Source organism: Patagioenas fasciata, chromosome 1, assembly GCF_037038585.1.
Source record: "Patagioenas fasciata isolate bPatFas1 chromosome 1, bPatFas1.hap1, whole genome shotgun sequence".
Taxonomy (NCBI): Eukaryota; Metazoa; Chordata; class Aves; order Columbiformes; family Columbidae; genus Patagioenas; species Patagioenas fasciata.
The window spans coordinates 92,584,680-92,703,614 of record NC_092520.1 but is presented as its reverse complement, the minus strand read 5'-3'; the positions used below and the strand labels follow the sequence as shown (position 1 = coordinate 92,703,614).

At 43.0% G+C, this 118,935-nt stretch overlaps 2 long non-coding RNA genes across 8 annotated transcripts; both read right to left on the bottom strand.

Annotated features, from left to right (window-relative positions):
- Window positions 1–9,372: 9,372 nt before the first annotated feature.
- LOC139828410 (uncharacterized) lies at window positions 9,373–38,456 on the bottom strand. Its single transcript, XR_011739952.1, has 5 exons — window positions 38,358–38,456; window positions 36,883–36,998; window positions 34,479–35,275; window positions 30,027–30,212; window positions 9,373–17,542 (listed from the first exon to the last, which is right to left on the bottom strand). It is a non-coding gene; the product is annotated as an uncharacterized lncRNA (long non-coding RNA).
- A 3,273-nt stretch (window positions 38,457–41,729) lies between these two features.
- On the bottom strand, window positions 41,730–105,295 carry LOC139828406 (uncharacterized). 7 transcript variants are annotated; one of them, XR_011739950.1, is made up of 6 exons: window positions 96,803–96,889; window positions 95,495–95,834; window positions 66,162–66,281; window positions 63,956–64,769; window positions 62,754–62,856; window positions 53,802–57,429 (listed from the first exon to the last, which is right to left on the bottom strand). It is a non-coding gene; the product is annotated as an uncharacterized lncRNA (long non-coding RNA). The 7 variants fall into 7 exon arrangements; XR_011739946.1 differs by adding an exon at window positions 41,730–44,841 and having other exon boundaries at window positions 54,392–64,769; XR_011739945.1 differs by having other exon boundaries at window positions 53,802–62,856.
- Between the last annotated feature and the right edge of the window lie 13,640 nt (window positions 105,296–118,935).

Genomic DNA, 118,935 nt, shown 5'->3' with positions numbered 1-118,935 from the left:
AAGCAGATATTTGCTTTGACGTAAGTGAAAGGTTTCCTATGTTTAGAAGAGGATCAGGCTTTCAGCCTGCACTCAGTAAAGTCAATACAAGAACTTTCATGGCCCCCCAAATACCACAAGTGTTTCTTCAGTGACAGCAGGAAATGCTTCTTAACGTCGAGCTGCCAAGGTTGCATGTGTCCCCTTTGTCTATGAGGGCCTTGGTTTTCAGCAAATGGAGATTTTTCTCTGCTCAGAAACATGGATTAAAGGCAATGTATCCTGCAGGCTTTCAAGAAAAGGTTAAGATACAGGACTGAAAGGGTGACTACATTTCACCCACTGGATATGCTTAATGATTAAAAATTTCCTTGTGTTTCAATCTGAAGGGACAGTGGAAAATACTGTCCTATATGTTACCCAGGAAATGATTAGTGAGCTTACAAAGGCACAATGTTGAGTAAGCTTCCTATGTTCCTTCATTAAAAATTTACTCCAGTGACATAATTCAGGAGCCTTGCTTGACAAGGATGCAGAGCTGACCTTTCTGACCTCAGTTCCCTCAACTCAGGCAGGGTTTAACATATGAGTCCAGATCTGGATTCAAATACTGCAGATCATTCATACATCTGCATATCTGTATAAGAAGCTAAACTTCGACTGTGCCTGTTCCTCCCTGTTAATATAGTCACATTTGATGTCAGATCTCACTGCTGATCCTGGCCTGCAGTGAAAAATGGAAAGGTTTCTTATAGCAAACTGATCTTCCTCCAGAAGGACTCCAGACATTCAAAATGTAATAATGTGGATGGATTGGCTCAAGAAAAAAACCCCTTAATTGGAGGGGTCCCCATTTCTGGGGTTTGATTTTGCCAGCCCTCATTCAGAAATATATTACGCATAATTAAAATAAAAACAGTTTCTGTAGCTCAGGGGTCACCTGGAGTAATTTCATCTTCTCAAAAGGGAAGTCTCAAACCTCACAGCAAAGATAGACTTTCTCTTAAAAACTGATCTGTAAAACTTATGTTTTTCTCCTTTCTTTATTCAGATTTTTGTTATGATGAGTAAGTACTCCCTTCATTGCTGAGAATTACCATGAAGCTAACACACCACTGAAGTGCTCAAGAATGGGCTAAAGAGTGATGTGTCATTTGTACATCTCCTTATCAAGAGGACCAAGCCTGTGGGGAGAAGATTGCTCACATTTCTTACTTCAAAGGCTCCATATCAGTCTGCATTTGGCACACATCACAAAGCTGTTTGCTTGACCTGCAACTCTGGCTAAACATCATGATAAATGGAGGGGAACCCGATTAGGTATAAAAATATCTGGGTCACTTTTGACAGTCAAGTAAAAACAGATTTAATCTCTTCCAGAGACATTTTTTTTCCATAAATCAAGACAATGGGACGTCTTTGTTTTTTTCTCATGGAGCACATGCACCACAGAGGATCCAGGTTCCACCACCTCCAACTGGCATTGTTGCTCTAAATACCGCTTCCTATTTGAATGGCCAAACTGAGGTCTTGTTCAAGAAGAAAAATGTTTATCTTTTGCTTCAGATATCAGTCCAGTAACAAAAGTCCAGGTCAACACCCTATGGTGACCCAAAATGGGTTCCTCCTAGTTTGTTCATGTATGCAGCTGAAAACTATGAAACAAACAGGCAGGACATGAAGAAATGGCCAAATAGGAATAAGTGATGCTCTAATCCAATAAGTTACAGGCATTTTGCTTATTTGTCTTGTACTGATAGATACACTTTTGTCTTGAAGTCTCAAAAGTGCTTTAACCACAACATCAGCTCCATCTTACAGTGACCACTCTTTTTTGCTGGCATCTTTCGACAACCCCAATGTATTTTAAAGCTTGTGTTTTTAGAAGATATTGCCTGAAAATACAGATACAGTTTTGCTTGTATAAATCTAAACAATGTGGAAGCTTCCAGATGCACTGCATGTGGTGTGAGATTTTCTTTAACAAGTTGGAACTTTGAAGGGAGCCTTATCTCACCAGGCAGGAACAGCATGAACCATACCTTGCAGCATCCCGCAGCTGATACAAGCCTAAGGAAGGGTGAGAACATATTGTTTCTGAAGGACACAGACACATGCTGCCCAGAGATAGAGCCTGGCTACTGGCACAGAGCTGCCTCTAGGTGTGCCATCCCAGGAGGTCTGCATTTGCAGGACTGCATGCAGTGCTCTGTCCTAGCATCTGTGGGCCTTTTTCTGGTAAAAGGACCACCATGGATTTGAGCAGTCCAAATGAAAACATGGATTTGCTGACTGTCTTTCAGGAAAGCAACTGAAAGTGTAGACCTTCAAGGATATTGTGGTAATACTAATTAAAATCAGTGGGAGCTAGGAACCAAAATAGTTTTGAGAAGCTGAGTGGTTTGTCTTGTCACTGAATGACTCTGTGGTGGGACAAGAGGCTGAACCTAGGTCTTCTCAGCTGTGGCTGTCTCTGCTGACCCACTGACCACTGATACCTTTGATGTAGAGACTGATTTATGAACCCCATCCTCCGCAGAACATGCATCAAAATTCTCGTTGTTATACAAAGCCCTACCTTACACCTAGCGTTCATGCTAAATGCATGATGTAAGTCTGCTTGAGAGTCCCCACAAATCTGACAATATATCCTAAAATTGCACTTGCTCTTTTCAACAAGAATCCCCATTATTAATTCATAGATGAGTGGCATTTTTAATTGGTCATTAATATCACATCATAGGTGGCTGAAGCTCACATAATGAGATGAGTAAGGACCAAAGGCTCATCTGAACAGTCCTGAACTTTGTGGAACTGGAGATCAAATGCTGTGTCAGGTATCATGAATAATAGATTGAAACCAACTATCCCATTTAACAGGAGGAATTCAGGAGCTCAGAGCCATCTTTGCAATAGAACCTGATCCTGGTTTGTAACACTGTGTATCTGAATTCTTCCTAGTTTAACCAGAGCCCCAGAACAATGGGGTTCCTCTAATCAGGGACATGCATGAAATGTGTGTGCAGCACCTGGATTAAGATTCACAGCCTGCATGGTATTGCAATGAGAACTAGGCAGAAAACAATAATCCCTTTATGAAATCTAGCTACCTTCCACCCCAGAATAGAAATCAAAGATCTCATTTTCCTCTTGCAAAGGAATGGAGTCTTGGGCAGCAGGGTGGGGAAGGGAGGAGGAGGCCCAGGGCCAGCCTGCACAGTGCCTGTGCTACTGAGGAGTTGTGAGATGGGTCTGTCAACACCTCATCCAAACATCAAATTCTTAAGTTTTGACAAGCCGGTGAACTCCTTGTTTTGTTCTGTGTCTTCAGCCAGCTGTTGCGGTGATGGATCCAGTCTACAGAGACAGTGCTGAGGAAATACTGCTGTCGTGTTCTGGAGAGCACAGCACACTCCAGCACAAAACTCTCCCTCTGCCACTACCACACAAGGCTTGACAGAAGCTCCTGGCTGTGCAAGTTCAGAGGCAGACTAATCCAGATGTTAGCCCATGGACGTCCAAACCTTGTGCTCACTCAGGGTTTGCTCTGATTCCAAAATCAGGATAGCAGGACCTGCAGTGCAATAGCGTGCATCTGAGCTTCACCTAGTTGAGTTAATGAAGAATTATTTGCTGACATAGTAACACATGGCCACTGCTCCAGCTAGATGATAAACCATAGGGTATGAGGAATCAGTTGTCCAACTTCTGGTTTAACGTAGGTATAATCTGTGTATGAGTTATCTATTGAAGATGGGATCTAAATCTAGGAGAGTCCAACAGCCTGTTGAGGAAATTCCCCTGGAAGGGCAGCCGCAGCTTTACAAGCCTGCTGGGAACACTGAGGTGTATGAAGGGGGACAGCTTGCACGGGAATAACTCTCCCAGTTAGGCTAATGCTCATAGAGACGCTTGCACAAGTGGGATTACTCTGGAGGCAAACACTGAGCCTAGGCTGGTGTCTTTTACAGATTGAGCCAGGCAGAAGGAGGCACGATTTACGCTGGCTGGAGATACACTTAGCCTTTCCTCTGAATCCAGCTAAGCAGATCGAGGGCAGAGCTACCAGGGTTCAAAGTGCAGAAAAGTGAATCAGTACTTTTCCTCTTTGCAAGCTGGTCAGCATGGGAGTTTGGCCACCCAAAAGGCTGGCGCCTAAGGCCAGATAAGCCTGTGAGTTGGCATTTTTATTTACTCGCCCACGGTGACACGCAGGCGGGTCTTCACTCTTCCTCTCTGCCTACATCAAGCTAAGGAGAATGCAAGTCAGAGGCTCCGTTCGTCCATGCCGGGTGCCGTTTTCAGGAGCGACCACACCGTGTCCCCACAGAGCTGTGCTTCCATCCCTCCACCTACCAGCAAAACCACGTCCAAATCGTGGCTCATCTGCATGCCCATAAATATACCCCCCTCCAGCGCTGCTCTAACCCCTGCTTACATGGTTAGAGCTGGCAGAAAATTATTCCAACCTTCAATTCCGACCAGTCCATTCAGTTCAGGCCTGGTCAGGTGAGTACAAATAGTTGTATTAAATAAATAAATAAATAAACCAAACAAAATAACCCAAACCCCACACCAACAACATGTAAAGGTCAAAATTCAAGGTCTGCTGCTCATTACTAAGATATAACACCAGAAACCTTTCTCGTTTGCATAATACATTTTGTGCTAAGATCTGAAATGTCCTGAAAATAAAGGTAAGCACCACTTGCCCCATTTTACAGACAGACAATCAAGCCAATTGCCAAGCCCATGCAGAGGCGTGCAGCAGACCTGAACCCGATTAGGCTCATGTCTGTCTAAGCTCATCCCAAACCCATGTGATAATGTGACAATGTGTTTTGTTTTGGTTTTTTTTCCCTCTGCTCTTAAGGGTTATGTCCCGCTGGATAAGGGATGGAGGTGAAGCAGCTCCCACCTTGACACCAAGCTGTGCCTATTGTATCCTGTTCAGCTGGCCCTGCAAGGTGGGAGTGAGCAGCCTCCCTGACCTCCCCAGGCACACACACCTGAGACTACCCCAGCACATACAGAAATGAGCATTTCAGAAGGACTGACCCCACTACAGCAACCTTTAGGAGACTTCCATATTTGTGTAACCAGTCGCACACAGGACTGCAGCATTTCTGGAAGACCAGAGTTTGCCAACAGGAGGGCAGAGCAGTGTGAGCAATGACACCCCCCCACTTCTTGTCCCTTCAAACACAGCATGTCTCTTCAAAAACTGGGCACTGCAGGTAGGACATGGGGTCCTGTCATCTACATCTCTGCAGCCAGGCATGCCAACAGCCTGACATGCAAGGGTGGGGTTCTAGGGCCAGATAAGGCCTGCCTAGTCCTCACTAAATGGGTAGGAGAGGTTGAGGGGAATGGGGAAAGAAACATATGCAAGGCTGTGATTTCACAGAGCAGAGCTGCAGTGGCCATGGGGTACACAGAGATCCCTGGCCAGATCAGCCACTGGGGGAAATGCAAATTGGAGGGCAGTTCCAAAGAAAGGGGAGAAAGCTGAAGGGTGCTTTCAAGGCCAGAAGCAGGAGCAACTGCTCAAGATGGGGAAAGATACTTCTGCCTCAAGTATGAAGACTTTCAGGAAACCCACAGACAAGAAAGCCTTTGGATGAGAGGATAGCTCCTTACCTGCCAGCAGGTTGCAGCAGATCTGAAGGAAAACAGCTCTCAGAGAGGATGGCAGTGAAATGTTCATACATCCATGTGACAGTGGGCCTCATCTTGCTACAGGTGCACCACCAGCCTGGCAGCAATAGTCACTCCTTGGCTAGGATCATTGTTTCCTGGCAGCAAGCTGTCTGCCCCTAGGGCCAGACCACCAGCCCTGGCTCAGCCAGACACCCATGCCCTCCACCTACCAAGGTCACACCACCAGCCCTTCCATCAGTCAGTCCAATTGGCATCAAGAACTCTTCCACTAAGGAGTCACCAGATAACACTGCCATCTTTGTTGCTCCAGAATAACTTGCTGGGAACTCCCCTGTTACCCAGGATGACCCGCAAAAATATGCCCTAAGCAGCAAAAGAAGAGAAACAGTGAGTCTAGTTTTGAGCAATGTAATTTTACGCTGGTGAATCATGGTAGAGGAGCTCAAGAGAGAGCCATGGGACACATCCCCACAGCACTAGCTGCACAAGTGGATAGCTCCTGGGATCAGACCCAAACATAAATGTTCACTCCCTCCTTCATCACGTAGGTTTGAAGTCATAGCAAAGCACAGACTCTTGCCCTGCATGTGCCATCCTAGTGGAAAAGATTGTGTTACTGAGGAAAATCATAGCTGCCCTGGTCTCCCTCACCCAGTGCAGGCAAGTTGCCTCACAGTTTTACCAATGAGTGTGCAGTCTGCTCACCATGGGCAGTACATGTGCATCTAGGCCTGAATTGTGGAAAACCCTTGCATCCTACCCTCCCCAGCAGACCAGCAGGCAAAAGCTTGACTGCCAGAAGATCTGAAATTGCATTAGGGAGGCCATGGAGTGAATTAGGGAGAGCAAATGGTCCTGAGGTCAGGTGGTACCTCTTGCAGGAACAGTGACCATACAGAGCTGGATGACTGCTACCACTGAAAATGCCTACCAGAAGTTGAACAGCAGTGCTGAGAGTCCTCCTGGTAAAAGGCAAGGAAGGAATGGGCTCTAGCTAACAAATCCAATGGGATTTCTTCTTTTAGGTCACCTCACTCCCCTGTGGATCAGCCTATTTCTGTTTTGGTCAGGTCAGTCCAACAGCGTGCTCCTTGAGGACCCATGAACATGGGTCCAGAAAATCAACCTGGCAAAGGGGTAGGAGGCTCAACCCTATGTTTTCAATGTCAATACTGAGCCCTTAAACCAGAGGCAATCAGATCATCACGAATGAGGAACTCCTTGAAATGGGACAAGCAGGGTAATTGAGGGCCCTGGGACTCTGTTTCAGGTCTATTTTTTCTCAGTCATCTTGATTTTTATCATCTTTAGGGAGAGATGCCTTGTGCACCTTCTTCTACAGGCTCTGATGCCGGACTTCAGCAAGCAGAAGAGGAGATAGCCCTTAGCCTGGAGTCACTGCCATTGATAGCTGACAGAGGGATCTGAGGTCTGACTTACAGCTTGTTTAAGAAAAAAGGCCAGACCAGCATGTGGCTTGTGATTATGCTCCCAACCTTTCCCTCAGTATCGTGACCCATCTCTTCTGGGTACAATGAATATGAATGACCTCCAGGATTGCACATTGCCCCAGTGATTAATGAGGAGCTTTTTTTCTCTGTGTGATGCCTCGTGTGAGCTTCCTCAGCCCCTTCCCCTCTGGTTATGCAAGGTTTGCATAGGGTGTGTGAGGTGGTGGGATCTTTATGGCAGGCCTGTCACTACTATCGGTCCTCTCTCCACCTTCTTTCTCCCTGTATTGAGCCCGGACTACAATACTTGCAGCTGGAGTTTCTCACCATTACAAGCTGGACCCCAGCATAAGGGTCAGGTGTAGTGGGCATAGCACCAACCAGCCTGTATTTCTTCCCTGGGATTGTGCTTCCTCCATGGAGCTAGCGGTCTCAGTCGTGGCTTTCAGAAATTACTTCTCGCCAGCAGCTTCTCTGTGTGAGACCAGTGAAGATTGCTGGCACTTGACCACAGGAAAAGGCTTTCCACTTGACAACCAACAAGTATTTTTACAACACATGCCTTTCTCTGGACTCGTTGACCTGTAGGAGGGTCCTTACCTCTGTCCCTTGGTCTCTCGACCTATACGCAAACCACCTCCATGACGTCCCATCCCTGTCTCCAGTTGAACAGGACAGCTGCTTAACCCTGGGGCAGGCTGGCGAGGAAGGTGCCCCTGGCTTTGTGCTCAGCTGATCTCCCAGGCAGCTCTCAGGTGCCCAAAGACACATTTGGCAGGAGCTCAGGATGTGACTGAACTCCCCATGGCCATCTGGGTGGAGGCTATGGAGGGTCACACAGCACTGATAAAGATGAAAGAGGAGATAATCACATAATGGAGGCTGATATCTCTTGTCAACAGCCAAGAGAGTAAACACTTGGCAGAGGACTTCCAGCAAGCACAGCACAACACACACAGCTGGCGCTTTTGACTGGGGTGTGCAAGGGCCACCTGCAGTGACCAGAGAGGCCCGGCTGCAACCAAACCTTTTGTGATTCCCTTATTTGGGTGACAGCATAGGGCAACATACATCCTGCCTGTGAGCTCAAAAAGCGGGGAGATGCTTTGCTGTGTCCTGGGCAGTGGGAACAGAAGAGTCATATATCCAGTGTACGGCCTTCCTGACCTTCACAGTGTCACTGGCCACACTGCAGTGACCTGCTGTAACACATGGATGTGGCAGCATCAATCTCCTCACTGAGCTGCATGGAAAAATCAGAAAGCAGGCCTGCTCTGCAATGCAGCCATGGGATCATAGGATAATTCAGGTTGGAGGTGACTTCAGGAGGTCATCTAGTTGAGCTTCACACTCAAGCATGGTCAGCTAAAAGGATGTGCATGGGGCAGATAAGTTGAGACTGAGAATGAATATTAAGGGGACTTGACTGAAATACTGCAGGGATTTGTGGGAAAAAATGCCATACATTGTGGATTGTCATACAGGGAGACAGATAGGCTGCTCTAGTCCTTCACTGGAGCATCTCCAAGAGCAATGCAGGTACATCCAGGGATACCTACATTTGTTCATTCACTGCTTCTGCTCTGAAATTACTGCTGGAATGACTTATCCTTACTGAAAGCATGTGGCTTCATGGCTGCAGGACCACTCTGCTCTCTAGTCGAGCACATGCCTAGTGTCAAGCCTCCTAGCAAAACTCCTACCTGCAACTTCTTAGCACTTCCACTGCTGCTGGAATCTACTAATTTCTTACTAATTGCTTATGACTGCTCATTAATGCAGGCAACCTAAAAGTGTCTTCTCAGCAACAGAAGCATGAAATTTAATTTTAAAGCTTCAAACATTGTCCATGCATGTCTGTCTCCCCAAAATAATGAAAAAAAAACTCACCTAGAACTTGTAATTGCTCTCAGTGTTGAGCAAGCCTGCCTTGCTTAGCCTCCCGTGTGGTGTCTGCCAGTGAGATCTCTGTGACTGCAGTCTGCACTTTCAGCAAAAATGGTGATCTTCCTGGCTTTCTTGACTTGCCCATTGTGTGGATGTAGCCTCTTCACAGCTTGTAGCTCAGGGATTATTTCTTAGGAGTTCCTGATATGTCAGCTAAGAAAATGCTCTTGTGGAATGATTATATTTGTTTTCTTTTTTTTTTTTCTTAATGGTGTGGCTATTAAACTAAGTAACTTCTTCATGCAGGTAGTAATCCAATAACCAGATGTAGTCACACAATAATTATCTCTGTAGCCAGATTTCATGTAGGATTCACAAACTACTACAGGCCAGCTCTAAGCCCCTCCCCAGATCAGGTAGGCATTTTAATCAGGAAAAAGAAAAGTAATGCCGCAAGAAAGACACCAGCTCTTTTAATACCACTCAGTTCTCCTTGTTCAACTGGACAAAAACACTCCATTACACACAAACTTATTCTACACGTTTTGAGAGACTGATTTAACATGATTAGAAATTTAGCTTCGGCATTTCTGGATCCCTGGGGACAAAGCTGTTAATACAGCTCCAAATTTTGTGTTACAAGGGCAAAAAGAGACGGAAATTAGTTGTCAGAAGTTGGAGTGACTGGTCATTTGTGGTCTGATCCTGCAGGCTGTTGAACACAAACAGTCCTCTATAGACACCAGGAGACACAGAGATGAGTTCAAAAAGCAGGGTCTGTAACATGTGACTGGACTCTCTACCGATTGTGCCTGTCAAATTTCAAGCTTCAGCAGATTTGCCCTTGCCCTTCTTAGAAATGTGGTCAGATATTTTTCTTCCCAAGCCAGAAAAAATGTAGGTTTTTTTTTTCCACTCTCCCATAATGTAAAAGTGACTAGACATCTTTGCTAAAACTTCCACTCACACAGGCAAATTTAACCTCCAGGCAAACACCAACAATGGAAAACTCCAACTCCAAAGGTGAGTGTTTTGGAAAGTTAGGAGAGTGTGAAAAATAGGGCCCATAATGGAAACAATTCCTGCAACAGTAGGCAAATGATTGTATTACCATATTGGACTCCTTCTCCACAGTGTTTCATGTTTCAAGCCAACCCTCTAACGTACAGTGCACTGAAGACAAACAAAGCCAATAATGAACTGACCAAAATTCAATGTTATTCCAAGAAACATAGTTGAGGTGAAGTAAGTTATGTGGAATGGAAGCTGAGGTTAAGTGAACACAAAGACAAAGGAATTTGTGCAGTTTGGGGAATGTGTAGTAAATATCTTTGCCTTTGCATCTGGTACAAATTGGAGATTGCCATGAAGAAAGTGCGTACCCTGGGCCAAAACAGTGGTTGGTCTTAAAAATATTTCGATTGTCTTCAAAAACTAAATATTGTTTCTCTAGGATTTGTGTTTGTGTAGCTTCAAGATATTCCATAGGGAACTCTGTAGCATGCCAATGTTAAGATAAAATTACCCTACTATCTGGGCCAGAGCTGAAAAGTTTAAAAGAAAGGCTCCTATACCCTGAGCCAAGGTCCCTGATGAGACTCATGCAGATGGCACTTCCAGAGAAAGGTGTCAGTTGAGGAGGAGAAAGTGCTCCCCATTCTACCTTTCTAACCGACCCTCTTCTTGTCAGTAGTCTGCTTGACAGCTTTTTTTTTCAAACCATGCTCTCTGTAATTTGTTAGTTTGCCCTTTTCTCTACACTCCTTCACTGAATGGGAAAGGACAGAGCATGAGATCCATAAGCAATGGCCAAAATGCTATTTCAAATTGCAAATCCCTTTTAGGTGCACAGCTGAACTGAGTAACTTTTTCTTCCCTTGGGCTGTGCGCTCCTGACTCTGCTGTTAGTTGTCCTCTCTGATTTTGAAATATTTTTACTTCACAGCATGAGCTGCCTTATGGTCAGTAGCCGAAGAGGTGCTTGGAGCCAACAATGCTGGGCTTGTACTTGAGACAGAGACATGAAGAGATGAATCCTGCTAACTTTAGTAAATACAGTACGGATACCTGCATTAAGCTGGTCACACTAGGCAAGAACAAAACAAGTGATTTTAGGGTGTGACTCATCTGGCCTAAAGTAGTCATTGATTGAGGATAAGATGAAATGTGTTCTGCAAGTGCCTACTTGTCCTTATTGACTGTGAAGGTTACATAGGGTGACTAGACCTACTGGAAATACCTACGTTGTCAATATCTGCACGTGACCAGACAGATCCTAGCGCTGCTTTCTGGCGGAGTCAGGACACTGAATGCATCTCACAGACACTGTCCTGATTTTCAGTGTCATAAACCAGTGTGTTACCATTACTGACTTCTGTTCCTCCTTCGAATGCAGGAAAAACTTTGAAGCAGAGGAAGGCTGTGACAGCTGGAAAACATCTGCTGGTTTCTAAATGAAACTGTAGGGCATTTCAAAATCATAATTTATTGATGATTTCTTCAGCACGACAAGTATCAACATAACCTGCTAAAATGACCACACTCCTTGCTCTAGGAACCTGGGTTCTGAGCTTTGTGTGAGACAGGAAAGTCTGAGCCCAGGAAGGAAAAAGAACATGTATGGAACAAGAACATAAAAAAAGAGAGATGGGAGGAGGAAAGAAGAGATATATGTGTGCAAATAAATCAAGAGAGGCAGGAATGAAACAGAAAACCACAGAGAAATATGAAAGGACTGTCTCTGCGTAAGCCTTCCCTAGTCCCAGACATCTGGTATTTCCAGGAGGAGTAACATCACGCCCTGTCTGAGGAAAATGGCAGTATGCTCCTAAAATGTAGCAGGGTCATTAGAGATCAGAAGGTTTCCCGTTTGCTACTGCTCCTCACTGTCTTTATCAAAAACACCGCATGATGATGTCCTCTGAGATCCAGATGATCTCCTCTCCTTCTCACCCTGTCCATTACAGCTCTTTCTTCCTATTTTTTTTCTGGTTTTACAATTTTCCTCTTTTCTCTGCACTTCATGTGTCCCAAAAACCACCAGATTTGAACCCATGCCTACAGCAGGTCCCGCTGTCCTATACAATGCTAAGCTCTCTAAATCCTCCATGACAGAAGGCCAGGCCATGCTTCCTTTCTCACTTTGTCAGCTTCCTTGTGCTCTCACAAGCCTGGGCATCAGGCTTATAGGTACTGTACATCCAACAAGTCTTGTTTCTCTCTGCCTCCAAGAATTAAACAGCCCTGCCATTGCTAAAGAATTGGGTGCAGGAGGAAGTGTCTCCCCACAGTCTGGGGGTCCAGGATAGAAAGGGATGAAAATGTTTCTTTGTCTCAGATTAATTACACAGCTGTTTATTTCTAGGACATTGCAGACCCCTACATGTCCTGTTCCCTTCTTCAACTGCTCTTTTGTTCTGCCTTTGATTTCTACATCTCTCTGTGGTGAGAGTTGTGCTAACACAGAGGTCTCGCCTGTTCCAACACTTTCAAGCCTTCAATCCATGCTGCAGCCCCTTGAGGTGGGTGTACACCAGTGCAGCTGTTCAAACTGTGTGTCACTGCCCCAAGGATGGGGACAAGGAAGTTTGGGAAACCAGCAGAGGTTTGGGAGTCTATGGGAAGTTTGAGAGGTCTCTGTCTCTTTCTCATTAATTCTTCTGCCCTCTCTTCCCAGCACATGTGACTTTCTTGAGGGACCTGCACAGGAAGGACTCCACCATGCAATGATGGCACAAGTTACTGCTGGCCTGGGTCCCATTGTAGCAGAAGGATGGGACATGGGGCACAAGAAAGGGGTCACTTGGGGGATCTGCTTTTACAATTGCCCATTTCCACTCCTTCCTCTTTCAGTTCACTGAGAACATGGGACCCTGCCCCCAGGCTGCTCCTCTTTTGACCCCTTTGCTCCATGTGTGCACACCCTAACGTTTTCTGGTCTAATCATACTCCTCTGCATGTACTGCTGTCAGCACAGTCTACTTTTGGCCCATTATTTCCCATCTGCTCTCCCTGTACAGCCTTTCAGAGTTGATGCTGCTCCCTTCACACGGAGTGCCTGCCGTTTCAGTGGTTCCCAGAGCACAGCACAGGGGTAATAATGGCTGGGAATGGCTGACATTTCCTCCACTAGTCTTCGCCTGGATTTAAGATGTGTGTCTTTTCCCTTGCAGAGGCCAAGATCTTGCCTCACAGTTGAGTGTGGCTGTAACAGGCCACTGTCCTTCAGGCCAGTGGACTGGCTGCGTAGAAGAGAAACCAGGATCAGATACTATATATAGCTTGTGTTTCACCTTTTTCCTCTTGGACCAAAGCTCCTGTGTCCTGACTAGCTGCCAAACGCACTTTTGCATTCGCTCAGCCACTCAAGAGGCCCCTTGTTTCCATAAGGAGATAATATCCCAAGGCCTCAGGAAAGCCATGTTGGCTGGTTGAGGAGCAGAACAGCAGAAGCCTTCCCTGTGGACAAAGTTGTGAAGGACTGGAAGGAAAAAGGGCTGATTCAGCTTCACAGTTTGTTGGTCAAAGCCAAATTCTGCCTACTTACATCCATGCAGGTTTGTAGGATCCATGAAATTTGGCACAGCACACTGCTTTGGTGAGGCACAGGATATAAATGTCTTGGGTTAGGACAGTCAGACAGATAGAGGGTTTCAGCTTAGTTTCAGTTCTGCAACATGAGCTTCCCCAAGGAGCTTGTCAGAACTTAGAAGAGTTGTTGGCTATTGCACTGAAAGATACAACAGTGAAGAACTACCATGGCTTATAATGATTTGACTGAACCCAGATGAGAATTTAAATGCTAATTTCCTCTGAGACCAGCTGCAGGGGACTGCTGGGGTGCAGCACAACAACTTTGCCCCATCAACACTAAAGTTCTTCTGAGGCTATCAGGCCCACATTCACTCACCGGTTAGCTCAGCCATATCTGAGCCCAGGAAAATGCCAACCCACCTCTGCCTCTAATTCTCAGAAATGTTAGCTAAACAAGACTGAGAGAGCATTAAATTTAGAGCAAAATGAACACAGAACAGGGCAGAGAAAGGAGTTTGTTGCTCCAAACAAACAAGGAAAGGAAAATTTGATTTTTCTAAGTGTCTACATTTATTATAAAAATTGCATGTGATAATGTATGAGTTTTAAGATTATAATGGGTATGCTTCTGGTAAATTAAAAAAAAAAAAGGCAGGCCCTGCTTCTGACACAGTGACTCATGGTTCCAATTGCATGTCATTGAAGTCCAGAGAAATATTTGCACAGAAAATGGTAAGGAACAGCAATGGAAATAGGGCCATCACAGGAAACCCACCATGCAAGAACACTGAGTCCACCTAGTTCAAGTTTGCTCACTTGCAGCCCAGCCCAGTCATCCAGTGATGCTGCATGTGCTGATCAGAGTCTCACCTGAATCATTCTTTACTACATCTTTTCATTGTGAGCACCAACAATCACTACTGTTCTACCTACCATATAGTGACAAATATACCAATGCCACACCTACCATAGGTAGATAAAATCATGGCAGCCATAATATGCTAGCACTTTTCAATGCCACCACTATCAGGTAAACATTTAATTCCTTCTAATTTTCTTGCTAGATTTTAAGCCAAACATCTCTGTGTGCCTTGGAGAATCTTCACTGACACTGCTACTACTACAAGAAGAAAAACCAAGGAGACAAAGACAGGCAGACATCTTTGCATATGCATCTTTACCTCCACACATCTACCTTGTGTTGAAGGCCAGAAGAACGTGTTGGAAATATAAAGGTCTGAGGTGCATATGGATTGCACTTCATGTTTACCTTCTGCAAATCTCTGCTGCCCTGAAGCCAAAAATAATTATTTTCCTACATTATTTCCCACCATTTTTATTAGACTTACAGTGGTTCTACAGCTGGCATAATTTAAAATAATACCATGACAATGGCTGTGGCAATTCATTGCTGCATTTGTAATCATCTTATTTTGCCCTGCATCTACATGATTTAGAAATCTTTATGGTGCTCTATAAATGGGTCGCCATTAAGTAAGCCATAAAAATCTTTTAACCTAAGGTCAATGTTTGGCTTACAGTGACTATATTTAAATATGATTAGTAGAACTCTGCATTCTGATTAAGCAATTCCATATAAAGTAAATTCAGTATAATTTAATCTTTTTTAACTGTAGGCAGACTATGAGATTCACATTTATTTAGTAAAACTGAGGGGATGGGAATTTGATTTGATTACAAGAGTAAATATAGGATCATAAGACTGAAGAATTAATAGCTTCCCTTATTCCTATTTAATCTGTTAAAATAACTTTAGAAAAGGCTCAAGGTCTGAAATATTTTACTACTATTCAGTAAACCAGCCAAACAGCTTAGCGGAGTCCCCCATTGAAAATCCTTGATTGACATTTTGCATGATAACTGAATACTTAGGTTTTCAACCAGTAGCTTTATGCAGCATTTTCTTACACATTTTGAACAGCTTAGAATTTTGGGGGCTTTTTCCGGTTGAAAAAAATCTGTGGATATTTCAATGGAAAGTTTACTGTTAACTGAATTCAGACTCTAGGGACAACTAATGTTTTCAGTCCTAAATAAATCAACAGTGACAGTTGAACAACTGAGTCCTGTCAAATAGATCACAATAGATCATTCACATTTGGTGAGGAAAGATTTGTCCAAGGAAGTCTTGAGCTAGAAGAACATAACTCAGTAAACAACTAGTGAAAAATATAAAGCACATTTCCATGCCCTCTACCCCACCCTGCCAAAAAAAAAAAAAAAAAAAAGAAGAAAAAGAAAAAAAGAAAAATAATATGTGCAAGATCCATTGAAAACTTGGCTTGAAAACCTTTGTTGTGTGGGTGCAGAACATCTAAATTATTTGTAGTGTTTGCTGGTGGGAGATGGAGTGCTATTCCACTGAGATACCAAATAAAAGCTATTCCAGGTCACTTCTGAAAATGACTCCTGACTAAAAGAGCTGAAGAACCCGGTTCAAAAGAGCCAGTAGTTAGAAGTTTAGTTGCCTCAGATCCTGTATGGCTCTCCTTCACATGCTGTTCCTGTGTAAGTAATAATGGTGATGTATCCTATTGCAGGAGACTGAGTTGAGTCTTTAATTATTTCTTCTGGTAGAGCCTTATGCCTCAAAAGACCATGGGCAATGCAGGACTCTGGATTGCATTTGATCAGAGCTGAACACACTGAAGGGCTGTGGAGAAACTTGTGTGGCCATTCCAAAAGCATGCCCGTTTGAAGAAACTCTCCAGTATTATCAGTCAATTGCATCTTCTTACCTTTAAACACGCTTTAACAAATTACCAGAAATTCCAAGGTGTTTCTCCATAGTCTTTATGCATTTAAGCCCTGGAGACTACAGTAACAGCATTGAGTGTAATGGGAACAAGCCACTGTCAGAGAATGAGGGTACATTGAGAGTTACGGTAAGGTCTCTCCAGTGCTGTAGAAGACAGAAACACATAGAAACAAGCACAAAAACTCCAGTCATTGTTCAGCCTCGTTATTGTGATTCCTTCAGGTTTCTGTAATACCTAGCAGCTAATAAGATGCATTACCCGAGGCTGAGGTAGAACTCCTGGTGGGCACAGCCATTTGATGCAAAGAAAAATGAGAGCATGAACAGGTATTGGCAGAAAATCTTGTATGTAATGAAGATACACACTGCAGTAGAATCTCTGATGAGGTCTTAATGCAAGTCTCATTGCCATGAGGGCTACCTCCACAGTAGTGACAACAAGTTGTGTTTGTTCATACAGAGGGGTTCAATTACAGTCCCTTCTCTATTTGCAAGACATCCAGATGTATTTCCTGTAGGTAAATAGATAAACCTTTAGTTAATGTTCAACTTGTCCAATATCAAAATGGGTAAAGCATTGAGATTATTGCTCCAGTTCACTCCATGTTGATTTCATATAAACCACAGGTAGCAGAGCTGTGAGCTTCCCTGCTGCGCTGGCCAGTTGACCAAAAAGGAAGTCCAAGAAATGTGCAGACACATACACAACCACTCAAACAATGGTGGAGTCCTCAAGAATGGCAGGTTTGCCTCAGGTATTGACCTGAATCTTCCTCTCGATCACCTGCCTTTCAAATGCAGAGCCTGCTCTCTCTTTACACAGCTGCCTTGCCACAGTTTGCCAAGGGCAGGGCTCAGGATCCATCCCCCCACTAGATATCCACAGCCTGAGGAATCCCATCCCCAAAAGTTGGAAACATTTTGTTGTGAGTTGCAGGTACTTTTTGTGATGCACACACTATTCAGAGTTCCCCTCCCAGAAGGTCACCCCATGGAGCAGGCGGTGCACCAGGAGATAGATTCAGACTACCTGTGGCTGCTGAAATAGTCTTTCATTTCCTGCTTCGGTTGCACATGTCTTCAAGCTAAGGTAAAAATAGATGTCTGCAAGAGGTGGAGAAGGAAAATACCACCTCCTAAAACTCTCCTGCACTGACTGCTTCTCTTCTTCACACCAACTTGAATTCAAATGGAATACGTATGTTTTGCTGGATCTGAGGAGCTTGCTACTCCAATGGTGTCAGAGGTTCATCTGTGGAAAGAGTGTAAGGAACAGGACACATAACACACTATTTCCCCTGACACGCCTTCTGCGTTTCTAGCAATCAGTGATTTACCATTTGGGCTGGAGGCTGTAGTCAGTGTTTGCAAGCTACAAACAAACCTATCTTACATGAATTTGTCTAATCTGTCTTCTAACTTATTTAAAGTTTTGGCCTCCACAATATGTTGTGTTTAAAGGTTTCATGACATAGATACACATGGAATTAAAAAGCCCTTCGTTTAGCCTGTTTTTAAATCTCTGCCTGATACTTTTACTAGCTTCTCCTTACTTCTTTTATTACCAGAAATGATGCGTAATCCTTCCCTGTTCCTCATTCTTTGTGATTTTATGGACCTACATTACCATTCATCTCTTTTTCAATCTATTAATATTAGTCTTTTCTCCTACAGAAACCATTCTGTATTTATCATCAGCTTTATTTAATTCCCTTCTATCTTTTTCTAGCTGTGGTAAACAGAACTGCACATAATCGATTTGAACAGAGGCATAATCTATTGCATTTTTTGTTTTTGTTCCGTTCTAACCATTGCTACCTGCCTTTCTCTCTTTTCAACCATCACTGAACACAGAGCTGACTTTTCAGGGAATTATCCAGTGGCTGCCAGACCAGTTTTCTGAATAGTGACAGCTCAGTTATACCCCCACTCTGTTCGTAGCTGGGGTAGTTTCCCAACCCCCATATGTATTATGTTACATATGTGAACATTGTACTTCATGCATCATCACTTGGTTATGCAGTATTGTCAGTGCCTTCTGAAACTCCTTACAGTTCTCTTTAGACTTCGTAAAGTATAATTTTTGGACTATTTTTGTAGGAAAAAAATGTGGAATTTCACAAGCAGTCACTGCTAAGCGTGATGAGCAGCGCTGGTCCTAGCTGACATCCTGGTGGGATCCCCCTGATGAGCTCCTTCCATTTTTCCCACTTTCCATTTTATCCAATGAAACATTTGTTTATTTAACAGCCTGTGATGAGTGGCCTCATCAAAAGCTTTTCAGAAATCACTTTTATCCGTATGGTTCTTTATTCAATCAGGTGTGGTGGCTGATGTAGGTGACAGAGAGCACACTGTAAGCATCAGTTTAACTGTATCCAATTGTTTCCCTTTGTACTCTGGGGTCTAAGCCATCTAGTCCTGGCAATTCATCACTAATAATTTCATCAACTGGTTGTTCAGCTCCTTCTCCTGATGTTTCACCTTCATACAGTTCCTCAGGTTGTCCCCTGTAAAGATATTCTTCTACATGGGAACTTCCGCAGGGTTCTCTATAGGAAACGGTAGCATGATAAAGTTCAATGCTAGAGCTGTTGTGAAACACCTCTCTGTTTTTTCAGGTAGTTGTATATGTTGGTTATGATAGCCCTCTGCTTGCCACTGGAACTGTAAAGGCAACAGCAAAAGGATTGCTGTCCCTACAGCCACTCGTTCCTCATGAGACACTCAAGCCTGTTTTTCCTCTGTCCCTGCATTAGCAGACAACCTGATGTGCAACCTTGCTCTCTTTCACTGGCTTTTCCTCAAAAGAAATTTATTTAAGCACTGTGCTTCTGTTATCATCTAGACAAGTTGCAAGGAACACTTTTTTCTTTTTTTTTTTTCCCGATGAATCTTTTAAGTATTTTCCAAGCCTTAGCCATGAAAAAATAGTTACCCCCTATCTGCTGGCCAAACAGCTGCTGTAATTTGATTCCTGCTTTTTTTCTTTTGGTTCCTATTCTCCTGGAGAATTGCTAGCTATTGCTGAAATTTGTATTGTGCCTGTTTTTATTAATTCATCAAATGCCAATGAACTGGTTCCTCATTCTGTTTGACCAGCTGTTTCATATAATCTGTTGTTACAGTTGGCTTTAAAAATCTCCCAGGAGAAGAACAATAACTCAAATTTGCCAGATCTGCAGTAATTCATGAAAGATGGTTAGCATGTAGAAATCCACATCTTACATGCAAGTATCAAGATATGAGTCCTATTGTTGAAACCAAGATGGGACTTCCAATATAAGCCACTTGTCATTTACAATTCCCCAACCCCCCATCATATTACTGCATAGCCTGAAATTTTCTGTGTTTGGTCTTAGTCCAGAGTTCAATGTATTTCCTTTTAAGAGAGAAGAAAATCTGTTCAGATTAGTACTGAACACTCTGAACAACTAAGAAAATTACTTAGATGCTCCTTGTACTCAGATAACTCAAGAAACGTTTTCTTTAAAGCTTCACATTTGGCATGTGTCTAAGAGGAATGCGTGGTTTGCCTTGATAAAAGAAATACGGTAATGAATGTCCAAACATTTTCTACGTTGTAATTTGTAATTGTCCTTACTGGTTTAGCAATAAGTGTATAAGTATAATGTTCAGAGAGTTTTTAGTTATGGTTATTTGACTGCAACACAGACCTTTTTGTTATCTTATTTGGCTCAGCAGTTACACAAGATGTCATTTGGAAACCACTGTCTGGCATTATACAATGTAAAATATATAACCCCTGAAGAGACTCTCAACAATTTCTTTATAAAAACTGTCACTCATTGTCTTTTTTTCAGCAGCACCTTCTCACCTGCACAACAATTCTGTATAAAACAGTTCAAGCTCATGGGCATAAACTCCCATGTGAAGTAACGTATTTTTAAATCTATTCTGGTATTTATGTGAATTGCAATTAGAGAGGCAGCAACAAGTTTTTTCATAAAAGTTAGATATCCTGACAGCAGAAAGCAATATAGCATCAATGAATAACTAATTATATCAGTTTAGGCCTCATCTTCAGATGCAACTGGTCTCAATCTGTTTGGTATCATCCAGCATACGCAGCCTGATAGCATGAGGGCAGTTATGTCTATTTAGAGATCTCCTACTAGCTGCCTAAGGTCATCCCTACACTGCAAAGTAAGGTGGACATACAAGCTGCCTTCAAGCACACTTCTCATCCACACTACATGGCCTATGGATCCATGCCCTCCTTGGAGAAGCCATACTTGGGCTGCCCATTGGACATCTGGCATCATCCATCCTTCCTGCATGTAGCCGTCTGGAAAGAAAAACCTGGGCTCCAGCTCTGGCCACTGAACTTCAAACTCCTCTACTCCAAAGAGTCAGAAGTCCTCCTGGCCACTGGTCCCCTGGCACATGCATGCAAAGAGTGTGTGGGGGAAAGCCTGGACTTCAGAGTGGGTTCAGAGCCAAAGTTCAACACAGAAGCTAATGCTGGCTTCACAGCCTTATGGGCAAGGGCAGGTAAGGGCCAGAAGTGATGTCTCCAAGGTCAGGACTGGAACAAGCAGTCTTAGACTGCCCACCTCACATGGCTGAGAACCAACTTGTTAACAGCTGGCAGTGGAAAAAAGATCAGCTATGGGCAGAGGAGCTTCTGTCTTGCTGGGTACCCCAGGAGCAGCTCATTAAAGAAACTAAAGGGCATGTCGTCTCCACTCTATGCTTCAAACAACTCTTCCAGTCTCCACAATTTCAATCCATGCAGCAGCCTGCAATGCAGAAGATGCAGAACTGGACATACTCTCCTTTAGCTCTGATGTCTAATCCTGTGTGTCCTAAGGAGACAGGCTCTTCAAAGCACCCAGCTGCTGCTCCGGGGTCTTGTCCATAACTTACTGCTCAGAGAACAAGGAACATCTTTTAGCTTCATCACTAGTAGGTAACCCTGCTGACTATAGATGCAGTGAGGTCCTTGGTTTAGCTTCCTTGTGGGAATGAGTGCTGACAAATAAAACATAGCCAACTTGTGGTTAAAGCACAGGATCTTTGCTCTATTCCTGGAATTGCAGCAGATTTCCTGTGTGGCTTTGGACAAGTCACGTAAGCCAAAGTATTCAAACCTGGGGCCAAGCCACTGGGTGCTCAGCAGCTTGAAAATCAGGTGTTTGTTTATTTGTCTAAGTATAGATTTAGGACCCTTATTTTCAGCATCCATTTTTTTTTTTAAGTCTTTGGCCCATGTGTCTCAGATTGAATGTCTGCGTAGCCATGTTGCACAGCCAGACAAATCTCCTGTTGAATTTAGGGGGAGCACTGTGTTCCCTGGCTGTCAGGCCAATTATCTACATACAAATTTATGTGCCTCTCTTTAGTTTACAAGGCTGATCATGTGGGGATTCATCTCTCTGAGCCAATAACTTCCACCTACGGATGAAGAGGACCCATGAGCACACTTTTACCTCTTCAGGCCTTTCAGAGGCTCAGCATGTTATAGGTGGAAATGCTCTAATACCTTATCCAAACAGAGAAATTAAGAAATTATCCATTTGTACTGGTGTTTATTATGCCTCTGTAATTACACTTGATTTGGACAGTCATTAAATATCCCTTTTGCATTCTCAGTGGTGAAAAACTCAACACTTGCTGGACAGAAAAGTCTAGCAGTTGTTCTCATCTCATAAATGAACTAGATTTTCATTCCTGAAAAAGGAACCCCAGAACTTGCCTGTTAGTTTTTCGTTCCCACTTCTCCCCAAGATGCAATCACCAGAAAATATAATCTAAGACCTTTTTAAACAGAAAAATGCAAGGTAGAAGTCCAAAACCACTAATTATTTGTCATTCCCTGTTTTAAATAACCTGTCAAAATAAACAGATACCTTCTAGGTTGAGACTTTCTATGGCAATTTTTAGTCCTGGCTGAATTTTAACAGCCAACTTCTAACAACAATACACCCTTATTGGTAGCGGCATGTATGCTACCACAGTAAAAATATTTTCAATGTGCAGACACTGTATGGTATTTAAATAGAAATATCCTTTTTATTTTTGCTGACAGACTCCTCGGGTAAAGCTGGCTGTTTGGAGAAGCAGGACTTTTATTAGCATACCCAGGGGCTGGCTGGCTGGGTGCTGTGTTCAACATGCTGCTCTCACACAGAAGAGGGTTATCGGGAAGGAGGAATAGGGTAGCTAATCTTAGTGCCCATTGAGAGCTGCATATGGAGCCTAACAGAAGACACCAAAGACGTATTTCATACCCTCGAGGATGGAGGACAAGTTTTATTTTCCCAATGTGCAGTAGACCTGTGGTATATGTGGCAAGAAGCAGGTACAAAAGCAGGTGAAGTCTCTTAAAATACTAGTGGCAAGTGAGATTTCCTAGCAAAGTGATTTAAAAATCCAAGGGAATCTTTAAACCAAATATTGGCTTTTGTAGAACAACAAAACCAGGATAGTGTTTCCACTGAGCCATAAAAGTTACTGTGGTTGTGTAATCATGTTGAGTTGTGGCCTTAGGAGAAGTTATAAAGCAGCTGCAGCAAATTAACTTTTCAAAAGTTATTATGGATTGGATGGAATCTAGAAAATTCCCTCATGTTAGTCTTTTTAATAGAACTGTAAAATGAACAACCGTGGATGAGATCTCATCTCAAGCCTCCCACCCTGCACAAGTATGAACCTGAAGACTTCAAGAGAAAATGTACAGCCAGCAACTCCCCTCCCCTCAAAACAGACACACCTTCCCCCTCCCAAAAAATGGATGGCAATTTTTTTCCTCTCTAAAGGCCTGATCCATACCCCACAGAATTCAGTCAAAGGAATCCCATTATAGGGGGCAGTAGACCTTAAACAGGGTATAAATTTATGGGGTTTATCTCCAATGACTGCCTTCTTGCCAAACACCCGGGTATCCTCATGCCTGAGAAAGGGGTGTGCAACAGCAGAGGGAAATGTGTGGGAGGGTTGCCATGGCTGGCATGGGGGAAAATTCTGAATTCAGTAGGATGCTGTAAATGGGAAGTCACTGGTTCTCAGGTCTTCTGGCTCCCAGCAAGCCCAAAGCTCAGCCAGAACAACACCCTCTGACCTCATGTGGGAAGAAGTTTCTGTCACTCAGCTAATAGGAGGCACCTTGACTTTCCAGGAGGAGGTAGCTGCCTACCTTAACCAAAGTGTAATTTGGCCTTGCAGAGCACCCTGAGGCTGCTGAGCACAGGGAGTAAGTGGAAGACAGAGGGTCCAGGCAACAGCAGGAAAAGAAGCCAACAGTACTGCGTAAGAAGATGTAAAGTAAAAGAAAATATGATATTGGTGTCGTGGTCACCGCAGTCACCACATATTAGGTCTAGAAAATTTGTCATTAGGGAGATGAACAGGCTTGAAGACTCCTGGACTGAGCTGTGAGCAAACTGCAGAGTAATAGTCAGAAACGTGGAGTGGGGGGAGGCAGACATAGTAGAAAAGAGCAGCATGACCTGATGTTTGAGAAGAAATCCATACTGCAACTGGTTTAGGACAAATGCCCTGCATCTTAACCCACAGAAGTTCTTGAATTAGACATTAAAGCAGCAAGTCAGTCAGTAGAAATCCATTACCTCTGACTTTTTTCCATATCCTCTTACCAAGTCAGCAGTGTGAAATGCACATACCTGTCATTTGATTTATCGTGTATAACAAAATGGATTTGACTCTAGCATCTGGAGATCCATGTTATTGTGGCTGCAGAAGGTGACAGTCTCAGAGTATGTGGCTTCACATCAGGCCTAAACACAATAGACGTCAGTGCTTCCAATGTATGCACACTTTGAGTATTTAGAAACAAAACTGAATTAACGATGCCTATACTACCCTTCAAAACAGGGTACATGGCATTTCCATGCCTGTTCAAAGCCAGCTAGTATACCCAATCTGAAGGATCTGGCCCAGTATAGTAGTAATATTTGACTTGTACAATGTTTTAGACCTTCAAAGTGTTCTCTCAGCATAAATTAATGACTTCTCACCAACATTCATGTGAGACGGGTAAGTATTTACACAAATAGGGAAACCAAGACCCCATTCAGAATATGTTTATAGAGTGACCTAGTTACATTTGGACATGTTAGACTGTGCTCTTGCCTGAGGACAGTTTTTAGATGTGACACAATTTGCAAATCATTGAACTACAGGGTTGTGGATGGCCAGACGGCCACGTTCCCCTGTGATCAACTTTCCCACATTCAATCAGAAGGGTTGCTTCAAATATTTTCAAGTATTTGCCCCAACCATTCTGGATGGAGGAAGCTGGGTTTACCTACCAAAGAACTTTAAAAAGAACACACAGATGCCTTGCATACAGAAAAAAAGCCTTTGCATACAAAAAAGCCCTTGACAAAATGTGGGCTACTTTCAATATCCACAGATGAGCTTCCCTAGAGGCAAGTAATGATAGAGGTGGACTGAGGGACTAACAGAAATTAGTGGCACTGTTCTTTGCAAATTAGTTTAATAAAATGTCAAATTTTGGGCAATCATTAAAGAATTCAAAGCCTCTTCCCTTCTTGTATTTCATAACTCAGATCTTGTCTAACTTGCCAGTTGCCTGGGGCAGTGGTTTTCTCTTTCAGTGACTCTTTACACTACCTAACAGCAAAAGCCTTAAAGAAGCCTCTGAATTAGTGATGGCCATCCTCTGGCCTATGGGCCTATGGTAGCATGTGAACTACTTACAAGTGATCTGGGAAAACTGACTGAGGAGAAGAGTTGTTGCTATGCTTATACTATGCCTCACCTCGGTTAAAAATTTCATAGGGATCCACTAACTGGGAAACACTGGAAAACACTGTTCTAAATGAGATTGTAATGACATTTATCAAAATAACAGCTGACCTACTGAAGAATACAAGATTTCGACGTAGGCCTTGCTCTTTATAATAATTTTTAAAAATACTATGGCAAAAATAGTTTCCTGGTAGACTTAGGAGTAAGGATGTCTAATATCTCAAGTACCAAAAAAGCAGGAGGTGAAAAACTATCACCTTAGGGTAATCTGAACAACTCTAACCCAGTTTAGAAGATAGGGACAAATAAACCTGAAGGATGGATGGATCATCCCCACATGGCACAGCATCCCCTTTAAAGCCAGCATTTGACTATTCTGCATCTCTGCTGGAAGGATTTCCCTCTGAGATCCCAATAAACACCCACCACACACCTCCACACCACATCATTTGGTCTTCACTTGGTTGCATACGCTTCCTATTGCTTCTGGCCCAGAAACAGAAATGAATTCAGCTGCAGGATCTGGTTTGTATTGTTTGCTCTTGATTTGTTTGGTGTGCAGAGGGCAGTGTTTTCCAAAAGCCTCCGTGACACTATAACTGTTCTCTAATGAAATGTCAGTGGGAATTTTACCACTGACTTCATTGGGAACAGCTTTAGGTAAATGCTAGGCTCCTTCTGGAGGAGCTCCTCTCCTCCTCCCCTCTCCCCCCCAAAAGCCCTCAATCTTTGTTTTCCTTAACATAATGCCTTGCGAGTGTATTATATTATACAGGGTTGCCAGTCCAAGGGAGGCAGAAAAGAAAGCTGAGAGATGAAATGCAGAGTCTTCTCTAAATATCAAGTGCAGACATCAGCCAGTGACTTGCCATTTTTACAGTGTATAATCGGCAGGAAGCTGTCACAGATGCCCTACATTCTCCAAACAATGTTTCAGTTTCTTTTTCCCTTCAGAATGTTTTCCGAGAGTCCCCCTCGCCGGTTGTCTCATCAGTCCACTGGTATTTTTCCCTGGGGCCTTCATTTCCTTGTCTGACTGTGACCAGTTACATACATCCTTTTTAACACATCTAGGTCTCCTTTCACCCTTCTCACTTTCTTTCACACCATCACAGTTTTAATTCGGGTCACTTCATTTTTTCCCCTCAGTGTTGGCATGTAATTGTGTTTAAGAATCTGTATTATCCTCATCAGTATGAATGATGGTTCTCATTTCTACAGTAGGCCAAAAGGGATGAAATCTTTCCAATAAAAGCCTTCCCCAGAGTGAACACTGTTTCCCAGTCACTTTATTGAAAGAAAATAGATGATGCCATTGCAAGGACCTGGATCTCTTGTAATGTTCAGTTTGTACTTACTATAGACCCCATCCAAACCTTGTTCAGAATTAGCAGCAGGTTTTGTGTCACCTCCAGAAGACTTAGGATTGCCTTATAGCTTGTTACAAGATAATGTTGTTTTCTCCTACATGAACAGTCTTGTTCCCACTTACACCTGCATATTTCTGCTGGGTGTTGTATTCTCACAAGGGGTGTTGCACAGTAACAAGAATTTTAGCTGTCAAATATACCTTCCTTAAAGCCCACTAATTGGTTTAGGAAAGTTCTCAGTTCCTTCAATTGTTTTCCTATCAATAAACCTTCACTCATTAATAAGTTCTCCATGCTTGTGGCAGGTTTTGCCTTTAGAGCAGGGAAACAGAAAGGTAGTTGGACTATGCATCCTCAACTGCTGCTTAGCTTTGTGCTAGCATGAATGGAAGATTTTATGGGTGCCACACTTACTCACTTCTGGCACTGAACGGCTCCGTAGCTGAAATGGTAAAACCAGCTGCTCTTCCAGGTGACATGTTCATTGTCCCTATAGGAACACTCTGTATCCAAAACCTATACAAACACACTGTGGGGAACAAAGCTGGCTCATCTCCATAAAACATTGACAGGATTGGAACAGGAAGCTGATGTATTGTGTGATATATTTTTTCATCTGCATTCCAGAGAAAAATATCAGAAAAGCAGGCATATAGGAGGCCTTAAATCTGCAGTTCAACCAGATTGTAGTCATGAACTGAGAACAGGAGCTGGTCTCCAGGTTCTTGAAGACTTGCCAGTAAATGGGAAAAATAATAATAATAAAAAAATAAATGGCTACGGCCTCAGTCTTCATAGCCACATTTCCATCCAGTATGAATTTGGGCTGCTCCAGTAGAACCAGTATAGATCAGTAGGGGTCTGGCTATAGGCCTTATAAGTCCAGACTTGCTTCAAGGGCATTTTCATGAATAACAGCATACACAGGCTGCCATTTTCTGGGTGACTTAAGGCTGCCCAATACCTGAATCAATCTGAAAATCCTAGCCTGAATATCTTCAGTGGCAGCATAAAATGACTCTCTGCTTCTTATACACATTATCTGTTTTAATAAACAGAGTTCCTACAAAATAAACCCCTCGTGTCTCCAAAGAAAATCCACACACTCTTCTAAGGTGACTTTGTTATTAATGAATGGTACCTGCATGCAGTCAGGGTTCTCTGCTTGTTACAAATAGCTCCTAAGCCACATGCATTAAAAGCAGGTTTAAAGCAAGAAAATAGCTTGGACGGAATCAATGCTTAAGCCAAACACTATCTAAAGAATCATTCATGCCAGCTCAACAGCTTTATTACCCCCTGGTCTGCTTTATTGCAGATTCAGAGGAGTGGAAGACATGGATAATAGCCACTCATACCTTAATTTTCACCCTCAATCAAATAGCTTCTGTCTGTTTTCCACTTTTCATAGAACAGCCAAGCCACTTATGTACTTGCTGAAGGGAATTGCCCACTTCTTACAGAAACCCTATAAAGATGCAGTGGTGATGCAGTCATACATAAACAATAGCTTGTTTTACAGAAGAACTGTTCGTTATATGCTCTTTATAAACGAGTCCCAGACACGTACATGTACATCTGCATATAGTCATCAGTTTTGGCAAGGACAGCATGGAGCATGGTAAATCAGCATTGATCAGGCTCACAGACTCTACTGCTGGAATTTGTCATTGCAAAGAGCTATTTGACATGGCTTTGACCAATAAAAGTAGAAAAGCAATACTTGTGCTATTTAAGAAGTTTAGTCCATTTTGAAGCGTGCCAGCTAGACTCCTGGGCTGTGCAGTCTAGCTCTTCAAAGGAGGTGTTTTCAACCTGCTTACCAAAGAGCAGTCATAAAGTTTCAGAAAATCAGTGCAACAGGGGCTGGTAATTAGTCTTTTCATTTACGGACCCCATCCATAGATGCAACCAAAGGAACCAAAACATGGGGGGATAGTGGATCAAATCTACAAGAGTAGTCCTCTTCTAATTTCATTTTAAATTGATTGCAAGTGTAAACCATCAACAGTAACAGACGAGAAGATGCTGTTTCTTAACGAAAGGATTGGTGACCTTCAGTGGACCAGGTTGACAGGCACTACCCTGGCATTTCCTGGTTATCTTGGCCTTGCAGAATAATTAGTACCTTAGGCATGTTCTTCTCACATTCTCTTGCACTTTCCCATCTGCACAAAGGATCCCAATGCGCCATTCCACTGCTGGGAAATAGCTGGATTTCTTACTACTGTTACCCATGGAATATTATTATTTACTGTTGTACTATGTTGTCTAAGAAATTCAGTCTTCAGGTTAGTATCTCATTGTAGTAGGAGCCAGCAAACCACTGACTAAACTTTGGTCCAGGGACTTTATGGACAGTGACTGAAGACAATCAATGGATGCAGATTAGGGATGTCAGAAAGTAAGGAGAAAATATGGCAGAGTATGGTTGGCAGCAGTCATAGCGTACCACTCTTGTCACAGCCCAGCTCCTATTGCAGAAGCCCAGAAAAGGGGAACCTGGAAGCAAATAATGAAGTAACTTTGCAGGTTTTCCTGGGAAACTCCCTCACCAGAGACACTATGTAAGAAAGCAGGAAGAACTCAGATTAAAGCTCTAACATTGATGTTAGATGCTGGCAACAAGGCAGGTGAGAGTTGACATCACCAAATATGATACCACAAGAATGAGGGAGGGAGGCTCCTCTCCATAAGGACAGTGTAGACAAGTGTTTTACATGTAATAGGGAATAAGACCCAGTGTACAGGTTGAACAGAGAGGATTGGCACAGTGAGCACAATATTCCCTAGATGATGTTCTCACTAAAAAGTTATTGGTTAGGGTGGTGTGTAAAGTAACGCCAGAAAAACTGTGTTGGGGCACTCTGTGGGGTGGAAGAGCAGGAACTTGACTAGCAGATTTTGGCCTCACTTCCCAAGAAAGAATTCCGAGATGGTCCTGGTATCCATATGTTAATGTCTATCTCTTTTCTTATTTAATGATTTTTTAATCCATTGACTAAATTCAGCCACACCTGGCAGGTGAACAGGCATCTTAAAATACAAAACTCCTACACAGTTCATGAAAATAGAGGGCAGGCAGAAGACAGAGACATTAGAAGAATCTTTGCCTTGACCACACCATCCATGGACTGTGGTATGAATTCACTCTGTATTAAACATGTGATAGAAAGAGGATATAGAAATAATCCCAATGACATAGGAGCTTCCATCGGATACTGCATTTTCCTGCATACCAAAGTCAGCCTCCTGATATAAATCTGTCAGAAAACAGGATATATAAGTTCAAATATTCATGGAATGGGGTAACAAATCTGTACATTAAATATGGCTTACATTAAAGATGGCTTTGTTCCCATATGCTCCTATTTTCCTGAACACGTGCTTTTCTTCCTCCTAGAAATTCTGCCTATTTTTAGCATATTTCAGGACACTTTCCAGACTTCCTAGGTCTGTTTGGATTTCCAGACCTCTGGCAGATGCAGGCAGACCTGAGCAGCAGAGCTGACAGACTTTCGTACATCCCAGATAGTCTCACTATATGAGTATACACTACCATACAGGAATAGTGCCTGACCAGTATCCATCATTGTGCAAGACACTTACCTGGCAGGTAGACCTCTGTTTTCTGAGTCATATCAGGGATGCCTGAACGAGAGTTTCACAGGATAAAAGTCCCACGTGTTCTGGAAATGTTGGCTTTGCTAAGCATGTGCAGAATATCCCATCTATTGTGTGCTTCCATGGTCCCAGTGTGTAACTGTTATGTCCATATTATCACATCCAGAACACCTCAAGAGAAAACACAGAAGAGCTATATATGACTAACAAGGACATTCTGGAAGATTTTTACATAATCCAGAAATGAAAAATTATGTAGAGACTTAAGCAACAGATGAGTAGAGGCAGAAAGTGATGAAGGCAGAGATGAGGGGGCAGGAGGGCTGCAGGAGTTGTGATAAGGACAGACAGAGCTTGGGCCCAGCAATGAAGAAGGTGAGATGGAGGAGACATCAGCAAGGCAGACAGAGAACTAGTTTGAGTAGAAGAATTTGTCCTACTGCTGAATTTCCATTTCCTCCAGTGAACATGTTTTATGCAGCATGTAAAGCAATAAGGAAAAATCAAAGGATGGGTATGCCATAAGCCACTTTTGAAAGCCTTTTTAATAAAAGGATGTTTGAGCTGCAGTGCTTCGCAGTGCCTCTGCACCACGGTGCTGGCATTTCCACCTAGCAGCAGCACTCCCAGCCACAACCAGGCAAGCAAATAAACAAACAGTTGCCATGTTGTTTGCATTGTAGATGAACTCAGAAGAAAATACAGCTGCAATTAGCTGGCATGCAGCTGTTGAATTAAATCCTTTACTGCCCAGCTAGTAGAGCACTGAACTGCGGCTTAAGCTGCAGTAGCTGGATTCAAAGCAAGGGGTGCTGAAGAGAGGGTTAACCCTACACCTGCGTGCATGTTCATAATGCGTATTTTTTCCTGAACATATGATTAGTCTGTTAGCTCATCTAGAGACCATAATGAAGTCATTATGATGCCACCAGTATATTTTGCCAGAAAGCTGGCAATCTTTAATCTGCTTCCTCTGCAGCATCTCACAAAAGAAGGGAGAAACCAAAACACTGATTTCAACTAACAATGCATTTATTTGCAGTGCTGAGTCCCAGCACATGCTGAGAAGAAAATTATTTTGTTTATTCCTGCCCTCCTTCTGATGGGTTTTACATAACAAATAAGGCATAGAAGATCCCTCAATGCAGCACAAAGCCACTCTACCTTTTATATGCTTTTCATTTTCTCTGCGTCTTCCTTTGACCTTTCCTTCAGCTGAGGCAACCAAAGATGAAGTTAAAAATTCTTTTTAAAAAATCTCTGGTTAATGAGTTGTCGTACACATTCGCGTTGCCTGTAACTGCTCACTGCCACAGTCCTACCTTCTTGGAGAGACAACAATATAAACTTAGGAGGGATTTCTAGGGGAGGTGTGCTAGGAAACAACGGTTGGCATGCCAACAAACCGGCCTTTCTGTGGGAGTCAGGGGAAGGTGAGGGATGTAGATGAGGACAAAGAGGGGTTAATCCAGTTTCAAACTCACCAGTGCATGTGCATTTACAAAGGGGGTAAAAATTACCTTTGTCATTGCCTGCTATTGTTCCCCGATGAAACAAACCCCTCTGATATATCAAGCTTACATGGGTAGCATGCAAGACAGATGCTCAGAGGGGCTGAATGAGCTGAGTTTTCCTGTTAGCAATGGCTGGGATGTGACTGGGTCACACGATAGGGGAATTGCTGAGCCACATCTATCCAGCCCTCCATGTATCAGGGAAAGTATATCTTATCTAAAAAAGAGAGGTGAGTAGCTTGAAAATCTGAGGGCAGATGAATACTATGACCATTGTGTTTTCTAAGGGCCTGATCCAAGGTCCAGTGAAACTTCCAACTATTCCTGTGACTAGGGCCTGCAAAGCACCATCCCTTTTGTGACAATACCCTTGTGTTAAAACACTAGCAGAATGGCTAAATGCCAGCAGGGCTACTTGCTTTTGGTAAATGTTGCACCGCTGTCAGCAGCGTGCTGGCACACCACAGCGATCTGAGCATCCCCTCCCAGCATACCACTGTATAACAGCCCTGAATTATGATTCCTGTGCTCTCCTCCAGTGCTTTGATGATGCACAGGCAAAAAAGTTATCCATGGGTCCTAAAGTGGGATAAAAATGAAGATACATGCTCATGCCAAGGGAGCAGAAAGCACTGAAGGGTAAGAAGGGAACTGTGAGCAAGTGTGGATTGAAAGAGGAAGAAGCAATGAGTATATCATGGGTTGCTTTTCAACAAAGCAAATTATTTGTGTTCTCTGAATTTATATGTGACATGTGCTGCACAACTGGAGGACTGTGGTCAGATAAGGGGAAGAAGAACAGCATTTGACTTAAAGCATATGAGCAGAAACAGACAATGTAACTCTTGTAAACTATTTTGACCACCCAGCTCACTGGTGGGGAGCTTCAGGAAAGCTAGTCAAAGCTGCAGCCTCCAAGATACATGGGCACTCCAGTGTGGAGGAAAGAAGAAAGCTAAGCATGGGGAAATTTTCATCCTCGATCACTAGGGGCATTCAGTTCATTTTGTGCATGTTGCTCATATGGCAAAATCCTGGCATTCTGCCACTCCCTGTGGTCATATCTAGCCCTGAGAGGCCCTGACAGCTTGTGGGCTCCCTCCTGCCATGACCCCAGTGCCTAAGCATACAGGCTCCTTGCAGAGATCCTGGGGACAATTAGATGGCTCTGGGACATGGCCTTGAAAGAAATTAACTGAGATTCAGAGGAACAAAGCTGAGAGCCTGGGCATGAGCAGCTGGCCAGGACATGAGTAGGACATCTGCGCTCCCACTCTGGATGTTTTTCATGCTCTCTGCTTTGAACATGGTCCCAAAGCCACTGACCAACAATAGAGCTGTCAACATTACTCTGGAGATGAAAACGTCCGCTCTGAGCCTGATAGCAGGGAGTGCTGAAATTAGAACTTACGTGAGGACATAACCACTAAATCCATCCATTGCACCCTAAAGTGATTGAGATAAACTGCACAGCTTCCATGGAGTCAGTGCAGGAGGAAAACCAGAATATCACCATGGTTTCAACCCATAACACAAGGAGCTTTTGTGCTGATCTATCCTGTGACCATACAGTCAAAATTAAGTAGCACCTTCTGTCTGTCAAGGCTGACAACCAGGCAACTGGAAGCTCTCAGGGAAACTTAGAACCTGCTAAGTCACCATTTCCAGGTGGCAAAAGAAAAGGGCCATACCCAGGGGGAAATAATAACAAAAATAACAGATGTATGGCAGCCCTTTAGAGAAGTGAGACCAAGACTCCTGTTGAGGAACTTTGGCTTGGGCTGGGGAGGGGAGCTGCCCCCAGCCGCAGCATAGGAGAGATGCACAGCATCTCGGTTCACCTACAGTGGTCAGATGGTGATGGAAAGGTAGATGGGAGAGAGAGTGGTGGCAAGGTGGCTTTTTCGTCACCAGTGCTGAATGCATAGATTTAGATGCTTGAAGATGAGGAACATCAGCTTCTCTGGGCTAAATCCTTCGTAGTTACCTCAGCCCAGAGTTTTGGAGAACCACTTGAATATTCTTCACTCCTGCACGCCCTGGCAGCACTCCCAAACATTACCTGCCATTGATTTTAACAATAGCCAGATAACCAAATACTGAATTGATACTATCAGCAGTCAGTGCAGGGAAATGGAGAGAGCTCCTGAGGCCCAGGTTAGTCCCCTAATGCGTTAGTCAGCTTTCGACCATTAATACATATACATTACATTAACCATTATTTCCTAGCACTGTTGATTAAGAAGAAAGTTTGCATCAATTTCTTGCTAATCTTGTTAATAATGAGGTAGGTTATTACTAGAAACACTCTTAAAACACTTATTTTTAATTTTGTATATGTTATGTATATATCCTATAGTTTGCAAATATCCAATGTAAATTACACTTTAATTTTATATCTATATATATCCCTTTCATTCGAGATCACCTGAGTCCATGACACAGCCAAATGCCTTAGTAACTGCATCATCTGCAATGTTTCCAATGTTAGTATCTGTTAGACTCGAAGCCAGACAGGTATACTGTATACTGGTAGCAGCACAAACGTAGGGGAAAGAACTATCCCTATCCCAAAACTGTGCATGTTGAAAAGACCAAACTTCAGCCTTCTCATGCTGCAAACTTGGCTAAGAAAACTCTACATTTAAAAGAAGTAATAAATGCTGCTTGAAGAATTACTGAAATGTCAAGCAGCGTATGAAAGGACTCTGTTTTTGTGTCATCTCCGTGCTCTAACTCCTTTCACATCCCTCAGGATTATAATTTTTTAAATTGTATTAAAAAAAAAAAAGGCTCACTCATCTCAAGTGTATAATTTAAATGCCAAGTTCCTGCCTAGATTCACATTTTCTAGCTCAGTTTTAAATGATTGAAAATGGATTGAATGGGGTGTCTTGTCTGGTGAGCATTGCTGTTCACCTACCAACAGAACTTCAGTGTGGTCCTCTTCTGCAGACATTTACCCATTGGCTTCCTGGGGGCTACTCAGGAGAGGAAGGATCCTTCAGGCCTGCTGCGTACCCTTTTGTCTCATCCTGCTATTGAATCTCTCAGGAAAAGAAGCATCAGTATTCTGGAAGCTGATACTGTAGAAAATTCTGTTGTCCTTTGGACCCCATAAGTGCCAATTCATGTTTTTCTTACAGAAGCAAAGCAACTGGCTTTTTCCCCTCAAATAACATAATAATTGCTTTCTCCTTTTTGTGCACAGGACATTAAACAGTTGGGCTTGTTTGTCATATAAAATCAAATTAAAGAGAGCATGACAAGTTAGTATGTGTCTTCTGTTAAGAATGAGAAAGAACTGGTGCTCACGTTCTTGCCAGCATCACCCACTTGTCTACCCTGGAAGACCCAATGGCATTTCCTAAGGTGAGAGCAGCTCACAGGTGCTCTGCAGTCCCAGGAGTGGAACTGTGACTGACCTTGCTTCTCAGGGGAACTAAGTCTGGCCATGCATTTCAAGGGTGGAAAAGCCCTCCACCAGCATTCCTGCGTCTCCCTGTGCCCGCATCTCTGTGCGTCCTCCCACACCATGCTCCCTGCGAGCTGGATCCGCTTATAGTTTCCTGTTTGGAATTGGAAAGCAAATATTCCCCTTGGTCTGCTCCCAGCATAACCACTACCAGCTCCAGAAGTCCTAGTTAACTTCTGCTCTGTCCAAGCAGGATGTTCTTCCAAATATGCAGCTGCTGATCCAGAGGGCACAGCCATATCCTGCTGAAGAGGAAAAAACAAATGCCAGAGTTTCAGCTGCATCGATACAGGTGGTTGTGACTGCAATGCCCTTGCAAGCCCTTCACGTTTGAGCTCCTCTGTAGCAGAATCATAGTACCTGGGGAGGCCCCAGTATCTGGAAGAGCTGTGGTAGGCTGCATATGGGAAATCCAGCAGCATCCCAGCTCTGTGCCCTGATTACATGGAGGTCCACGAAGCATTTCCCTGCACTCTGAGCACTTGCCCCATCCTTCTCCCAGGAAGACATTTATGACTGCATTGTCCTGATCCAGATGAGAATGCATGGAGGGAAACGGTGGCAAAGAATGCAGCAGATATTAATATCTTTGATGATTATTTTATTTTCCATTTTAATTTACAGCCTGGCACTTCAGCTGAAGTTGCTGTTTCCCTGATTGCACCTGGCTTGGGAGTTAAAAAAGAATATACTTTTTGTTGCTATTGGCCCATAGGTCAGAGTAGCTTGCTCTAACATTTCTACTTGTTATGTATGTACATGTGAGTTTAATAAAGTTTGTTGTTTGTTTAAACTCTGTTATTGTCTACTCTGTTGTAGGGAAGTGGGAAGCTGTCACTATGCCAGATATTTTCTTACTGAAGTCTAACAAAACAGAGAGCGATCTAGGCAAACCAATAATATGGCACCCTGTGTCCCCAAACCAGCATGCACTAAGAGCTTCATTAAAATTGATCTTGAATTCAGCAAGTAAATCAACACTTACCCAAGACAATACATTAAATTAATCAGGCACAAAATACCCCATACCAAAAGTTTTTAAAAAATAAGCACAACAGAAACTTTCAGTTCTTGGTCTGTATCAAAGAACCATCATGTTCCACCACAAAGCAGCACATATAATTAGCAATCAATTACTCATTACAATTGCCCCGTGAATCAAGCATGTGAACACATACAATGTTTCTGACTCCTTTTGGCTCACTGTGCTCTGACCTTATCTCATTATAAAAGCACTTCTGGTGTGTGCAAAAAGGCAAAGAAGCTCGTTCAAGCCGTGGTCCCGATTCCTTGACTGGGAGACTATGGTGGGTGCAGCAGACCATGATCATGTGCATTGGTTTCCTCGCACTTCTGGAGGAAAGCCCTCTCACTGCTGGTAAAACCACCTTTTCTGCACAAACCCCCAGATGCAGCTCCAGATGCCACACCAGAAAGAGAGATAATGGCAAGGTCCTCCCCAGACGGTCCCAAGCTACCAGTGCCTGCATCACTGGAATGCAGCCCAGCTTCTCCTGGTCTGTAGGTGCTTGGTCTCCCCAGACCTTCATGGTATCCACATGACCATGCAGGAGCACGGCTGTGATGCCCAGGAAATCCTTCCCAACAGGGAGGCAGTACCTGTTGTGATTAATGTATTTGCAAGCTTTGCAGACCTTTGAAGGGCAAGTGATGGAACCACTGTGGCTTGAGATCCCCATCCACTGGCATTATTTCCAGCACACCCCTGCTCTTGCCTGCCTGTTGGTCCATGACCTACGGTCATGGTCAGCCTAACACTTAATTTTCCAGCATCAGCTGGGGTGTCCAGATTTCTAATCCAAGATTTCCAGGACAGTCATGCGTTACCTACTTCACTCTTGTGATTCCATAGGCTTTTATCAGCAAAGGGCTCCTCTCGGTGTGGAAATCCCGAACAGAGGTAGCAGCTTCCCAAAATCCCCGCAGACAGAAACTAACACATGGGAGCTGCAAAACAGACATAGATAAAATATTCTGATGGCTTAAAAAAAACCCAACACGTATATTTGCTGGGACCCCTGAAATGTGAACCCTTATCTCCATGATGCTGAGTGACAAGGAACTCTGTTGAAAAAGACTAATCTTGCTGTGCAATGTGCTGCCCACTATTATGGTTTGCCATGAAGCCTCAGTGATACAGAGATTAAGAAAATTCCTTGCAAATTCCACCCGGTCATAGAGAGTTAAACCAGGAGTACCCAGGAGGTAATATTTCAGAAAGGGTGAGTTTTAGCTCCAGGGGAGATTTGGATGGTTGAACAAAATTCTTGGTTAAGTGGACTGGAATGTCACATTTCTAAGAAATTGCACCAAACAAGGTATTGGTAACTGGTAATGAAAACTGTAGACATCCTTCTCAGTAAAACCTGCTGTCTTAACAAGTGTTGCTGGTCCTTAGGGTGATGCAATGGCCACAGGGCTCTCCTGCATCTCGGGGCTAAGCCTATGGGTTTGGAGTCAGTGCATCTCTGCAGAGCGCTGGGCTGGACAGCAGAACCCCGAGGTGCCAGAAAGCCTGCTCAGACCCAGGGCTGAAACACAGTTGCCCAGGGAGCGTTCAGGAAAGGGAGCTCAGCCAGCTGACTCATGGTCTTTTTTCATGCCACTGGCTTTTAGATAGACACCGAAAGAAAAAAAAAAATCAACTTGGCACCTCATTTGCTAGGAGAACAGCCTAGAAGCATTTATTATTAAAAGGAGTGATTGAGCAGTGACATTCAGTGTTTCCATTTTTCAATCATTTCTGGTTTTTTCTTCTTTTTTCCTTGTGGTCTTTGTAAAAACACCAGAATAACAGCAATTTATTAAGAACTGGCATTCACTCAAAATAGTTTCCCTTAATGTGAATGCTCTTACTGACATTGTAAAATTTATTTACAGTTTCTCTTTTTTCTTCTGTTCATTGTTTGGATGTACCATAGAACACTAAACAAACAAAAAAAAAAGTTATTTATGCTAAACAGATGTACTGTGAAAAGCCCAAATGCAACACAGATGATAACCAGCAGCTGGGCAAGTCCTAACAGATAAGCTGCCTTTGACTATGGGTTTCCTTCATGCCCATAGTTGTTACAGCAGTTTTCTCTGTCACTCACTTCGCTTGCAAGTACACAGAGGTGCTCATAGTAGAAATTTAAGTCCCCATTACGTCCAAAGGCTGAGGAATAATGTGTGAGCATGACCTCCAAACTGCTTCCTCAGTCTCCCCATGCCTCCCAATGCCTTTCCCACATAAGAGTTTAAAACAAAACAACATGAAAAACCCTAATACAATGTCTAGAAAGCTGAAGTGCTGCCTGGATTTACCTCAGACATATTCATGTCCAGAGTTGGTCCCTCCAGGCCAGGCAAAGGTTGTTCTGAGACTGCCTAATATTTGTAGGTAGAGCATACACAACATCATCTGGTCCTGTTCAGAAACAGTGAGGTAAACACAAACACATCGTGGTCATAGCAAGGCGCACTCAAACTGCATCCTGTGGTGCCTCAGGTGGACACAGGCCCATACTACAGCATTTAAGATCAAGAAAGGGACTAACACATGAAACCCCGTGGTGCCCAGGGCTGCCAGATGCCTGCTCCCTGTGCAGTCAGTGAAGAAGGATGCAGGAGGCACACTACAGGTGTGCTGTGCTGGGTTCATGATTTCTTCTCTCTTTTGACCACCTAGGGAGCCAGGGCCTGGAGAGTAGGTGGTCTGAATCATGCATCACTCTCTCAGACAAAGACATCAAAGTAGGCAAGCAGGATACAGCTGGATACTCCTGCTTTCTCCTGAATACAAGCCATGCCTGTGGCTCTCCCCCACAATTAATTCCATTGACGTTGTTCAGTTCTCATCCTATAAAGCATTCATTTAACTCAGAGGGTGAAAAAAAAAGTCAATTAAAAGAAAAAAAAACCAGCACAACAATGAATTTTTAACATATTGTCCCAAAGAGAAAGCTGGACCAGGTGCAGACCCATGATTAGGATCAAGTGATGGGAAGAGGTCCAAAGCATTCAGCTGAGCTGATTGCAGAGTCCTGGCTTTGAAGGCTGTATACAATGAAGCAACTCACTAATAGTTGGACTTTCACCTTCCTGGCAATAGATGAGTCATCTACTTGAGAAGGTCAGTGCCTTGAATTTTAAGAATGGAAGAGAAGATCAGGATCATTTACCCAGCAGTACACAGGCCATAAAATTTTCTTTCAGCATTAAGACTGCATGAGGCTGATACCTCCATCTACTTCATGCCTTAGTTTCTTCTGGGTGATTGGGCCAGGAGGGAACCAGTGACACAACTGACATCTAAGTATGTCAGTCTCAGTAACAGCAGCAATTTGCCAAGACCTGGGTATTTGATACTTCTCTTATGTTTCTCACTGTCTTCATCTGCAGCCAAGCTCTCCAGTTCATAAACGTGATTCCATCAGAGCAACCTGATCCCTTGTTTATAGGATGGTCCTTGTCTCTGCATTATGACTAAAGCCTCAAATTGGCAAAATGATTGACCTTTTGAGAAATGCTCTCCAAAGCACGAGTAGTCTCACTCTTTCCAGCATGTAACACGATGTCACACTCAGAGCACCAACAAAGAAGGAGTTCTTTACAGTATGAGGTAGTTTGACCCTGTTAGGAGAGCAGCCACAAGAACATTTTGGCTCCTGTTTTCAAAGCAGAGGGAAGCAATGGCTTCATTGGTAAGGTAGGGCAAGAGAACCACCTGGCTGCAGAGCTGGGCTTTCTGAAGAGCCTCACACTGTATAAGATGGGGAAAGCAAAGAGTGCACATGGTATCAGGTTTTTGAGGGAGATACTTGTAAAAACAAGAATTCTGGTACGTGCTGATGTGCCTGACATATGAGATACACAAGACGGTTTTATTAGGAATGCCAGAGGAGTGTGAAAAAAGCCTGAAACTGAGAGCTATGGGACGTTTCTGTATCCTACCTACCAGCAAGTACCAGCCTGCCCTCAGAACAGAACTGGTTTTGAATACGTGTTAGCACATTGCTTGGACAGAAATTGATAATAAATCTTATTAAGGCCAGTTAAGAGGGGGGGAAAAAAAAAGATAGGACCAAAGAGTTCTAGGTGGTTCCTCCCCCCAGGAAAGCTAGAAGCATCCAGAAAAGCTTCCAAATAATACATTTAATTTTCACATACCTCTTCCACCCTCTTGGCATGGGTGCACTGGAATAATTTTGCTAGTTTCTACTATTTCACTTGCAAGAAAAATCCCTGTAAAGGAAATAAAGTGTCCAGGTGACAGAGTTCCAGATATTCACAGCTTCGTATTATGTCCTTCAAAAAGCTTGGGAGAAATAAAATGCAGACCAGCCCCTCAAGTTGTATCTTCTTTCCTGAGGTAGTCTTCTGGCTCTTTTTCTCAAAACTAGATTGGGAAGACATCTCTACCCCCTTGGGAGAGAAATTAAAACCATAGGCTTTCCCAGAATAACCACATTTATACAAACTTCCCTTCCCTAGAGGAGAAGGAAAGAGACTCAAAACCTCTAAGATTGTTTTAGAGTTTACATGGCGCTTAGCCAGAAATTTCAAAAAGACTTCATGTGGCCATAAATCAACTGAACTGGTCAACGTGCAGAGACAACTGACCAAAAGACTCACCCAATGCTAGATGATTCGCATTTCTGAGAAAGCCATGAAACAAAAGGTTTTGCCTTAAAAAGCAATGCGTTCCTTAACTTTTCTCAGAGTCATAGCACACTGCATGAACTTCCATGATTACAAGGACCAACATAGCTGAATTAATGAGGAAGTATATGCAGACATTTATTTCAGTGATGGCAGAATGACAAGTACACACCAGGTGACCAAAACCTCAACATCCTACACACTTAGCCAAAAAATTCTTGCACAAATATTCTCACAAACAATTCTGTCCTGCTCAAAAACAACAACTAGTGCCTTTTTCTCTGGTGTATCTCCTATTCACATAGATTTTTATGTCAGGAAATTGTGCATTGGTCTCCTTTCAATTGAAGTTCCTCTCCTCATGGCTACAGAGGCTATTTTTCTGGAGGAGGAACTAATGATTCTGCCTGTCTCAACTTATATTTTAAATGTAACTGACCTTGAGAGTGAACAAAGCTCTTCTGAAAAATTAGTAGTCTTGAAGACATATTCACTCAAGATGAATACACAATGGATTTTTTTGGAATAGGGAAGGTAAATACCTTATACTATATGTTTTTAGAGATAAATATAGATGTGTATCCCAAATACTAGTGACATTCAAACAACTTGAAATTTCCTATATTCTGAGTGGATTCTTCACTGCTTGTAGATATGCTGTGACCTGGGAAGGGGTCCTCTCACACAATTTTCTGAATGTATTTGGCTGTCCTTAGCTGATACAGACAAACCTTTGTGTTATCCTTATCTCTGCTGTCCTGTGTTAAGAGTACCCAGTGCTTTATTTGAAATCGTTTGGGAGGAAAATGTCCTTATGCTCCCACTCCCATTGAGCAGGGTGGGAGACTTCAGTTTACAGAAAATATGTTCAGAAATCAATGACTTATAATGCCAGTTGCCCAAAGACTACAACTGCTCCTACTGCAGTGGTAACTAGGAAGTACGGGTGTTGGTAAATGTCCTGGGCAGATATCACTTAGGGAAGTGACTACATTACCTAACAGTCAAAGACACCATCCTCAAAGCACCCACAACAGGATTTATCACCACCCCAGTGAGTGCTAAGATCTGGAGACCTTAGTCACAGGCAAGTGGAAACCCATAATGTATAGATACACTTCCTTTGTCCACACAGCTCAACTTCACGTCGCAGTGGTGTAACTCCCTAAGTCCTGTGACTGAAGATACTCATGGAGTTTGCAAAGTACCCTCTGGTCTACAGCCACATTGCACAGTAAATTGTGTGAACAGAGGATGCCCACTAAACAGGACACAGTGCAGGACCACACCATATATGATCATATGACCACCATGTCACTTGGGGCTAATGGCCCAAGTGTTGTATCAGTTTGAGGTGCTCCTTCTTCTAGTAAATTCACACTTTGATCATCTTGGTTCACAACAATTGGAATGTCTTTAAAGAGCCTGTTATTCGTGCTTCCTGGGTTGTGTCTTTCCTACACGATAATCAACTGAAGACCCCAGCCTATGAAAGTTGCATCTGCTGTTGTGTCATCAAAGCCCACTTGAGACAACCTTCCAAACAAAGCACTTTATTTTTGACTTTTGGATTGTATCATTACATATCACCTTGGCTTATGGGCAGACAAATTGCTTCATCCACAGACTGACTAACAGCAGACTGACAACCTAAGGACTTTATGTTGTGGTGATGCAGGATTTTGTGAGGTAACATGAACACCTCAATTTGTTTCAAACATCCTGTTCAACCTCTGGTTACTATGCTTAGGGAGACAGCACTGCAAATGTGTAGGTAAAGCAACAAGGACATTTACAAAGCCACATGGCAAAACCTGGAGTTTCACAGATCAGCTTCAGCAGGGCTATGTTGATTTGTAGGAGATGGCCTACATGTATCTGATGCAATCTGCTGTAGAGGAAAGAGATCATATGAGGTAGTTGTTCAAGATAGCAGAGCACTGGGAGTCAGTGAGCCAACAGGGTCCTTCCAGATTGATATTCCAAAATTCCTTGAAGCTTCACATAGGACCTGGGGCAGAACGCTTAAACTTTGCAAAGAAGGATCATGTTCAGCTGGGTGCTGTAAGAGACACTTCGGAGCACTTTTATTTTTAAATGTTGCCCTCCACCATGAAGCTAACCAGCTTGTAAGGATCAACAAGTCAGAGCAAGCATCTCCCTCTCCATGCGCAATGCGGTTAGCTCTGCATTACAAGGTTTCACCAGCACTTTTTAACTAGTGGGTGCTTTTCTAAATTGAAGACCAGGCACACTGGTCAGCAAAATGAAAAGACAGAGCCCCAGGCAGTATTCAGTTCATAAGTACCTGCCAATTTGTTTTGCAATTGCACTGTTATTTAAAAATGACAGTATTGAATTAAAAAAGTTTCAGCTGGGTATGGAACTTTGCAGATCCATGGCAGATCTGCCAGGGCACTCTATCTGATAGCCCATAAAACATTTTGCGACCAAGCGTGCCAACCTAAATTAACTGGATTTGAGGTCAAGCGGCATTCACAGCTAAAAGCCCTGCAGACACCCTGAGAAGAAGCAGCAGCAATATCTCCTTTACCTATAAAGCATATTGGAAATAAATAGAACAAATAAATGAACAAGCGAGAAGGGAAAAATCCACTCACTGTTCTCATGCTCTTTTTTATGAGGTTGAGCAATATTTATTTGAAAGCTGTAAAACCACAAGTACTTGGCATCTGCCCTCTTTGATCGCAGTATAGTTTAATGTAGGGCAGGGGCATCATTTAGCTGCTTTTAGCAAAGTTAAAATTGGCCCTTTGAATCACTACATTTTTTTCTGAAACATGCCTGTACATGGATGTGCTGAGGCACTATTTTATGTATAACATATATACACACATCCTCATGTTTTCTTCCTTGGCACATTCTTCCTTGATATTGAGGACACTCAATTGAAGTCAGTAGGCCAGCTATTGGCAAAAATGACTGAAAGGTTGTCAGCATACAACATGACCACAGATGCAGCCCTCAGCTTCCTTCTGCCTTAGCTTGCAAAAACATCCTTTTACCATCCAGCTCACACACAGGTACTGAAACCTGATTAACATCTTTTAAATAGATTGACATCATCATATAAATAGAGCTTGTAAAATGATGAGAATTGTCATTATTTTACCAGGCCAAATCTTGACATCATTGCTGTTTTCCTCAGAGAAGAAAATTATCTGGGCTTCAATAGCAGTTTTGCCTCTCTAAAAGCTGAACAAAAACAGACTGAGAGAGGACTTCAGGGTCTGTCCAAGGATTATTTATTCTTAGGATAGACAACTTATAAAAATGAATTTCACCACAAAATAGCTTGGCTTCCGATTGATCTGTCTACCGCTTCAGTAGGCCACCTATAGCCAGTCTGCACAGCTATAAAAGGTGAGGTGGCCTGTTCCTTTGCACAAAGGAAAGGCTGTGTTAATGCACCGGACCAAGGGACAGATGATCACTCAACTTGCAGCTGCTTGGTGCTTCTCCTCTTAAAAATTGTCCAGGGGTATGGATGATCTCAGGAATCAAGAGCTCTTCCCACCTGGGTCTTCACTGACTCTTCCCAGCTTCCAGCAGGACAAAGGGCATGACCAAAGCGCATTCACATTTCAGCTAGCACCAGGTCCAGAATGGCTCTGTTCCAAAGCAAGTAATTCCATGTAAGAAATGACCTTCATCAATGAACATCATTTCATCTAAGTAGGTCGCTTTGTCAGCAGTGCTAGGGTTTTAATGGAAATGTTTCCATTTCAAGACAAATGTTCCGTACCCTGACGGTTGTGGTATCACGTCTGGCATGTGGAGTCCTAAATTCAAGTCACCCAGACTGAAGCACAGTAAAGGTTTGGCATGAAAAATGTCAAGTCTGCTTTGGGCAAAGCAGGAAATTGAAACCAAATTTCCTATGTGCCAAGCCAGTAACTCAACCATCAGGCTTTGGATCACAGAGGTCTCATCCACGGGCCAAACAACCCTGACAGCAACTCTGGGAGAAATCTTCCAGTCCAGTTCTAATCACTGCAACAGGAAGCCAACTAACTTCTGATTTCACAATATCTGGGTCTACAACCTTGGTTCTTTAAGAGCTATCACAATGCAAGCTTCATCAGCTGAAGATCTAGTTCAGTTAAGTGCATTCTTCTCTTCAGTCCTGAAAGACATGAGGAGTGTTTGGGGCTATTCTTGTGTTACAACATGTTCACAGCATGACTTCCATTAGATTATCTCGGACTACGCAGGTGAAACCAAGGGCTTTTTTGTTTTGTTGTTAAAGCTGAGTACCCACCTCATTGAATTTCAATAATATAATAACTATTTCAATAGATTGGAAATTTACAGTTTTTCAAATATTCAAAAAATACTGGAATGATTCCAGTAATATTGGAACATATGATATTTGAAAAGTACAGCCATTCGAACTGGCAGAAATTACTTCTTATAGACATAGATCTATGGTCTCCATGTTTGTATTTTCCACTAGAAAGTAGAACCTGCATGGCATGAACAGAATATCATCACTGTGTCTGGGTGACTCATGTTTAGAAATGCTTCCATCCTAAGTCCCTTCATCCTTCTGGCTGAAGAATTAGTCAGAGTGACGCACAAATTTATCACCTCCAGCTGCATTACAACAGTCCAATGCATTTAATCTTGGAATAGAAGAGACCAGTAAAGTCACCCAGCTGATCTCTTGCATGAGATTTCCAGGTATCACTAATTTAGGGAGGTCAACACTTCCACTGAATACAGATTTTGAGAAGATAAGTCAAGCCAGTTCTCACATACTTTTTTTTTTCGCTATATATCACTGCATGCCGTTGTTTATACACGTGCTTCTTTAAGGGCTGAACTTTAAAAGCATGAGACAACCACATTCATGCATAGTTTGTGGCAACTGAGCGTATTTAGCACCACTGAAATTCTCAATATGCTTATCGTTAACAAACGCCTAAAGTAAGTACAAGAAATTTAAGCAAAAGAATAAAAAGCTTGGCTTATTGCAAGCAGTATCTATTTTTCATAGTAAACCCTGCTGATAAGAGCAAACATTTATCTCCTGTCAGAGATTCTGCTTGGTAGGGTAAGCAGAAATATGCCCTTCCCATCCAAGAATGAATAACGTCAAGTGAGTTACTGTAGTGCTTGTCATCCTCTGTGCTATGTTAGAGTGGGAAACATGGCAAATACCTTGTGCATAAGGGAGTGTTGCTACCCAGTTATTTCCTCCTTATCTGCCAGATCAGCTAAACAACCAGCTAATACACAAACTAAACAAGAGAAGGGAAGGAAAATATTCACGAGCTGGTTGGCCAGTGAAAACTTCACGCTGCTTCACTCAACCCCTTCTAGGAGTGGCTGAAGCCTCCCAACAGCCCCTGCACAGCAGTGTTAGAGGCAGTTTGACTCAGACCTGTGAGATATGAGGCACCTTCCAGAGCACACTTGGTCCTTGCTTCCCACAAGCTCACTGTACAATGGGCAGGACATGGGGAGGTGGATGGTGCTGTAAGCAGTACATTAATGGAACATGTCTTCTCTTGATTTTGCACAGTGGCTCACCACTGACTCCCACTCACAGCCTTATGAAAGCTCTACAGCAGGATAGTCAACCAAAACCACAAATGAAGTCTTCGGTATTTCAAACTTATTTGGGATGTGGGAGAAGGAGCTACCCTTTTGCTGGGACAACCTGACCCTTTTCCATTTAAACTCTTCCTCTCTCTGAGTCTCCAGTCAACAGCTTGGGAAATGGGGGTGGACATCATGGCCAGTTGGTCATGTCATGATCTCCATGGGATCACTCCAGCCCACAGTTACCTGCAGGCTTTTGAAAACATGTGTCTTTCTTGTAAGATTATGAACAGGCCTTCTCATTACTGAAAGGATCTTACACTGCCTGGGCTTTTCTGACACAAACCAGCGTTGTCCTAGTCATTATCAATGGCACCTCCAATGCCGTAATACCAGCCATACTCTGAAAGACAGCAGAAGGCAGGTCCAGAACCACTTGATAGTCTTGAGCAACTCTGAGGTTGGATTGGCCTGTACAGTTCCATGTCTACATTAGCAGATAGTACAGCGTTCTTGGTTTTCCTCAGATAAGTGATGATCTTGATTTCAAAGGTCAGTGGCCTCCTCACACTCTCTGCCACATGTAGGCCCACATACCACGTTGCCACTGACATGTCTGAAATATCAGTGGGCAGCATAGATGAACAATGAAACAAAATATTTCCCCTCCCACGTGAGGCTACAACTGTCAGAGGCAACTTTTCTGCCACCCACCTCCTTCAGTTTCTCCTCCCTGTCCCATTCACCCTGCATGTCCCTCTTGTCACCCCCATTCTTCCTTCTCTCTTAGTCCTCTACAGACAACACCTAACAAATTATTGTTGAGGCTGGAAAATTGCATAGGGCTGGCTGGCAACTGGTGAAGTCAGATTAGAAAGAATCAGCTGCAATGCAAAGAAACAGTAAGTCCAATAGAAAAGGCTGGAATACCCTAATAGTCATGGTGGTTGTAAGATTTAAGGCTATCATCTCAAAGCTTGCAACAAACCTGGTCTGTTTTTACAATGAGCAGCTCTGAATGTCAAAAGAAAAATTGTACTAGAAATTGAAAGTGTGGCCAGTAGCCAAGTAAGAATACATAGACGCTGAACGCTTCTCCGTTAACAGCAAGGGTAGCAAAACCATAAAATAGTTATTGTTAGTTCAGTGGGTGTGCAGCACAGAGAAAGCTGTTGGTTTTCTGTCAGAAAATGACTGTTGAACAGCAGAACAAGACAGACTGATGTATGGATTTTCCAGAAAATGCAGCAGCACGTCTGTGAGGTGCTGCAGCAGAGCAGCACTGCAAAGGGTCTGGGCTGTGCGAGGACATCCACCATGCTCCCTCGGAAACCAACACCTCTCCTGGGCAGGGAGCAGGGGGGAGCAGACACAACAGCCCTGTGCTGCAGCGGAGGAAAGGAAGGCAGCCGGTGGCCTGAGTGGGAAGGAAACCAAGGGAAGTCAGCTGCCCCGGATGTAGGAGAAGCAGAGGAGGCTGAGGATGTCAACGCAGATGAGGTGTTGGTGAAGAAGAGAGGGGGTGGAAGGAGGGAAGGCGCAGACCAGCAGCAGATCTCCACAGCTGGCCAAGAAATGAATCCCAGCCACACGAGCCCCATGTGGGGACAAGGACCAAGAACCGGGGAAAAGCATAGTCCCAAAAATACCTAGGGGGACGTGCACAGGAATAGTTGCCACGATGTAAACTAGGGTGTGCATTTCCAGCCAGTCAGCTGCTCTCTAATGAGGGCTTGCACACACATGCTGAGCCTTTCCCACAGCCAGCACAGGTTTGCTGGCCTCATCTCCACTGAGAGGTAGGGAAACCACCCCTGCTTATCACAGGGTAAGGAAGTGTGCATGGGCAGTGCTTGAGGAATTGTTCCACATGTTAAGTAATTAATTTGCCCACGTTTCTCTGCTCTGGGCTATCGCCTATAAAAGCTTTTATCAAAGGGGTATAGCATCCTGGAGAAAAGAAACGGACTCTGGATTCTTCACCTACAGTCAGATGGGTTTAAAAAAACTTTTAAAACAACCAAGTAAACAAAAAGACCAGAACAGAAAAAATCCTTGTAGTTTTCAGCGGCTTTTAGAGCCCTGGAAAAATAGCAGGCAATCTGAGAAAGGAGCAGAGAGGTTATAAACCATTGAAAGAACAGAGCCAGGTAAATAGTAGATGAATACCAAGCCAGAGTGGGATCCATGTCAAAAGAGAAAGCTACAATTTCATTATGTAATTTTACAATAATTTGAGTTGATTTTAGTATGCAGATGACCTCTCAATAACATTTGTCATATCCTTGCAATATCCCAATTACCTGATGCTGCCAAAGTCTAGCCAAGGTAGCTAAATGTATAAACCAGCTCTTGTCTTAATCACCAATTACTTTTAAATCTTTTGTATAAAAACTGTATGTGCAGAGGCTGGGTAATTAAACAAAATAAAAGGTCTAGAATACTTCTAACCATTTTGTTATGCTTCCAGGTTAAAAATTATTTAAAAAATTAAAAAAAAAAAAAGAGAGAGAGGAGAGAGAAAAAAGGAGAAAGAAAGAATTAAAAGGAGAGAGAATTAAAAACTAACACTAGTCCAGGCCCTTAGACAGCAACATGTAACAGCTTGAGACAAATAAAGCATGCAGCATTTGGCAATGAGCAGCATGCTACAAAACAAGGAGCATACACTTTAACGCATTTACAAATCTCCTAGCAAGCAAAAATACCCACTGCCCAGAGAGGGTCATCTGAAAGGATCCCAGGCTGTAAAGCATGTTTCCTGGAGAAAGCTGTTATCCAACACCAGCTCTTTGAAAATGCAAGAGGTAACCCTGGGAGCAGACCTCAATTTCAACAGATGCCTAAATGCTCACAGATCATGTTAAAGGCAAAACAGCAGAAATCAAGTCCCACTTCAGGAGGTACATGTGAATATTCCCCTGAGATCAATGTTTTCAGGTCTTGAAATAAACAGAGTAATACCCTTTCACTTACTTATAGTTTTAATATCCCCTACTGTTGTTTTTGACCCCTGCTAGTTGAGATTCAATTCTGCTGCTCAAGAACACAGTGAATCTTTTCACATCTCTTTCCCCAAAGTGAGCACTTCAGTCAGATTCTACAAAAATGCAAGCTAGCACCTCAGTGTCTCCCAAAATATAAGCTATGACCCACTCAGGTCTGATAAGGAGCAGCAACCTTTCTTAGCACTGGGATTCAGCCAGTCTGATTTGTGGTCCTGACAACAACAAAGGGAAGTGGTCCATCTTAGCTTTTGAATACACGCCTAACTCAGAGGCAAATCCCACATATTTCTGAGGCCTGACACGCAGCATCGTGCTATTTGCATGAAATAATGCTGATAACCTTGAGTTCCACTTAAAAAAAAAAAAAAGAAACATTTGAGTCATTAGTAGATAATACAAGAAGTTATGTGGTAGGAACAGACATTTTAATCATGGATTGAAAACCACCACTGAGAAGTTGTAGGGAACAAAATTAGTGCTGCTACATGATTGCGCCATTTCTTGTGTGAAATTTATAGATGTGGAAAATACATTCCTTGGACCACAAGAAACCCTTAGTACTGAGTTGCTTTCACAAAATGAAAACTGAGAAGACTCATACATTTGCCATCTTGTTTAACACAGCTAAGATAGTTACTAGACATGATTTCAAGTCAAGAGATTTTTCAAGGACTCTTCAGCTGCCTTGCCAGAATGGGCTTCATATTGGATCAAACTGCATAAGCAGAGATGGAATGAGACAGTTTACTGAAGGAGCTTGCTACACTGCCTCCAAGGAAATTGCCTCAGAAATGAAATATCAAGACAGTCGTTAGCTTTGGTGATGGTCCCACTAGCAGTTACATAGCCAAGCAATAGTCAACACACACCAGATTTATCAAGGAGGAGTATTTTTTCACCCACATTGTTGGCATTGCAGGTTTGAAATCCACAGCAACTGGGAGGTATTGGTGGCGGAATATGAAGATCTACGGCCCAACAGAACAATTCTAACATTTGAGGCCAGCTCCTGGGAGATATACACGGCTTCTTTCTGGGATATTTGCTAGCTGCTCCCACCACATCCTCCCAGGGACACATGGGGCACAAAGCCTCTAAGAAATCTCTTGAGCTACCACCACTGCCAGAGAAATTCCTCTGGCTCCAAATGTACCCAAGTGCTGACTCCAAGAAGCTCTCAGGAGAAAGAGGGAAGCCAACACAGGCCTCTACTTCTTGCAGTCTACTCCAGCAGAAGCAGACCAGAGGCAGCTATTTCAGGCAGCCACATGCTCAGATTCCTGCTTTCCTAGACATTGCTCAGGACACATGGATTTGCCTGGATGCATGGGCTGAGTAATGCATGAGCTACCCAAGAGCTGTCCATGAGTATCAGGAGTTGTTCTGGTTACCGCAAGCCACAGCTTATTGAGTAGCTTAAGATAATTGTGGTCTGCCAAGCTGAAGAGGTTAGGTGTCACTGACAGAGCTAAAAACACATAGGTCAAAAGGAGCAAGTGTGAAGCTCTGTGAGGTGGCAGCAAAGCTGAGTTGTCCCCTTGGTGTTCATGCCAAGTCTGGGCAAAGTGGCATCTCCCATCATGCAGTTGACTGAGGAGTCACAGCCCAGAGCTCCTTCCTCTGCATCTCAAAATGGGTTATAGCTACAAATAATGAGTTTTAGTGAAAAAGGCAGCAGCATCTTTACTTCAAATGACGCCACATTGAATTCCAATGTCTTCTCTCCAAATTAAGCCACTGAAGGTCACAGTGAAGAACTCCACTCATATGCATCAGAGATAGTTGTTCAGAGTCCAGCTTAGGTCTCAGTTGTGGTCACCTGGAGATTCTCCTCAGGCAGGTGACACAAGCAACCCATGAAAGTGGTACAACATCGGGCAAAAAAAACCGCAAAGTTAAAGAGGTGGTAGAGAAAAAGGGTGTGTCCGTCCTGCAGATCACAAGTAGCTGCAGTGATGCCTGGATAACCCTGAACAACCAGCTCTGGTCCTGGCAGAACAAAGCTCAACCAGAGCTAACTTTGATGTTTTGCTGCCATTTATTTGGCAGATTATCCATCACCCTGTGGCTCACAACTAGGACAACTATGTTCTCCTTCAGTGCCCTCCATTTCAAGCTTTTAGATAGCCTTGAACTAGCTGTCGGAAGCAAGATCCCCTCACTATGCTGTTCAAGCTAGTGAAGACAGGAGCAAACAGAAAAATTGACAACTTGAGTGAGGTAAAGACAGACTGCAGAAAATACACCTATCAAGAGCTGAGGGTGGTAGGTTTGCGTTCGTAAATCCTCCAGAAAGGTGCTTATCCCTTTCTAATATACACATTTAACTAGAAACTTTAAGAATATCCATTTATGTACTCACCAATCAGTTAAAACTATTATGAAAGAATGTAAGAGGGATTATGTGAGATACAAATACATTTTCTTTGCTGTGTGGTGGTCATGCTAGTATATCAAAGGAGTTACTCAATGAGTTTGGTGTGCCAATAATTATTCCTTCATTGTGAGGGACTGGGAGAACTACAGTGCTAGGGGATAGCAAAATACCAGTTTTCAATAAAAGGGGACATTGTATTATTATACTGGGCTGCTTAAACTTGTCTCCTCCTAAATGTACACATTGTTCTTTGCACAATGGGCCCTGATGGTGGTGGGGGTTTTAGATGCTTTGATAATAGTAATAATAACAACAAAAATGAGTAGCAATCAACAAGAAATTTAATGGTACCAGAAATTACCCCCTTATAAGTCTGACTACTGTATCTAGTAGTAACGGAACAAATATTAAGGAAAATAAATTACTGAACATCTGGAAAATAACGGACTATTGACCAATAAGCAGCACACTAAATTAGGTAAAAAAAGTTATGGCTGTCTTTTTTGATAGAATTTAAAAAATGACTGCAGTGTATGCAATACATGCGTTACATCTACCTTAGCCTCCCAGTAAAACATTTGCTCTGGTGCCAAATGAAATGTTTTATTTTAAAAAAAAAAAAATGAGTAAAATTAATTTTTGGGGGGGCAATAAATAAGATGAAGATCAGAGCAGATCTTTCCTAAAGGATACGAAAGAAAAATACTAGCTAGTGCCATTTAAAATACAGGGCCAGTGATCCCTAAAAGATCAGTATTAGACCGTGTGTTTTTTTAGAGTCTTTCATTCTGTGCCATTAAGATCTTTCCTTCACTCTCCTTGTAATACCATATGAGATGTCCCAGAAATATATTGCTCTATGTTGATATTTTCATCGTCTGGAGCTAAGGTCGGGGAGGGAGAAAGGGAATGAGGGCAGCTATTTATTCTCTCACCCTATCAATTCAAATAGCTTCTGAATTTTTCCATAATACTCAACACTTCTTAATCATGACCTGGAAGGAGAAATTCACAGATGAGGAATTCAAGCTGGTATTATCTTATATCCCACTTACTTTGCCTTCCTCAAATTACCAGCAATAAATCCATCCAGAGCCAACCCACAGCACAGCAAAATGCTTGAGCATATGTTCAACTATTGGCTCAGCCCATAGTCACTGCACTAAAGTAACTGCAGTTAAACTCGGAGGCCTTTTTTTATCATCAGGTTGCATTAGCCACTGAGAGCTCTTTCCTCTATGCAAGGATGGACAAGAAGGTTCTAAGACATCTATCACCTGCAAGAGCAAGAAAATTATACTGTGGAATTCTAAGAGGAATTAGCACAAGTTCCTACTAACTGAAGCATTTCAAAAAATGTGAGACAAAACTCCAGTAATTGCACTGTAAAGGACAGCCCATCCTCACGCAGACCTGGAATGGGCATTCTCAAAGATAAGGACAGTGTGTGAGCAGGGCAGAGCTGTCCCTTACAGTGTGGACTTGAGGAAGAAAACGTTCCACACAAGACTGCACCAAACCCAAGTGTCTTCTCTCCCTGAAGGGAAATATGGTATGTGAGTCCCAGTGTGATTAAAAAAAAAAAAAAAAAGGCTCTGTCTGTCTTCCCTCTATTTATTAATAATTTGATTTATGGGAATTTCTAAAAATAAATAAAGTACCAAAACATATGACTGGCCAGAGCCCTATGGCTTTCTTCCTCATGTGTAAACTTGAAAGCATTTATTTAATTAGTGTGTATTATGTGAAATTCACATGACTATTGTACTAATGTAAACAGTTCTCAGCTGGGATAGTTACTTGCTTTTTACCAAACTAGGAGGGGTAAACTGGTGAAAAACAAAACTGGAAGGTCATGTGATAGTGACATAGAAAATAAAATATAGTATCTGTAAACTGAAAGATATAACGTCCAGATGGCTAGGAATGTTAGGCTGCTTTGGCAGTTGACTGAAATAAAAGGGATTTTTTCTTAGTTCCTTATGACTATACACTCCTTTATCCTCTGGAATGCCAAGCAAGAGTGGCAGCATATTCTTGACATGTCAGTTAACTAGCAGATCAAATAAAATCTTCATAATGCTCCAAATCAATCTGAAATAGTAACATTTTCCTTTATTTATTTGTAGTAAAGCAAAATACTAAGGATGGAAAACATTGTAGGCCAAGTGAGATACTTAAATTGATCAAAAGGGAAACAACTCCATTTTCTTCTAAATAAAATTCAGGCACACTCTGAACTGTTTGTTGCTATGAATTTCAAAACAGGAATGTTTCACTTTAGGACAGTCAAAGGGAAGCATTCCTTCTTTTCCCTTTCCCCCGCCCCCCACATTTGGGGTTTGTTTGTGTTTTTGGCTAAAGGAATTGGGTGAATTTGACATCACACTTCATGAAGGATGTGGGAATGCTAAACAGAAGTGAGGAGAGGGCCTGAGAATGATCCAGTGGTTGGCAAATAGCTCTTGCAATGGCAAGACCTCATGCTGTCCAGCGCACAGGAAGGGAATATTGACAAGCAGTAGAAAATAATTAAATCCCTGTTGCCAAAGAGACAGCAGGATCCAGTGGCTAGGAGGTGGTTCAGGATGGTCAGGAGTGGCTCAGGAAGGACCAAGACATGCAGTAGATCCTGGGGAGCGCCAGGACTCGGGAAGCCCCAGACTGGCATAACAGAGTCTCCTTCTCTGCAGACACTCAAGACCCGCATGGACACATTTCTGTGCAATCTACTCTAGGTGTACCTGCTTTAGCAGGTGGGTTGGACTAGGTGGCCTCCAGAGGTCCTTTCCAACCCCATCCATTCTGTGATTCTGTTGCTTGGCTGGCAGCAGCTTCAGTTCCAGCCCCAGCACGGAGGCAGCTCCTGCTTGCCCAGAGCGCGATGGTGCTCACTCTGCCCAAGTTCATGAGCATTCCTTCTTCCATGTTGGTGTGATCCTTGCAGAGGAAAAGATGAAATCCTGCATCTGTTGGAAAAAGTTTGTACTGTGGGTTTACTCCTAGTTAAAAGTGGCTATGATTGTTCAGTTCAGGAATATATTTAAGCATCTGCCCAGTTTCTAGCACAGGATAATTCCTGTAGCCAGGTGCCTTGTGCCTGACTGTTTTGCTGAACAGGGTCCTACGTTGTGTTCTTCCTCTGATGTCAGACTGAATAAATTCACTCTCCTTCTTTTGGAACCCATATGAGCGCTCTGGTATTAACTGATGAACGTTATTAAGTTGTGTTTTTTGCTGCAAGAAAGTGAGGAGAAATAGAAAGCCAGTGGGGGGCAGGAGGGGAATGAAACAAGAGGTGGGTATAATAAATATCAATACACATGAAAGAAAAGAAGTTGAGGACGCAAGAGACAGAACTTCTCATCCAAAAACACAGCATACCTGCCATGTATAAGGTGTGCATTTCTGCCAGCATAGCTCTGGGGAAGAGTTTTCTCCCTCACACATAGGGCTCACCTTAGTCACAGAGTTTTTAATTCACCACTCCCTTGCAGAAATGAATGAGTGAATACCACAGTGGTAAGAGGTTCACTATTCAAATATCCCAAATTAATTTGTGATTTGCAAAACCTCAAACTCCTCGAGGTTCACTTCTTACTGCATAGTGACTCACTTTGTATAATGAAGTCTCAGTATAATAAAATCTGGATTAAGCTATTGTAGGTCTTAGCTGAGCCAAATCACTTTGCCAAGTTGCTCTTAGTACTTTTTAAATGAAAACACATTAAAAATCCCCAACACAACTAGAACAAGGGTCAGTACAATGCCATTAAGCAGAGCAATGCCTTGGCGATGTAAAAGAAATTGTGATACCTCATTGCCATTGAGAACTCAGACATCGAACTAACCATGTGAACAAAGTGTTACTTGCTGCTTTGAGAAGTATGCTTGGAGGGAGTTACCTGTTTGATTCAGATATTACACTGCTGGATCTCATCAGAAGATCGAAATTCAATGCAAAATAGAAGCGGTAGTTTGGAGAGAACAGTCCATTCAGATTGACAGAAACCATAATTCTGTATATCCCCCTGATTGCAACTGAATCAGTCTCAAATGTTTTTTCTAATTTACTCCTGTCCAGACTCAAGCTCTGCTCCAGCCCACGCCAAGTCCAGTGAGTTCCTCTGCAAGATGCACAGCAGCACCCAGCTGCTGACACATACACACACCACCAAACCCAAACCCCTCACCCAGGATACTTCATGCTTTGCTGCAAGAAATGTCTTGTTAGGCAGATAAGTCACCACCAGAGAAGCCTTCTCGTAATCACGGAGCAGTTTAAGACCAGTGAAGACTCTCAGACCGGAAACTTTGTAACATCGTTTTAAACTTCTGCTTTTCCCTTTTTCTTTTCTGTTGTACCCACATGCTGCCCGAACTCTGAATAAGATTAGAGGCAGGAACTTGGAACACGCAGCTGAAACTGCTGAGCTTTCATTTGCTATGTGAAGAACATGTAAAGCTGTCACGGGAAATAATGATTCTTACCTTTGGAAGTACCCTGGCTCCTGCTGTAGCACTGGGATGGAACTCAGCAGCTCCCTTGGACTTACAGTGGATTGCTGGGAGTACATGCAAAGCTGCAGCCAGGCCACCTGCAATGCTGGGGTTGTTTTGTTGGCTCCTTACCCAAAAGAATTCTCTGTGTTTCTTTAATCGCCCTAAAAAGTTCTCTCTATTTCAGAGAACACAAGTCCTCTTGAAAGTTTTCTTAGATCTTTTTCTCTTACACCAAAGGGACTGTTATGATCAGTTGAACAGACCACAAAGGAACAAATCAGCAACAGAAAAAGGTAGATGTCTATCTAGCATAGAAATCACCTGTATAGTAGACAGGGTAACTCCCATTCCAAGTTTATCCATGGTGGGAAGCTCTATTTTGAACTGATGCTCTGGGATTCCCAGGAAGACCCTTTAGACCAAATAGGGTCAGCATTCAAAGCGTGAACACCAGAAATGGTGCTTACACTAACCAAGCCTTATCTTTCTGAAGTCTGTCCTTCACTAATGACATCCTCCCTTTTCCAGCAGAAGGACTGGTCAGCAGGTAAGGAAAGGACTTAAAAATAAACTTCAGAGCTGCAATGCTATTCTTTCTCCTTAATCATCATGGAATAGAGGCGCCACAAAAATATTGCCTTGATGTCTATAGAGCAATGCCCCAGCTGTCAGTCAGCTTGCAGTTAGCTCTGCACAAGCACTTTATGCAAATACAGCGGTCCAATACTTGGCATCAAATGAACAATCTCACTTTTTCATTTTTTTAAATTTGCTGCAAAGAAACCTGAGGTGACCAGCCAGATGGTAAATTATTACAAGTTTGGCACCAAAGTCTGGTCTGGTCTCCTAATAGTGCATTTGTCATGGTTACATATTATATCATGTTCTAATTTATAATGCAGTTATGCCCATCTCTGAGGCCAAATTCCGCTCTGAGTTACACCCGAGTAAGCCCACTACAGCAGGAATAAAGGCATAGGAATGAGTAGAATCTAGCCCTGGTTCACCTGCACTTCAAAAAACCTTTAGAAATACTCAGTAAACAAGCCTATATACACTTGCCCAGAGTCTAGATGCTCTGCATGGGAAATATGTGGAAACCCTGTACAATCTTAACTGGCACAATCAGAATTCAACAACAACAAGAAGTCTTTGTTTCCAAAGAAGGAGTTTTATCGGCAATGATACAAGCAGATATTAACTATATATTAGAAGTCCATCTTCAAATACAACTCAAGAAAAAGGGAATCTGCAGTTGCAGGGTGACATTTCTTGTTTTCTGCAAACAAAACAAATAGTGATAAAGCTTAGTCGTGATAAACCAGTCCCTGCCAAAGAGACACAGCAGCAAACCTTTCCAGGGAGGTGATGTCTCCTCCTAAGGAAGCACTGAGGGCTGCACATCCCCTCCCATGCCAGGTGATGGGAAGGCAATATCTATGTTTGTGTTCAGATTCTTCTTCCAGACCATTCGTCCTCGGGATAATTCTTTTGAGGGCAGACAGAAGCCTAGGCTTTTCCTCAAACACAGGCACTTTTGTTTCAGGCAAGCAGTGTTCCTATATCAAGACTCTCTTAGTTTGAACACAGCAGTATATCTCCACCTAAATAAGTGCCAGCTATTTCATCTCAGAGTCTGAAGTCCTCTGATTTATGTAAGGGAATGAACAGAAAATCTGTTTTAGGCTTGGAAGGCAGCTGTGCCTTGAGTACATAGGCACATCTTGCTGTTGCTGTGGATCATGGGCAAAGGTGTGAAGAAGAGCACCACAGACAGCTGTAAATCACACCTCTCTAACCCCTCTCATTTAAAGAGGTCTCCCAGAAAGTAAAAGCAGTGTACACATTAGCCCTATATGCTGGCTGAACATCAGTTTGCAAAACCAAAAGGGACAAGTCTTTGAGGTGGAGAAGAATTCAGTGAAAGCAGCACAACCTCATCACTCTGGGGAGCTGCCCAAAGGCATCTGTGCAGCCCCTTCCCAACAGCCGCTGGATCAGCGCTGCTCTGTGTCCCCAGGTGGGACGGTGGCCAGGAGGCTGGTTAGCAGATAGTGTGTCTGTCAGCAGAACGGTTTGACAGACAACGTCCAGAAAGTTTCCAAAACTTCTCGTCGACTCATATTGAAATGTGTTTGAAAAAGTGTGTGATTAATTGCAAGAAGGCTTGGTGATATCATTCTGTGAATTCACCACTGCACAACGTGCCATTAACCTGAAATTCCAGTGAAAGAAATATGGAGGAATTGATTGTCCATAGTGCACAGAACAATTGCTGTCTAATGTAACACCTTGCTAAGCTGGCTTCAGTTTTATTGAAAACCTTTATCTGGATTGATGTTTTGCAGACCTACTCAATGCCCCTGGGAGCTATTTGTGAGACTAGTAAAAAAGGTAATGGGTATTCCTATCATTTGTGTACCATCCAATTATAGACCTGCTGGAAGAACTATTACTTAGCCCAGTAATAATTTCTTCAAGGAAGTGGTCTAGAAAAGGGCACCCATAACACTGAAGGACAGTGGACCCAAAATTCAGCTGATATCAACAGTAACTTTGTTAATTATATATTTTGAATAATATAACTATGAGACTGGAAAGCACTAAAAAGTACTGTAAAACTGTAAGAACTGAAAGTCAAATAAAAGGTTAACATCACGTTTATCGTATCATAGTTTTACTTTTATCTAATTTTCTTTAGCATCCGGTTGCACTACAGATCAGCTGCTCTTGAGTTCTGAAATAAATTATTTCTCAAGAACGATCTTACATTTATATTATTATAATAACCATAGATTTGTTGACAACATTTGTATAATTGATTCAATCTGTGCATAGGCATTACTTCATGTGCCATAGACATTTTTCTGCTTACAGACAAGTCTGTATCAAGAGAGAGGGAAGTAGCTCTGTAGACACCTTGAGAAGAGTGAGATTCATCTTATTAATACTTCACTTGGGGAAGAACCCTCTGTGGTATAGACTGAGTTACTTAAGTTTGCTGTACAATTCATAGGGAAAGACCATTCTGAAAGGCAGCTCGACACATCCAAGGACAGAATTCTCTCTATATATGTACACCAGAAAGTTCTTGATCAACAAGTTTAGGCTGGACAGCTAATATTTAAATCATGATGCGGAGGTAAGATAAATACTGCCTTAGGTACTGAGCATTTTTTTTTTCACTTTGAATCTACTGTGGAATTTGGCAAAGCAAAATGTGTGAGTAAAACTTTGCCATACATTTATTGAAGTTCATGCTGTTAATCTGACATGGATTAAGAAACAAGTGTAACCTGCTTGCTGCTGTGTTTTGTTTCTCTGAAACACAGGGTAAAATCAGTACATGCTCGCTGTGTACTGAATTATAAAGTTACCACTTCTCACATGACAGCGAGATGTCCACTGAAGAGTGAGGCATTTTTCATGTCCACACACATACCCTGCAAAAACAGGATTTTCTTCTGAATCAGGTCCTCAGAAGAAGATAGTATGAAAATAGGCAATAAGGGCAGATAGTCTGGCTCCTTAGATTTTGAAAGCAGCAGAAATCACACTACAATTGCAGATTTATCAGAAGTACTTGTCAAATAATTGCGACCTCCTAGATTATTCTTTGCAAAACAGTGATTCATAATCTTATGAAGTATGAGGCACTTCTCATGAGCATGAGACGCTGGATTTCCAGTGCATCCAACAATTACAGCAGATCACATTTTCCTGTGAGGTGGCTGAACCCATCACTGTAAAGGAGAATTCCTTGATGTTCCTAAGGAATTTGAAAAGCTGACTTCTCAGGAAGAGTGAGCAAAGCGTTCTGTAAAAGGAAGGGCTGCTGTGGCAACTTATACCAGCTGAAACTATGCCTTCAGTTAACACACAAGGAAATCACAGAGGGACCCGAACAAAGCCTCCGAAAAAAAAGGAAGAAATAGAGGCAGAAAGGTGATTAAGCTGAAGCAAAATCAGAACTTGAGGGGTGAAAAGGAGCAAAAAATAAAAAGGAGTGTAAGAGAAAAAGGAAATATAACTAGGTGCAGAATCGCCAAGCAAGTAAATGAACAATGAACAGATGAGAAGAATGAATTGCTGGACGATGACCAGAAACATATCTGAGAACTGAGAAAAGAGGCAGAAAGAGGAAGGGAAAGAAGCCAAGAATCGCAAGACCAATGTTTTTATCTTCTTAGTATTTGTTTCAAATTGTACTGCATGAACCTGATTTTTTTTTTTTTCTGAACTAGTTGGACGTCTTGCTGAGAAACTGCAGCCTACCACTAACAAACACCATGCCTCTCAGAGGTTTTTCTGTTGTTAATCACACACCAGTACATCCTTTAGTGGTCTTGCCCCATTCTTCCAGATATGGTTCATACAGATTTTCTCTCTGCTGTGTGAGAGGCCACTTTTAGTCCCCAGGAGAGGCAGGGTAAATACAATACAGCTATACTTTTGCACTAACAGAAATAATAAAATGTGTGCAGTAGGCTACTCATGCTGAAATGGAATTATATCCTCCCTCTGCTCAGCCTTAAACTACTGAAGCCCTCTGTCCTCTTTAACAGGACAAGATACATCTCTTGTGACACTCAAGCTGCAGCTGTAGAAACATAATTACACACAAAGTAACCTATTCTCTTTAAAAAAAAAAAAAATTAATTCTGTCCATTTGTGCCTGTGTTATTTGTAAAGTAATACTCCTCACATCATTATATCCTTCCCACTCACATTACAGAAAGGTATCTTTGTTCTCCTCTATGGTTTTCCACAGACTGGGAGAATGCTTATTCTCCATATTTTAAAAACCACACATATACACACACAAGCATGGTATGCTGCTTACCCATCATTAGCTCTCCTCAGACCCACGCTAAGCAGATTCACCTTTGCTTTCAACCAGTGTTTTAGATCCTTACTTCTATGGGGACTCAGCTACCTTGGAGGTGATGAAACACCACTTTAACAGGCTACAAGTGATCTTTTTAAAAGCTGAAGAAGATATCATATGATAGTGTATTCCTTATCCCCCTACGGCACAATGTTTGTCTTCCAGCATCTGTCTTTGCACAATTGTGTAATGCGAGGCAATGAGGTGTCTACAGGACCCATGTCTCTCGAAGTGAAACTGGAATCCCTCTGCTCACAGCCTTTCTGGGCTTTATCAGGCCAAACATTATGAGTTTTCGCTTTCATTTGCACTGCACATTGCATAGTTCAATACACAATTACAACTGTATTTCCAAGTGACAGGTTAAATTGAGTTCATTATTTTGTGCAAAAACAAATGATCCTTTTATGTTTTCTTCCTAGGCATATATCAAAATCTTTCTCCTCTTTTAAGGACTTCTCTGACCCTCTGTAAGAGACTGTTATGCAAACTAGTTTTTCAGCTAGGATAACACAACTGAAGTTACCCCAGTTAATTTAGCCAGTGCACCTTGTGTCAGGTATTCTGGCACCAAACTGTCACTGGAGGGACTTGGCAGGAGGGAGGGGAGCTGGGGGGGGGGACACGCTGCGTGGGGTGAGTGGTGCTCACTATAGCCCTCAGTGCCCAGCTGGCGTGGGCTCAGGATGCTCCTGGAATGTATTTGTTCCCTCACGGATAGATGAAGAACAATTCGTACCAGTGATAGGGTCTGTGATGTGCTAGCATTGGTCTTAGGAAAAATAATGCTCTGAGAAAGCATAGTATAAAAGCTGAATTAGGTTTCAGTCCCCAAACAGTAGCCTAGCCAGGCAGTGGCCTCAGCAGCAAGGCAAATCATTCTGGTTCAACCTAGTTCATACAGAGCAAGACTGATAGCCATCCCTCATGCAGATCTGTACCCACACCACTTTTGCTCACAGCCAGCTTAACAGTAGGTATTTGAACAAGTCAGGGTGCAAGGTGCAAGTTGCGTAAATAAAGATCATGGATTCATAGAATATCTCCAGTTGGAAGGGACCCATGAGGATCATGGAGTCCAACTCCCTGCTCCCCACAAGAGTACCTAAAGCTAAACCATATGACTTAGAGCATCGTCCAGATGCTCCTTGAACTGTGATAAGACTGGTGTTGTCACCACTTCCCCAGGGAACCTTCTTCCAGTGACCAACCACCTTCTCAGTGAAGAACCTTTTCCTAATGTCCAGTCTGAACTTCCGCTGATGCAGCTTCATGCGATGGAGCCTGGCAGCTATATGTAATAACTTTCTCTTCTTATATGGGAATCAATTGCTACATATTTTTTCTGAAGCTAAAATAATCTGGATGAAAACAATTTAAAATCGCAATCAGGGTGGAATGGAAGATGTGAGCTGTATACAGAGTCTTTAATGAAAGCCATGTGGTGACATAAGTAAAATTTTAGAAGACAGCTCCTACTTCTTCTATCCTAGAGAGTTAATAAACCCATGCACAGTTAAAAATGAAGATGATGAAAATCAGGTTGGCCCAAATTATGTATTGCTTAATTGCCTGTTTTGCTAATTCCTTTTATAATATGACTGCTATGAAGAATATCCAAGTTCTATCAGTTCTATCAGTTATATATGGTTTAATGTGGAGTTTTTGTAATTATGAAGACCTAGTTTAAATTAAAAAAAAAAAAAATCACTTACCTTTCAGCATATGAGTGACTTCACTGGAAACTGTCATTTGCTTATAGCCAGACATACATGTACACATCCTGCTGAACTAAGATTTACAAGGGTTATTTGCAGTCTACAAGACAAAATAAAGCAATTATTATTACCCGTAATGGGTATTAATCAGAATAAAATGAATCAGTTGATTCAACAAAGATCACATTTTTAAACCTGTTCCTCCTTCACCCCAAAAAATACTTATTTGTAATGATTTTTTTTTATGTGAAACTTTACTGTAAAATATTTTCGAGCAGAGATTGATGCTGTCTGGCTCATACTCAAAACAACTGAGACATTTTGCAAGGACAAGACAAACTTGAAGTTGTAAATTTTTTGGACTCATCTTTTCCTTTCTTAGGGAAGGAAATTCAATATATATCTTAAATCCACAAAACCTCCTGTGATTGTCAACCTGTTCTATAAAATATCACTACATTTTCTTAAAATTATTACAGCTATCAATTTACAGCAAGGAAAAAATATGCTAGGAGTTAGGGATAGAAAAAAAAACACCTTGTAAAGAAGTATGGTAAACACATAAAACACTGTGTTTATATCAGGATCTATTCTAAACTGTTAAATCACCTTGGCTGCAATTGATCTGCTGCAGGTAGTAAGTTCATTTTTTATTTTTTTTTATCCTGTTTTTCTAAGGAAACTAGGCTTATGTATTCACAGAAACTACCCATTGTCGCTGATGCCTTTTGAAGTCATGGGCCAATTCACAAAACTTGACAGAAGTTTCAAAGATATTAAATTCAGCCAGTATTTCATTAAAACAGGCAGGCTAGTGAAGGAGACACATTAGTGCAAATTACCGCAAGGTATTATTAGATACCAGAGAAACCACACACAAAAAAAGATGGATCAGAGAAAACAATTCTTCCTCTGTTTAGTAGGTCAAATAGCCACTTGTTTGTGTCTTTCCACAATTCCTCCTTTTTAATTTTTTTTTTTAACAGAGCAGAAACATTGCCTAATGTCCTCGTACGTGCCTTTCTTTGAAAAGTACATTACTGTGCTCCGCCACCAACATATTGAGGTTTCTCATTGTTTCTCTTCGACTGAGAAGGAAATAAAATTATTCATATTAGACTGAAGGAGTTGGGTAAGCACTAGGATGGCACATGCTACCCTCCTCACCAGACCACATCCCTCCTGCTTTAGAGTCCCACCTGCTCTTTTCCTTGGGCTTGCCAAGGCCCCCTGGGCAGTGCACTGTAGTTGTCCAGCATGGATTAGTGCATGAAAACCTGACAATAAACAAACAAACAAACAAACCCCCTGAAAGTAAAATAAAATCAGGCCAAATTCCAACATTCTTTGAGCTAACAAGTACTCAAGGAAGGCATGATAGAGTTTAGGCACCTGGCACACTGCAGTCACACTTATCATAATGATGGGAATCTTGTCAAGTGGTGTTTAACCCCAGTAGGAACTTACGAGTGTCATGAGCTCTTAACAACGGGTAAACTAACATAAGAGTTTGTGAGCTTATGAGCACAGGAGAGGGCCATGTGTCTGCTAAAAGCTGTTAAGATAACCAACAGATTCAAGGTCATCAACCCTTAATATTGTTTAATATTGCCTTAGCACAACCTTGAGCTCCTTTGACCAGTTTTCTTCTAGACAAGAGCCTTCTTGTTATGTTTGGTGAGGTTTCTGCGTTTATATAGTGAGATTTTGGTCCCTGACTGGGAGAGAGGATGTTCATCATATAATAATGACAGCAACAGCAAAAATAACCTTTGTCTTGCAATATCCTTCTTGAAAACAAAACACAATATTTACAGGAAAGGGAGAATCACAGGAAAGAGATCAGGAAAGACGAGAGGAGAGAGCTAAAGAGAGACTACAGGAGAAGAGGTTGATGCAGCAAACCAGCTGAGGACAGGTATTCCCTTGCTTCACACAGGAGACTCGCAGGAGGTGGGACTCATAGGACAGTGGCCACTTCATGTAGAGGCATCAAAAGAATTTCTTGTCGCCCTGCTGTGTCCAAGAAAAACAGTGTTCAGAGGTGTTCCTCTGCCACTTACTAACAGTTGTGAGATGCTCTACAGAAATACATGGATACTTGTGGTAGGCAGGACACCCTTCACATCCGCTACCCAGAGACAAATAACAGGAAATAAGCTCTTCACTAAAATTAAATAAGCTTCTCAAAAGTGTATCTCCAGTCCCATCACAGCCTCAATGAACACAAAGAAGGGACAGAAGTGGAAAAACTTTTTCTATTGTTGCCTTGTGCTGAATCACATACATTCATGCAGTGCTGAAGTATCAGTACAAGGAGGACCAGAAAAAACTTGGAAAGATGGTATTAAAACAAAGAAAACACCTGTAGACAAAGACCCAGCCTTTTGTTTGAACCCTACCAGGGAAAACTTAGCTTTCACTCTACTTTCACTGATACAAGTTTGAAAAATCTATTCAGCTGTGCACATTACTGGGAGCTGAACTGCAAGCACATTTGAGTGCTTGAAGTACCCAAGTGTGTAAGTGCTCCGTTAACCTACATGGGAGGATAGAAGAGCAAAAGATTTAAAAAAAAAAACTTAAAAGCAGGACAGCTCTGGTTGCCTACAAAACAAGACTTGACTACTAGTCAAGAAAGGAATTCAGTTTTTTGCAAAACATTACCGAGTGGCTGAAATTTGGGTTAGCAGAACCCCTGTGACCTAAATATAGGGTACGTCCCTGGACCAAAGAAAGGTACAGCCCTTCATTTCAATGAAGAGATTATCTATCTGAAGAGATAGTTAAGTTTCATAAGGCTGCTTGTGTAAAATAAGACTGCTCCAGCATAAGAGTGTGGACGCACACTCAGTCCTGCAGATCTCACTGTTCCCATAAGCAGAGCTCTTCTGTCCCATGCATTTGTGAAGGAGGATCACTCACATGAATAGTGTTGCAGGCTTAGCTTCCAGGGCTATTCTCTTTGCCTTGTCATGAACTGATGATGCTTAACAGCAGCTTTAAAAGATGAAGTTAACAGAGACCATTTTTTTTAAAGTGATGTTGCAATTTCCCCCTTGGACAAATTTGACAGACTAAGAAATATTTCTTAGCGAGACAGTAAAATTTCTTGCAAAAATTGTGTTACGGATGAAAAGTCAAGCCCATAGCCTTATACAAGGCAGTTGAACTAGTAAAGTAACAAAATGTGCAAAAAATATGGTTTTGTCCTTTGTTAAGGAGTACAAATTCAAGGGTTGGAACATTCAATTGTACACATATAGCATTTTGTGGGACTTTCATCAAGGTACAAAATCTGGCTGGAGAAAAGACTAATAGGAATATAAGCCTCAAATATTTTCCAGACATTTGTACCTGGCTTAATAGGTTTATAATTAACACACTGAACAAAAATAAACTTACCGCGTTCCCATCACTTGCATCTCAGTTTTTAACTATTGTGATATTCCTCCGGGCTATTACATGACATGCCAATAAAAAAGCAGGAGTATAATCATTTTCTTTGTGTTCCTCTCTCTTAATCTGCAAAACAGATGCAGTGAGTGCACTAGCCACTCCAGATTGCTTTCAGCAAAAAACCATAACTTTGGCAGGTTAGTACTAGTTAAGGGGCATATGGTTTGCTATTCTCTGTGGAAAGACAGCCATAAGTCAGCCAGAAAATTCAGATTCTTATAATTAACAACAGACAAACATTTGGCTAAAAATTCATGAGGGTTTTTGTTTGTTTGTTTGTTTTCTTTTCTTTTTTTGCGTGGCTTTCTAACCATTTATCCTTGTCTTTTTTTTTCTTTTTAGAAAAAAAAGAAGAAAACCCACACAGCTGTGTGATTGATGGAGTAAATTATGTTGCAATTATCATAACGATGTCCTTGTTATTGTTTCAGAAAAATGTTTGTTTTTTACTACCATCCTCCTCTGATTTGACATGAATTTAAAGTTGAAATGAAATAAATCTAGATTATCATAAATCATAATTTGGGGCCAGTCTTTTTTGAGTTAAGCCAAGCTGGCTTGTACTTTGCAAACCAATCAGCAAGAGAGAATAAAATACTTGACTAGCTTGATATGAAGAAGCTGACTTTAGAGGATGGGCCAACTACTGAACTTGTGTATCCTTTCCATTAGCTTTCAGGGGAAAGTCATGTACGTGCTTCAAAAGCAGAGTCTGTCCTATTGTATTAAGCCTATTAGACAAATCATACAGTTTTAAAACTTCACACTGAGAGGGACAAAGCACATCCCCAGCAAGACAAACATGACACTTCCTGACCGATATGTTCGTGGTATCTAGGGCTCTGCTTCAGAAAAGTACTTGTGTGTATGGCATTTTTTTAAGCTGCTGCATAGGTCCCAACAGAGGTTCGGCAAATCCCTTGAGCACACACTCAACTTGACAGGCTTGCCCATGAGCCTAGCAGATGCAGGGCACCAAGACTCCAGAAAGCATGGAGGACTCACTTCTCACTTGTACTGCTGCAGCTTCTCCCCCATTAGCAAACACCAGTCGGCAGCAGAAGAGGGATTTCCTCATAGGGGAACTTGTGTCTCCATGTGCCAGCACCAACTTCCCAACTTTTTTTGGAGCTGTGAGATTTGTTTTCCTGGAGTTCCATCAAGCCTCATAAGCTTCAAGGCTGGTCAGCACCTCAGGACCTGGGGTTCACAACAGGGAACTGCTATCCTAAGCCTGAAAATTTCTGCCTGCGGAAAACCTGCAGATTTCGGAAGCTTTCCTCAGGTTCTGTGTGCGATACAGAAACACACAGCTGCACAGGCTCAAGGACTCCCAGCTTGGTAGGCAAAAGTGAATGTTGCATCAGCAGGAACGGGGACTGACTTACTCCTGTTCAAGAGAGCCAGAAGGACCTATGTCTCTCTTGTGGGAAAGGGTGCACAAGCTGCCAGGATGTGGACATTAGGGTTAATCGATCAGACTAGTAAGAACACGAGAGTCACAGCATCACAGTATGTTAGGGATTGGAAGGGACCTCAAAAGATCATCTAGTCCAATCCCCCTGCTGGAGCAGGAACGCCTAGGTGAGGTCGCACAGGAACATGTCCAGGTGGGTTTTGAATGTCTCCAGAGTAGGAGACTCCACAACCTCCCTGGGCAGCCTGTTCCAGTGTTCTGGCACCCTCACTGAGAAGAAGTTTTTTCTCAAATTTAAGTGGAACCTCTCGTGATCCAGCTTGATCCCATTACCCCTTCTCCTATCATTGTTTGCCACCGAGAAGAGCCTGGCTCCATCCTCGTGGCACTCACCCATTAATAAGGTCACCCCTCAGTCTCCTCTTCTCCAAACTAAAGAGCCCCAGCTCCCTCAGCCTTTCTTCATAAGGGAGGTGCTTCACGTCCTTAATCATCTTTGTTGCCCTACGCTGGACCCTCTCCAGCAATTCCCTGTCCTTCTTGAACTGAGGGGCCCAGAACTGGACACAATATTCTAGATGGGGTCTCACTAGGGTGGAGTAGAGGGGAAGGAGGACCTCTCTCGATCTACTAACCCCCCTCCTTGTAATACAGCTGAGGGCACAGTGCTGGCTCATGGTCATCCTGTTGTCCACCAGGACCCCCAGGTCCCTTTCCCCTACACTGCTCTCTAATATGTAATTTCACAAACTATACTGGAACCTGGGCTTGTTCCTGCCCAGATGCAGGACTCTACACTTTCCCTTGTTAAATTTCATCAGGTTATTCCCTGCCCAACTCTCCAGCCTGTCCAGGTCCCGCTGGATGGCAGCACAGCCTTCGGGTGTGTCAGCCACTCCTCCCAGCTTAGTGTCATCAGCAAACTTGCTGATAGTACACTCAGTTCCCTCGTCTAAATAGTTAACGAATATATTGAATAATATTGGCCCCAGTACTGACCCCTGAGGCACTCCACTAGATACTGGCCTCCAACTAGACTCCGCACCATTGACTACCACTCTCTGGCTTCTCTCCTTAAGCCAATTTGCAACCCACCTCACTACTCTATTGTCTAGACCACACCTCCTCAACTTAGCTGTGAGGATGCTGTGGGAGACTGTGTCAAAGGCTTTACTGAAGTCAAGGTAGACCACTTCCACCGCTCTGCCATCATCCATCCACCTTGTTACATTCTCATAAAAGGCTATGAGGTTGGTCAAGCATGACTTACCCTTGGTAAAGCCATGCTGACTGCCCCTAATAACCCTCTTATCCTTGATATGCCTTGAGATGGCACCAAGGATAAGTTGTTCCATTACTTTCCCAGGGACAGAGGTGAGACTGACCGGTCTATAATTACCTGGGTCCTCCCTCTTGCCCTTTTTGAAGACTGGAGTGACATTTGCTTTCCTCCAATACTTGAGCACCTCTCCGATTTCCCAAGGCTTGGCAAAAATGATGGAGAGCGGTGTAGCAATGCCTTCAGCCAGCTCCCTCAGCACCCGCAGATGCATCCCATCTGGACCCACGGATTTACAGATGTCCAGACTATTTAATTGCTCCCTAACCTAGTCCTCATCAACTAAAGCAAACTCCTCCATTGACCTGGCTTCATCTGGGGTCTCAGGGGCACAGGGTTCCCCAGGACAGCCTCCAGCAGAGTAGACAGAGACAAAGAAGACATTCAGTAATTCTGCCTTCTCTGTATCTTCTGCCACCACGGCACCCACCCCATTCATCAGTGGGTCTACATTACCTCTGGTATTATTTTTATCTGCTATGTATTTGAAAAAGTTCTTTTTGTCGTCCTTGACCCCTCTTGCCAGCTGTAATTCTAAGGAGGCCTTGGCTATCCTAGCTGCCTTCCTACATTCTCTAACAGCAGCCTTATATTCCTCCCGAGTGGCCAACCCCTGCTTCCATGACCTGTAAACTCTCCTCTTCTGCTTGAGCATACCCAACAGATCCCTATTCAACCACGCAGGCTCCCTTCCTCGACTTCCTACGTGTGGGGATGCTCTGATCCTGAGTGTGGAAGAAGCAATCTCTGAATGCAATCCATCTCTCTTGGGCCCCTTTTCCTTCAAGCAGTCTTGCCCATGGGATTTCCCCTAGCAATCGCTTGAAAAGGCCGAAGTTAGCCCTGCTAAAGTCCAGGGTTGCAATTCTACTTGCTATTCTGTTCCTGCCACACAAGATGCTGAACTCCACCATCTCATGGTCACTGTAACCCAGGCAGCCCTCAACCTTTACTGCTTCGATCAGATCCTCCTTGTTAGTGAGGATGAGATCCAGCAGTGCACCTCTCCTGGTGGGCTCCTCCACCATCTGCATGAGGAAGTTATCATCAATGCACTGGAGGAACCTCCTGGACTGTGGCTGGCATCTCCAAGACAGCTCTTGCTGTTGCCAAGGGGATAAGATCCAACATTGCTGTGGAGGGGTTGGGGAGTCCTCTCCCTCCTTTTCTCCCTGCTTCCCTCCCTCCCTTCTTCCCTCTTTTGCCCTCCAGCAGGACCCATCACTCAACATAGTCCAGCTCCCACCTCACCTCTCCAGGGCTCTGGCACAGGCATAGACAGCAGACCAATAGCCACTTTGCATCTTCTCGACCCATCTGGCACCCGAGGTGGCCACCTGTTCTACTTATTCAATCCCCATGGAGTTCTGCATTGGCACTGCTGCAGCCCACCAGTCCCCAGGCAAGTGTCCCAGCACCTGCGCACCAACCACTGTGGCCACCTGCAGCTGCCCTCTACGGCGTGCTGTGCTGCAAGCCATCCTCCAGCATGACACCAGGACCCACAAGAGGTGTAAGAGGGAGACTCTCTCCAAGGAAGCATCAGGAGAGGATGGTAGTCTTGGAGTCCTCAAAGAACCCATGCAACTTTGCAAAACATTCAGTCTTCTCTTTCTCTCCCAGTTGGACCTCAAGGGAAGCTCTCTCTCTTTAGGCAAAGACACTTCCAGTCCCACAAGGCTGGCACCAAATGAAATTTCCACTGCACAGCACTAACAATATGCAGTTGAGTTCCTCCATTTTTTTTGCAAGCTGTGTGCATCCTATATGCTTGCATGTAGACTACAGTCATCCCAACTCAATAAGGATGGGGAACTTTGTTCACATGACACCTAACAGCTGAAAATGTTTTCAGGGACCTAACCAGCCTGTTCCTGATTCCAAGACTGAACATCTCAGAAAAGGGAACAAATCAGCCTGCATTACCCCGTCTTTCCACCCCAGATGAGTAAACAAGGAATGACAAACAATTAATAGCCAATGTATAACTTGTGCACAGATACCCTTGCTTATGTACTATTTGATATAATATTTATATCATCATTGATTACATAGCTAGTGGGATTGAGCGCACCCTCAGCAAGTTTGCAGGTGACCCCAAGCTGAGTGGTGCAGTTGATACCCTAGAGCAGGGGTGTCAAACTCATTTTCACCAGTGGCCACATCAGCCTCACGGTTGCCTTCAAAGGGCCAAAACTGATTTTTGGACTGTATAAATGTATGAGTAGTTACATTTATACAATCCTAAAATTACCTTCGGCCCTTTGAAGGCAACCGCGAGGCTGATGTGGCCGTCGGTGAAAATGAGTTCAACACCCTGCAATAGAGGGAAGGGATACCATCCAGAGGGACCCAGATAGACTCGAGAAGTGGGCCAGTGTGAATCTCATTAAGCTCAACAAGACAAACTGCAAGGTCCTGCACTTGGGTTAGGGCAATCCTCAGTATAAATACAGACTGGGGGATGAAGGATTGAGAGTAGCCCTGAGGAGAAGGCCTTGTGGGTAGTGGTGGATGAAAAATTGGACATGAGTTGGCAATGTGCGCTTGCAGCCGAGAAAGTATCCAGCCAGTCATATCCTGGGGTGCATAAAAAGAAGCATTACCAGCAGGTGGAAGGGGGGTGACTTTCCCCCTCTGCTCCACTTTGTGAGACCTCACCTGCAGTAATGTATCCAGTTCTGGGGTCCCAATATGAGACAGACATGGACCTGCTAGAGTGGGTCCAGAGAAGGGCCACAAATATGGGGCCCTCCCATTTGAGGGGACTGGAACACCTCTCCTATGAAAAAGGCTGAAACAGTTGGGTTGTTCAGCCTGGAGAAGAAAAGGCTCCATAGAAGACCTTATTGAGGCCTTTCAATATACAAACGGGGCTTGTAAGAAAGATAGAGAGAGCCTTTTCACCAAGGCCTGTAGTGACAGGACAAGAGACAATGGTTTTAAAGGTAGATTGAGAGTGGACATAAGGAAGAAATTTTTTACGATTAGAGTAGTGAGAAAATGGAACAGGTTGCTCAGAGAAGACGTGGGTGCCTCATCATCAGAAATGTTCAAGGTCTGGCTGGATGGGGATTTGAGTAACCTGATCCAGCGAAAGATGCCCATGCCTGTGGCAAGGGCACTAGACTAGATGATCTTTGAAGGTCCCTTCCAATCCAAACCATTCTGAGAGTCTATGTATGAAAAAGGGAGAAACCATCCCGAAAAGCAGTGCCTCCTTGTGGTTACCTCGAAAGGTGAACATGAAAGGTTGTGAATATGACCAAGATAAGCGATCAGGGGGATGCTGGCAGCACTGACCTGCTTTCCTTACTGTTGGATGAGGATAGATCAGGCATTCCCCCCTGGCTGACCAGTCTTGCTTCAGTTCATCCCTTCCCCACAAGAGGGTGATGGTCCTCTCTCTCCGGGCAGTAGTATACAAGTAACGCCCAGGGAGGAGGAAAGACCCGGTGGAGCAGTTAGAAAGTTCCAGAGCATGCAGTGAGCTATAAACAACAGCTGTGAAGGTTTCTTCATACTCCAGCTACCTGGCAAACAAAAACCACAACTGTTCTATCTCAGCCTACCAACAGACTCCTGTTAAAAAAGCCAGGATTTAGCAGTCCAAGGATGGAGCTGGACCCATGCTAGCATCCCTTCTCTCCTGAAAACTTCAGCCCTTGCTGGTAGTTGCTTGGCTGCACTGTCCCTCTTCCTCCTGTCTGACCTTCTCTTCCTCCCATGACAGCACAGCCTCCCAGTGTGCCAGAACCAGCATTACAGACCTACACAAGAAATGATTCAGTAAATCAGTCAGCACAGACTCCCAACGCTTTGCTGTATGTGGATAGCAAACATTATTCACATTCTCAGTAGTTCATTAAGAGAAAAGCCAAATCAAGATATTGCTGTTTTTTTCAGTTTGTCTGCTTCCAAATGCCATATAATAAAATATTAGTTACATTAGGAATCATTCACACGGACACTGGACTTTGAAGGGGAGAGAGGCACAGTTAGCACGCAGTAGAAAAGGCTGCCCGCATGATTTGTTAGCTCTGGAAGGAAAAGACAGCAGCTAGCACAGTGGAGTCCTGGTCTCAGCCTAGGGCTCCAGGGCATGGCTGTAATACTCCTAATAAATAATCTTGAACATATTGCTGAACTCAAATTCGGGTCCCAGGAGCTCTCCCAAGCTCTTCCCTCCACAGCAACCTTACAGTCCCCATAACAACCTGGCTAGCTCAGCTGTCTCGGTCTTTCTCAACATTCCTGTTTCCCACTGCTCTGCAATAAAACACTCAGCCTTCGCTCTAAATCCCTGTCCCTCTTCTGCCATTTCTGCATACAGTCCTTTCTCAAGCACTCCCCTCTGTCCCTTCAGCCCATCCTCACGTTGACCTGTACATGCTAGGACTGGGTGACAAGCAAAGTGCATCTTCGAGGTGCCTGGCTAGGGCACATAGCACATTTGCTCCCAGCCCCTAGGCTTGAGATCATTAAGGAATTTTCTCCCCAGAAGGCAGGATTCTGGGTTTTCTTTTATATCTCTCCCAGAAGAGTCTGTCCCCTTCTCAGTATGATCTGAATGCTTTTACCAATACCCAACCCCTGCTACTGCAGAAATCAAGAATGTTGATGGTCCACTTGGCCAAACCTGATGCTGTTCAGTCACACATTGTGCTCTTACAGCTTTTGGTGCAGGTTTGTTACAGGTAGCAGTTTTCAAAATATGGTTTGCAGACCCATTGAGAGGTTTATCTGTGGAGAGAAGCATTCTTCCCTGCCTCTAAGGGGACCTGCAAAAGGACATTTTACTCTCCCTGTGCCAGCCACTTCACCTGAGAAATTGTAGGGGTCTACAATGTGGAAGAGCTTGAAAACTCCAGCACAGGAGATTGGGATGGCTTGTGCCCATGGTTGTTGGTAAATGGTGGGAGAGACTGCTTCTGAAATAACATGTCGCATGGTTGCCTGATGCATCTACAATGGTTTTCTATTTCTTCCAAGCTTCTGAATCCCACCAGGTGTCTGAAAATATACTTACTCCCCTCCCTTTCCCTCTGCTGAGCAATTATGAAGAACCAAAGGTCTGGAAAGTATTTCAAACAAATTAGAGGGAATTGTCAAGGAAGACTGACTCAATTATAAACTGAAAATCTATCATTATCCTAAATGATAGATGGTGAAGGACAATGGACTGAGAACATGTAGAATTAATTTGTCTTTTCTCGAGCTGGTTAAAAATGATTTGTTTCGAAATGTTGCTGCTTGGGGGATTAAAAAAAAAAAAAAAAAAAAAATTTGTGATCACACCTTTTCTTTTCTGAAATGGTCGCTATAGGCAGAAAGCGCTGGTACTCTGCCCATAACACAGCCAGGCCCACGCTGCACACACATCAGCTTTGTGCCGGCAGAACAGGCTGCAGTGCCCCAGCGCTCTGCACCTTTCAGCAGAGAATCTCCACTCTTCCACAAACACTGCTGGAGTTGAGTGGCGGAGCATTTGCCAAAGGCAAAATGAGAACAAAAAGACCTTCTCTGGCCAGCCACTCCCTGCCTGCCTCCCTCCCTAACTGTACAAAAACAGTAATTCTGTGTGTGAATAAAACATGTTTGTGTACTTCTGGATGGTGGAACTACAGAATGCAGCTAAATACATCCCTGATCTGCGAGAACCGAAGTACAAGTGCTCTCAGGTTCCTCCCCTCAGGTATCTCTTTCAACAAACTTCCCCTTCTGAGCCATCCATTCATTTCCCTGAGGCTATACTGCTGCTTACAAATAATGAAATATTCGAAGTATGGCAGAGTAAACCTGTTTTGAAGGAACAGGTGATAAAAAGTGGCGTGACCGTGTATCTGTCAAAGCCTAATAACTCCAACACTGTGAATTTCTTTCCCTGACTTGCCTTTGTCCATTACACTTTGACACTGAGCAAGGCTTTCCAGGGCATTGCTACACTTCATGAGGCCATGCCCAATTTTTAGATGCTGGGTTGCCATGGGGAATTCACAGCATCCAAGATACAGGGGCCTCTGTTCCCACAACCAGGCATGGGAAAAGCACGCCTTAAAGCGAGAGCCACAAAGTGCAGTTTGCTGAGCCAGGCAAGGGAAATGCCAAAAAACATGGGTATGTCTCAATATTGTCCCTCTCGAGGACTCAGATGCCATCAGCAGTTTTCAGAAAAGTCCTCTCCCTCCCAAAGCCAGCTAAAGGCTTCTCAGCAGTGTAGGTAAAACTAAATTTTGCTGCTTCAAAACTTCGGGGCGCGAGGAGGAAAGAAGTAGACAAAGGAGCAGTGCTAGACGGAGAATCAGGCGATGGGGACTGGAAATCCAGGGTTTGCTGGTCCTGCTGGCTTCCAAGGAAGACAACTGGGGGCAGTGATTCTTGCTTTCACCATCCCAGATGCACAGTCTCTGCCCTGGGTAGCAGCAGCAGCAGCATCCTGCCTAGATTTTCCAAGGCTGAGAAAGGTGACAGAGGGGTGGTTTTGCCCTCTCATGGCGCTTACACAGGCTGCTGCTGTGGACACCTGTACAATTTGCTTGTGCCTGGTCTTCCTATTCAGTGTACGACAGTATCACAACTTGCAGCCAGGTTCCTATTTTCTAAATATTGCTGTAATACCCATGCTAGGGAGTTACAGGACACATACGCACAGTCAGAGCAGCATGCAGCCATGCTAGCTCTGCTCAAGCCAGGAGGGTGCAAGTTGGTGCTAGTCCCAGCCCCATGTCACCACAGAGCATGGAACTGCACCTACCTTGCACGTCCAAGAGCACAGCAGGTCTCCTTAGTGCCAACACATCTCTGATCCAGCATGTAGAAACACCTTAGAAACACCTTGTAGGGCTGGCATAGGTCCCACCAGCTCGGTGCCAGCATGGAGTTGGCATGACGCTGATCTCAAGTGGTACATAAACCCACACCGTACCCCCACCCTTCCTGCAGTTTTGGCTGATTTTCCTGGTGCTGTATCTCAGACACAGTTCCAAAGAGGCTGCAGAGTGAGCACTCCCCTGGGTCACCTGCAACACGGATCCATATCTGGCAAGGCAGGAGAGGGAACTGAACCCCAGTGTCCCACAGAAGGGCTGAATGGGAGAGCCTGGCAATCAGAGGGGTATTTTCAATCTGCCTTCCTGTGATGGGTGATATGGTACAGCGACTGTTTTCTGTGTATGTTTGGTCAGAGCAAGAGCACAGAAGATAACACAGACTGGGAGGGTTGGACATGAGACAGAGGCTTGTTGCTTTGCCCCGTAAAAACTGTGTTACTGTCATAACACCCAGAAATGGGATCTTAGCTGCTTTCTCATCAGAGAGGGAGATGAACATGGACTTCAGCTGCCCCTGAGGCAACCTAGCAGGGGAGCTACGTTTTTAATTCAAACGTTTAGAGTGAAGTTAAGGTAGGTGTGTCCCACCTGGACCACCCAGCAGAGCTGAGTCTGAGTCTGAGTCTGGAGTATGTGGCATCGAGCACTTTTTCATCATTTCATACAGGATGAGCCACAGTAGTGAAATACATTGCTATGCCTATATATACTCAAATACAATGGTTTTGGTCAATCAGTTAACAAGGAAACCTATCATATGCCAGAATTTCAGCCACTGACCTGAAGTTACATAAGAAAAACACAACATTCATTTAAGCTTATCCATAATATAGGGGTGTGTGTAGAGAGACGGGGACGGGGGGAACCAAAAACAAATAAGTTATTCTTGCAGATTTGATGAAAGGTTCATGGGCCAAACAGTTTCGCCTGAAACCCAGTAATTTTTACTTCCCTGCTTAAAATTGAAACCAGGCAAATTGTGTGTGGTTTGTGCTATTGCTGTGAACAGCTTCTATGGCCATACTAGAAGCAGTAGTAATTAGGCTATCACAGCTATACATTAGTTAATAAATAACATAAATAATCATATAAATGTCACGCTTTGATGCCAGGACTTGACCAATTCAAGCAAATTCTACAGTGCTTGGCACAACGGAGCATTCTAAGAATTTGAACATAATCTGCTTTTTTGCAAACCTTTTGAGAAGGAGTTATTTACATGGTAAGCATGTTTTTCTTCAAGAGATTATACTCTTTCCAAGTCAATTAACTACATTCCAATGAAAACAAGGAGAATTTTAAATAAATGATACTAGCCTGTTCATAAAGAAAGAGAGAGGGAGAATGAGAACACAATGGAAACTCTGAAATTGCGGTCACTTAAATAAAAACCCTTCTGTGCACAGCTGAAAACATTTTCTCTCCTAAAATACTGACATTTTACCATGGAAGAAAGAACAAGAGCATTAATCTTACAGGGGTTTTCACTTGTTTTGGTTGCCAGAGCGTCTCCGTTACTGCCTCACATGTTATGATTGCTATATTAAAGACATTAATTACACAATTCAGTGACAGAACAATCGGGAGGGGTGGGGGAGGAAAAGGCAAGAGAAGTCTTCTGTGGAATCAGAGCTGAAAAAAATGCAGGATAAACCAGCAAGCATCAGGGTACAGTAACTTTGCTGAAAGTAACACTGACCTTTCCAACAACTTAGGTAGGCAGCTTGTCTCAGCATTCGCCCACAGTACCACCCAAAAAATTATTACCTACCATAAGAGAAGAAGATGGTTTTCTGAGGCAAAGTGTTTATACAGCCATTACCCAGGATGCAAGGGGAAGTGATCAGAACAAGGTGTCAAGAGGAACTTATAACCCAATGGATCCAGCTCGCTTTGACAGCTGCTGCTCCTGGTGACCCCACCACATGAAGAGCAGCTGCTCCTCAAGTGAAATCAGCAGAGAGCAACTTCCACAGTAGCTTGAGCCACTAACAGGTTAAAGGAACAAACCACCACATTGCCCATCCTGCCATCTTCATTACTGAGGAGGAAGAGGACACTCAGTTTGAAAGCACTCATACACTTTTCTGTGCAGTTATATTTGAACAAAAAGGAAGATCCTAACAGCTGAATTCCCTCTGTGTGCCTCAGGTCCACCACAGGGGAACCAAGCTGGGCTGGGAACACTGAGTGCTCAGCTCAGCTCAGTCAACATCTTCACGTCTCTGTAAATGTCCCACGAAATGCAGGCACCTTCTGAAGGTGCAGCATTCATACAAAACCAGGGCTGCCAGAGTCCTTGGAAAAGGATAGCTCCAGCCTGTGACACAGAGAAAACCACTAGGTATAAAAGAGGTTTGGATATCAACAACCTGTAGCGTGGTCACTATTTAGTCAGAACTTGCAGGATGTATTTTTGGTACTGCAGATTCCACACTTGGGTGCACATTTCCAATGCTTCATTTTCAATGGAAATCTGTTTAACCCATACACAAAGGCAGAGGAAACATTCCTCCTCACTTGTCACGTTGATAAAGTATGAGTCATATTCAGATGTCAAAAGGGTCCATTCACACAAAACTTAAAAAAAACTTTGCAAGACTCTCTTAGATAAAATCCCAGTCTACTGCACTCTACATCCATCCTGTGAGGAGCCCCCTCTGAAAAGGGAAAGACTACAGTTGTTGTTATTATTTCTATTCCCTTAACACTACAGACCAGGGCCCCTGTATTTTGGGCACTGTACAAACATACTACTCAAGCAGTCCTTCCCTCGGGTACTCCCCAAATAGGAGTGCCTAAAATCTTTCATTTGCCTAGACCTCCCACTTCCTACGGGAACATCTAGTTACATCAGGATTTCTGAATGTGAGAAAATAGCTGAAGTTCACCTTCTGTGAGCTGAGCACTGCCAAGGTTAGAAAGAAGCTTTCCCTAAGTTCATACATCATGCAGTGGTTGGGTTACTTCTCTGGAACATGTGGTTGCTGGTTCTAATCTCAGCTGTGGTGATGACCAGTGTGTTCGGCTACTGTATGAGAAAGTTTGCTAATTGCCAGTGTGTGTGCTAATGTCTGACAGATACAGCAAACGTCATGGCCAATTTTCAATTATGTGCAGAAATAAACTGCATACCCTGGAAGAAACCAGAGCTTTCAGGACCTTTTCCTCCCCCAAATCTTAGGTGTTCCATCTGTGTGCCAATAAAAAGAAGCCACTGTGAATAACAGATGAATAAAAAGTTCTTTCAGCCTAAAGCTTTATCAGGGAACTTGGAACATCCTTCCCTTTCTTTCACAGGGACTGTGCTGTCTCTTGCAGTCCAAGATGCAGGCACAAACTCAAGGTCTTGAAGAACAGTGTTCTCTTGGCCTGTTAACAGGTCTAAGAAGAGCTATATTTGAACTGCTGTCCATTGCCACTGTGCATTTCATAGTTCTACTGCCTGTTCAGTAGACCAATGGCCACTGTTCTTGCACCACTCCCAGATCCAAACCAAAAGCATGCAGACCACCTTTGGACATGCAAGCTGCACTTCAGCAGCTTGGTTCCAAGGAACATTCACTAGGCAACTGTGGTTCTCGCTCTTGGCCAACCTTAAAATTATAACAAGCCTCCTCTAGATAGCTTTTTTTGATCACCACACCAGTAATTAGCTGAACAGCCTCCGTGGATTTCTGCATTATCCTCTTGTTTTCTAAATCAAATTTAATAATGTTTCCAGGAGTTGAAAAATATCATAGACCAAGATACAATTCCTTTTTGTCTTTGATGCCTACCAGAGGCAAGTTTTGACTAATAGGGCTCCTAGCAATTGAATTCCATCTTTTCGTCTGCTACAAATGAAGGTTCACTTTCCCTGACAAATTCCACAGCTGTGTGAAGTGTTCTTAGCCTCCTTTCACATCTTGGTCTTTAAATCTAAGTCCAGCTGAGCATCTAGAAATTGGCCCGCTGTTAATTTATCTTGGAAAGTCTCATGTGGATATGCCTGGAACCTCAGTTTTCTCAGGTCTGTATTTCAGATGGGGCCCCTTTGTTCTCTTCTAAGTCTCATGTCAAGATTTTGAGCCAAATATGGATATATCTTATCCTACATCCGGATCTAAATAAAAACTGTGCCACAAATCATATTTCCAAGATTTTTCTCTTCAAGCAACTTGCCTTTTTTTTTTTTTTCCTGAGGAGCACATTCTACTGTTCTACTACAGTTAGTGCTATTAGGCTTATTTATGGAAGGAGGAAGAAATTAATGACAACATCAGAGAAATTCTTTGGTGAGATCCTATTTACAAAGTATGCCCACAAAGTCCTGTTTCCCAGAAAAAATAATTTTAAAAAAATAATAAATAAATAAAAGAAAAAAAATAGAAACAAATAGCAGCAGAACATTTTCTTTCTCACAGTTACTAAGTCTCCCCCTTCTGACAGTTCTGCTTTTTCTCATGATGACACACTTAACTGTTTCTGTACATTGGCTCACTTTTTCTCATGTGTACAGTGATTGCAAGTGACTGCAGTTGACCCTCGCTTTTGCAACTAGAGAATATCTTGGCCCTTATTTTTCAGCATTTGACTAGGCTTCGTCTATGATTTTCCTGCCATTTCACTGTGCAAAAAGCTTACTATAGAGCAGAGATTTTGCATCAAGGCAACTAGTAACACCTTGCTATAAACAGCTCAATATCACATGCTATATTCTGCTCTGCATCTTCTGAGGCCATGGTTCATCTCTCAGTCATGTGAAAGCTCTGTGCTGCCAGGTCACGTAGCAATTGAAGGCATGGTTGTGTGGGCAGACTGTGAACGGTCACTGCTGTTAGCCAGATCACACAGTAGTGACTTTGTGCAGTGAACACACTGCCAGGAGGGTCCCAGAGTGTCTCATGCTCAGCTTCCCACTCTTTTTTTCCCAAGAAGGGTAGGATGCCAGCAGAGAGAGAGTGAGACTGAGGCCTTGATGCTGGCTTTGTACCTTCTGGATTGCTCTGACTCTGGCTACTCTGTAATGCCACAGCTATTATAAACCAGGACAGCTTCTCCAAGGTTGCTTCTCTACTAGTTCTATAGCTCTTCTATCCCTAAGTACTCTTTTACTCTCTCATCCCTTAAACATTTCCTGTGATTTAGTTCCTTGGGCTACATCAAGGGCCTTCATCATTACTCAGTGTCTCACTGTACATAACCTGCATATTTACCTCAAAGAAACTGGATCCAGACCTTTCTCAATCACAGCAATAGGTTTTTGCTGTCCTTGTTAGACAACTGCTTCAGATTACACCTACACAAACATGCACATACAGATCTGAGCTCTTCTATATGCTCCAGGATGGCTTCATGGCCAGGCAGCTGTTTGACTTCTGGGTAGAAGTTGTCCTGTACCTGCCCATGAAGATATGCCCTCTGACATTTTCTGATACTCCAAAATATAAGCCTGGAAAATAAGTTTTATCTTGCACATTTCTCTCTGGTGTCATTTCCCAAAGCACCAAGTCCAGGAAAGCAAAAACATCCTTGGAAAAAACAGGGCACTGCATTTCCCAGAGGTGCAATTCCCTTCATCCTGCTGTGAAAAGTAAAAGGAAACATTTTTTTTTCCTTCACAATATTTATCAACTTGTTGTTGTGCATAAAAACTTGCAAGTCAGGATTAATCTACTCCAAATGTAGCCTTCCCCCAATGCAGTCACCAACCACTGTGCTAGGCTTCCTTTGTAGTCAGACAACTGAGGGTCTTTGCGGGGCATGATTCATCCCAACCTCAAGCGGGTATCTAAATCAGGGCAAGAAATACCTCAGGGGAGCAGCTCTGATGTAGACACCTACTCCCAGACATCTGAAGTTCAGAAAAATGAATACCACCTCCAGACACTTTTCAGATGACCCAGTTTATCAACAATTGTCATTTACCTCAGCAAAAAGCAGATACTTTTATCTGTACTTTTATTTCTGTACTTTTGTTGAGAACTCCAGGCTTGTATCACTGTTGTCTGAGAAAGATTAGCCCTTCAGACTGCACCAGGGGGTTAATAAGATTGGAAACATCTTCATAACATGGTTGACTCTCCGTTTGAGAGCTCATCTGGACCTTTGTCATCTGATTTCTCACATAGTTGCATTCCCAAATCAAATATATACTTAATCAAGCACCTTACAGGACTCTAAAGTATACATTTTGCAGCATTTCAGCCAAAACTACCTGCTATTTACTTACTATTATTGTTCAAACAACTCTCAAGACATATATGGAGCTTTATAAACACATAAAACAAATAGATCTCAGTCCATAAAAGATTTGAATCTAAACAAAACATAGCAGCAAATGAAGACAGACTACTGTGTGTGGGCTGAGGAAATGGCTACAACCAGCAAGGATAATCTGGTACAGACTTCTTATCAAAAACAACTTCGCACATTTTTCAGTTGGTATTTCTGGCTCTGGTATTTTATGCTTGAAAAGCTTCTTCCTGACCTGTCTGGTTTTATTTGCGTTGAACCATTTGCTTCATTGGAGTTTCCCAAGAGACTGCAGGATTGTCATAAACTCCCTGTCACTCTATTTTAAGCAGAATATTGATGTACTTGAGTGTTCAGACTCTTAGGAGTCTTGCTAGCAGCCAGTGAGTGCTGACCATAGGCCCCTCCAAGGTTGTCTCCTAAGGCACTTTAAATGATGACCTTCCTTGGAAGACCCCCACTTTCTTTCCCCATAGCTGGCAGCCTGGCTCAGGAGGAAAGGAGATGAGAAGAGCTTCTCTGCCTGTTGCATTTTTGCACACAAGACACAGTAATCTGGTACCTCATTTATGACTTGTGCCGGCCATGGAGGAAGTCCAGAGGTGCCTTACTGGACATGGCCAAGCCTCAGCAGGACATGCAGAGGCACGACAGGAGCACGGCAACGCTCCTCCATGCACCTCTGCCTCCCTCTGCACCACCACGGTTCGTGATGAACAAGCATAGAGGAGCAGGGGAACTGCTCCAAACAAGACTCCAAGCAGGACTAGAGAAGTGATTGTGTCACTGTACTCAGCACTGGTGAGGCTCCATCTTGAATACTGTGTCCAGTTTTGGGCCCCTCATCATAAGAAGGACATTGAGATGCTGGAGAGAGTTCAGAGAAGGGCAACGAAGCTGGTGAGGGGCCTGGAGCACAAGTCTGATGAGGAGTGGCTGAGGAAACTGGGGCTATTTAGCCTGGAGAAAAGGAGGCTGAGGGGAGACCTTATCACTCTCTACAACTACCTGAAAGGAGGTGGTAGCATGGAGGGTGTTGGTCTCTCCTCCCAAATAGCAAGTGACAGGACCAGAAGAAATGGCCTCAAGTTGTGCCAGTGGAAGTTCAGATTGGATATTAGGAAACATTTCTTCGTGAAAGGGGTTGTCAGGCATTGGAACAGGCTGCCCAGGGAAGTGGTGGAGTCACCATTCCTGGAGGTGTTTAAAAGGCGTATTAGATGAGGTTCTTAGGGACACAGTTTAGTGCTAGAATTAGGTTATGGTTGGACTCGATGATCCAGAGGGTGTCTTCCAATCAAAATGATTCTATGATTCTAACACATTCTCTCTCCCACCCTCTCTGTGACCCTACAGACTGATCCCTGCCCTCTGGGCAAAATTTCTTTGCCCTGCTGGGTAGAAGAGTAGGGGGGAGCCAGGCTGGCAGGGGACAGCAAAGCTCAGTGCAGCAGGGAATGTCACTAGTGGGGAATGTCTCGGGATGTCTCAGGGCTCAGCCCTCTCTTTCCCTGCTCTCAGGCAGCCTCTGGCCATGCCAGCTGGGCTCAAGAAGCAGCTACACCATTTGCTGCAAAGAGGATGAGAGGGGCCATACAAAGAGGGTAGCAGCTGTACACAGAGCAAGGGGTTGCTCTTTGCCCCCATGAAGCCCTAAGTAGCTCCAGCAGCTCCTGCCACCAGGTAGGCAGGGAGGGCAGAGCTGCTGTCCACATGGATTCCAGCTCACCCATTGCCTGGACTTCTGGCTGCCAGGCACCACCTTGGAAGCCACAACAGTTGATGAGGTTAGTCTTTTGCAGTAACTGATAACAAGTATTTTAATCAATAATATAAAATGTCTTGGCCTATACATGATAATTATGTATGATCATATGATTTTGTCATATCCTAAATAAGGTAGAAAGCCATGTTTATTGGCTACCAGACTAGCAGAGAATTTCTTCTTAATTTTTGGCCAAGCTCTTCAGTCTCCTCTCCACACCTCTGATATTTCCTGATCATTGAACTTCTGTTTAATATACTTAATTCTATGCTGACACACACTGCCTGCAACAGCTATTCATCCATCTGAAATCACTACTCTTATTGTAATGTCTCCAGCAGTTATTACACATTATTTCCTATATCACCTCATGCTGATTCCTGAATGTAAGCCTATGAAGACAGTGAGGGTTAAATTATACCATACTTGTTAGATAGCTGTTAGTGTATATACATTGCTGTGCACAAGCACAGTAGGGTGACAACACCCTCTCCAAGCCCCCTGCCTGCATGCCCTGAAGCTGGTGTCCAGCACATGGTCTTCCAGCAGCAGGATGGTCTCTGCTGTAGGGTTTAACATACAATGGAATAAACTGTAGCACCATTGACAACCAACTATGGGGCCAAGACACTCACCAGGACCTCTGCCACCATTGTGCTTCAAGTGGAACCAGCAAGAAAACATCCAATGTGTCTTTTAAAATAAGAGAGTGCACGGGAAAGAGATTTTCTGTCCTGCCCCAGCCAGTGCTGATGCTGTGACACATCCCCTTTTTCACAGAGCTGCCAAGATGTCCTGTTCTTTCTTTTTTTTTTATTTAAAAAAAAAAAAAAAAAGTTTATCTTTTAGTGAATTTCTCTTTCAGTTAAATTCTTCTAAGTAACTGCACTTTTCTGAAGTTGGATACATGTTTTGGTAGACATAGCAATGAAATGCAAGGTTGCTCATAAGGATGCACGTCCCATAAGTGAGAGGGGCAAGGAGGAGAGAACTGAACAGGTAACTAAAACTGACCAACTAAGTATTCCACCCCATCCACATCATACTTCATATAAAAGTAGGAGACCATGAGGGTCTCGTTCTTCTTCGACTATGGCCGACATCTGGAGAGGACCCTGTCTGCTGTCCCTGCAAATCTGAGGCCTAGTGACAGACCCTGCACCCTTGAATCCAGTTCTGGTTTGCGGCAGAGTCCAATCCAAGACATCCAGGTGCCTGCCCTGCAGCTGTTGGAGCAGCCGGCGCTGAGCTGTGCCGGGAATTTCAAGATTGGTTTTGTATATTTTGTATTATTTTCTCTATTTTATTAGTAGCATTAGTAAAACATTTTAACTTTTTTTTTCCCAGCTTGCAAGTCTGTCCCTCTTTTCCTCCTATCGCCTCTCCTTGACGGGAGGCAAGGGAGAGGGGGTTAAGAGAAAGCATCTACCGCTGTTTATTGTCGCCCTGCAATCAAACCTTGACACAAGACTACTGTCACACCCTTCAGCCAAGAACAGCCATTGACTCTGGTTCTCCACGTGCATGTGACTTATCCATTGTGGCTTTAACTGTAGGCACAGGGACTTATGCAAACAATGTGTAGCATGTCTATGCAGAGGTCTTTTGATGAGACCTGAAATATCCCCACCTGGGGGTGCTTCCCTGAGCCTCCTCTAAAAAGCAAGCCAGGACCTGAACACAACCTCCACTGTTGCTCTGGTACAGTCATCCTGCCGTTTCTACTAGTCAAAGCCCAGTAGTGCCTGCCCACTACTGCTTACCTATAAAACACAAGGATGAAGCTCCTCCGTAGTCTAAGGACTACTGACCATTGTAATTCCCCTCAACCTCTCTTCAGAGAGCTTGCAGGGAAGCCTTCAATAGAGTATAAGCTTTTCCATTCACAGAAGTAGGGTGATTTTCTCTCTGGTGCTCACATACTGTATAGTGACATAAATTAAATCGAAGTGGAGCTGCGAAAATCAATTAGAGTCTGTGCAGGATTTAGATGATTTGCAGTAAATAAGGCCTAGGGTCACATACTGAATGCTGAGAATGAACCAGTAATAACTAATTGCTACCCAGTCAATGAGCACCATCCAGTGCTAAAGGGACCATGGTAGCACAGAAAATAGAGCACAAGAGCGTGTAACTGGAAATCACATCACACTGCATATATGCAAGTGGCTGGGATGGACAACACACAAGCAGTTTAATAATTCTTCTTGATAACTTTTGAGTGCTTTATGTCACAATCTTCACACTTTCTAGTTTCTTAGATTGAAGGCACTGATGTTATAAGGAAGAGACTTGTTAACCTTCAGCATTACCTTCCTCAAACTCAGCTCTGAGAAGCAACTAATGAAACCGCACTCCTAAAGCACTCAAAGAGCATTCAAAACAGGCACATGGGAAGTAGCTCATGGAAATGTACTGGGCTGGAACACACAAAGTGTGTCTGAATAGCCCCTGGGAAAAGCCTGGCTACATGTTCTTTTGCAAGAGAGGTTGCACTCTGTGGAGAGGTAGTTCAAAAATCAGCATGACTAGAAATTCCACTGTGTGCTGCCATAGTATCTCTTTATGGAAACATATATGGATCTGCAGAAACTTATTCCACCTGCCTTGAAGGGACTAAGATACCCAGTGCCAGCCTGTGAAGGCTGACAGTTGTAAAACATCAATAATTCAAAACCTGTGTATGACTCACACTGCCCAACCCATCCCCCTAAGGTTACTTTTACTTAATATTCACAGAAGGTACATTATTATTTCTTCTTCAAAAAAAGTCATGAATAACTTACCATTCATTACCCAAGCATTTTTTCTTTTTTTTTTTTTTTTTTACAATTGACTTCATCTAAAAGAATAAGTAAGTATAGAAAATGTTGATTTCCCAGCCTCTTAAACTCTTTTTAGTTCATTGTTGTTGAGCATAAAAGTATTACTCAGAAACACTTAGTTTGCAGAAGACCAGTTTTTTTGTTTGTTTGCTTAAAGGGCTTAACTTTGTTTTGTAAGTAATATTCACCTCTGTTCCTAGAAAAGTAACCCAATCAAAAAAGAAGGTAAAAGCCAGGCTGGATGAACACTTCCATTTATCTACAAATTAATATATCAGAAGTCACACTTCAGACTACCAGAGGAATGTGGGCTGCTAGAGTCCAATACACCCTGCTTGGTATAAGCTGGTAAATTCTTAAGCACTCCACCTTGGATCATTTTAAACGTCTCAAACCAGAGTGGCTTCCTCTGCCCACCACAGGAAGAAGCGATCTCTCTGTTGCAGGCCTCTTCCATGGGATGATGAGGAATCTGTCACCATTTAGCTTCTGGTTTTCTGCTTGCTAATCATGTATGAACCCACTGGGTATGGCACCTCTTTGAAAGCAGTGTGAGGCTTGTCATCAGTTACCACAGAAATAGTGATTTTCACAGAACTGGTAAACCTGGTTGAGCTAAAACATACTTCTCAGATATTTTACTTTGGTTTCAGGACAAATGATGGAATTGAGATGGAATTAGTTCACTGTTTCACTGTCACCGTCAGCTAAAACAGAACCCCCGAAAGTGGTCTTGCCCTTAGCCCCCAGCTACTCATTCTTATCCCATGCTGCTCACTTCCTCTCATTATCCTCTGTGTTTGAGATGTCATGGGGAATCAAACTGGGATGCTGCTCTGGGTTAAAACAAACCTTTCTTTATTGAGAGAAAAAACTTGTACTGGTTCCCAATCCAGTTCTCTCTGTGGCCTTGAAAACACTTGTGCTAATGTGTCCAAGAGAGGGGTGAAGTGGGAATTAAAATAGGCATTGAAGAAGTGAAAGGGCAAGGCTGTTTCACTCATTGGTTTCTGCCAGTATAAAAGTGTCTTGAAACTAAAGCATTAGTGTCACTGTATGAAACAAGCATCTTATTTCTAGCCTCAATTTGCCTCTCTTCTGATTAAACTACTCTCTGTTGTCAGAACTTTTTACTTATCTAAGTACCTAAAACTGTGATATCTCAAACATCTTAGCTTCCCATTGATAACACAAATCAGTTTGCCTTCATCAGTGCCTAACATGCCTGTTTCACAGCACAAGTATGGTTACCCACATTACTTTCTTTGTAAGTCCTGCACAAGAGGGAAGGGATGATATTGCTTTGTCCTTGGCACTTCAGCACATGTTTGGTGCAGCAGCTTCACATCAGGCACATGGTCAAATGCAAGTCCACACCTCATGCTTCTGCCAGTGCAAGTCCAAATGGGTGTGCAGAACACGCCTCTTTGCCTCTTGTAGGTAGGCTCTGCACTCCCACACCACTTGCATTGCCAGCACTTCAGCCCCAGAGGAATCATAGAGTAGTTTGGGCTGGAAGGAACCTTTAAAGACCATCTAGTCCAATCTCTCAGCAATAAGCAAGGACACCTTCTGCTAGATCAGGTTATTCAGGAGCCCTGTGCCTGTGAACATTAGTCAGCTAAAGGGACAGGAAAGGCCCTTTACAAAACGAAGGACCTGTGTGCAGATTTCTCCCTCCAAGTGCATTTCTTCTTTAGGTGAGGGAGCCTGGTGTAGCTACTGCAATGTCAGCAGTGATTCAAGCTGATCTGTCCCTTTAGCATGGAGCAGTGCCAGGAGGAGATGTCAGCCCGGGTCTGGGATGAACTGACCAGCCCTGCATCCTGGAGCCCTTTCCATTGGAAAGCCTGAAAAGGACAGGGACTTTCTACTCCTCCTTGAGGTGGAGAAAAGGCCTAGAAAATTTTCTGTTTGTCACCTGAGCCAAATACATGCGCATGTGAATGGCTGTGCTCATTTCTCTCACTCTGCTCAAAACCTTCTTCTTCCTAAACATTGCTCTGATTGAATTTTTCCCTCTTCAGTTCCTGCTGGGCCTTGTCAGTCCTCTACTGACACAATTCCTACATCAGGCCTTTGGCTTAGAGCAAGCAGAGCTTACTGCTAGTCAAACAAGAGTTTACTGGGGACAGTGCTGAAGCAGCCCTTCACTCCTAATTGAGTTCAAAATGAAATCTCATCCTCTAGGACACAAATATTCTTCAAAACCACCTCCCAGAACACAATACAGAGCACAATAAGAAAACAGCAGAGAGCACCAAAACGGTACTGGGAGATCAATGCTTTTTAAAAAAATTGTCAATTGCAAAATGCTAGTGAGCAGCTCAGGTTTTGGCTCTCTCATCAGATGCCTAGAACCAGGCTAAGCTGGTGGGGGTTGAGACAAGGAAAACACCTAGTGATCTGCGGTACCTAAGCAAATTAAATCAAACAACATACCATCAATATATGCCCCAAAACTCTTGGAAATTATTTTCTAAGCAACTGTGGCTTTAATTTGACTCCTACCGTCACTAAAACCTGGAAGTATATGTAACACTATCACTATAAATATAGGGTAATATAGGGTAAATCTGTCTATCAAGTGACTTACTTCTGTAATATCCGTGTCACTTTCAGTATATGTATGTGTATATATACATATTACATATATGCATATACACACACATATACAAATACACATATATATAAAGCTTTTTTTTCTATGTTGTTAGTCTATGGGCCATATTTCTTAAAAACAAACAAACAAACAAACAAACACAAAACAAAACAAAACAAAACAACAAACAAAACCCCACTATCCCACAAAGTATAGCGAGCTGTTTGCAAAAATAAGCAGTTCAGTGTCACATCAGATGCTGCTTTGTTATTAATTTTTTAAAAAAATCTTACTCCAGATGGGGGTACCAAGCAGCAGTTTGCTCAATTTAATTTAGAAATTCATGTTTAGCTTCCATGAGGTAAACATTAGAGCATGACACTTGAACTATCAGACTAAAACCTGGCCTCTTGTGCCACTACAAATTCAATAGAAGAAATTCAGCAACATGATGTAAATCCCAGCAGTTCAAGTCTTCTCTTTTCCCTAGAGAGTCTCAATTTCCCAACCTCTTCTGTCAGCACTAACAGCCAACCAGAGAGATCAGAGAACAGTCTGAACTCAGATCTGCCCATGGTCTCATCTTCAGGTTAACTTTCAGATCAGCCCTTTTCAGTAGCTTACTGGTGGTCACATGCATGTGAGGGCTCCCCTTGCGTGAAAAGTGTCAGCATAGTCAGGAAAATGAGAGCTTTGATGGAGATCAGCTCAAAGGCCTGTTGAGCAACACCTCACTTGCTCTTGAAGCTGTTCTGCTTTGTGTAACATATTCCCTGGGCCAAGACTCAGGAGCACAGAAGTGGGTGGGAGACCTCATCCTCTAGGTAGACTCACAGACCTGCTTGATATTTCAACACAGAGTGTAGAGCTGTCAGGACATCTGGGGTTATCACATGGCCAAAGAGAGGGAAACCTGGTTCAATCCACTCATTAGCCAGGCAGAGGCAGCCCTTGGATTGGGTCTCCCACAGCCCAACAGTTAGAGAAAACAAGGGGCCACGTCCAGTCCCCAACCTACCTTTCTGGGTGGTACCATCGCCCCAGGTGCTGACACCACTTGTGCTCACAGGAAGCCATTCATTACTAGCACCTCCCCAACGACTGAGACAGCATTTTCAAAATAATGGAAAGGAAGGAAGAGAAACAGCCAGACTTCCCTTCAGGTGACAACTCTGCAAACAGCAGAGGTGAGCAACCCTGGCAGCACTCTGCCGATACACACACATGTGGAGGCCTGTGCACAGGCATAGCCAGTGCTCTGCTCTACACAATTGGTTTTCAAGGCTTCTGAGCAGCCTGTTGCTGCCGGCTATTGCCTGCTTTGAGTGTGCGGACTCTGAAGGCCTAGCACAGGGAGTGTGCGGTGCTAGGAACAGTGTATTCACCACATTTTAAAAATAACACAATGCATGCCTTACGCCTTTGCGTGAAATTTATGTGCAAGCCTTATAAATATGCATGAAGCAATCCCCAGCAATGTGCTAGAGACATTCTGTAGAATGTGCTGAGGCATGTTCCCAAGAGTGAGGATCTGCAGAGGCAATTCACAATAAAAGAGCATTATTATTGCTTGTTCTTCCCAGTTCACCTTGAGAAATGAGGCATAAATACTGTAATGGCAGCTCGGTATGTGTCATTCAGACAAAGCAGCCAGTCTTAGAACAGCACAGTAAGGAAAGAAGCATTTAGATGCAACTCCAAAGTTATATCATCTCCTGTGAAGACAGAGCCCATTGCTTTTTCACATGTATAATGCCCTCTATTGCTCCTCAAAGTATGCTAAATCACATTGTTGCCTCTGCTGATTAGCAGAGATGTAATATGAGAGCTTATATTCATCATGTTGTTGCAAAACCCCAGAATTATAAACAACATGAGTTTCCAAATCATGGTATCAAGTAGTTTGCCACCTATCTATCCAGCCAGCTCTCTGGGTCTGCAGTTATAAGGTGTTGAATAGGGCAGAGTTCTGAATTTGGAGAACCTAATTGTGATCAAATAGGGAGAAATCTGTTCTGTGACTATGCTGTCAAGTGTGTGAGCCTGGCAGGGGGAGATTAAACAAGACTGGGGTGTAAATTTACATTAGTTGGAAGTATAAATCAGGTTTTAGACACATTAAGCAGACATTAGGCCTGTAAATAATGACAAAAGCACAATAAAACAGATTCTTGGCAGGAGGCTGCCCTTAGGACACAATGGTAGAGGCTCCTGAGGTTTGATGAAGGAATAGAAAAAAAAAGGGGGGGGAGGAGGAGGGAAATGCTATCAGTCCCCACTGTGTCTAAAACAGGGGATTAAACAAATATGAATAACCTTGAGGAACACAGGCCTCCCTGATCTTTCTCAGCTTCTCAGCTGCCCATGTTCCATTTCAAAGCTGTAAATAATGAAAAGAAGGCTCTGAAACACTTCAACAACAAAGCAGTTTCCAGGTATACTATCAGCAAGAGCAGTTTCCAGTGTCTGTCGTGGAGATAGAACAGCAAAAACATTGTTCAGGCTTAATCTCGTTGGGCACTTTGAAAACAAAACCAATCATCTCCTCTATCACTGTACTTCTAAGTTAACTGATTTGCTCTACACTGGCATTTTTGAGCACTTTTCTGAAGTGAGGAGCTCCAGAATCTTCCCAGTTAGTCAAACACTTCTATCTAGGATACTAGGACATGGATACAATGTATAAACAAAAAAAGACAGTTTTTACTCTTCACATGGGTGTTCTGTTCTCTCTAAACTCGATTACCACAGGGTTTATTTGATCAGCACTATTGAGGAAGAAGACTTCTGACTGGTTTGAGAATAGCTTCCAGGTCACTATTCAGTCACTGAGGGATGTATAATGGATGACCTTTCCATGTACTCCCAAAGACTTCCAGTCCAGACCCATGTTCACATTAGAAAGTAAACAGGAGTGAAAGAACATCCCTCTGTGCATGCAGGAAACAAGAAGCAAACACTAGAAATATTTGTGCTTATCCACACATGCAAAGGACCTGGTATCCCTATGGCTTGCTGCTTCCACAAGGCTCAGTTTGACCAGCATGGCCTGGAGTGTCAAATGAGCAACTGCAGAATGACTAAACTACAAACTCTGCTCCCAGAGTATTTTAGTCAAGTCTTCCCAATATGCCAAGACTTCTCTCCTATAAGCATTTTGGCTCTGTCAGTCTATCCTTCCTCCTGCAGGCTGCAGAGGGGAGCTGAGCATAGTGTGAGCTTCCTGTACGACACTGAGGCAGGAACTTGGGGAAGATGGCACTGGTGGCACTGGCTCCTGTCACCAAGAGCATAAGCACCAGGGGGCTTTGACTCAGGTAGCACAGAACTTCTCCAGTGTTATCTTTCTGTCAGTCTTGTTCAATTCCTCCAAGGGACAGGGTGAGAATCCACATTGCCAAGGCAATGTTCACCTGCCCAGACCCAGGCTGTTTTTACTTTGCTTCATACCCTCTGCATTGCTGACAGTACATCTTCCCACTTCAACAACTCTCTGCAGTCAACAACAGTCTCAGTCTGTGCACAATTCAGGTTCATCCAGGAGGACAAGTCTTGGAGGAGGTGAGTATGCCCAAACAGCCCATGTAAACACAGGTGGTAGCAGCAATGCTTACATAAAGCAACAGGAATTAAAACGAAACTGCCTCCTTATCTTTAATTCTTACCATCCCCCATGCTGAATCTGACAGTCACAGGCAGTTGCTGTTTCTACATACTTCATGAAAACAGATCTCCACTGCTTGCTGGTCTCTACTGATCAAATTTTTGTCTCTTCCTTTTCAGCCACATTTATTGTCCTTAAATTGCCTTTGTAGTAATGAAGAAAATTTCCTCCATCTTGCTTTCTGGCGTACTTTCTGGAGTGCTAAGAGCACACAAAACAGTCTTTCTGCTCTTAGCCTCTATGCCTAGCACTACAGCAGTCCCAAGCAACCACCTATAACTTCTACTTAGTTTCTGAAGTCATGGTCTGAAGCATGCCTCAGTGCCACGTTTTCTAAATCACTTTACTGACTACATGTGCCTGTCAACTTTCAAGAGCTGCTAAGCGGGCCAAATAGAGGTAATTTATCTTGGAAAAATAGCAAAAGTCATGCCCCTGACACTATGGCATCCCATTGCGAAATTGCAAGCAGGGAAACACCAAAGCTTCTCAGCAAAACCTCTGAAAGATTTTTTTTTTTTTTTTTTTTTTCAATGCAGCTTGGACAAAACAACAATTTTCATTATCCTTATTCTTGGAAATGATTGGACTAATCTAGGCAAGTCTTCCCCAGAAATTTCAATCTGAAGTGGCTACTTGACCCAGGAAATATCTACTAAAATGATTCACGATTGGCAAAACCAAGTAAAAAATGTGTAGGTCTAAGCTTTGGATGATGCAGGAGACCTACCTATGCTAGAAAAGTGGGTGCATACAAGATGTCACGATAGAGAAGAATTAATTTTTCACTAACAGGCATCATCCTGCTCTGGCACCAGTTGGGTTCTTCACTAGTTTGTCTGGCATCAAAGCCAGTCTCCTGGGGTAGCAAGAGAGGTTGGAATACAATCAGAGTTTCATCTCTACTGGCTGTCAAGATGCTGACAAAGATGTGTGCTCAGAGGTAAGACATGCTGTCAATACCAACAATTTAGAAGTAGCTGAAATGCCCCAAAAGCCAGGAGGAAGGACTGTTTGGACATACAGATAGGTTTAATACACTGTTAGCTTTCTTTAAAGTCAGGCAAAATGTAACATTTTTCTTAGGACAGTAACAGCTTCTGGAGCAGGGAGAACACATTTCTTTGTACCAAACATTTCCCAGGCACTGTAACAAACAATAGGCCTCTGACAAGCTATCTTAGCTGTATCCATCTGAATCTGAAATGTGAAACACTGGCACTAGTGAAAATTCAACTAAAGCCTCTTTTACGCACATCTAGAATCTACATGATGACCCACAAACCCAAACATGCAGCCACCACAGCCATGTGCCTGTGTAGTGCCCACTACGCTCTTCTTTCCCATTTCCCTTAAGGAATTTGGATGAGGAAAAGTTCATAACTGTAATGACTAGTGTGCATGGTTAAGATGGAAGTTCTGAGTTGGGAAGAGACTCTCCCCACTGTCCTCCTCCCACGGATTTAATATTTGTCTTTTCTTCATAAGAGGTGTCGATCTCACTATACAGAAGATGACCCAACACCTAGAGGTGCAAGTTTTGCTGCACTCCTGGAGATGCCTCATTCTCCCATGGAAGTGAGACCCCATAGGGCCAGAAGAAAGGAGAAGACTGAGCCTTTTCGGCACACCGAGAGTCAGCAGCACCGAGAGCTGCATCCAGCTTAGCTGGCAAATCCCTCTTAGGAGATAGTGGATGGACTGTCAGCAGGAGGCAGTGGAGCAATCCATGTGTGCATGTGTTTCAAAGTACCGCCTGCATCAGAGTCATCACACATTTAGTTACCATCATAGTTCTCAGCAGATCTGGACTGTGAATTCCTCTCTTTAGCAGCCCTGTTGTGACAGCAGGTTGGTGTTTGCAAGGAAAGCTGGCATTCAGCTTTGATACTTGTTAAATGTCATAACAGGTACAGGAAATAAGAAAGCAAATACCCCAGTCACAGGAAGAGTGAGGTTCAGCTGGAGTTACACCCCTCAAACTCATACCTCTGTTAAAGAGAAGATTTGCACGCTTTCCAAAGACTCACATGCATTCACTCTCAAATCTCCCTCATCCCTCCTGTTGCTCACTAAACAAACTTCTAGTTCTGTTTTCCTCCTATTTATTTTGTTTAGCATGCCCTTTCTAAGGATCAGCTTCACCGTGCATAATGTAGCAGCTGCCCGTAAGTCACTAGGATAGACAGCCTTGTTTTCCACAGGGAAGTGCGTGTAGTCAGAAAGAAATGAAGCATCTAAAAATAATGTCCTTAACACTCTACATGCAGCTGGTTTTCTCCAATTTTCCACTGGCCTGCTGCTGTATGCTGATGACAGCGTAAGAGGAGATCAGAGAGCCAGCTCAGTACTTTTCCATGGAAGGATGAAATCTCTAAGAATAACAATTTATCAGAGGAGCTGTGTCTGTTTGACCTGGCTCATTTTCAGAGATTAGAAACCAAATAACTCACAATGTATTGTGTTGACTTTGTGGGCTTTTTTTAATCTAAGAAGTGATTTTCATGTTTCATCAGTTCTCAGGGAGGGCAGGGAAAGAATGCACATCTGTCTTCCAAAGTGGATCAGTGAGAGGATAATAACAAATAATGATAACTTACCCACGTGGAGTGCCTTTCATCTTGAAGGACCCCAGAAATGCTGGAGTTTATGGTCCAGTCCTGAACTGCTGAAGTAATTGCTGATTTCTGTGAGAGCAGAAGCATAACCTAAGGCAGGGCAGCACTGCTGCAACCCTGCAGGCAACTGCCTAGCCTGCAGAAAGCTCCATATATATCGTTGGAGAAACAGGTGGTTTTAAACTGACAAGTCATGTTCTAGTAGAATTTGCATGCCCCTGCTTCCATGGGGCAGAAAGAAATCTCATACAGAAGCAACCACCAGTCCTGGTCTTCCACACTGCCAGATTAGCAGGTCAGTTGAGGGGAGCAGTAGACAACCCTGTTGTGATGAAGGAGACATTAATGAAAAGAGGTTGAACAAAACCTCATCATGACAGCAACTGACATGCTCATGATCATGGTTTCACATAGAGAAACAGACCCTGCATCACTGGCTACACCTGTACTAGTAGGTTGCACAGTGGCAAGGCCCACGCACTGACCCCGAGCTCAACTGGCACAGACTGGCAACATCTGGGCCGTTAAATTCAGCCTACAAATCAGTGTGGAAACATTCAGACTGCCTGTTAGGAATGGTCCTTGTACTGAGGGAGCTGGCTGCCCCTGCCACCAGCACCAAAGAACTGTTAAATTATTACATTACTAATTAGACCATAGGGAAAAACCCATTGCAGTACCTGGGCTCCGGCCCTTTTAGTCTTTATTTTACTAATATAGAAGTGACTAATGACTTCAATGAAGTAGTTTCCCATTTGCTCCTAGGCTGACCTATACCCAAAGACGTGGGTGCTACAAGGTCATGGACAGCTTGGAAAAGGCTTAAGCTCCTTGCAGATTTTACCAGGCAAAGACTGCCTCCATTCAAAGCCAACAGAGTGGAAATGGAGCAGCCAAGGATGCTTGTAGATTGCGCTACTCAGATGAAAAAGCAAATGCTATTACCAGCAAGGAGTCAGATTCCACTGTTGGCTACTTCCATGCAATTAAAGGCATTTCCCTCTGCTGTCTCCTCCCCACCCTCCTTCACACCATACCAAAAACATTTGTGTTAAGCTAATGAGATGTACATTCCAGCTCGTTCCCAACTGGAGCCCTGACAACTATGATGACTCAGAAATATCAGGTGCAACTTCAAAGTAACAACTTTGGTAGGTTATTATGATAGGATGTCCAAATTAGATCTCAAGAATACACATATTAAAAGTATAACAGCAAAAGATATAACACATTGCTTGAGTCACTGGAGAAAACACCCAAATTCTCAACATATAACCAAGATAAAACTACCTGGCTTCGGCACAGGAGAATATCAGGATTCCTTTGGAGGAGGATTGCTGAAGTCCCCAGCCAACTTAAGGGGCAGGGGAAAGTTCTTTCCTGTCTCAGTGGACATCTGTCAAACAAAATGGGGTACATTTTCTTGGACTCTGCCAAATTTAGATGTCGTGTACTCCTGCCTGGCTGTCATGACCACTCTGAAGGTCATGCAAAAAGAAATAGTTCTCACAGGACAAAAACAAATGAAGTGAATTGCATAGCAAGCTACTCTTTCAAGTATAATACAAGCTTCTCCGTTCCCTTCAGGAAAATCCTGCCTACGTGCTATGATGCCACATCCCATCTCGAGTGCTAAATTTGTCCAGTGCACAACATCTGAGAGATATTCACATACACACGAAGAGCCTTGTCCTGCAACACAGAGGGAGGAGCCTCATGGAGCCACACTTGCTCTGAATGTTTGCCAGGCAAAATAGCACTAGATACTATATATAAAAAGGTGCCATTTAGAGGCCCAAATCTGTTCCTCCTGAAAGTGATGGCAAAATTGCCACCATTTGCAGCAACCACTGATCCTTCAAGAGACCCTCAGTAGAAGCAGCACTGAGGCTCTGTCATTACGTTGGCAGCAGAAGCTCAACAACATGGTGGCAATACATTCAGCAGGTGGCCAACAGTCACATACACAGCTGTTGCAAACGTCTAGCGAGGCAAACCCCAGTGAGAATTACAAATAAATTTAGCCCTTCGGAAAATACTTATGGCTCATATCATAGTCTGAATTTATGAGCTGGGCAGCAGTAAAATCCATTGTCATTAGGGATGTGGCTCTTTTCTCATCTAGCATTCTCTTTCCAGATGTTTTTGTGATATTTTTATGTGAATTTTCTTTCCAATAATCTCATTTAAGAATCCAAATAAACTCAGAAAAACTCTAAATATGCTGCTGGGGTGCATGCCATATGCTGCTGCAGCATCCTCTAAAAACTCAACCAATCACCATGCTATGTGACACAAGTCTTAGGTCCACTCTGAGTACTGCATTGTCAAGATATACTCAGACCATTAATCAAGGCTGCATTTAAGAATGACAGAGCACATCAAGATTGCTCAAGTCAGTCCAATAATACCCCTTTCTTTCTCCAGAAACAGCTATCAGACAACAGTTTTATATATTTTCTGTTAGCCTCTGTACAGCCAATATATGGCTGCAGAGGTCATTCTCATAGCACGGTATGAACCCTGATTGTTCCCATGAATTTGGAGACTAGAAGTACCTAAAGAGTTAAGGTTAAGTGGTCTTTAAGGTACTCTCTGCCCCCTGTCACGGTGCTGGTGTTTTGCCACTTGTTTTGGCCTCCACAGGGTCTGATCCTTAGATCCCAGCACAAAATCCAGTGACATCAAATGAAAATTCCAAATTTGAAGTCTTTGCTCCAGAATAGACAAAAAGCAATCTAAATTGGATTGAGTGAGCAAGCTGAAGGGTTATGTGCTTTGAAACAAGTGGTTCTTAGCACATTTGGATTTGAACATTATTTTCTTCCATTTTAAAGTTAGACTAGGAACAATAAATGTATTTTACAATCAAATCACATTTATTTTATTCCTTCATGTTCCAGCAAGTTATAATGAACATATACTGCCCTTAAGGCAGCTCTGTTTTGAGGTATTCTACTTCATAGATCATGGTTTCTGGAAGAGAAGTGGAAAAGAGATTAACTTTGATGTCTTGTAGTGCAAAGCAGAATTGTTTGTAAGATTCACTCTCCTATAAAGAAAGGAGTGCTCTGGGTGTCAGTAAACTATGTATGAAAACAAAACTTCTAACATACAGTAAAACTGTTGACGATTATAGAAATATTCCCATAGTTCACAATGTCAGTCTGAGTACACAGGACAACCAGACAACACTGAGTGATAAGGTCTCCACAGCTAAGCAAGGAACTGCGTTTACAGTATCATACATCACTCCCACTCCCATCTTTTCAGGAAGCTGAATTATCCAAGTATTAGGCAGGCTACACTGAACTAATTCAATGGTGAGTGCGTAGGAGGGTGGGGGAAGAAGAAATTCTCCTTTTGCAGTGTTTTCTCCCAGCTGTGCTACTCTAAAGGCTGGTAGAGCACAAACACTCCTGCCCTTCAGCCCAGATAACAGGCCTCCTGAAACACAGAGAATGGCACCCTGTCCCCACCGTTGCTATCAAACTGTGGAGCTAGGAAAACCATTACGTCCCGAGCAACACTGTCAGTCTTGGCTACTTGTGCTGTGCAGTTGTTCAGCCAGGGACTTCTTTCTCCGAGGTGTTTGCACAACACCTGGCACACTAGGATCTCTAGACCTTCTCACAAAGCAGAAACCAGTAAGAATTATCATTGTGCCCAAAGCCTGCCAGGGCAGCTGCTGCAGCTGCATTCAGGAAGCACAGTTGTGTAATGCCTCTATGTTTAAGTGTTATGACTTGAAATTTCCATTCAGAGCACATTAGGCACTACTTGCAGGGGAACAAGAAATACCAAGTAAGAATACACTTGAAAGCTCATAAGTACGACAGAGAGCAAAGTCTGAACTTTCGCCCTCACTCTGAGCTCATGACTTGCAATTTCTTGCCTCCTTACTTCAAATTTTTCTTTCATCTTAGTTCTCACATGGAACAGGGGTCATCTGTAGCCACAAGGCTTCTTTTACACATCTGCAGTTACCAAATTCTGCTTTCAGGTAGATAGAGCATATCTGCAATTTGCAATAGAGACTTCTGACTGCTGTTTTTCCACATTTCTCTCTTTTTCACAGGTGGATCCATCCATGGCCCTCAAATTTCACACACCTGAGAAGACCTCTCTTCACACCTCCCACAAAGGGAAAATTGTGAAGTGTTGAAAATTTCCTACTACTCTGGAAGCACCTCTGTGCCCAAAACAGTCTTTCCCCTGGGCTGTAGAAGTAATGTCAGCAAACCCCTTCCTCACTTGCCTGTTCCTTAGCCCTGGTTCAAACAGGGAAGAGGGTCAGCAGCAGACAGCTTATTTGGCCTGGTGGTACAGTCCAGAATAAAAGCATCAGCGATCTGTTTGGGACAGAAGAGCTAAGAATTTTCTTAGTTATTATGCCAGTATTACACAGTAGTTCTCCCTAATAGAAAAAACATGCAGCAAATGCAGCTAGTGTAATTCCAGATGAGGGCTACTTTGCTTGAAATGTTTCTGAGGTGGCTGTGAAGAATAGGATTTAAATATAGCCTCTACGCAGAGCAGAAGGTGGTATATTCTCTCCCCCTGCCTCCAAGAATCTGGAAGACCGGGGAACAAATAGAGAGGGTGAAAAAGGAGTGAGAGAGTCCCTGAGCCCTCATAAATCTGCCCCAGAACTGGCACAATAAAAGTATATTAAATAAACAATATTGTTTACAAGCAATAAATTAATGGAAAACAGGTCAAAAATCATCCCACAGAAAGAGAGTTGTGTCAAAATGCCTACACAGACATGGTCTGTAGGCATGTTTGTGCTCTTGCTCTAATTGCTTAACAGAGAAAAATATGTGAAAATCACCTGATTTCTTAATTAGGCAGTAGAAAGATTACTTGGCCCAAATCTATAACCATGAACAGGAGGTAGTTTCCAGTGAAGACAATCTAGTGGAGTAGGCTGAGCTGCCTTTGCCTTTTTCAAGCCCTATGACATTCATTTGCAGGACTATTATCCTCAAATTAAATACTTCAGTAATTTTCCCCCCACCCTCACTATCCACAGCGGTGCCAGAGCCTGGCAATCATGTGCAACTCTGCAATAGCAAACTGGCAAATTCACAATGGAAGTAAACCATTTCAATTAGGAATCAGATTTCATTTTTAAGCATCCAAGAACTTATTTAACCAGAAGCAAAAGAAACTGTTTTCCCTCAAATTAGGAATCTGCTTACTAAATGAGAAGTAGCATAGGGCTGGTATAACATACCCTTTATTGCAGAAAAATTGGTAGAATAGTACACTGTTATCCCTGTATTGTTGTTGATTATGGGGAAAAAAAAAAAAAAAAAAGAGAAACATTTTAGAGATTAATTTGTCCAAATATTAGTTTCAGCTGGGCTTGTGCAACTCCAGTGAGGCCAGTGGACAGCTCAGGGACATGATGCAGGGCAGGATTTTTACTATCCAGTGTAGTGATCACCTCTTAAAGGCCTAACATGTGCACACCTCACCCATAGGACAAATTTCTGGACTAGAGAATCACTACAAGAAGAGAAGGCAGGAATAAACATGGAGGTACATCTATACTCTAGCAGATAGATCTATGAGTTTCAAATAAGGGAAAAGATGGGTTTGTTGAACATCAAGTTAAAAATAGAGATGAAAAAAACAGCACAAATATTATGTCAAAAAGTTACTAAAGACCACTTAAAAAGGGAGAGAAGGACAAATGAGTTTTTTCTTCAGCAGATATCAGGAGGACCTAAAGAGAATATCTGATGGTACATGAGCACCTCTTGGACAAACAGTTCAGTGGGACAAGTGCTTTCAACATGCTTGAGTGCAGCTCAGTATTTTAGGTGAAGATGCTAAGGCTTGACTATGCCTTTTGTCCAATACCAATTGACTGGGAAGTGACAAACTGAGAGATAATATAAATAAAGTGACAGAGTTCAGTACTCTAAGAAAAAAGGAACCATGAGAGCAGCAAAAAAAAAGGAATAATAGATCTCAGGAGATCAGACTTCATCAGCTAAGCTAGGGGCTGGTAGAGTCTTCTGAGAAAATAGAATTGGGCATAGCTGTGAGTTAGTAAAGGATAATATATTGATTATGCAGTGGCAAACCACAAAATTCAAAAGAAAGGTCTTGATGCAACCTCTGAGCTTGTAATGGTGAGTTCCTCAGTGACCAGAATATCAAAAAGGGCTTACGTAAATAATGAAAGAAAAAGCACATAATTAAGGATGAATGAAGTGGAATAGATAAAGCACATAGGAATAAAAATGAATGCCAAGTGACAAAGGATATAAAGGCAATAAGAAATAAATTAGAAGAGTAAAAGTGGTGCTTTTCCAAGCAGGAATGGAGAAGAGCCCACAGAGATGTAAAGCATATGCTAACGTGCTCAGGAAAATAGCAATGTAGACCACAGTACAGAAAACACTGATTAAAAATATTTGAATAAACTAAAGACATTCAAATCATCAGGGACTGAGGAAATCCTCCCTCACATGATAAGGTTTTAGCTATAGTAATCTGAGTGATCACCTTGAGTGATCACCTTGAATGGCTGGTAGATGGAGAAAACAGTATTTTTCTTTAAAAAGGATAGGGGAATTACAGACCTGCCAGCAAAATCAGGATCCCTGAAAAACAGACATTCCCATCAAATATAACTACCATTTTTCAGTTACCTAAAAGATGCTAACAGCTGCATTATGCTTGTCAAGAGCAAATTGTGCCAATCTAATACAACTCCCTCCTTAGAAAAGAGGACAGACCGAGTGGATTTGGGGACATTATGGTGCAAGGTGTTGTCTGGCCACTGGATGCTGACCAACATTCTCTTCAACAAGCAAAGACTAGGTCTAGGTCTAACTCTGGGTCTGTCTGGTGGGGTTTCTCAAATGGGAGAGAATGAAGCATGAGGCTCCTTGCAAACCTTGCCATGGCACGAGCATGAGGGGACAGTCTGCTGCGTGACATGAGGCTGAAGTCAAACATGCTGAGAGGTGCTGTTTGAAACCCACAGTTCTACTCTGACCTCAGGGAAACCCTCAGGGTTTTAAGTGAAAACATAGCAGGGGTAATATTAAAAGAGGGCTCCTCAGGAGCTAAGTGCTGGCCCTGCGCACTACAGGGACTGGGGTTTCCTGCCCTAGACCTGACCATCACCAGGCAGACTGGGGTTGAACAATTGCTCTACTTAGCAAAAGAGAGTAGAATGGGGGGTAAAGCTAATTTGAATATTATTATTTATACTTTCCCTGTTGTAGGGCAGGGAGGTCCCAGAAAGGGACCTGGGGGTACTAATTGACAGGAAGCTCAACATGAGCCAACAGTGTGCCCAGGTGGCCAAGAAGGCCAATGGTATCCTGTCCTGTATCAAAAATAATGTGGTCAGCAGGACAAAGGAAGTGATCTTTCCCCTGTACTCTGCATTGGTGAGGCCACACCTGGAGTATTGTGTTCAGTTCTGGGCCCCTCAGTTCAGGAAAGATATTGAAGTGCTGGAGCGGGTCCAGAAAAGAGCAACACGACTGGTGAAGGGACTTGAGCACAAGACCTATGAGGAGAGGCTGAGGGAGCTGGGGTTGTTTAGTCTGGAGAAGAGGAGGCTTAGAGGTGACCTCATCACTCTCTATAACTACCTGAAGGGAAGTTATAGCCAGGTGGGGATTGGTCTCTTCTCCCAGGCAGTTAGCACAGGACAAGGGGGCATGGGTTTAAACTCTGCCAGGGGAAATTCAGGCTGGATATTAGAAAGAAATTCTTTCCAGAGAGAGTGGTCAGGCATTGGAATTGCCTGCACAGGGAGGTGGTGGACTCACCATCCCTGGAGGTTTTTAAACTGAGATTGGACATGGGACTTAGTGCCATCATCTAGTAAATGGACTGGAGTTGGACCAAGGGTTGGACTTGACGATCTCTGAGGTCTTTTCCAACCCAGCTGAATCTGTGATTCTGTAAATGACCTCTCAAGATGCTGTTCAGCTCACTATTTCTATGATTCTTTTCCTTCAATGTTATGGACACATTTTAACTTTCCGTAGCAAAGTACCTTCTTCATTGTCCACGCCAACTGAGTGGTGTCTGTGTTATTCTCCATTTGCATTGGTTCAGGTGACTCTTGGCAATAGACCAAAGCCAGGTGATCAGCTCAGATAGAAGGCAAGTGGTCTTTTAGGTCCTTATACAGCTTTGCTTCCGCAGTAGGAGAGCTGGAAACTAGTGAAAGAGGGCCTGAAGGGTAGTGGAGAAAGACATGGTGAAAGAGTGAAAGAGAGATTCTGACTATGCCAAGAGAAGCATGGGGCTCTAAGATGAAAGGATGAGAGGTTAAGGGAGGAATGATGATGCTGTGGGAGGAGGATGCCTTGCAAAACACAAAAATGCCAGAAATGATAGAGAATTGAAGAGGGTGGGTAGGGAAAGACAGCCAGCAGACACACATTCCTGGGGAGGGAATATTTTTGGAAACCTTATTTAGCTATTCACTCAATCTTTCCCTCTCTTTCTCCTACATGCCGAAAAACACACGTCGCACACACAGAAAAATTTTATCCAACCTACTTATGTTAACAAATACACATAGATAAGCTCAGATATCACAATGGTCCCAGAAAATGTCTTAGTTATATTCTTTATCTAATACAGTTTTGGTCAGAGGGTGATACTAGTGTAGGATATCTTAAAGCATCGGACTTCGAAGCTGGTCTCCTTGCGTATACCATATGGTCAAGGGTGAGAGAGAGGTTCCTCCAAGAGGAAATTGAGAGCAAGAGCCTGATTTACATGTCCAGAATCATGCTGAGTAGCAGGTTTTATCTCTGAATAACACAGCCTAGGAGCCAGCCTTCTGAATTAGATACCTAAAATTAGTGCAAGTATGAACTGATGTGTTTCAACAGAACAAAGTAAGTGATTGCTTTCAGAACACACTTGGAAGTTCAGGTTGTTTTTTATGCAAAAAGATCATACTCACTAAAGACAAATTTTTAAATTCACTTACAGCAGGGGTGTCAAACTCATTTTCACCGGGGGCCACATCAGCCTCACAGTTGTCTTCAAAAGGCCGAATGTAATTTTAGGAATGTATAAATGTAGGAGTAGTAGGCTTGACGGCAACCACGAGGCTGATGTGGCCCCCAGTGAAAATGAGTTTGACATCCCTCATTTAGAGTCTTCCCCAGAATTTTTCAAACTTTCACTGTAAAACTGAAACCCCTCCACAAACTATTTTCCAGTTTTCTACAATCAAAAAATATAACTCCAAAAATTCAGCCAGTCAGATGACAGCTAGCCAGTTTGTTTAAGTTTAGGTTGCCAGATACAGGCAGATTTTTTCAGCTCTCAGTTCTCCTAATGGAGACATAAAAGTGTAATTAAACCCAGATATTTTTACCAAGGAAACTTCCATTTTGGCTAACATTATAGCCTTCATTTAAGAAAACATTTCAGGTTAAAAATTCCACTGAAAATACATTCTAAAGAGATTTCTACCATAGGCAAGGGTGCAATATAAGTATCTAGACTGGATAGGAGAGAAAGAAATAGATGCTGTGATTTGGCAATGTACCTAAACATGAGCAAACTCTCACCATACAAGTAGTTCTGCTGAGAACACACACTGCAGGACATTGTAGTTGTTACACTAGGTAATCAAAACACAGGCACAAACGTCTTTGCATTTGCTGTACTTGGAAACTGCCATTTCTCATGTTTAAAATGCTGGTTTGGCTTACAGTTGGAGGCTTGATGATCTGGTGGCCATTTACTCATCTAAGACGCTGAATCTCCTCTAAGACCTGAAAAAAGGACAACCATAGATTTACGCTGTCGTTTAGTGACACACTTTCTCAAGACAGACTAATCTGCTGAATGTATGAGGTGCCTTCTGTAAAAAATGCACATTCCTTTTACTAGATAGACAAATTCAGCTAATGTTTGGAGAGTATTAAGAAGGCGGACTAATTGCTTTGCAATGGGAATTAGTAACAAATTCATTGGTGAATAAGTAATTTTATTGTCAAGAAGAGCAATCAAATTAGGATAACACACATCATTTTCATTAGTAAAGATGTTTTCAGTCTAAATAAGGATGTTTTTTGTAGCCACTAAGAAAATGTTGTGCTGATAAAAAAGCAAAGTTTCAGCAATTTTTACTTTAGTTCTAGAATAATAAAAGCTGAATATCTACTTGGTTAAAGATATTCCTTAGACTTACGTTAGTCCCATCATTCTCTGTTCTGCTGTATTTCATGTGGACTATGACTACCACAGGCAGAAAGGCCAGACTAGATCTGGGTTAACCAGTAAAACAAAAGAAAATAAAATACTTCAGAGCTGTTCTTAATTATTTGTTAATGTCAGCACACAGGCTTGGGGGTGTTGCAGAAAATGCACATTGTATTTCCCTCTACGAGAGATGCATTCTCATTTACTTATAATGGATATTATCACGTGCCCATTCCATTACGATGTAGTCAGGGCTGTGGATGTATAAAAGTATGCTAAGGTATCCTGAAGACACACAAATTAATCTGAAGTCTGTGAGAGCCTTATGCTCCTCTAGACAAGGTTGCCAACATGGTGCCTACCTACAAAAGTACCTGGACATACACCACTCAATGCTGCAGCTGCTTCACGTCTGGGTGCTGGGCTCCTCAGTAGAATTCCCAGCACTAGGCAGCCAGGCTCATTACAGGGATCTTTCACACAAAGGGATTCTTAAGAGGTCATTCAATGGACAACAGATGCTTTTCAGATGGCTGAGAGGAAGTGTCAAGGACATACATTCAAATCCTACAACCACCCCAAGGCTCAGCTGTTTCATTCTCGGGTATATGAAGTACTTGCCTCCATTCCACTCTGTGAACTCTCTCCTGTCCTGAAGCACCTCAGCATTTACTTTCAGAAAGAGCAGGGCTAAGCCACTCCTGCCTTGCAGGGGGTCCCACTGCCATCCCAGCCAGTAAGAGGAACTGACAGAAGATTCAAGGGATCTGGGGCCAGTTCCCTTTCCTGCTGAGATTGAGACCTCTCTCTTCCACATGAGCACACTGGCTAGCAAGCTAGCATCCCCTGCCAGGTGGGTTGGTCTCTCAGCGGATAAATATATAAAGTAATTGGTTCAGGTACAGCCCTGTCCCACAGCATAGCACTGTGTCTAGTGTGGAGCCCTCTCCTTCCCACCACTGAGGTACATGAGAGCTTCCCTCGCTCTCAGTTCTCTGAAAGATGTGGTATGGAGCTTGTAACAGCCAAGAAGCAAGCCACCCCTGACACTCTGACAGCGAAAAGTCAGGGTTTGAATAGCAGAAGCAAAATCAGGGAATAAAATCGTTCAGGTTGCTCAGTGGCTGTTGACAATCAGGATTTTGAAGGCACCTCAAGTGGAGTGACCAAGGTCAACGGCCACATCTGAGACAGCATGAAGAGTTCACTCATAATAAAACAATAGGTGAGTTAAGCAACCTGAAAGCTAGAAAACACAGAGAAAGAATACCCTAAGGCAAGCAGGCTGGCATCAAATGGAAGAAACTTCTTGAATATATTTTAGGGCAAGTTAAAAAAGCTGAAAAGCTTCCAAAATGCAGAATATCATTATAAAATTATCTCGTAAGGCAGAAACTGAGAAGAAAACCTGACACACAGGACTCTGACCCCAGAAATCACGATTCCAGTAGGCAGGCTGCCTGATGAAATCTGTGCTAAGACGGGTTCTTTTTTTCATCTGTGTGGCTTTCTGCAGACACTCTCTTGAAGGTAGATCAGAGCAACAGGATCAACAAACGGCTGTCCAGGCAGATGCCTTCTGAAGAGAAGTAAGAAGGAGGAACAGCACAGATGGAGCTCTGGGAAAGTGGGTGTCTAGATAGGTGTGGTAACTAGGGAGAATGGGGATGAAGAGCCTAGATGCAGCTAGACTGCAAGACTAGCTGGACTAATACAGAGACATCCCACAGAAGAAATGGTGCTGGATACCACTCAGATTGACTTCATCAGTTCAGATGGGTCTAAATGAGCAGGGTGGTGAGTGGCCACCCAAAGGTGACTCTGCACCTGGCTCAGATTTCTACTAAATTCCTATCTCCCCATGAACTCCTTAGCACAAAGCAAATATTTGGTCTTGCACTATTAGACAGGCACTGAGGGTTCCTTTGCCATTTAAGAAAAACTTCGAGTTGACCCAGGTTAATTGGAAGTAAGCCATCCAGAGATGAAGAGATCTTATTGCCATCGAAGGAGTTTTTAGAATTACTTTCAGATATTATTGCAGAGGAAGCTAATTTCTAGATCTTTAAACCATTAAGAAAATGTCACCAAGCCAGAAACATCAGAAAAACAGAAAAGCTGTGAATTTAGCATCTTGAGTATGAGTGACTTGATGTCTGAATCTCTTTCTTACGATGCCATGCTCCTAGCTCTTCACTCCCTCAGCCTGCATTTCAGAGAGTAGAAAAACAACAGCCAGTGACTGTGAAACAAAAAAACTACCACTGCAGCACTGGTTCTTTCCATGCTGGAGGACACATCACAGCTCTGAAAACTAGGTTAACAACTGTGTGCTCTTTCAGCATGAAGCAAGGCTATGTCAAAGGGGAAATAATCAATAGAATTGGTTTCTGTCCTTATAAATGGCTGATAATTCAGTAGTAAACCCTGATTCTGCTCTCACAAAATTCAGTAGTAAATCTCTATCTGGTTGTATGAAGTGAGAGGAAACCTTGAGAATTCAGTAAGGCTTGTGTACTAGTGTGCACTGAATCAGTGAAGTGGACCCAAGTTGAGAAAATAAAGCCTCATTCAAGATTGGATTGGGCTGCTTGTCCTCATTTTTGCTTAGAGAGGCACAAAGAATACCCAGAGGATTAGCTAGTTTGATGGTTAAAAGCTCCAATGCCCTGCCAACCCAACTTCTCCCACTGCTACTGTCTCTGCCAGCAGTCTAACGATGGGAGATCTCCTCAAGTATGCTACTGTAGACACAACCACAGTGTAAATAGTTGGGCTGCTGCTCCTTTGGGAAAGGCAGCTGTGCCAAGAACTGTCAAACAGCATCAGGAACCAAGGTGGATGGCTCTGTGCTTCTTGTTTGCAGCAGTGACAAACGAGGTGCAGAGAATTAAACAGGTCTGTCACAGGCCTCACATTGTTGTAAATAAAAATTTTCCTCCCATTTAAAATAACTGACATGAACATAAAAAAAAAAAAAAGGGAAATTAAAACAAATCCAAAGAACTGCATTAACATAATATAAAAACTTCACAGAAATGGTATATAAGTACATAATTCCAGCAACCACAAGAACAGAGGAGGAGTAGCTTGTAGCTTTTGGGTAGCCAGACCCTCTTGTCTCTCCTGTTCTGTATACTCCTCAGCCTCTTCAGAAGATGCAGTAATTCTAAAAGGATAGACTGAGTACAGGGAAAGGCTGTATGGGACAGATGGAAATTCATCTACCTTCAAATCAGGCTCTTACCACAATGATCCTTCACAGCATTGCTTGAAGTTTCAGCTTTTCTCACATTTAAAAGTTTGTCTTTAGCAGAAACATCTCCTTGCCCTGTTTCACAAAGCAGCAGGGTTGCCTTTCCATTTAGCAATCTTGAAAAGTGCTGGGTTAAGCATTCTAGAAGCTGGAGTAGCCCATGGAGCCACAGACCAAAACCACCTCTGGCTCAGATGTGTCCTAAATTTCTGTCTTCACATGAACTCATTAGCACCAAAGTGAATATTCAGTGATGCACTATTAGACAGGCACTAATGATTGTTTTGCCATTTAAGAAAAAGTCTGTTTACAAATGTGACAGAAGACAAATGACTGGGTTTTAATTTCCAAGAAGGCTCCTTTATACATCTCTAGTAGTCTAATAGGGACATAAGTACAGTTTATGCCAGCTAGTTTCCACCAGATGACATGGAAGCATTAATATATATGAGAAGCACGTCTCCCTCTCTATTTTTTATTTGCACAAGAAAATTATTAGTTTTATGTTTGATTGCAGTAGATGCCAAAGATTATAATGTAAATAGACAGGGCAGTAGGAAAGTACTTAGGGAAGATGTCGCAAATTCATTGTTTGCAGTGATTCTACTAAGTTCAAAACCAGACCTAGCAATTAATTTGCTTTGATAGAATCATGTTTTTCGTTACACTGTTCCACATATTTAATTATGGACTAATCCACCTCCAAGAAACCAGAGTGAGCTAAACTAGAAAACCATTACCTAAAAACATGACTAGGAGCCAAGCATTTGAAATTCACTTATTGATACAAAACATAAGGCAGACTTCCAGCACAAGCAGTCCCTCGAGTTTAATCTCAAGATCTATAAAGAAAAATCTCTTCTCTTTACCACTGTAGTCTTTCATCTCTTCCCAGGAGGGAGCAATCATCTTTCCAAACCCTCCCTTGTGGTCCTAATTGTCAAAAGGGAGTCTTTCTGTTACTGCAGCACTGTAAGGCTAATGAATTTACTGAAGTAAAGATCATATCAGACAAAGATCAACTACTGAACTACAGCAGTGTGCTGATTCCCAGCAATGTGTTTGGGGCAAATCATCTCCAGTCAAACCAGCATCCTTGAAAAATTACTGGTTAGTTTTCATGAAAGTGCAGTTTGCCACCAGCTGAAGAGACACTGTCAAGTTTTAAAAGTTCCGTATAGGGAAGATAGCTGCTCCTCACCTGGAACTGATTACAGACTTTTGCCCAAATCAGGGCTGGGAGATTCATTAGAAACTGGCACGCTTTCAGAAAAGGAGAAGATCTCTCTCTAGCAGGTAGGATGCAGTGGATTTGGGGTTATTTGCTACTTGTCTCAAGCTGTGGAGAGGGTGGGATGCTGGGTAAGGCTAAGCTGACAGTGCAGGCTTGCACTGGCCAGATGAGATGGTCAGGATGATGAGGCAATGTGACTTCCAACTATACAACTTCAGTTGCTGCAAGCCCAAGTGTTCAACCCGGCAAGGCCAGACTTTTCCCAGCATTGCTAGTTTCCCTTGGTGAGCAAGAGAAGCTTGCTTCTGTAATGTCTAGTACAGTTACAACAAGTCATATTTAGATAGATCCTGAATGAAATTTTTGATGTTCTGCAGCATTCTTTAGGGTTGGGATTTTGCTTGTCCAAGATGGTTTGGTCAAAAGGCATACATTTACAAAGCCTCATAGTCAATCCCAAGCTTGCTTTCTCAGGAACTAAAACATGTTGAATGGAAATTGCAAATGTGTGTGTCATCAGGCCACGAGGACAGTATTTTCTGTCATACAAACCTCTCTGAGCCCAGCAAGTGTTGTCCTAGGGCAGCAGCCAGCCAGGAAACTGGCCAGTTCAAGACAGTAGCCTCTTTGGCAAACTCAAAGCCAGTTCTCAGCAGTGTTTTTACAGTAACATAGTGGAAATGGAAAATAAGCTGTCTCAATCTCCAAGGCTTCCAAGAGACCTGCAGAGGCCATTGAGTAGTCTTTGTATGATTGTAGTTGGCAAAACAGAGCATGACTTTTGGGTACATTCATGCTACTACTTTGTGCTGTAGTAGCTTGAAAACCTGATGAGGGAAGTTTTCAGGACTGAGTCTTTACTATGTTAGTGAAAGACAAAATATTTAGCACTGATCAACTATACCAGCTCTTGTGGTATACAAAGGCTATTTCCTTCAGTTTTTGCCCTCCCCTTGATAGTAGCTGGTAATTTTGACTGAGTTCTGCAGGCACTAATACTTTAAATCAATCCATTTTGTGCCAGGACACAATATAGTCACTGATGAGAAGACCAGACTGTCACAGTTCTACCATGTTCAGTCACCCAAAGTTCAGCAATGGGCAAATTCTCCTAAGTGAACACATTTTTCAGAGCACCTTAGTGACTCTGGTTCCTAAGCCATTCCCAACCAGGACTAAAGATGTGTAAATGTAACAGGGCACAGCATTTCAGGGTCAGATCCCCAAAGGGAACTTCCACACCATGATGCTGAGTGCTGAGCTGCTAAGTCTCTGGCTGGAAGCCATGATATTGGTGTGAGCACTGAGGCCTTTCAGGGAAAAGCTGCTTCGATATCCAGAGAAACTAATGCAACGAGCAAGGAGTTGCCTAAGCCAGACAACAGTGGAGCTCCAAGGACTAGCAGGTCTTTAAATCCCATCCGCCTCTAGAAACCTGTCACTTTACAGAGGGTGGCAATGAGGCACCTCTCTCCACACAGAGGTCACAGCTTTAAATTCTCTCCTCATATTTGGCACTTAGACCCATCCATCTGGAGAAAAAAAAAAAAATAATCTGCTGAGAAAGGAAGCACCAATGTCCCATTTTCATCAAATAGCTCATTGGTTATTGCACTCCTCCAGGCCATGAAGTTGGTACCCATCGAAAGTTGAGTCAAGGATCTCTGGTTTAGGCTTAGGTAGCTAATATTGCAGTTATATGGCTGTGTCTAGCCCTTGGTACCCTAATAGCTTTAAAATATGGACTTTAAGATCCCAAGTTTCTCAGAAGTCAACACAACTATGATTCCTATATCCTCTTTGAAGATGGTTATTAGGCTCCAAGGTCTATTGAGGTGAAATTCTTTGAACTGAAATGAAAATACTTAGTCCATGATAAACATCTGGACTTCCCCTCTGATCAGTGTATACCTCCAGGGACACCTTCAGATATCCCATCCCTTTCTAAACTATTTTTGAAGGAATGATTCATAATTCTGGTTTGCTTCCACTTCACAGCGAAGGTAAGTATATAGCTCTTAAATGTTTGCAGAGCTGCTTAGCAGCACCTGGGAGGCTCAAAAGACTTAAAAAGCAATTAATATTCTAACAAAGTTGTCTGAACTAAGGTACAGTCAGACTTGACAGCCCACAACTGCTGAATTAGATCCGATAAATGCACCAAGGTAGAGAGAAACACAATGGCAATGGGATTTGGAAAGTGACATTCAGATTCTTGTGATTTGCTGCTGTCTGGCAATCAGTGTCAAAGGAAGCAGAAGTGGAGTGTTTTCTAGAGCTGCTTGTATTTGCTGATAGCCCAGATATAGGAAAGAGGGGCGTCAAAGAGCAAGGAAGGCCAAAATCCCCCCATCCACAGCCACACACACATTTGGAATGCAGCTCAGCAGGGAGGCTCCCAAAATCATTGTTGGAAGAACAAAGGCGAGTTTTAGATGACAGGCATTTCAAACAACAGAAAAGTTTGAGGAGACCAATAAGAATAACAATTAGAATGGGAAAGGATTAAGTGGCCAACAGAAAACAACAAAAGGAAAATTAACATCTTTTCAAAAATCACAAAGCAACTTCAAAAGCAGGGTAAGAACAATGAAAACCCCAAATTATGCACAGTTTAGCAGCAAAGCTCACAAAGAAATTAAGTGACTCCTGCAGAGAAAGGGTGTGGGGAGATCTTATAAATTTACCGAATTCCAAACAGGATAAAAAAAATTCTCACACACATAGCCTGGTAGGCAGCCAGTACCACTCCGTGCCATGATTTTTGAAGGCCAAATTCTAAAATGCATCTCTAGTGCCAATAGTTTTGCAAAGAGGAAAGCTAGAAAATGAAACAATTTAAGAAAGTCCAACTTGAGTTAGTAGGAGCTGCCAACTAGTGACACAGCACATGTCTGTGATAACACCTTGCTTTTGTGCACCCATCACCTAGTCAAACGTTAACAATTTGGGATGAAAGTTTGTATGACAAGCACTAAATTCAGGTGGACTTCTGTCATTTGTTTTGAAATGTCCAGTCAAAACCATTGTGCTCTTTCCCAGGATGAGATTTGGAGTTGATAAATTATCTCACTACTTAAAGTAAAAACTCTAATGAACTTTCCTCTGAAGAGCTTTACTACTCCCATATCATTGGAGAAGATGTTAAAATTTAGCAGAAGCCTAAATCTTAACCAATCTGTGCCATGGTTTTACCTTCTGCCATAAAAGTCCAAGTGACTTTAATTACAAAGCTTAGAGAAATCACATTTCACACATTTTCCTCAGTTTCAGCAATTTATGATTCTGGCAGTTCCTTCTGAGCCTTTCTTCTTCTTTTCTGAACCTATTCCTTCTACAGCTCTTAAGTGTTGTTCAGGCTGTAGATAAAACCAGGAAAAACCTGCAAAGGCTGGTTTTGGCTTTTCCAGGCTGGCATGAGGCTGGGCATTGGACCTGAGAGCAGGAAACTGCTTTGCTACACTCTGATGCTGCCCTTGCCGGAATCCAACCATAGAGTGACCCAGATGCTGAGAAAAGCAAAAGAATTCGGGAGAATGAAAAAGAGAATCTTGAGATTCAGAGGCAATTGTGACAGAAAGTTGGAGGAAAGGACTGGAGCACATGCGGAAAGGAGTGCCTTAGATTAGGAGCTGGAGATACCATGGGAGCTGTCATACCTGAACAGTTGGAGCCTGTTTAGGCAAAGAAACTGAGCTAAGAAGTCAGGGAGGAAGGGTCTAGGAACAAGACAAGACCAAGGATGGAGGAGAAGCCCAAGAAAGGCAACTACAATGTATAAAAAACAGAGGATGTAAGACAGGGCTGTAGCATCGAGGCAGGGCACAAATAAAAATCAGAGAAGAGAGAGATATCAGAGCACTGAAATATGCTGCGCATCAAAAGTCATACCTGAGGGAAGAGAGGAGAATTACAAATTTGCCAAGTGAGGAGAACAAGCAGGGCCACAGAATCAAGTCAAGACCCTTGAGAAGGAGAGACTAGGACAGGCCAGGAGGACTGGCTGGTGAGGAGATGACCCAAGAAACAACAAGGGAAAGGTAGGGAACACCAAAGGGCTGTCATGTAGCTGAGCACTGAGCAGAACCGAAGATGCTCGCAGCCCACCTTTCCGGTGCACCTGTGAGACGCTTTGCTGTTGGTCCAGACTGTGTCCAGCTGCCTACCGCTCCCTGGGAGTGTAGGTGCCTGCACAAACTGTAAAGATACCTTCCATGGCTAAATGTCCCAGCCTTCGCATTCAGAAGGCTGGACACAGGATCACTTTCTTCTTTTTTCCAAGCAATTGAGGAATTCGCACCAAAAAATGACTGCATTCAAAAAATCTCTGCATTGTTGTAGAACTCTCATTTGTGTCTGTCACATCTATATGCTCAGATAACAGCTTTTAATGACTCCATCACCTGCCATTTTTCATTCATGCCTCAATCCACATCTGGGATGGGCAACACTCTCTTAACAAACACCTATTCAGTAGTTTGTTTCCCCATACCCATTCAGCATTGGCAAATGTTATTTACAACACACAATTTCAAATTGTCTCTGAAGAAAGTGATAACCTCTCACAGTAAATTTTCTTCAGCTTATATCCTTAAATATATCCTTATTCACTTCCTTACTCATTTCCCTTTCTGTGGCATTCAGAGTGTTAGCACTTCCAAGGCCTCAAGACTCAATAGTTTCTTCAGGAGCCCAAGAATGCAGACAGGCATTTAAACAGAGTTTTAAATAATTAGGAACAGCATTGCTGGGAGTGTTTGGTATATTGCTCTACATATTTGTCTGTATTTGAATAAACACCTTTGAAAATCTGGCTCTCTGTGCATGCACAACATCAATTCATTTATTTTCACAACACTTCCCGGAGGGCAGGGCAGACAATATTATTCCCTTGTTAGGAAACTGAAGCAATGAAAGTGTCTGGTCAGAGCGGGTGCCCAATTTGAAATAGGCAAGAATTGCTTTCTGTAGCATACTATTGGTAGCAGATCTGCATGCGCCTCAAATGAGCCCCTAGGCTTGCAAGTAGTTCAGGAAATAAGGAACACACCACTCATGACCACCTGTGGCTGCGTGAACAATTGCCCCAAGATCACACAGAGGCTTTGTGGCAGAGAACACGGACAACAGCCTGCACCAGAGCAGCCCAGCATGAGGCTTTTTTTTATCAGGCAGTTGTCCTTCCAGCCACCTACAAGCCCATGTTTTGTACCTCACTGCATATTCCTACTTCAGTGACAAGTGACGAGACTTCCGGCAGCAGCCTCCTTCACTGCACCACGATTCACCTCTGGAGGAATAATCCTACCCTACAGACTGTATCCTGTTAAAAACCCTGTGTAATCCCACTGTATATTTGACAAGGTAGCGCAAGCAGCGCTGAATCTGGCCTTGCCTAACTTCTGAGTGAACAGGAGCCTGAGCACTTTATTCAGCTTTAATCAGCATTCATTTCAGAGCTGTGCACCTTAGAGACTGGACATAGGATGAAGACCTAGGACAGCTGGTCCTGTTGCCAGTTGTACCACCTGCCTGCAGGGCAACGGCAGCTACGTTATCTGCTTCCCCAGCTGTCCCTTTCGTCTGTAAAATAGGGACATTACTATCGACACCACTTCTAAAGCAGTTTGAGAACTATTGATGAAAGGTACTATTTGAGAGTTAGGCATTATTACTGTCACTGCACATAGCAGGTTTGATGTGTAATCCATACATGAATATATTTTAAGTGGCTGCTGAGCTGCTGGAGGCAATGCACCAGGCCAAACAAACCACTGGTCTGGTATGTCTTAGATTCAGGTCTTCAGGCAGCTCATCATCATGATTCCATGGGCTGAGGACACAGACACATTTCAGTTTATGCCTTAATCCCAAATTGAGTACAACTATCATATTATAAAGATGAAAGGATTGAGATAGAACAGGAACAACTGATGGAAGAACATAACACCAAAAAAAATCAGTGGATCATGCTCACTATGCAGTTTTGCTACTAAGCTACTACTAACCTGATATTTACACCATTGCTGAAATTCCCCATGACTTGTTCACAGTCAGCAGAGCAGCTGTGAGCATAACTGATCTAGATGTCAGCATAGCTTTTTCACAGTTATTTTATGCAACACATCTAAGCCAACATGTCTGGTGCACAAAGGGAGAAGAATAAGCTCACTCAGTGAATAGAAAACTAGCGTTAAGCCTTTGGGTTCAGAACCTTTTCTTTGTTTGATTACCAGGCCATTAAACTGACATTGGAATGATGCTTGAACCGCACTTGAACTTTGTAGCAAATTGCATCAAAAATGGAGATTTGCCCTTGATCACCTTATTGAAGTGCAAAGTACCTTCAGAGAGCTTGCCTCTAACCCATATAGTTCACATGGTGTCATATTGTTACAGATTGGTCAGAAGCTGATTTAGCTGCAAGTTTGAACACCAGGAGTAATCCAATAAAGGCCTTCCATTCTGATACTTTGTTTGAAAACTACAGCATTGAGTATGCACAAGTATGTATGATGACATGGCCACACTTCATGTAGCAAACTAGTGGCATTTTTCTAACATTACTTTCCCTGAGAAAAACTGTTATTTTCTATATTTCAATTTTCTAGATACAAAAGATATTAAAAAACCATTCTGGTTGATGAGATTTAAAAGTGGGGTTACAGAAAGATTAAAAAACTCCTTTCAATTGGAGAAAATAATTTGCTACTCAACAGATTTGTGCTTTGCTGCTGATCAGAAGATAATAAAACCCGCATTAATATCCACATTACCAAGCACCATAATACCATACAGGAGCAACAAGCACACAATGAGATTGCAGTTCCATACATTTGGAACTAGTAAAATCAAATACTTCTCAAAGAGGTCCAGAGCCAGTCTGGGGAATTTTCTGCCATTGTGATAACCAGCACAACCATCTTTTTGAAAAGAACAGGATAATTTTATGGGCATTAAGCAGCTATGCTCTTGAAGATAAGGACAAATAGAAACACACACATTCTTTCCAAGGACAGTCTTACTTTCTCGGTCTTGTCTGTGGCCTTCAATGAAAAGAGGTAGCTCTGGAAATAAAGTGTGGGTCTGCTGCTGTGGTCCATAGTCATGTCTCTAAGTAACCTACTTCAAAATTTCCATTGCCTGAGCTTGGTATGATCCAGGTCTCTAGATAAGCTTTAGGTCAAGCATGAATCAGAGGTAAAATGTTTATGGAGTTCAGGGACTGCAAATCCCATAAGCAGTCAGATGAGAGTTCATGTAAATGTTGAATCTTATGGGATCATCTTTCTTACAAGCTTGGTGCCATCTTGGGTTGTAATGGCATGCAAAAACAGCTTTAAAATAAAACTTCTGAACACAATGCAACCCAAAACCCAGAGAGACGAGTCTGGTGCTCGAAACTGTTACCCAGCTTGACACGGTTGCAAACAGTTAATTAGCAATACTATTGATATGGAACTGATAGCAAATAGCATTCAGACCAGAGGGGTAATGCTGAGCCCAGCTCTGCTGCCAGAGAGGCCAGTTCACATTTTTGGCCAGAAAAAGGAAGAGGAGCAAGGGGATACTGAAGTGAGAAATCTGCAGAAATTCACCTCAGCATGTGAAAAAAAATCACAGCAACAGAGTCTGTGTATAGACCACCAGAGATTTGTCATCCCTGAGCTAAAGACCGCACCCAGGCAGAATGTGAGAGTTAGCTTTCCTCCCTGAAGGCAGCTCCCCAAACTCCCCTCCCCTCAGCCACCCCACCACTTGGAATAAAAGCAAACAGAAAGCTCAGTGTGGAGGTTTCCCACATGCGGGTGCAGTGCCAAAGCTCTGAAGGGCAATGACATCCCCTGCAAACTGGCCGGGACTTCTCAAAGTCTACAGACCCTCCCCTCCACACCTGGTTTTCACAACCTGGTTCAGTCATCATGATGCATCAAAGAGCAAGTGCTGAGGAGGGACTCAGATGCTGTGCCGCCCTAGTAACTGTAGTTCCACCCCAGCGAGGATTTCTGTCATATCACAGAGGCAGAGATTTACAGTTTTCTTTTTGTAGGAAAACACATCTATTTCTTAGCAGCACGAGGCTAATTCCCTGCCTTGCTGCCTGCAGCTAGGCTTTGCCACATTTTACTACACTGGGCTACCCATTTTAATGCACTGACAGTCTCACTTTCTCTGCTCACTGTGAGTTTTTGAACTCACTCTGCAGCATGCTGTGAAGCAGACAAGGGAGGATGGAAGAAGGAAAGAAAGAGAGGATGAGGGAAGGTGGTTCAGCCCCATGGAAATGTTTCACCTCCCTGGAGATTAAGCTTCTGTTTTCTCAGTAGTCCCAATAAGGGAATCTAAATGTTTAACAGAGCAAATCTTAAAATAAGATTACACGTACTGCACTGTCCCAGCCAAAACATTACCCCTGCTTAGCGGCAGCCCAGATGCACTGGCATGAGTTCACACCAACTTGTTGGTGGCTGCAGGGCGCAGAATAACTGTTTGTGTTGTCTGCCTGCAGCTACTTCACCACTCACGAGCCCCATGAAAACACCTCGAGGGGCTGCTCTGCATCATTTGCCTGATGGCACTTTGTGAAAATGAGGGAAGGTCTGCTCCTCTGTTGCACAAAAACCCCATGACAAGGCAGTGGACTCTGTCTGATTTCAACCACAAAACTGATGGTGTACAGTAGACCCAGTTTCAGCCCACATCCCTGCCCTAAGCACCTTA